The sequence below is a fragment of the Rhagoletis pomonella genome, unplaced genomic scaffold (genome assembly GCF_013731165.1).
Source record: "Rhagoletis pomonella isolate Grant_MI unplaced genomic scaffold, Rhpom_1.0 Rhpom_scaffold_00003, whole genome shotgun sequence".
NCBI classification, from domain to species: Eukaryota; Metazoa; Arthropoda; class Insecta; order Diptera; family Tephritidae; genus Rhagoletis; species Rhagoletis pomonella.
The window spans coordinates 65,640,321-65,784,499 of NW_023458557.1; the positions used below are offsets into that span (position 1 = coordinate 65,640,321).

At 36.0% G+C, this 144,179-nt stretch overlaps 1 protein-coding gene and 1 pseudogene across 1 annotated transcript; one reads left to right on the plus strand and one right to left on the minus strand.

Moving 5' to 3' along the window:
* Positions 1–6,407: 6,407 nt before the first annotated feature.
* LOC118735356 (dual oxidase maturation factor 1) lies at positions 6,408–95,117 on the minus strand. The gene is made up of 8 exons (XM_036465065.1): positions 95,062–95,117; positions 57,954–58,194; positions 45,761–45,947; positions 41,405–41,462; positions 40,950–41,084; positions 10,123–10,554; positions 9,481–10,024; positions 6,408–7,943 (listed from the first exon to the last, which is right to left on the minus strand). The coding sequence occupies exons 3-8, from the start codon at positions 45,923–45,925 to the stop codon at positions 7,901–7,903; spliced, it is 1,377 nt and encodes a 458-aa protein (XP_036320958.1). The 5' UTR covers positions 45,926–45,947; positions 57,954–58,194; positions 95,062–95,117; the 3' UTR covers positions 6,408–7,900.
* On the plus strand, positions 78,251–78,712 carry LOC118735357 (annotated as a pseudogene).
* Positions 95,118–144,179: the final 49,062 nt, after the last annotated feature.

Here is a 144,179-nt window from a genome sequence, read left to right on the forward strand (position 1 = left end):
CTTCCTAATTTTTTTTTTTTTTCTAGGCCTGGATCCGTTTTGGAAAATTTTCCCGACAAAGGCACTCGAAAAGGCAAATGCAATGCAATGCAAAGACAAGAATAAACAAAAAAAGACATAGGCAAATACGAGTAACAAACCTGAAATGCTTGCGAATTTCGGCAGTTACTGGCACTATTTGTTTCATTTACTAAATCGCTCCGGTACAATTTATTAAAACAACTAAATCACCCTCACCCGCTTTGCTGAGTGTATGAAATTTCTGCATGTTACATCAAGTGTAATTTATTTCAATTAAACTCAACATACTTAGACTATACGAAAAAATGAGATTTTAAAATGTTCACCATCTTCAAAATATTTTTAAACTAAACCTTTCTTAAACGTTATTTTAGTTTACTTTTTCATACTTACATGTAGTTTAGAAATAAAGCCATTTCAAAACCAGTTCGATTGATACCAGGGGTGAAAAAGTAGGTACAATTCCACCTTTTTCCGACGATTGATGACTTAAAGGTACATTAGGTACAGTCACTATATTTTAGGTACAATCATCTTTTGATCTGATGAATTTTTAATTTTTTTTCTTTTTCATTTACCCTGTTAATATATTTACTTATAGGCATGGGAGAAGCTTCGCTTTCATTTTGAAAAATAAACAATTCTAAAGAAAAGTGGTCAAAAAGAAGAAATTAAAAATGTCATATTATGTATTACCTCAAAAATTTTACATTGCATTTAGAACAGCCACTACGAAAAATTAACACTTTACTAAGCTATCCTTAAATTCGTAATTTTGCCTATTAATTTTAACGCTTGTTTTCGCTAAGTCAAATTCTACGGTATTTGTCTTGTTAAATTAGTGAAAACAAATAGATCAAACAATAGATCAGAATAGGCCTTCAGGCGTGTACATGCGCTGCTAAAACGGCTGCTTGTAAGTTTTTGGCCCATAGTATCATCGATAAAGGAAAGAAAGTTGTGTCGAAATATGTCGACAAATTTTGTTGTCAAAATATGGCATAATGAAAACCAGCCTTTATTCGCCCATACAGTCCAGTGTCTAGGAAGTCTTCCAATTGCATATTTCCGTAACATGAGAACTATAGCTTGACTCATATTCGCTTTTTGATTTCTGAAAAAAAAAATATATTTAAAATGCTTTCGAAGTTACTTGCGGCAACTTGATTATTTTCACTAGACTTTCTGCACCTATTAAAAGGAATCGGATAAATTAGCAGACTTTTCCTGTTGTTTTATAAAAAGCTGGATAAAGAAGTATACTACGCAAGTGTCTTTGTCTTTTTCGTCAATATTTTTCAGTAGTCAAAATTAGTAAAAAAAACGCTTTAAAAAAACCCGAATCATGTTTAAAGTACAGCCATCTTTTGTATACATGCTTTAAATAAAATTTATAAAAAAAACTACAAATGAATGATGTAACTTTTTTTAGGTACAATCTGTCTCATTTAGGTACATTTCTTTTATGATATTAGGTGCAATCTGAAATTTCCATTTTTCATCCCTGATTCATACCAATATTGTAATAATTCATTGAACTGATTGAATAGTTCGAATTTTCCCTTTTTAAAAGTTAATTCCTATAATTCACCTAGAATTTGAATTTTCAAACATGTGTAAACCCTTCTATACATATGTGGCTTATAAATAAAGACTTTTCAACTATATTGTTATAATTCTTTCAACTTATGATATAATTGTGTTTGAATTTAGTTTTAAAACAGGTCCCAATCCTTTTGGAATACTTCAGAAAATACTACATGTTCAAGCTGAACATTTATAATTTAAATTTGACTTTTAAAACAGGTGGAAACACTCTTCGAAATATTTTCCAACTAAAACCTTTTTAAGCCCCTTTCGTCTGACACACATTTGTGATACATGTTCCAATTACCTAATTCCCTTAATTCGAGTAGCATTTGATTTTTGAAACAGGTGGCAACCATACTACATGTAGTTAAAAACTAAAACCCTTATCAAAAACCTTACCTACATTGGAGTAATTCTTTTAGGTTAATTGAATTTAATTTTTAAACAAAAATAACAAGATTTTGTCGATTTGTGAAAAGCATCACAGTCGCATCTGTTTCCCACTTATTTTAATACATGGTACCAAACTTTGCTCAAAATCGAATGCTATTTTGAAATTTCATGAAATAATTAGTTTTCGCCTAAACTATTCTCAAGCTAAATCCTTTTATTGAGACTCGTCCTATTCACTAAGTAGTAAAACAAAAGCGTATTCCATATTTCTATTGGGTAATATGTATGTAAGTATGAATAATTGCGTTGTGTAGACCACAATATAACCAGTAAACAACCTTCGGTGAATTTGGCGACTGCCTTCCTCGGGGATGAATACGCTCGGGATGAAATTATTGGTACACACGCCTTCCAAGCACGCAGGGTTGCTTTTAAGAAACAAAAAATAATTAACTCCAAATAGTTTCAAAAAGTATAGTGTAAAACGAACTTTATTCAATAATTCCACATAAAATGGTATACATAAATGACTCATTTTCTAAACGACTTAAATAAAACGCATTTCATAACCTTTTTTGTGCAAACGGCATTTGCGAATTGATATAAAAGTACTACGGATTGTACATTTTTGTTAACTATGAGGTGGATGAAAATTTTCAACCCGGCCTGACGGTTTTGAGGAATTTGTTTGTTCTAATTTTATTACTAAGGCGTCTAATAAATGCATGGCTTTTAGTTCTTGAAGAATAAATGTCAGTAAAGACAAGTATTTATTGTATAATTTCTCATTTTAATTGCTCAACTTCTTTTGCACCAGAGCAACTGTCAAAAATTTCCAGCAGTAAAAAGTTGCGAATTGGCACAGCAGAAATGTAAAATTTTCTCGCCATAATAAAAAGTGTTTTCAACATGAAACTTTTCTACTAATTCACATGAAATTACTATCTCAACGCTCGGAGCGCTGCCACTGAGGGCCTTCGCCAACTGATAAAAAAGAGAAAATCTGGAAAGACCAAACAAAAATTTTGAGATTTCTCGTTGTGAATACGAATGCCATAGTTTTTACCTAGCTCGTGGGACTACGCAAAATTTTGACAGCTTGTAAATATGTATACACATAAAGTTGTTGGCGGTAATAAAGAGTCAAAATCAAAATGGAGAAAAGAATAAAAAGCGTACGTTAGTTGTCAGTTATAAAATAAATCCAATTTATTTACAAATATTTGTTTATTCTATTTATTGAAAGGCAACCACGCGGAAAAGCTTGTGTTAATTATATTGATAACCGAACCTGGCAGCTCGCACGTTGTCTAAATTCTCAAGTAACATAAAATCCACAAAAAAATACATTGCTTGTATGACCATCAATGCGCCACGAATAAATTTTAACAATACACAAAAATAGAGCTTTCGCACGAGCGTTTGTTTGGTTTTTCAACACCATTTATAATTTTCTTTTAATAAAATCACGATTTGTCAAATGCTCAAATTTATTTATCTAATAATAATGCAGCACATAACCCTGAAATCTAAGAAAAAGTCTGAGGAAGGCCATTAAATAGCAGCACACAACCCCGTGCCTTCCTCAGGAGTGAATATAACTACAACAACAACGACTACTACAACAACAACCCAAAAAGGTTGGTTACTGTCTATACTGTGGTGTTGACTTTACACAAAACTTTAGATTGCAAGAAAGCAGTTGTGTTCAATAGCGTGCCTAAAAGTATGCATTGAAATTGTCAACTGTACATAACGCAATAAATATTGCAAATATAAATGCATGCGTATGTATGTGCTTACCAAAGATGTTACGAATGTCATATTTTTCACATTTGCGAATGCGAATGTCGGAATGCGAATGTGCGTATGCGAATTAAAATGTTATGAATAACATTAAAAAGCTATAATCATCTTAAGTCCTCGTTTTTATTACTTCAAAATTTTATAAATTATTAGAACATTGAACCAGTGCTAAACCTATACAATGTTTTAATCTAGTAGTCAGAGTTCAAAAGGGGCATATTATATTTCAGAAAAAGTAATTTTACCGCCATTTGTCCCAATAGGCGATTTCGTAGAGGTTCCTATATAAGGCCGGCTGCACTGAGTAATTGCTTAACACTTGCGGGCCATATCTTCCAATTTATTGTATTTTAGTTTACTTTTCCAGAAATCGAGAGGATCTTAACCGAACTGGGCTCGTTTTTTTTAAGCTTTAATTTCACATTTTTTAATGTCTCCAGATCCTACATCCTACCCTTTGAAAGAAACTAAAATTCCCCCTAGGTTGCTTATGAGCAGTACTTGTTGAAGGCCCACCAATGTTGCTTGTTATACTACTTGACCGTTTAGCGCCTGAAGCTAAACGCCGATTATTGTCCGCACTCTGCGGTCTTAAAACCATTTCAATTTTCGAGCCGCATTCCTGATTTCCAACATCTCAAATCCTTCGCACTCACGCCTTTTAGCCTCCATTTTTTCTCTCTCTTCCCTCCTTTTTTTCCCCGCTCAAATTTCGCACGCTGCAGGGTAGCGTACGCAGCGGTACGAAGTGATTGGGAGATGGAGAGAGTTTTTATCTGGAATTGCTTGCATCTTGCAGATCTGCAGCTCGACATGTCTATTAGCTCCACGCCCAATAAATTCTTCTTTCTCAGAGATCTTGCAAGAAAATATAAGTTAGGAAGTGAGATCTACAAGGTGGTGATGAGGCCAATAATTACATACGGATTGGTGGAAAGCCATAGCAACGAACTACATACACCCAATGTTAGGCAGGGTTGCGATTATGGGAGTGAAGTGAACATGTCCTATTGAAGCGTTGAATCTCATCTGTTATATTTCACCGACTGATCTTTGTATTAAGGAAAGTGCTTCACAGTGTGCACTGAGGTTGAAGGAACTGAGTCTAAATCGAAAAGTTTATTTAACTACCGACTTCGGTCAGTACTTTTCAGACGGAGGACTTTGCTATCAAAGAGGCGTGCAAAAAAATTTTAGCAAGGCGGAGATCAAAGCACTTGGCTCTGTAAGTATCTCCTTCAGCGCTGCGCTGCGCTACTTATACGAACGGCCGCATCTCCCAGCCGAGCCCAGCACTGCCGAGTTTTCACGGCTCTAGCACTTGCTGCAAAACTATGACTTGATACAACACTTCTTATCGCAGCTATAATCTACATAAATACCAGCTGCATAATATTACGGTAAAGCATCTGCTCTGTAATTGCCCTGCAATACGAAGGACTTGAATAAGGTTTCTAGTTAAACCTTTCTTCTGCGGTCTAACGTGATATTAATGCAATGCCACTTCTTAGCTTCTTAAACTCCACGGCTGAATTTGAGAGCAATAACTTCTGATGTTTTATTGCTGTATTTTATTTTCAGATTAGACTGCCAGTTGTGGTTTTCAAACGACAGGTAATAGAGCTAATTGGATACTCGGTTCGCAAAACTTTTTTGCCTTTCAACATTGTTTTTGTACTGGCAAACGAAAAAATGCGTTTATAGCGGTTCGAAGCAGGTATTCAGTAGTTTAAATTAAAAACTGGAATCAAGAAAATGTATGTCATAACTTCTTTTTCCTTTTATTTTCCTTTAAATTCTACGTTATAAACTTTTCTCATTCGAAATGGCTGCAGTGTTACAAACATCGTGTCCTTATACAAATATATTACATTCATTTTCGTCCTTATTACTTCTAACCTTATCACCTGTAGAGTACATTAATATGTTAATACATTATTTATCATTTTCAATACATTAAATATTTTGTCGACTTTTTTTTAATTTAAAAGTAGCTATTACACCGTGCGAAAAAAAACCACATGAAACAATCAATATACTCACGAAACAATGGGCCAAATATAGTAAAGCTGCGTTTTTAGTTTTTCACTTTGACGTCAGGATTTTTTTAAGGGCTTTGAAATTTTAAAGACATAATTATATCAAAAAATTATTTTAAAAAAAATCAGTGCAATGCACAGTAATAATATGGGTACCAAATGAAGGATAAAATTCTGCAAAATAGAAAAACAATAAAGTTTTTGGTTTACAGGGACAAATAAGTATTGAAAATGCGCTTTTAATTAATTTTATTTTTTAAATGTAATAAAGTTAGGAGGACGAAATTCTAGGCTGTGGTCGTGTGTATATTCGTACTTAATATATAATTTTTTCAAAAATAAATTTTGCAAATCTTCAAGGATATTCAAGGATAAAATTTTAAAATTAAAGTTTCAATACACCAAAAATTTTAATATTTTTTATTTCTACAGGGTTTTCTTTTTTATTTGATATCCTTATTGTTATTCTATATTGCACTGAATTTTTTTAATAATTTTTTGAATTTATAACATTTTTGAAATTTCAAAGTCCTTTAAAAAAGATCCCGACGTCAGAGTTTTACTATATTTTGCTCATTTTTTTCGCGAATATATTAATTTTTGTGTGTGTAAAATTTACTGTCGCACGGTGTTATAGTCAAATTTGGGCCAACAATGGGAAAACTGAAGTCTTTTTGCATGGTGATTAATTATTTTTGGATAGTAGTGCGTAGCTAGTCGTAATGTAAAACTTCGGGACTCAGAATACTATAGAATCACCCGGCATTTTGATAACGAAGGTGGTCAACGTTTTTTTTCCTAAGAGGAAGAGTTATTTGAAGGTCGCGTTCAAACTAAACCGAATGTAAGTATTTATGAGTAGCAGTCAAAATCTTTTTAAAAATCTATTAACTATTTTCCATGAAACATTAGTAATGAATTTACGCTTCCCCCTTAATCCGCAGAAAATTTTTGTTTAACTAGTATGACCCCTAGGAAATTTTGATGCTTAAAATTGTTGGTGGAACATTTGATCTTCCATCTGGCATTTACGCAAAGTTGGATCAAAATTTTCGAATGCTTAATTTTGCACTGGTTCTGATATATATATCTAAAATAACCTAGTAAAATTGTATTTTTGAACAAAAAGTATAAACTTGAACCCACTATAAAAAATGTGGCGAGTTCTATCAAAATCCTTTTAGAATCTGACTAGTACGTTGCTGTTGTCATCAGTTCGAAAAAAAGTTGACTGCCCTGGTTTTCAATATCAAGGCGATTCTACAACCACCGAAGCTCGGCAAATCAAGTTTCACAACTCTTGCGAGTGGTCTTTCAGTATTCGAAAAAAAGTTTACCTCCTTACAAAAATTGTTAGTTCTCGGTAATTTTACTGTCATACATATCAAACAATTTAAAAATCTATTAAATACACTCCTTAAGCTAAAACTAAATATTATTAAATTTAAATATGTATTGGTAAAATAAATTAAATTATAAACTAAGTTTATCATTATCCAAAGGCTACACATTTATGTGAGATATTTTATTAATTTTTATTTTACTTTTTTCAATACTCAATAAATAATTTTGTTTGATAAACTCTAGTTAACCACTTATATAAGTATTTCGATTTTCTGCAATAGTGAGAAATAACTTGACATTTCGTAAAAACTAAACTTATACATGCTGGTGTGTGTGCCTTTGAATTTGATTTTATTGATTTTTGTATCAAATTTAAGTGCAGATTTAAATCTGGCCGTCCTGGTGTATGGCTTTATCACAATTAAGTTCATGTTTGTCGATGTGCAAGAGTTTTTCTTTTCTGTGTTTAAATTATACAGATTTACATACTTTCATTGCTTTGATTAATTTTTATCATTTAGATATGTGAGAATATAGTATTGTAATTATATATATACACTTGTCAGTTTTTTAATTATGTTTTTTCGATTTTTTATCACATTATTTGTTTTTCAACTTTAGTTTGCGCATGTTTGCTATATATTTTTAATTATAAATATCTGACTTTGCCTAGCAATACTAGCCAAATGAAGTTTGCATCAACTGTATCACCAGTGCTCCACATCTCGAATGCGATTCAGCGGTGGATTTCTGGAAAAAAAAGAATTAGTTAGAGAAAATTTTAAATCAAAATAAAACTAGAATGCAAAAATTATACGTGCTCTTCTTAAACCTTCTTTTTCAAATGTAAAAAAAAAAAATATTTTAATTTAGCAAGGTGCCAAAAATCGTATTTTTGCAAAAGGGGAAATTTTATTGGGCATGCCCATAGATTGCCCATTAATTAAAAATGTTTGTTCGGAAAGATTTTCGTTTAAGGCAACAAACGCCTAGAAATTGGGCGTGGCAAGTGATTCAAGAGCCCCCTATCTCAATGTAAATTCAATCTATCGAAAGGTGAGACGGGAGTTTTTGAACAATTTGCTGAGATAGGGCATTCTTCAACCAAATTCTGAGGTAGGGGTTCTTGAGCCATTTTCCGAGATAGGGCGATTCCGAACCGGCTGCCCGGATAGGTCGATCTCTGACTCAGCCGTCGATATGTACAGTTATGAGCAGTTCCGTAAATTATTCTTTTTTTTCTGACTAATTTAACATGCAAAGAATTAACGCTTCTGCGCAAATTGGATCAAAATGACCCAAAGGTGTAGTGGTAGTAAGAAAAGCAATAAATTTTGAATTTTTAGTCACAAATATGAAATAAAGTTTCGGTTGCATACATTTCTCTATTGAGCCATTTTGACTCACCTTTTATATGTAAGGGGCTAGCTCTGAATTTATGCAGAAGGGTAAGAAAGTATTTTTAGGGGTCCACAATGCGTTCCGAAAATGCCTTAAAACCACAATTGTTTTGTGTGGAGATTTTTTAGTTTGCCCCATATTACACACAGTGTTTGATATATTTGTATAAACCATGCGACTTTTAAAACCTGGTTTTATAATGTTTCTAAAATCAAGACTTCAACCAAAATTAGCTGCGTTTCTGAAGAACATTAGGATAGCGCACCCCTTTGTTAACATTTATTTTTTTTTTTTTATAAAATTGCTGGTTTTTTTTATTATGGCCTTATACACTTTCAACAATTTGGAGGCCGAAATAGTAGTTACAACTTATACCTTTGTAAATTACACAGGTTTACAAAAAAAAAGTTTCTGCATATGGAAGCAAACCTCTGTAGCTCTATGTTATTCGACGCGCTGAATGCGAATCCGAGTTCCGTTAACCTCCATAATATCAAGTTCGAGGTCATTTTAGAGTCAAATAGGAAAAAAATGTGTTCAATAAAGATAAAAATTCATATACACATATGGGTTTTTGTTGTTGCAGAATCCGAATATGGGGGTCCCTTGATTCTTCAAGGTCATCTAGAGGTTATTCCAAGGTCATCTCAAGGTAGAATTCAGAAGAATTGTGTTGAATTTCCCGATTAATTTGATGAATTTTTCCGACGAATTGATAACCTCCTCCTTTTTTGAAGCCAGTAAAAAAATTACACCTTGCTAATTTTATTCTTCAAAAAAAAACTTTTTTAATTACTTATAGCGCACAATTTTCACGATTTTTCATAGTCTTCTCCACTCACTATATTTGATATTTGCCCCTTACAACCATTTTACTCATACTTACGGCAGCATACGCGCCAGCGCGTGCTTATGTAATGGCGAAATATGTATGGCCGCTGATGCTATGCTGGACCCTGAGTCCTGCGAGATGGTGCGCTGTAGACGCGCATTCGGCCGCGCCGCTTGCAATTGCTGTGAGCGACGGAACGGGTATCGCCATGGACTTTTTGGCACATCAGACTGGTAACCTTTATGCTCAATGGCACCAGCGGCAAACGGTCCCGACGCTCCTCCACTCACGCCCGCCGCACAAGACACACCAGCAACGTTACCAGCATTACCGCTGTAGTAGGCAGCAGCATTACCATGATCTCGAGCTTTTGATGATAGTCGACGCAAAATGCGCGAACCCAAGCCTGGTGGTTCTTCCAAGCTACCAGCAGCATTTGCACCATTTCGCTTGCGATAGCGCACATCACTTGACTCCTCCAGTATAACGTGTCTATCGTAGGGCGTACCATAATACACTTCTAGCACAGTGGAGAAAGTGTGTGGCCACACTAAATCAATTATGGATATTAAAACGCCACAAATGAAGCAAAGGATACCTGTTAAGAGATAATTGAGGTTAAAAGAGTAGCACCATCGATTAAACTATTCGACCTAATTACACTTATCGTTAGTCATTTGCCCTCACAGCGCTTACCTGCAACTAGTAGTAGCCAATAGCACCAGCCCAGCTTGAACTCCAACCGTCCACCTTCCAAATAGATGATCAACGGGCGCTTTGGCAGCAAGCAATAATAGCCAATATTGGTGCCAATGAGCAGTGCCCCTGTCAGCGCCTTCATGTAAGCGCCATAACGTGGCACAGCGATAAGCAGCAGATTCATGAGCAGCCACGAGGCTAGCGATGCCGACAGCATTATGCTGGCAAAGTAGCCCGCAGCGCGATATTGGCCACCCCAACAGAAACCCTCGCGGCCCTGACTGAAATATTCAGCTACTGTGAGTATGGGAAAGGGGAGGCCACGTTTCAACGCATCGCGATAATTGGCACTCATATCGTTAGCACCCTCCCATCCGAATCGTTCATTGTAGTCCACATCCGGCGCTGTCCAATTGCCAACGGGTATGGCTGTGTGCGACGGCGAATAGTAGAATAAGTAGTAACAGGAAAAAGATAAGAGAAAAATAATAGTTTTTGATTAGAAACGTGATGACGTGAAATTTGAAAAGATCAAAAGTGGAAATAAAAACAAAGCGGAAATCTATTAAAATTGTGGGAATGTGCACGCACCAATGTATGTACATATGTAAACATGTGCGGAAGAATGTGCCCATGACAAAAGTATTCTGAAAAATTATAAAACTTTAGCTTAATTAATGTTGAGGAAATAAATTTAAAAAAAAAATAGTTCGTATGTATTTGTATATAATTTTCTAGTATGCTTTATAAAAGAAATACATTTTATGTGACAAAATCCGCGAGAAGATTCGCTCTATTACACTTGACTTTTATTAAGCATATATCAGCGTCAGATCTTTCAAAAGCTTATAAAAATACCCAAAAAGAAATAAATATTTGGAACTCCCATACTTTGTGTGTTTTGGCCGAACTTTTTCTCCAATTTGAGAGGTTTTCAATTTAGCGCCCCCTCCGAACGGCGAACTATTTTTTATGAGAAGAATAAAAAAGGGTCAAGGCCCTTATATTCTAACATGTTTCCTCAAAAATGGTAAGGGGTGCCTTAGGTTATGTTAGGTTAGGTGAGGTGGAAGTCTCGAGAGGGGCTTATTACCACATTTTAGAATTCATAGAACGGTTAGTGCAGGTAAACCATGTGAAGTTAGAAAAAGCGCTGGGTGCTAGCACCTGACGTCCGCCCAGAGAGTTCCTCGGGAATGTTGATGAAATACGTGCCGAAGTGTTTAAGCCTCAGTCTGGCGAAAGCAGGGAAGAAAAAGAAGTGCTCAGCGCTCTCTAAGCCGACTTTACGCAAGTTAATACTATGAAGTCCTGATGGAATACTCTCCACCTCTGCAATCCATCTTCGATCCCTCTGTGAAGAAAATTATTTAGCGGCAAATGTGTAGAAAAATATTTATTCGGTGCAATGCTCCGATTCATTTCCTCCGGTAATAAGTCGATGTTTCAAAGAATTGCCGAGTGGGGTTGAAGGAGAAACCAGAGGTCTTTAGCCTTATGGTGGAGTAAATTGTGCTAAATTTGCCGTAAGGTCAGCCGCTGCGATACTGAGCTAACCGCTGGTTCTAACAGCCGACGCCCTTCATAGTAGACTTTTCTAGTGAATAACACCAGACAATGACCCCATGTAACGTTATCTGCTTCATTATAGTTTCTCACAGCCAATAAATACCTTTTTTGAGATATGCTTCATCTTTCCCCATGACTTATTTACTGCAGTATACAGCTACTGATGCCTTTTTACACACACCTCAATATTTGGCTTTCAACATGGATTGAAGGAGCATGCCCAAGAACTTGATCCCGTCAGAGAGCACAAATATATCTCCATGTATCGCAGGAAGCTGGCTACAATGCAGCTAGCAGACCAGTCCGTAATTAAATTTAGGTACACCTGCAAAAAATTTAGGTACAACTGAAAAAGTATTTCCCCCTACGATTACTGTCATATCTGACTTCAAGTGTTAACAGTTTGACACTTGTCAAATCAATAGTTACAGAGATTTTATTAAAATTTTGAGCGAAAACGAGTTAAAATGTCCCACTCGTCACTCTGGAGTTCCCCCTTGGTAACTTTGACGCTTGGATGTTCAAAGTAGGTTTACTTAATCAAACAGCTGACAATTACAGCCTTCACAAGAATACCTTTTCGACTATTCCGTGGCGTGATACTTGAAAATAAATGGTACCAGACGCACGTTCCATACGAGGTGTTGACATCGGCGCGGATCATTATATTGATGTTGCCAAAATACGCAAGCGTCAAAGGAAACTAGGAACTCCAAGGGGCTAAAATCAGGACGAACCACTGAGGATTTCTGCTTTCGCTCAATCCAGCCTGATTATAAATCAACAGCGGCTATTTACTGCAGGTATGGAGATGCCGCTGTGTTGTAGTGGTTAGCAATGCGCGTTTCCATTCCGCAAGGGCTGCTTTCAAGCTCAGATTCCGACCGACATCAAAAAGAGAAAAGAAAAAGTTGTTTCTAATAGCGGTCGCCACTCGACAGGCAATGGCAAACTCCCAAGTGCATTCTGCCATGAAAAACAGCTTCTCATAAAAATACAATCGCCATTTGGAGTCGGCATAAAACTGTAGGTCCCTCCCTTTTGTGTGACAACATCAAAGCCAACGCCATAAATCGGAGGAGATACCTGGCTCGGGTTCAATTTCTTTACTTGTTTCAGTGCTTTTAAATACCAATCAAGAACGGAGAAAAGGGTTCGCTCCATAGTTTTAGCATGCTCTGTACATCGCCCACTACGTTAGCATATTTGTACTTACAGTAAACCCTCCGCAATATGCCTAACTTTCTGATAAAATGTTCAGGCATTTTTAATGTAGGCAAAAATGTGATGCTTTCTGCGTCTCTCCCTATTTTGACATCGCAAATAGCTCGCGTTTCGTCTGATCGTATATTTTATGCAGCGGCTTGAGATTCCTTGTCGAACCAATTGTTCCTTCGGGCTCCCTACTTAATGAGCGAAAAATGTGGCTCAACTGGCAGCTTATGTATATCGGTTGATTGAAAAGTGGTCTCAGGGAGCAGGTGTGTGAGTCGAGTAGCGTAGATGCTGGTCTACCATTGTGATTGCAGGTTTTCGATGTCAAACCTTCCTAATGTTGCTATACGAACATTTTCGCTGCATTAACGTGACTGCGTATATCGGCTACAACTATTTAGATAGTAACCCGAGCCAATGTTTCTTGAATTGTACGTGCGTCTAGAATACAGGAAGCGTGAATTCTGCTTAGTACAACATGATCGATTTTAGTTCTTATTTTACGTACTGGACAAACGCATGCACACTACCAAATTTCGGGCCCCGGTTTATCAGCTTCAGACAACAATGAGATGCTGCCTCGTGGAGACCGAATTTTTTTACGTATGTTTAATAGACACCCACTTTCCAGGCGGCTCGGGCCAAATTGTCAGTAATGAAGTGACAAATTGGCCTCATGTTCCTATAGAAGTGATTTGAGATATGTTTGACAAGGGTGAAAGTAGCTTGGACCATCAATTCTTTCGATCCGTTTCAATCACCGGGACCGGACGGAGTGATGCCCGCTATGCTGCGTTACTCATGTGAGATTTGGTCGTCCATCTGACAAGGAGTTTTGCAAGATACCTACAAAGCGGAAAGCTTGGTGGGAGGTGAGGCCAGACCAATTGAAAGCAACGGGTCCTTAGTATGATGGAGGGCTCTAGACAAAGGGAATAACAGGAAAATAATAGGAAAGGTGCAAAGACTCGCATGCCTTGTCATATTACTTAACATGATATTTTACTTGCAACCGATGCATATTTTCATTCATGGTACGGCCGCAAGGAGCGCTCTTAGGCTCAGAGAAGCCGAAACGTGGAAGCAACCAATTGCGGGAATACAGTAATACGGAATGAAATAAAACGGGTCCGGCTCAATAAATTAATGCTGGCATGCATAGAAGCCAGCACTGGTTACATTACGTCAGTTTAGGACTTCAATGCGACGGTAACCATTGGGCTCCCGACAACAAAAGAATGGGATGCAAGAAAGCCAGTAGTAGAAGGGGGTTTATATCCACTGATGGTTCAAAGATGGAATGAGGAACGGATCCCGGTGTCTACTCGAAGGACCAGCAGATCAACAGGTCCGTTCGTCAACCGATGGACTGCAGTGTCTTCCAAGCGGAAATCTACGCTATAGAGAGGGCGGCTAGTATTTTATTTAGTAGTAGAGTTCCAGAAGGCAAAGCCATTATTTTTGTCGGCAGTCAGACAGCATTGAAGGCAGTAAGATCTAAAATAAAGATATCGTGAATTGTATAGAAATGTCGTACAACACTGGCATCACTGAGCCGTATCGGCCACGACGAATTGTGAAACAAATAAAGACTGTGAGACCACGAGATTTTTATTTATGGGAGCGTCTTAGTAGGAAAAAGACAAGAGACATACTGAAATTCAATAGATTTTCAGTAAGAGTGCTTACCGGCGTCACCGCAGGACACTGTGCTATGGCACCAATGCCTCAACGGTGGCGAATACCAACAAGTAATGTGTGCAGGGGCTACCATGATGAGGATGAGGAAGAGTCAATTGACCACTTTCTGTGTCGATGTCCAGGTCTACAGACTTGGGTTTACGCTTCTTCAACGGGCTGGGTGAGATAGCGGAGGTGGAACTATTGGACCTTCTGGGGTTTATTAGGTATAGTAATTGGTTCAGGTAGAATAATGACTTGAAGCTACTCTTTCGATTATAGGTACGTGTCTCACCCTGCACTCACTTAAAGAGGGCACTCGCAATGGACAATGCTGTTTCCGAGTGAAAGTATGGAATATTCCACACACGCCCTCCTAACCTAACCAAACCTACATAAACTCTCATAGACGCTTAATTTCACTTTAAATCAAACAACTAAAATCTGAAGTCCACCCACAACACCGATTAGTGCCATACATATTTGCGGCATGCGTATCACATAACGAAAATTCTGTGCTAAATGCATATTTATGCACACAAATATATGTACATATGTGTGTAAGAACACTTGTAATTGTGCGTCAGCGTGGAAATGTAAGTCAAGTTCTCGACGACGCGGCTCCGCTGGAATGCGTGGCATTCGTGCGTAACCTGTACATTCATATCAAAATACTTACATACATACAAACAAGTGGAAATAATATGCCCCTATGTATGTAAACGAGTGCCTGTATACATTTAGAGGTAGGCCTGAACTCGTATTACCAATTCCATTTGACGGCAAAAAGGCGCTGGCGTCGCTGGTCGCGTTCGCATGGCCTTCACTGAAATACAAGGTTATGACAAAAAAGGAAAGAGTCAACTCCAACAAAATTTATTCTTCAATAAAAAAATGGAGTAAACAAGTAAAGAAGTATAAGTTCGAGTGAAACCGAACTTTATATACCCGGCGCAGGTATCAAATATCGTAATTTCAACTCTTTAACTACATTTACATGATAGACAGGGGGGTTTTTCCCCGATTTCAAACTTTTTCGATAATATGCTAATGAAATAATTGAACCAAGTTTGATAGAATTCTATAAAGTGGTTACCGAGATACACCGTGTAGTCATAAAGTGGGCGGTGCCACGCCCAATTCCTAGAAATCTATAGCAGTCTTATCTATTGTTAAGAGATTGTTGTTCTATTAACTTGGAGTAAATTAGCGTGCTCAGTTATTGACATATCGGAGTTTTCGGATGTCTAAAATTTACTGTTATACTGGAAGTGGGTGTAATTTTAGTCCGATTTGAATGATTTTCAACGAATTTCTTTACCGAACTAAGGTTATTGAGTGCACCGAGTTTGGTAGAAATTGAAGAATCGATTTTCGAGGTACACATTCGTGGTCAAAAGTGGGCGGCGCCACGCCCATTGTCCAAAAATGTAGTAATAATAATAGTCATTTAGCTTCAATAGTTACTGATTTATCGCAGTTTTCGTGTTTCTGTAAATTACCGTTATATGGAAAGTGGGCGTGGTTATTACCCGATTTCAAAGATTTTCAACAGATTTCTTGGCTAGGCTCTAGGCAATGCTCATACCAAGTTTGGTAAGGATTTGTGAAACGGCTACTGAGATACAGCATTTCATCATAAATGGGCGGGGTTACAAACAACCATTATGTGAACAAAGTTAATATGCCCATGTGCACAAGTGTGCTCGAGTATAAAAAATAGTACCAACTTGGTTAGCAAAGGAATATTATAAACAAAAACAGCCAACAAAATGGTAACAGATACGCGTAAAAGAAAAAGAGCAAGCGTATGCGATGAAACAAATATGCGACAACAATTATGTATGCATGTCTGCTGGCTTGTAAGCCAGCGCACAGCAGCCGCGTCAAGGCATCAAGTTTTGCGGTCAACCGGTAAGAATACGGTACGCGCATGCGTAGTATACTTAAAACAAAAATCCAAATAAAATAAATAAAACTAAAATACAAATGCGCGCGCATTCGAGCTTGCTGTGTGAAGACCAAAAAAAAAAACTCCTAAAACACTCGTTGTAGACTTGCCGTATTTCTGTAAAAGCAACATGTCGCATGTGTAGGCCTTTAAGTGTTACAGTTACTGCCTGCAACGAACTATGAACACCAAAAAGCGTCCAACATTTTGCTGGTGACGAAGGTTAAATTGGCGCGAAGGCGACAACGAAGTGGCAATCAATCGCCGCCAAATCGGTATTTCGATACCAAAAGTCATTAAACTGTGATAAACGGTAGCTTTTGAGATCAAAATCATACATACTTACTTATGTACATTAGGCCGTATCAGAAAAAAAAATCGACATAAACCTTCGAATCTAATATATAGTATTATTTTAAGGCAGTTTCGAAAAAAATAAAATTCCTTAACGTAGGGGTCGCCCGTTTTACATTTCTCTCATATCTACAGCATTTACGGTGGGACCTCATAGTATGCCACATGGACAATTTGTTTGTACCGAAATTCATTGACATATAGCACTATATTCTAGTACTTATCCACCAGATCTCAGCCCTTATCATTCTGAACTACAGCTCTAATATTATTTATTTAAAGCTCGCAACAAATCATTAAAATTTTACTAAGGAAATATTGCAATTATTTCAGTATAACTGTTTTGAAATTGTTTTATTGCTAAATGTAGGTGTCACCGAAATTGACTTGCAAAAATACGTTAGTCTCAAAGGTGTTTGGCCAACTTTATTTATTTTTTTGCCTGTAAGGTGGTGATACGGCCTAATGTGCATACATATGTGCGGACAAAGCACAAGTACATACTATGTATAAGGGGGGCTGTGTCTGTTAGTGTTCTCTTGTCTTCAGTTATGTTGCTACGCGGCTGTCTACTTGTTACAAATTCTTATTCAATTCACACTCTTCCGTGGCACTTTTTTTGCCCAAGCAACCGCTCACTGGCCTCCTCTCCATAAAAACCCTAAAAGTTAACCAACCAGTGTTGCCAGTAAAAGGTTGAACAAAATCCCCTTCAAATATAACCCAAATCCCGTTTTATAATAAAGTTATAATAGAAATCCCGCGCTATATGTACACACATGCATAGATATGCAATATACATAGGAATAAAACCCCCTTCAAACATAACCTAAATCCCGTTTTATAATAAAGTTATAATAGAAATCCCGCGCTATATGTACACACTTGCATAGATATGCAATATACATAGGAATTATACGGGCCATTCCACGTCAACACGCATGCTGCTCTGCCCAAAAATTTGAAGGAATTAGACGAACTATTTAAACCTAAAAGTAAATCCAATTGATTCAAATTTTCTGTGAAATATAAAAACAAAATGTGAAAAATCACAACTTCAGAAATTGTCTATTGATTTTTATAAAGGTAATTAGTTCTACTCGGAATAAAATATTATTTTCAAAGTAGTGACTAACAGATCTATTCTGCATGTTACTAAAGATTTTGTAACCGGAAAATTTTATTACCAAAAAATGTTACCAGTTCTTGTCACCGCGATTCTAGTTACGTCGGTAATGCAGCTAAAATATTCAGCAATTCAGCTATGAGGAATTTTGGAAATTCTGGCATTGCATATTTCGCGGAGCAATACTTTGTTACCAGCTTATGAGATGGTAACAAAATTTACCGCTTACAAGAGTACACAGAATTCGAAAACGGTTTAAAATTTGACAGGAACTTAATTTACCGGTTACAAATCTTTTATTACCAGCGCAGAATAGATCTGTAAAAGAGACTATTTTCTTTTGATATTTTGCCAAAAAATGTTTTAGAAGTGGAAAATATAATAAAAATTGGTCTAAATTTCAGATTGACGTAAAAATTTTCCATATATTTGCAATATGCTCACAAAACTTGTTATTTCTTAAAATAGTATAAGAATCCTTCGTCGTAAGTCGTATAAAAACTTAAAATGTGTTAAAATATAACCGAGTTAAAAGGCGCTAAGCCATGCGAAAATGGTTTTTTAAGAATAAGTTGAGAATTTCAAGGTGTTAGAAAAATTTTAAGCGCAGTTTCGTGAATTAATTGACCAGCCCTACGACTTGTACTAAGTCAGTTAAAATGTTCATGATCAGTGTAACATCCTGTAATAGAATCACTCAAAATATTTTTGCATTAATCGTTTAAAACAAGTTCAGAATCTAGAAATTCAAGATATCCCAATTAATTTTGGATAACTCATAAAATTGCTATTAAAATTCATTTCAAGTGAATGAAGTTCCGCTGATAGAATTCGTATGAACGGCGTTATTTTACCACAGAGTATGACAGCTTTTTTTTTATTTATAAATAACTAATTTTTATTGCTTGGTATGGAATGACAAAAATCCCGTTTTTCGTCAGAAAATCCCATTCGCACTTTTTAGTCATAAAATCCCGAAAAAATGGGGAAATCCCGCAAACTGGCAACACCGTAACCAACTCAATTTTTATTATAGCACTTCGCTTCTACTTCCTTCTCTATTCCCGCTTCTCCTTTCCTTGAGTTGCTTACTTAGGTTATTTCATTTAGTTTCGGTTCAGTTCACCCCAACTTTGTCGCACTTGCATTACTGCGCGCTGCATTCGGTTCGCTAGTCAGTTCTCGGTCAGTTCGTAGTGGAACGAGCTGCACTTCAAATTTTTTTGTTCAATTATTTTGGTGTGGTTTGCAATGAGTGCAAGTTTAACCGGTATTTTTATGCTTTTTCCGTTTTTATGCACTTTTGTAAACAATTATTTACTTGAATTTTTTTTTGCTCCCACTTTTATTGTAATTAACGCTCGTTCACTTGGCAACGTAGTTTTAGTTGAAATAAATAGGTAAAAAAATCTCAAAAATCTGCTTAATGCGCTACTCATAACTGCATATAACAAGTTACAAGGTAATTTATAGTTTATCTAGCCAGTCGCATTCTCAGCTACCCACTAGCGCGCCACAAGCTGGCATTCGCTCTGCTTCCCGCTACATACTTATTTCTTCAAGCAACCCACTATAAATAATTATTTCGCGCAAAAATAGTGGAAATATTTATATTTTCAAATTTTCGGCTATAAGTTGACTTATAAGCCCAGCAAGGAAAATTTTAGTGAAACAATTTTGCCAGTCCGCGCTTATCATCAAGATTTTTAAGTACCAGGCCGTCAGCACGGTCTTCCCTCTTTTGGGGGTGGCTTCCCTCTGCAGGCAGGGCTGGAATTTCAACTACTTATGCATATATTCTCCACCTCAAATCGGCTGCTAAGACACTAAACTACGGTTATGCCTCTGGCTATAAATTTAAAGCTGGGCGTAGAGAGTAAACTTTCCGGAGAGGCAGTAATGTTTAAGTGGTCTGTCTGGGTAAGGATCTCGGGCTTTGGCCTAGACCACTGCTCGGTCGTCCACTGAGCTGATACTCCTCTTTCTCAAATCCAACCAACCCCAAGTAGGAACAGCGTAGGCCAATGGCATCTTGACAAGAGGGTGTTTGGTTCTAGTATGCGAACCCCGGATATCGGTCGACAAATAATAATAGCTACAGTGCCAGTTACTGTCGAAATTCGACAGTTTTTCTAGTTTTAGAAGCCTTGGAGAGGTTTTCTAACTTAATACGTAGCAAAACTTATACGATACAAATTAACTAACCGGAAAATCTTCTGCTTTGGAACTAAAACGTAACTAAAATGTTTTTATCTGAGGTCTTCGGAGGACTTCGGCAGGCTTGGAATTGACCCGATACATTCAAGTTTATCGATAAATTTCAATGATTTGATACATATAGATAGTTCGATGAATTTCAAGAGCTCCAGAATCCGATAACTCAATAAAATTCGTTAACTCGACCAATTTCGATAACCGTGAAATTCGAGGGCTCGATAAATTTCGATAACTCAAAAATGTAAAATCTTTGGATACCTTTATAAATTTTTACTTTTGACAGCTCCACATTTTTCAAAAACTATCTAAACATTTTTGTAACTCGGTACACTCTGTTAACACGATACAATTCGATAAGCAGTGATAAGTCGATAAGCTTATATAACCTTGAAATTTCGATAAATCGGTATATTTTGAAAATTCTATAAACTTCGATTCGTTGAACCAACCAATTTCAGTAGATCAATAATTATTGATAACTCTGTAAGTTGAAAGAACTCCTTGCATTACAACACCTCGATAAATTTCGTTAAGTCTATAAATAATGATAATTCAATAAATATCGATAACTTCATACATTTCTTTAACTTGACAAATTTCGTTAATCCCACACATTTTTATAGCTCGATAACTATCCGTAAATTTGGGCAACTAAGTTTCTGTGTCTATAAATTTCGACAACTCAATAAACATTGATCAGTTTGAATAATTCGATACGTTGCGATAACTTAATAAGCATGGATAAATTTCAATAATTATAAACTTCGATGATTCGATAAATTTCAGAAACCTTTATGGCTTATTTTATTTCGATTCCTATCGGAAAATTTCAATTCAGTTACCCTAATTCTTATGTATTTCTCATTGTCTCCATTTTTGCCTTTATCTCCATTCTCGTCTTTATCTTCACTTTTGCCTTTTTTTTGTCTTCATCGTTATCACTTGTTTCTTCATATTTATCTTTATTTCAAAGTTGAATTTCAAATACGAAGTAAACCAAAATGCGAAACAGCTTAAATTGAACAGGTTGCAAAACAACCATACACATATTTGGAAATTTTGGATTGGTCCTAATCTTTGTTTTTATCTTTCACATCTTTGCTTACATCCTTTTATTTTTCTATTCACGTAGATAAGATGTGGTGCGATGACGTGATAAGATGTGACGTGATTTTATGTGATGTGATAGGATGTCATGTCATGTGTTGTCATATCCTCTGATGTCATGTCATATGATGTTATACCATATGATGTCATATCATATGATGTCATGTCACGTGATATGGTGTGATGTGATATCATATTATATGATGTAATATCATGTGATGTCTCTTCATATCATGTGATATAATGTGATGTGATGCCATGTTCATAACCCTGTGTAACCCTGTTCATAACTGTGTCGATAAAAATACCGATAACAATATCCATAAACATATAGAAAAATACAACGATTGCAAAATCGATCGATAAATATAACAATCATCAGTATCGATTACTGTACATATCGATAACAATATGAATTACTAAATCGATAACAAAATCAATTATTGAATCGTTTATTATACCGATAACAATATTCATTATTATATCGATAACAATATCGATTATTATATTGATTATTATATCGATTACAATAGTGGTTATTTAATCAATAACAGTATCGATAACAACATCGATTATTTTATCGACAGCAATATCGATTATTATATCGATAAAAATATCGAGTTTTATATCGATAACAATATCGATCTTCATCCTCATTCTTTTCTTCATATTTATCTTTATTTTTGCATATTCCTCTTCATTTTTACCTTAAAGTGTTTAAATTTACCTTGATCTTCGTTTTTGCCTTTATCTCTAGGCATCTTTGTTTTTGTTTTTATTCTCAAACCGCTAAACCGCTAAGAACCATTTCCGTGTGCATTATTACCCTTGAATTTGACAATTCACTCCCAACCAACCCACTGCCGCTAAAGAAGTTTCACTTCATAAATTCAAGAAATGTTCTTACCCTTTCAGTTACACAAATTTTTATGTATCTGTCATTGCCTCCATTTTCGTCTTTATCTTCACTTTTGCCTTCTTTTTTTTTGACTTCATCTTCATTCATTCATTTCTTCATCTTCATATTTATCTTTATTTCAAATGTGTAGTGAAACAACAGGCGAAACATGTCAAATTGAACATGTTGCAGCAACATCTATACACAATTCGAAAATGTTTAAACGACGGTTTTGGCCGTAATTTTCAACCAATTGTGAAACCATAAAAACTCTGCTCATCGACAGGAAAATGCCTTTCCATTGGTGTTCTTGGTTTGGAAATCGGTTCGCTAGAATCACCAAACGAACGGAGACAAAATTCATGTTAGCGTATTAATATATAGATAATAATAGATTGGCGCTTACACATATATTAGTGTTTGGCCGACCTTCTCCTCCGATTTGTGGCGTGCGCTTTGATGTTGTCACACAGAGCGGAGGGACCTGCAGTTTTACGCCGACTCCGAACGGCGATTGTGATTTTATAAGAAGCTGTTTCTCATGGCAGAAATACACTCGGAGGTTTGCCATTGCCTGCCGAGGGACGACCGCTGTTAAGAAAAAACCTTCGGTCGGCAACCAGCTTCAAATAAGGTTGCCGTGTAATCAGTATTGCTCCGTTGAACTTTTTCATTTTTCTCGTAGGTAAAAAGGAGTTTAATTTCAAACGAAATATTTTTAAATGAGCCGGATTATGCTCATAAATCTCTCTCGAACCGAGCCTACTTGGTGGTGGTCTATATAGCAGTCAATTCATGTAGTGGACTTCAAGTTAAAAAATTTTAAGCCAAAACAAATTGCATTGGAACTCTACCGGCGATCTCTACAAGATATTCGATGTTGCTTCTGTCCAAAAGCTTTAGAGCTAATAGAAGTCGGCACAGTGGTACAAGGCATACAATTGGAGGCTCCTTTTGGCTCCGGTTGCAAGGAGGCCAAGGAGAAAAATTATCAAAATAGCCAAAAGCTCTCAGCGAACACTGAAGAGGAATCACCCCGTGACAACGTCACAAAACAAACGCAGACCGACATATACGGAGCCGTCAAAACCCACCTTCGGACGAGTGGTAATTATCGCAGAGTTGGGTGTCGTTGCGGTTAGGTAGGGAGATAACCTGGCAATTATTGTTAAGGGAAAATTCGGTTTTACTGTTGTTATGAGTGAGCGCAATTCTGGTATCAAACTGATGTAGCAATGAGAGCTTAAGCCTGCAAAAATTTAGCCACCCTAGGAGGAATATTGTTATAATGCTCTGACGAAGTCAAAGTTCTTGTAATTACACTAAGTCGGAATTCTCATCTAAAAAAACTCTCATTAAAACCACCGGAGCCATGTGTATACACAGACGCTGAGGTGCTAGCAATCTCGTCCTAAAATTAACCTTTAAATGGACTTGGATATCGCGTTTATATTTATCTTTCTTTTCAGATAGTCAAGCGTTCATCAGGACTCTTTCCAGTTGAAAGATCACTTCACAGAAATCATGGTAAAATTATGATGAGTACCATTATTTCACTGCGGGGTCGAGGGAAAAGAAGTCTCCGACGAACTGGCAAGAGGAGGCAGGAAACGGTATACCGACTCAGTTGGTGTTGTAAGAAATTTACATTTAAATACCGAATGGGTAAACTTAGCACGCAGGGAGTACTGGAGAAGAGTAAAGGGCCTTAGAAGGCACAGGCTCTTTGGCTATCATTTTTGAGCTGAAAATTGAACTGGTGATTTTCTAGCTCACACTTATAAATATCTATGTAGGAGCTTTCTCTGCAAATTACAGTTATTAGGGTAGACAAACGGTGGTGGTCAAATAAATAGTAAACATTTTAACAAGTTTTACCTACTTTTATTCAAGTTATTTAATACCAATTACTTTTTTATAAAAGTTTAGTTCCGTCTATCAACATCCATGTAAGTCAAAATTTAAAATTTTTTCACGAGAATCGTAAAACATCGACGCATTTCAACAAATGTTTAATCAGAATTAAATAAATGTAGCCCATTAAATTTCCAATTAAAAAAAAAATTCAAATATTTGTATGGACTAGAATGCATGACACTGTTAGCAAAAAAGATCAACCAAAATCAATCAAAATCAATCAAAATTCTAATTTGATGAAATTTTGTCGAGTTTTCTTAGTCTTTTCACAAAGTTTAAATTGGTACTAACATGGTTTTTGTTAGATAGTGGGCTATAATGTGATACAAAAATAATAAAGAAAGAGAGAATAGCCAAAAATTGTTAAAATGTCGCGGCCCTATTTATTTAACTGCCACTATATATAGTTTTGCATAAATAAGTACGTTTAAAATATTTTATATAAATACGTACAAAAACACTTCGCATAGTTTATGTGCACACTAGCAATTTTTTTTTATTAGCATTCCACCAGCACATTATTTCGCTTTTGTGCTCGTACATAGCAATTGAAAGTGAATTTTTTTCGCAAAATATTTCCTCTTTTTTTTGGCGATTTTACTATTTAGGTCTAGGTTCGGCTTTGCATACAAAGTACATTAAAACGAGAAATTGATATTCGTAATAAATAAATATAATAAATAGACGAGTCCGCGGCTGTTAAATCGAGGATACAATTGCAATTAAATACCGTCAATGCAGGGGAAAAAATTGAAAGTGAAAATGAGTAGCAATTAAAAGGTAGGTAAGTATGAATGTATGTATATGTACATATGTATACATACATATCCAAACGTACATGCTTGCTATGCAAAAATGGCAAACGTTCTATAAACGTTGCATGTTGTAACTATTTAAGTCATTAAGCATTAAATATCCATGCAAACATACTTAGTACGCGAAGTGATATATTGATGTACATATATGTATAAGTATGTTCATTAGGGTGGTCCAAAAATGCATGTGAAAAAGTGAAGTCGTAATTTTTATGCCCTCATCCCCTAGGATTGTTCTATACCGAAAAAATATGCACCTATTTTTAACCTATTTTTTGCTTAAAAATTGCTTGTTTTATTTGAAATCGAAGATTGATTTATCGAAGATTTTGTATTTCTCTAAATTACCGATATATGGGATGTGGGCGTGGTTATTGTTCGATTTTAATGCCGTACCAGGGCCAATAGCTGTGCCAAGTTCTGGAGAAATTGAAGGAGCGGTTACCAAGATATATACATGTAATCATTAGTGGACGTGGCTACGTCCATTATACAAAAATCTATAATAACCTAATTTTTGCTAAGTGGTTACTGCAGTCACCGATTATATCTTTAACCATATTTTCATAGTAACTGTATTTTATAGAAAAAAAGAAATGCAAAAAAAAATTCAATGGAGGGATAAATAAAAAATCTTTAGTATTAAAAAAATGGTTAAATAAACAACTAGATATTGTTATTGGAAGTCTCCTGAAGAGAACAAGAGTTTTCCGATCGAAATGTTTTGATTTTCAAGAATTCTATACCATTTCTACGAAAAGTAGTCTTTTTTCGATAATAGAGGTTTATTTTTTCGATATAGAACAATCCTAGGGGTGAGAGCATTAAAATTACGTTTTTACTTATTTTGGACCACCCTAATGTTCATACATAAGTACCGGGGGAAACTTACATATACAAACATTTAATTTAAATTGATAAAAAAAACTACTATTTCTTCAATTAAAATTTTTAAGGTCTGTAGAAATGATCACTTAAATATTGCTTAAAAAATCATACTTAATATGTGCTTCATAGAATACAAGCCATTTGTATTTTGCGTAAAGGCAAAGACGGTTTATTTTTACAGAATTTTGTGTTACAATTTTTAGGAACTATTTTCAGGTTTTTGAACATCCGAACGCTAAGTAAATAAGATAAACTCTACTAAGTTAAAGCAGTTGATGTTTCGAGAAAATCTCAAGAATTATATTAAAAATTAGAATATTTACGAGCAACTTGGAGCTTACTGATGTCTTTATTCACTTAAGTTTCCATGAGAGGCTGATTCGTACCAACCACCTTAACTCGTGTATGAGATCATTCAAGCCAATCAGTGCGTGCCCTACTGAGGGCCGTCGAGAGAAAACTCGGACTGAAAAATCACGAGACTCTCTACCTATACATAAATTGTTTTAATTCAAAAGCATGTGATCATTTTCTTTATTGTATACCAATAAGCACGAATCGGAATATATATCTAATAAAACCTATAACGAAGGGGCTATTATATTGTATAAAAGCGATAAAAAGTTATGATTCTGATATTTCAGGCCCGTTAAAAAGCTCGGGTCCGGTGGTATTCACCCCTTTTCCCCTCCTTCTTGACGGGCCTGGCCCTACTGTAATAAAAGTGCGCTGTTATAGCTGGTTCCAAAGTGATTTTCGGGGAAAGTATTAAGAACACATCCGCTGGAACACCTACAAGAGGGCTAGACTGCAACCTCGCAGCGGAGTTAAAGTCCGACTTGTAGTTGCTTTTATGTCATACACCACAAAATTTCAACGCATGTAGAAGAAGAAAGAGAATTGGCATTCCTTATTTTATAAAAGGAGGGGAAGGAGAGGGAAGCAAACGTCGATACGCAGGCAAAGTGAATCAAGCTGTGTGGTCAAGTACATATTGTATCTCCATACACTAAAAGAGTAAGGTCGAATAAAGCCACGATTACATTCTTGGAAGAAAGCTGAAATTTCGGAAATCGTGCTACTTTGAGAGATAGAGTAGCACTTAATTCTTCTGAGCCGATGTGCAAAGGAAGAAAAGGTGATTTGGCTCACCACTCTTCTTTTCATTGAGAATGGTTGCCCTCGTTGTTGGTTGGCTTTGGCTTTATCTTTGGTCCAAGAAACATTTAATTTGCAATACGTTTTTATAATAGCGGTCGCACCTCAGCAGGGAATGACAAACCTTCGAGTGTATTTCTGCCATGAAAAATCTTCTCATAAAATCCATTTGTGGCGAAACACTGCAGGTACTCCAGGGCATTATTATTATATTATTATTATAAGTTACTGCAATGCTTTATTTCAACTTTATGTCAGGTAGATTCAGACACAGAAGATAAAGAAACTTCTCCCCTAAATACTCTTCTGGCGCGACCGTACTTAAAATGACCTAGAGAAGGAAGGTTGGTAAATGTTAGGCCAATTTTTACATGCCTTTAAAAGTTGCCAGTCCGTGAATGAGTTCGAATATATTCAGCCAACTTTTTATAGAAAATGAATAATTTTAATTGTATTTCAATCGGTGAGTACAAGTACAAGCGAAGTACAAGTCCAAAATCAGGTTTTCGTTGCTGAGCTCAAAAACAGTACAAGGCACGGACATGTACGACTTTTCTCCTCTTCTACAACTGAGCTGTGCTCCGTTAACCGTCGAATTCGAAATATTTAATGTTTATATGCCCCTACCGCCAGATACCCGGCAGAATCTCAAACTGACATAGGTATCCTCTTCAGGGATGGAAACTTTAAGTGGTGGGTAACTTTAACGCGCAAAACCATCTTTTGCACTCAAGCCTGCCAAATGATCGATAAGAAAGCCTATTGAATTAGCTACTGTAGCTTGGGAGAGCTAACAATATCTATCGCAGGTCTGATAAACAGCATAACGTGGCGACATAAGATGTAGCTTGCATAAATCACCTCCATCAATTAGCCCACCGACTTTGCTTCCGGAGGCCACAGTGCCTTTTTGAACATCCACAAAGCTGACTGGGGCGTCTTCCCGAAAATTGCCGAGAGCGATCGTCGCTTCCGCAAGGTAGACACTGCTACAACGGTTAGCTTCGTCTCATCCGGAGGTAAAACGGATCGATAACAAACAGTGATCCCCACATTAGGAACCTTAATCTGGAGATTCGACAACTGGTAAATCAATCACGAGAGATCCGCACTACTTTGACCCAATTACGGTAAGGATATTGTATCCGACTCTCCAGCTACCCGTCCAGACTTGACCCCGATATCCTCAATTTGTATCCGGCATGTGGAAACTTCCCCATTGACACCAACCACCTCTTCACATGCCAACACAATCTCACTCAGTAAACACCCCTCTTCCTTTGGTCCGACCACGCAGAAACAGCTGGTTTGTTGGGAGTGCCGTTAGCTGAGCTTGAAGACAACGATTAGCAGACAAACTAACCCAGACGCGCCTTAGTAGTGCCGCTTTAACAACAACTACGGAATGTCCCTTGAAGACCTGCAACTTCACCTTCGATGGTCACGCCTTGTTGGACTCGTAGAGATGCACGAGCTATTTTAGTCTCTCGTAAGCTCCGTGAAACCGTGGGGGCTCTTTGGGCGTTTGTTCGAACCCGCCCTTTGCGCGAATTGGAGCCATGTATGTATGCGGGTGGTGCCGTAAGACCTGAACACTACCTTCAGATCCACTTCATGTGGAACCTAAGGCCTTAATAGGTTCTTAGGTGACACCACACGCTGCATGTATTCCCCTAACTGAAGTGGAGTGCGGATGGAGTCGTCTCTGGCATAAGCAGCAGAAGTGGTCTGGTATTGGGCCCATGTCAGAACCTTTGCGTTGCGTAGGGACGGCTGTCGTGGAAATGGACACATCAGCTTTACTGAATCGAGGAATGAAAATCTACTGAAATGCTTCCCCTTTTCCAGTTTTCTACAACTACAAGAAGTTCTCAAAGCATTTTAAATGCGCAACTAGCTACTCGGTACTCATAATTTTATTATTTCCCAGCTCATTTATAACATGCAGATACTTTAATCGCGCAACTGATGCTTCACAGCTGCATAATTATTGCAAAACCAAATTGAACACGGATATTGTTTCAATTATGGCAATTTGTGTATGTCTGTATGTAAAACGGCATCAGTAGACAACAATACGACGAGTGGCAAAAATGCATAATTGAATGCTTCAACACGTTCAATGGAGTGCCCAACCCCTACATTCGTGGCCAATTTGGTTGTATGCGAGCGACAAACATAAAATCAAAATGAAAATGTTAGGTCGAGACTTCAGCTCGTTCACTTACTGTTTGTAGATAATATTTGTGCGTGCGTGTGTTTGTGCTGCCTTTTTGTTTTTGTAATATTGCTATTTTGCCAGCTATAAATTTATTACGTTTACAATGCAACACTCATTAATTCCAACGAAATAGCGCCTGTGTATGTTTGTATGTATGTATAAATTTATGCAAAATAATGCAAAAAAGGCTAGCTTTGACTACTCTAGCAACACACATACATGCATATGTATGAACGTATGTTTCTAGGTTTGTATGCAAGCATTTAGCTTTAAGTGCAACTCAGTTTTTTATTTTATTTATTTTCTTTTTTGCTAACAGTTGCGTTGCCGTCGTCACCACCGCTGTTGCGGTTTCAAGTGCGCACGCGCTATTGAAGAGAAGTGCTAACGTGTTTTTTTTTGTCATTTGGTGCTTTATGCAAAGCGGCAGTACTTATACCACCTGCCTACAAACATACAAATCTATACTACACGGCGTATGCGTAATTATTGGAGGTCGTTGGCATGAAGTCAGAGCCGCGCTCAAATGCAAAAATTGTTGAATAACAACAACCGCAACGGCTATTGACGACAACTACACACGGATTTGCATGACACAAATGAATGACTACCGCAAATTCCGCCATGCCGCTCGCCAGCTGCAGTCGGCGGCACACGCTCGCTGAAATCTCGTGGCGCACATTGGTGCGCGTCAGTTCCGCATGCGTACAATTGAGGCCTACCAGCATTTGTCAATGAGTATTTCCCGGTTGTTGTTATTTTCAAATTTTTTTTTTGTATTTTTTCGCGCCATTCAAGTTGTTTTTTTTTAATTGTGTGTAGATTTTTTTTTATGAAGCTTAAAGTGCCTTTGCCGATAGAAAATCACAGAAAATGCGTAAAAAACTGAAATTGAAAATTTAAGTTTATACTTTGCGACTGCACACTGAGAGCTATTTTAGTACTACAGTGTGTATAGTAGCTTTGAAAGCTCTTATGATTTGCAGTGATTACATTTAAGGTTAACTACATACATAAGTATATACATATGTATGTACGAATGTACATAGATACTGCGAGGCATTCTTCATCAACTAAAGCCCCGCTTTCCGAAATTGGTTAAGATAAAAAAAAATCGGTTTTAATCTAGAAAAATTCGGTAAAAAGTCTCTAATTTTAAATGATGGGTGGCGTTTTTTGAAGTTCAATATATATGTCGGATCCAATAAGGCAGACAAAAATTGTAAATATTATTGGATTGCCTCGAAATTTGTTGCTCGGACGTTTTTTGGATCGCTGTTCTATACATATAATAAAATCGTAACATTCCGATGTCTGTACATTATAGATATAGAAAAATTAATATGGGGATCTTTATTAGAGCATCATAAGCCCAATCAAAAAACAAAATTTCTTTTTTGTCTGTCTGTTTATCTATCTGTCTGTATGTTTGTACGCGCAGGGCAGATACAATATGCCGAATTCCATTCATTAAAAAGAAAACTCGCCACCTTGGATCCGTTATTCCTAATTTCAAAATTAATTATCATATGCATAATTAGCGATCCTAAAAGCCCCAAATTTCAAGTAAGTCGCATAATTTTTAAAAATTTTGCCATCCAACCTTTAAAAGCAAATATTTAAAAAAAAAAAATATTCAAGAATACAACCGGTTTTTTAGCTAAACGAATTTTGGAGAGAGGTGGCTCCTGTTGACGAAGAATGCCTCATATGTACATTGATTTATACGCAGCAAAAGTGTTTCAATGGCAGTCGTTTTAGCACATTTACGGCATTTATGACAGCATTTCGTTTATTTTCTGCTTTTGGACTTTTGCTTTTTCGCTACTTATGCCACCGTTGTCGCTTTTCTGCTTGTCTATTTTTGGTGCTTTGTTTTTATTACCACCACTCCGGCCGGTTGTCATTGACAATGGATTAATCGATTTATGTTGCATTTCCTGTAGATAAACTAGTTGTAGTTGTTGCGAATTTACAAAATCAACAAATCAACTTGTAATTTTGCACTTCAGGCTTTGGATATTAAGACAAGCAGGTCATGTTTGCTCGTTGCCGAAAAAAACTCAAAATTGAATGCCTCAACCAATCACCTTACAATCTGATTTTGATAGCCTTGATAGTTTCATGAACATATTTTTAAGTGATATGTAATTCGTTAATCGAGTAAATTTCCACGCGGATAGTCCTGTGCTCTTCATGTGACGTAAAATATTGAACGGCCCTGTTCCCCCTGCCCTTAAAGGAGACACAATTCAGATTTCTCCAGAAATAGATTATTTATAAGAAAAGATATCGAAAGCCTTAATAGCGTTCTGGATCTGTAAGCAGGTCTTTGGTTAAACGTAGGGTCTATCACCTAGAGGAATGCTGTGGATTTCCGGCTCTATGATAAAATCCATAATCAGCCGGACATCTATGGTGTGGTGGAGCAGACTCGCAATCAATAGCGTGGGAAATCTGCTTGCCTAACTTCAAACGAACGATCGCATTATGCCGTACGAGAGTTTTCCCTACAACACGTGGTGCTGCTCGGACCACCTGTAGGCTTACGAGAAATGGGTGCTGGTATGACACAGTGTGGAATGAGGCGGGAAGACAAAGAGGCGCGAGTCAAAGATTAAGACTTTAATATCTTTTCAATTCCAGAGGATAGTACGCCATCGTTGCCTTTTACTGAAGAAACACCTGAGGCTAATTACTGGCTTAATCTCAATACTGAGTCCAAATTTGCACATGACAGCCAAGCTGCACTCAAGGCATTGGCAGCCCTCTAACTACTTCCAAACTAGTTCGTAAAATCAAGTCTCGACTAGATTATGTTGGAAAACATAACAAACTTGTTTTACTCTGGGGCCAGGTCCCTCACTGGTACCTGGTAATGAGACATCCGACCATTTGGAGAGCGCTCGGACCAGGTCTTTCTCGGTCCCACACAGTTATAACACTCCCACCTTCATGCTTCGAAGCCACCGTCAGAAACTGGGTGAATATTTAGCTCAGAAATAGCAGCGAGCTTCAAGGTGCTGCAGGTGAACAAAACTCATGTTGCTCTCAATCTTAAAGGGTCTTGTACTGCTGGGACTGCTGACTGGTCGCTTCTCGTGGCCTGACGGTGATAGGCATACAGGACGACCCCATTTTGCCTAGACTTCGAAACAGTTTTTGTGCTTCTGTCCGCCTTCGCAAGTATTAGATATGAAGCTTTTGTAACGATATGTCCTCAACACCCGAAAGAAAAAGTGAAATTAATTCAAGCGAAATTAATTCAACGAAGTCCTGGCTGGAGGCTCTATTCAGGTTGCTTTATTCTGCTTCTTAATTGACCGTTGACCGGGTTCAACGAAAAATTAAAGTGAATTTCTTCTCTTACAATTAGAAATACCAAGAGGAGTCTTTAAGGTTTAGGTGACGTTTATGGAACGTTACATACTTCCACTCGGAGACATATACATATAGTTATCCATTATGAGTTAGTGACAGTGGGAGGCAAATTGCTAGCAGAGTTTCCTTTATAATCTGAAAAAAAGGAATAATCAAAGCATTAACCTGCTGAACTAGTTGATATACATTCCCAATGAAATTAGGGAGGTCCAATATTCCCACCCCGATATTTCGTAGGCTGCTGATTTATTTTGTGGGACTTCAGTGCCAGACTGTATTGCAAATGCAGATACTTATATTTCAAAGATGTGCCTCTTCTAAGGCAGTCTTTGAGTATGCCACGTTATGTTTCTCCAATCTGTGCCGATTTCTGAGATTTCATAATAAACGCATACATTTATGACATAGCGATTGCTGTCCGAGTTTCAGCAACCAAAAATTTTAAAAAATTCGCATTAAGGGTTGGTTAGTTTTTTTGTCTATGCGCATAGGCATAATTTTCCGAAGAAACCATGGGTCTAAAATAAATTTGGAGTTTTCCAAATTGCGAAAATAGGTTTCGAAGAAAATGTGAAAATTTTCACTATTGGGCCCAACTGATGGTAGTTTTAAGCATAAGATAAGTGCAGAAATGGGTTTCGCATACCAAAAAATTCCTATATAAGCATGCCTTTATACAAAATTTAATCACTTAATTACGACACGACAGCAAAATGCTAAGAAATTTATTTTCGCAATTTGGCAAACTCTGAACTGAAATCAGACACATTATTTCTTCGGCAAATTTGCTTAGAATTACACGTAGGATCCTCCTGTGCTATACGGGCATAGTCGAAAAAATCTCTCGTATATACATATATACATATCTGCCAAAAAATATCCGTAAATCAATTCGTCCACCTATCTTGTCCATTATCCAAAGAAAACTACACCTGTTATTCAGGCGATTAACTGAAACAAGAAGACGCAAAATGTTCTGCAGTCTACAAAATAGCCTTCTAAGTATATCAAAAAGAGCAAATTCTCTCGCGAATACATAGATTGTTGTTAGGGCAAAAAGGAACAGGTAAAGACATTGCACCTATGAAATATTTCGCTTTGGAATATTTGGAATCGATAGATTTTATCATTGGACTAAATAGCTTTAGTTTTTACATTGGCTGTCTACTTAACGTAATAATCGCCTTTGTTATATAGGTTAACTCTTAGGTTTAACATCTCTTAAGGGCTTCATAGCCAAGATTACATTAATTAGAGTCAAATAATAACTACAGAGGGCATATTCTGCTGTATTCCGCCGCTAAACTAAGCCTTCGTCGGAAGAGTTATTGCTGTACGATTACAAGCTTAAAATTAAATATATATCCAAAGAAATGTTTAAAGCTATGCCTTGAGCTGTGCTGTGAGATTATAAGCAATAAGCAGAATTTCAGCATTTTTACGTTGTCAATCACAATCAACTCTACTCACTAAAATTGTGATAAATGACAAAAACACGAAAAATGGCAGAAGCGCAAATGTCAACAGTTAAAAAGTGACACAAAGTTAACAAAGACTTTATTTGGCAATAGACAACTGTCGGCCGATCAAAGCGCTTGTCAAATTTAAAGTGTGCCAAAGTTTATAAATACACACTTTTTTTGCTGACTGTCTGTCTAATTATAATTTTTTTTTTATTACATTTAATTTGCTTATAGTCAACCACTTATTAAGCACAAAACATACAAATGCAAATGCAAAATATTTGCAAAACAAAAAACAACAAAAAATTTTGCAAAAAAAAAACTTTAATATATGTACACACACACTTCACACAAGTGCGTGCTCATCGAGCAGACGGGCGGCCAGGCCAGGCAGCCAGCCAGCCAACCAGCAGTCAACAGTCGATTCAAACAACCCAGCAACCAACCAAAAGGCAATCTCGCACAGCAGCTACTTTGTGCTGCCATCAATTTTCGCTTAATCACCACTCAAAACCATGACGAGGATTTAAGTTGATGTAGGAAAACATTAAATTAATAATTATTTCTTTTGCGAATACTGCGAAGCTGTCGTATTTTGCAGCAGTCATGCAGCAATTTGCGTACGTCAGATACATAATACTTACAGATATGATAAAAAGCGCCCGTGGCACGCGGATCTAACAAATGCCGGCAGTCATTTTAGACATTCGCGCGCGCAATCAACTTCCCGAGCCATTTAAAATGAGTGTTGCAACTATTTGGCAGCCAAATAAACGCGGAAGTTAAATGAATTGCCAAAAAAAACAAAGACGTTTAGTAAAATCATGCACGCTTTTTTATTAGTTAGTGGTACTTAATATACACACTTAGCAGACAAAGGGATGATGGAAAAGTTTTATTTTTAATTAAATGGAATGTTTTCACATTTATCTGACGACGGGTGAAATTATATTTCACTAAATATGAATACATATTTACATATGTACATAGAAGTTTGAGCTAGAACACAGGCGTTAATTTGTGTTTCACATGGGGCAGACACACAGGCCGCAATTTATGATTTCAAATAACTCATTGTTAACATTCGTAAATGGTTTTATTTAAAAATACACATACACACTTTTTTTTTTATTTTTTTAAGGGGTCGACATTTTGCTTTATTTATCTTACAAGTTGTATGTCCTTTACTGTTTTGGGGCAAAAAGCTTATTCCAATCCCTTTTTTGGCAATTTTCAGCGTCTTTAACCGAATTTTTTATAGAAGTACGTAAACCTCTGTTGGAGAATATGCTTCGGTCTTCCAGGCTTAGCAATGACTGGGAGGCATCGAGATGCAGGTGTGCAAAACTAATGTTGCCTTCAATCTCAGAAAGTCTATCTACTTTTTTTGCTCTCACTGAGCAGACGGGACTGCAGACAACTTGTTGGACTGCTGACTGGTAACTTCATGTGGCACAAAAACCTGACTCTGATAGGCATACATGACTCCATTTGCCCATCCAGCCTTGAAAACTTTTTGTGCATCTGCCCCGCCTTTACAAGAATTAGGTATGCGGCATTTGGCTGTGATGTGTGACGAACACCTGAGCTCTCTGACACCCAACATTCTGCTTAAACTTATTCGTAAAACTTGCAAATTTAAAAAATATTAAAAGGGACATGACGGCATGTAGTCTGAGTGCTGTTATCCATACGCGTTGTTTTGTGCCTAGTTAAAACTTAAAAAAAACTTAAAAAAATTATGATGATGTGGAGTCAAATCCTATTAGACCGGACACCAAGTTTGTATTTTTTTATTTTAATTTTAAGGCAAAATCATAAAATTGTTTTGGTATTGGGCATTTACGCCTATCAGCCTGTCTTCGGTTTTGCTCAAAACGTGAGATAGTCTTATTGAGCTGCCAATAAGAAATGGGAATCCTCGTGACAATTCTTCGAGAGCTCAATTATTGCAATAGATGGTTGGTAGATATCGTCCACATGTAACAGTAAACTGCATAGAGGAAACCTTCACTCATAAATATTATAAAGTAGTGGCCTTTTTTACATTTTCGTGCCTGAGCATGCGCAACGGATTGCCCTAATCGGTATTAGTGGAGCACTAAGAATAACTCCTATTTTGGAGCTTAGCGACAGGCTGAACATAACATCGGTAGATATTGCAAGCAGAACTACCGAACCGCTATTAGGAAAACGTAATGGTAGCAGTTTCGAAAAGTGGAAACTCCGAAGTTCCGGAGCACTTTGATTTCATTAGTGATCATCCAGATTACTGCGCCTTCGGAATTGCTCGCAGTACCTTCTTCTCTACATACATTGCCTCAAGGAATGACTAGGTGAGGCGCGGTGGCTGAAAGAAGGGAGTACTGAACTTGCTTACGGATGGATCAAAACTTTTAGGTGTGCTTGCAAAGCTTTAGTTCTCGCTGTTGGTAGGAGGTTTAACAGGCTTAAATGCCGTAAGCATTCACGCAGTAAGGTTAGAAATCTTTCCTGATCCCTCCTGTAGCAGCTGCCAAGAGAATGATGAAGTGGATTCACCTCAGAACCTTATATTAGCCTGGGCAGCTTTCACGAGGTTATGGTGGAAACATTGTGGCTCAAACTTCCTAACTTGCCTTGCGAAGCTCTCGAGCATTGGATTTATCCGCATTCGAAAACTCGTAGTCGGCTCGCAGCTTCTAGTCGATTAAGTAATGGTCTCCTTTCAGATATACATATGTATGCGGTATCATCCCGTAAATGTCCAAGTGCGTCCCCTGTCTGTAATAACAACCCTAATCGTGCCCCACCTTTAGGCATTATTGGCGCTTTGTTGATTAGGAACATCTCTTTGTACGCACGCGACATGAAAAAAATGTCGGAACGAAGGTGTTGTCACCTATATGACTAGCACCACCTCAGTACAACAAGGAGCCTCTTCTTGGGAACGCCTGCAACGCCTTTTCTGCTGATTCTAAGGGCCCTTATCCAAAGCTAACTTAGAACGCCTTGCCTTACTGTTTTAAATGCGGGATAAAGATGCCATTTGATTCATACCAAATATAAGCCTAGCTGGACCCGTTCACAAATCCCAGTAGCAAAATAATTACTTTGGATACCGTGCAACTACTGAAGCATTTCTAGCCTGAACCGGAGACCCCCTCTCTTCCCGGACGAGGGACACAAAGAACATAAAAGTTCAACATTCCCTAAAGGGCAGACCGACGCACCTAACAAGGCAGACAAGAGCCGCAACTACCAAGCTCTCCTACCGTAACACAACAAAAGCATACAACTGGTGCAACCATAGCCACCAACATTAGTACCAAGGTATCTGCGGGTAGGAGAAATCCAAAGTCTATCACCACTTACAAAAGTGAAAATTGCCGGAAGGCATTCAGCACAACTTTCTGCCTTCTTCCGGACTTTAACAGGGCACATCATTCTAAAGCCAAAATTCTTCGTCGGCCGGTCACATCATCGATCAGATATCGAAGGAGGGCTATGGTGAAAGAGGCGAATATAGTATAGTGAGATAGTAAGATATCGCATGATCATAGGCGTCAAAAACCAAAACTACGAAGAAATCTCCAGGAACCTATGGAAATGGGCCCTAGTTGAAGGAGTACAAGTAGCGCTGCAGATTAAGCTATATTATCCAGTCCCGTTCTGGCATTTACAGACGCTGACTGGTTTCAGGGGAATATTAAACTAGATGCTTGCGATGACAGCAGATATCTAGGAAGCAAAGTAAGTGAAGTTTACCCAGGAGCTTGCCTGAAAGTAGTTTTACCACGAGATAAATATGTCATCACGACCCAGGTACACCATCGGGGACCTAACAAAAATCTTGGAGATGATTCCCGAGTTCAAAGCAGGCACACCCACTCATAACTGGAGAGTGGTTAATGAGGTTCAAACGGACCGAGCGACAATGCAGGAAGTCTAACTTCTTAATAATAAATGACTAGACAAAAGGTCAACCATTACCTTTGGGAAGAGCCATCCAGTGATCATAACATTTACGTTGACTAGGTCAAGTCCAATGATGAATTAAGAATCGTTTAACTCAAAAGCATCTATAAGGAAGCAGTTTTTGGATTGTGAGTATATCAGGAACGAGGAAGCTAACCTGACCTCATAGTAAATCAGCATATGCTCCGCTCGTAAGTCATCTGTTCTCAAGCTAGGTAATTGACTTTGTGGTCCACGAGTCATGGATCTGTGGCCACAGGACTTGTGGCTTGATGGCCTGGAAAATCTCTTGCCCGTATTTTATCTAAGACTAACATAAACTCATTTATATTGCTGGAGTATAGTGATGGTGGTCTAAACCGTAAAGGCATAGTAAATTTTATTTTGTATGTATTTTTTCATGATGTGACAAATTTTCTACGATGGTAGTAAGGTACAATCGTATTCTTTCTGCATTTACATATGTCTTTACAAAGTGGTACACTGACATAGCTAAAAAGAATTTCCTTCACCGCGTTCTTCAAATTAATGTCTGTATATTTATAACTCATATCCCTTTCTTCTTCAAAGCGAAATCTCACATGGTACTCATAATAATGATTTATTACAATATTTTTTGTCAATGCAAATATTTACACACTTGTCGCAATGTGGTTTAACATTTGACGGGTATCTTGTTTACACTTGGAACACCTTGTGTTTTTAACGAAATCGCAACAATGTTTAGTCATGATTTTATTGCCGCGGATAAGCTTGAATATAATACAAATTTATGTGTGAAATTTTCATTCAGCGATTTGCATCATTTTGTTTGATTACAACAATGTTTCTCTTTTTCTTTGTGGTTTCATCAGTGCGTTCGCATTGGCATGCTAATTTATTAAGCCATTATTAAGTGAGCGTGGCAAAAGTGATTATAAAGGAAACTATTGGCAAATATAAAGTAGACTTTGTGATATGATTTCGAAATTTATATTATTGCTCAATTGGTTAGTGTTAAAAGATGTACATGTCAAAATATATCTAACATAACGCAATGGGTTTATGATTTCATAACATTTTGTACACGAATGTACATATATACATATGTATTTCTATTTAATAATAATAATAATAGATTGGCGCTTACACAATTGTACTTTTATGAGAATCTGTTTTTCAAGGCAGAAATACCGTCGGAGGTTTGCCATTTCTAGCCTATTAGAAACAACTTTTTTGTTTTTTTATTTTTTTTTTTTTGGTGTTGGTCGGAAACCAGGCTTGAACCCAGGCTTTGCGGAACGGTTACTCAAACAAGCCTTAGTGTAGCGTGGGCCGAATATCCGCCAGTTTATCCGTTTCCTCATTACCTTCGACTCCCATGTGCCCTGGTGCCCGTAGAAATTTTATGGTATTATTCTCAGCCAGGGCATTAAGCCGCTCTACACACTCCAAAACCACCGAGGGCATTAAGCCTCTCTACACACTCCAAAACCACCGAGGATTTGATCTCGAAGGATGAGAGAGCCTTGAGCCTGGCTATCACTTTAAATCAGGAACCTCTCGCTTTGATTCTTCCTTCGAGGGTTAATTTCAGGGCACATATTATTGGCATAGGCTTGAAATATGATGGGGAAGGGGCACCGAAAGCTTCAGTATAAGGCTATAAACACTAGCGTGGGCCGAAAATCTACTTTTTTTTAGAATTTTGATTGGTAATAGCAAAAATATGGTTCACTATGCTTTAAAAAATTTTTTTGGTCAATATCCTAGGCTCGCCCAAGTTCTTCCCACTGCCCACTGCAGGCCCACAGGAAAATGGCACGAAAATTTGGCCAGAGAGTTAGGTGGCTAACGGAAGGTTTCAAAACCAGGGCGAATTCACGAAATCGGTATCTGTTCAACCTTCTAGGAATTAGATAGATAAACAAATCTAATGGGTATGTACAGGAATCCCTCTGGCCAACAAGTACTACTTTGGACTGAGTAGGCAATTGAGAAGTAAACTCCTCTCTCGTACAAAAATCACGCTTTTCAAGTTACCCGTGCTGATATACATACATATGGCGCAAAAGCATGGACGATGAAACATCTGATCATCCGGCTCATGGAGTTTTTGAAAGATTCTGCGAAACATTTAAGGCCTTTTGCGCGTTGCCGATGGCGAACACCGCTGACGATTTAACGATGAGCTGTATGAACTTTACAATGATATAGCGAATTAAAATTCAACGGTTACGCTTGCTAGGCCATCTCTTTCGAAAGAACAGAAACGCTCCAGCTCTGAAAGTACTTAACGCTAATCCCAATGTTGGGAGCAGAGGAAGAGGAAAGCCTCCTCTGCGTTGGTAAGACCAGGTGAAGAAGGACTTGACTTCATTTGGCATTTCCAATTGGCATATGTTAGCCCAAAAGAGAAAAGACTGGCGTGCTGTTTTGGACTCGGCCAAAATCGCTTAAGCGGTTACAGCACCAATATAGAAGAAGAAAAAAATCGCGGTGTTGCGGTTAAAATTTGTCACTAGCTTATATGAAAAAGAAAAATGCGAGTTATGCAAGACTTAAATTTATCAAATCAGTTTGGTACTAGTCAAGATCCATTTTTATTCAAGAAATTAATAGCTACATAGAAATTTTTCATCGATGCCACCTACGAGGCTCCATGTTCGCTGTTGTTTTAATATGATATTCATTATATAAGTAGCTTTAGAAGATTGCAAACTCTCAATTTTTGGCACGCAATAAACGATACCTTCTGCAACGCTTTTATTAAATATTGCATAGTCAAAAACAAATAAATATGTACATATTTCAAAACATGCAATATAAACTTACACATACATATATATACATTTGTACATAATATGTGCCAGCTTGACTCCCACTAATTTCCCCCCCTTCGTCTTTTCCCTCACCACTTTCGCTTACCTGTCAACGTCACATTGACGTGCATGAGGCCGATATGCGTGCCTATCCGCGACGGCATCTTCTCACGCGAGAACGCCTTGTACGGCGCAATGATGGTTGTGTGTGCCACATGCCATGCGGAGCCCAGTCGCGTAACTGTGTGGATTAAAGAAAATATGATAAATAAAATAAGCACGAAAATTATATCCAAATATAACATACAAATTAATGATTTAATAGTTGGTCATTTGTAGAAGTAAAAAAGCAACAAACAAAATTTTAATAAATAACAACAAATAAATAGAGGTGCTAGCTAGCATAAATCACACGCAGTTCGGTCGCACCTTTGCGCAGGCGCCTATATTAGCCAGCTGTGGATTTTTGCTACAGTGCTTGGGATTTCTTTGTGTATACATACATATTTATGTACATATCTATATTTGTTTGTATATAAAAAATATTGCATTGCTACTCACTTAGTATGACTAAGCCCACGAACAAGCTGAGTGTGACTGTCGAAAATGTGGTGAATTTCTGGAAAATATAAAAAAAATAATAAATAAGTATTCAGCATGCAAATGTACATACATATGTAAGAAAAGATTTACTTGCATGTAAAAAAATATATGAATGGGGGAAAATCTTTTTCCAAGCAGCCACCCGACGTGCCCATTTTTCTTGCGGGGCGAAAATGTTTTGAGCACATGAAGAAAATGTGATAAAGTTTAATTTTTAATGACGTCTGATCTTTTGAAAAACAAAAATTTTTCAAAAATTTCAAAATAACTGTCTAAAGAGAAACGTGTTGCTAAAAAGAACAAAAATATCCAAATAAATTTCGCAGATCAATATTTTGGGCCCTCTTGGACTCGTTGGACAAGAATTCGATGTCAGTTTTTAAATTCAAGATGCCCTCCTACATATAATTTTGTAGAAATCCGTAAAAAATTACAAAAATGTAGTCAGCCATCTTGGATCCGCCATCTCCAGTTTAAAAACTGACCTCGGATTCTTGTTTAGCGACTACAAAGCACCATCAAAAAAGTTATTTTTTGAATTCATTTGATTAGTTTTATTTTCCTCGACCATTCTTGGCGAAAAATCTGCATTTTTTGCGACACAACTCAATTCAGACAGTTATTTTGAGGTTAGATAAATTTTTGCATGTGCTCAAAACATTTTTTCCCCCAAGAAAACTGAGCAGGAGGTGGCTGGTTTGAAAAGAATTCTCCATATTTAAAATAAAATAAGTAAACTAAAGATATAAAACACAAATTAATTAAGAACTACATTTAAATGTGTCTCTTATTGATACATATGTATTACTCATACATGCATATATCCCAGCAAACACTGAAGTTAGTTATCGATTAGTTGGTAATTTTGTTATTCCTATTTTCTAACTACAGCATTGGGCTGTTAGTTCTCCACTTAAATTCCAATTCATTTCTCTAATCAGTTTCCAATGCAGATTTCAAAATGACTGTACATTTTACACTCGGTTAAGGGCAAAAGACTTTTAACTTTTCTTATAATGAAATTTTCCTTAACTTAACTTATTGTGTTTGCTGGTATACCTGTACAAGATATGCCCATGTTTTCCGTCGCGGAAACCTTTTATCTCACCATTCAACGCTGTTGTCATTTTTCTTCGTTGATTGTCTTTGATTTAGACTGTTCCATTCAAGTGTGTTAAAATACTTAATTTGAGGTGTTATTTCAGAGAGCATAAAAATTTGCCGCACCAAATAAAAATGTCCCATAACTTTTGTACCTGTTAGCTGAATCTCCGCCAATCCCTTCATTTATTTGAAAACAGAATGGTCAAATATTCAAAGACGTTAGGGAAACGTCAGAAGCACTGGTGGAAACATACTTGTCAAGCATTTCTGATACCTTTGACATACTTGCCGTATCACACTAAACGATAGACGAAGATTTCAAAGACTTTACACCAATATCCAGTTTTAAGGCGGCCTTAGGATCGACCCATTCAAGCCAGCGGGTGGTACAAAAATGGATTTTTCTAGTGAGGCGAAATATCTTGGGGTAAATCTTGTTACAACGCACAAAGGTTTCTTTGCTTGTCAACGAGTTTTTGGAAATCTTTGGGCCTCTCCCCCAAAATGATTCACTGGACACTGCACAGTGGCCAATTTTTCGAAAAAGCTGGCCAAAAGTCGAAGCGTGGTACAATTGTAATCAAACCTTGTGTAATCGTCTTTATTTTGGTTTCTGGTTTTAAATTTCACCAGATAATTTTGAAATTCAAAATGGCGGATCCACAATGGCTGCAGCTTAAAATAATCAGATTTTTAGCAAAACTAAGGTAGTTAAGAATAAAAGGTCATGGTTTCTGCTTTTTTTGTTATATAATGTGATGTAGCGGTTAGCAATATACGCTATCATTCCGCAGGGCCTGGGTTCAAACCCAGTTTCCGACCAACATCAAAAAATAAGAAACAAACAAGTTTTTTGTAATAAAGTCGCCCTTTGGCAGGCACGAAGAACAGCTTCTCATAAAAATAAAATCCGGATTCGGCGTAAAACTGTTGGTCCCTCTCCTTTGTGTGCCAACATCAAGGCGCACGCCACAAATCGGAAGTGAAGCTCGGACAAACACTAACGGGGTCTTAATGTTTGTTTCTAAAAATCTTGATGTTCAAATTTACACGGGAACTGCGGGACTTTGAATGAAGCAATGAACAAGACATACATATTTGTTGGTACAGGAATATATTTTTAAGATAACAATTTTATACCCCATCAGACTCGCAGTCATCTGAAGTATCCAAGCTCATATCTATATTTTCTGATGGCAATTCCGCATCCGCATTTACAACATTTGATAATTTAATGGCATCTGACGACAGTTTATGATTGTGTTTTGGTGGGTTTAAACGTAAACTTGAAAGGACAGGGTCCGAGGCTACAAGCAGCCGATATTTTTTAATCCTTATTCCTTGACTCTTGGGCTTCTTCGGAAAGTCGCCCAATTGGCAAGGGTGCCCATTCAATAATCAGAGGCCTATGGATGAGCACTCTAATATAGTAGTACTTTCTGACATCATTTAAATTCTAAAAACATCCAATCTTTAAAACATCAAAATCTTGACAGAAATAATTTTTTACATAATTTAAATCTTTTAAACATAAAAAAATTAAGAATCGCGTATAAAAACTGATGTCCAAACTGCAGTGGCGGCTTGTGGCAGGTGGTCTTAACCAAGGTGGATGGAAAAAACTTCAATATATATGAAAAAGAAAATTAGACCGCCCATATCGGCCACTCTCGTAACTATTTTCCTAATCCATCACAATGAGTAAACAAAAAAAATCAATCCGTGAATATCTATGTCTTACGTCAGTTTTTAGATGGCGTGACAATGAAAAAACATGTTTTACATACTCTAGATTACAATGTCCATGAGCGGATACTTGAAAACTGTTACTTTTTTTAAAGATAATACCACGATTTTAACAACGACGAAAACTCTAATTTACGAAAAGTTTAGAGCGAATTGCTAGCAACAGTCACTTCGAGCTCCTGTAACACTAAATGCCTTAAGAGAATCGACTTGTTGTCTCATAACGATACGCAGTAGAGCCCTCAATATAAGATGGTTATGCATACGAATGCACCAATTTTTTTTTGGACTTTTGGCCAGGGTTTTCCAAAAATTGGCCACTGTGCACTGTTGTAAATAAACTACAAATTTTACGAAAAAGTAATTTCCGCTTAAGATCCATTGAAAATATCATTTTTGAGTAAATATTTAAAAATTCGTTAACCGCACTGCCCAAAGATTTGAAATTCCTTTACATACACACATATACATATATTCATGGCCGTATTTTGGACAAAAAATATTTTATGTATGTAGCATTTTCAACGAACTTTATGAAGAATTTTATCTAACGATCACGCTCAATGCCAACCTGTAATGTTTTAGTCTGTCAGTGAGCCATTAAAAAAGGGGAAATTTGAAGCCGTTCACGCAAAGACTTATTCAGGCAATATTTGTTATATTTCCAATATTTTCAAAGGCACACACCTTCAAAAGATCGTAATTTTTTCTTGAATATGCAATTAATGTGTATATAAACAAATAAGAACAATTTAGTAATCGCTGAAAGCGCAAAATGGAAAAGAACTTAAAATATAACCTTTTTGATAATTACGAGTGACAGATTTCAAATTGTTACAGTTTATTTCCAATAAGTAGCACATATTTTTCTCAACGTCTAATGCATTTCCAATGACCCAGGTATTTTATAAAAAAATTCATTTAAAGGTGAGTGACACAAAAGCACACGGTTCCGGAGATTTGGCCATATGTACCACAATCTCACACGAAAAAGGTGTAAGGTTTTAGTTTGAAAATATTTGTGAAGAGGGTTGCCGCCTGTTTTAAAAGTCTAATTTAGTTAAATTATACAGAATTTATCCACTTGAAATTTTAAAATGTTAGTCTCAAACGAAAAAGTTTTAGGAAATAATGTTAAGTTGAAACAATTAAAATATTATTGGAGGTTTGAAAAGGGTGGCCACTTTTTAATTTCAAATTATTTAGTAATACAAGTGAATTATTGAAATAAAACTTCTTGATTGGATTCAGAGATGTATGCGCTAAATAATTAACGCCACTTTGAGAATGTATTTCTTACTTCTGCCATTCTGGAATTGTCTTGATTAAGTTGCACTTCTTCCGCGCGTTGGGACTACACGCAGTCAGTTTTTTTTTTTAATTTACTTAGGTATTAAGATAGTTTCTTAAGCTAAATACATGCATAGAGTTATTCTTTAATGTCCGCATTTGGATTATATTTACCTGTTTTCTCACTCCCGGAAATATCACTAGAAAAGCAACGTAAATTGTTGCAAATAAAACCGAAACGGCCACAATGGATACATCGCCTGTCACCGGTGTTCGATTAGGAAATGAATATAGTGTGGGCCCACCGTCGTCACGAAATGCGTCAAACCAACCCTTCATGCTGTTTTGAAAATTTTGTGTTCTGAAATCAAAAATAGGAAAATAAAAGATTAACATAAAATTAAATCAAATGTAAGGCTCATGGAAAACCTGAGTTCTATTCTTTTCGAAACGAGTTGCTACAAATTAACGAAACCAAATAAATACAGTTACTCCAAATTACAACAATTCAAACAAGCATTAACAAAGTGTTTTTTGTTTTAATATTTCTAATGTTATTGAAGGTAAGATTTTAATTTTTTATACAAATTTTGTTCGGGCTATAACCACCAGAATTTAAACAAAAATTCAACATTTATACAAAATTTAGGAAAATTCAACATACTAAGATAAAGTGCGAGTTTCAGTCGGCTAATAATTCAGATTGATTAAATTTTTTTTTGGGAAAATTTATCGAACACCAAGATACCGAGTACCAAGCTTTGTGGGAAGACCACTATTAAAAAATTTGTATGCTCAGAATTAAAAACTCAGTACAAATCAGTACAAATATAAAACATCAGTACATTAGTGTACTTATTGAAGAAATTACTAAATTAATAATGGCAGTTGGAAAATCAATACTGTGCTGATAAAATCAATACGCCTGGCCACCGTAAGTGGGGGCTTTCGTCTGTGGCTCTCAGACAGGGTCAAGTACTTAGGCTTGATCCTGTATAGGAATCTGTCGTGGAAGCCTAACATTGGGCAAAGGGCAAGAAAGGCATCGGTTGCCTTGTACTGTTGTAGGGGAGCTATCGGTTAAAGGCTAGCTCTCGCCCAAAGTAATTCATTAACTCTATAAAACCAGATTAAAGCCTATACTGGCGCTTAACGTCATCTTTACCACGCGGATATTGCAGACAGAACTGTCGCAGTTTCGAAATTGATCCCAGAAGCTCCTTCTCTACCTATATTCCCTCAAGACGGGACTAGGTAGGGCGGGGTTTCTCGAAGAAGGGAGCGGTAAACTTTTTCACGGACGAATCAAAACATGGAGACAGGGTTGGTGGTCGGAAACTCACTGCCAAAACTATGTTCAGGCTTCCGGACTCCTGAAGTGTCTTTCAGGTGAAAATAGCTGCCACCAAGGAAGCGGTAGACTCGCTACTAAAAGGTGCGCCCGAAATCGTTAAAGGAATGCCTGTCCTCTTTATAAATCGCATCGAAGTTCTTCTAAATAAGGCTAGTATAGGTGCCGGGTCACAGTGACATCGCGGGAAACTGCGTGGCTAATGACCTAGTGTTGGAAAGGCACCCTTAAAATGTTATCCGCAGGTAAGGTGCAACAAGGGACGCCCCTGTCCTACTGCAGTACACTCTTGGATCGTTTGGTCTAGTGTTAGCTGGGCGAGCGCTAGACTTAGACTATGTTCAAACAGGAGCCTAATTGGCAATTAAGAACCTTTTCACCAATTTAAGCCTTATTTGTTACCCAATTTATCATACAAAAATTCAATTTATTAATTTCCAATTTATTATTAATTGGCAATTAATTTGTGTCTGATTCTCTATGCAACCCTGCTAGGTATGTTAAATTTTGACTTGGAGGTATGTTCTCCGATCTGACGTTAAAAAATAAATATTTTCCGTCTATCTGGCGAAATCAACTACAGTTGCGTTACTTTGACCACCTTTTTGTATCATTTGTATGCCCCTTCACAAAGGAGGGAAGGTATTAGACCAGTTGCCCGCAACAGAAAATGCATTGAAATATCAATAAAAATAAGAGCTGATTTCCTGAGAAGTTATTTGGCTACGTTCCAAATGTACCTAAAATTGTGCGTTTGTACCGATTGCACTTTCAAACTAAACTAAGGTACGATTGTATCAACTTTTCCATCACTGTAAGTAATCCAGCAGCTGATTTCGTATCGCTAATTGTGCAGCTGACATATGTGTGAACACAAAACTCAATTCCGCAATTTAAAGCTTAATTGGCCTGTTTGAACATAGTCTAGCAAGCATAATTCGTGCTCTACTAAATACCTTAAAAAATGGACAAAAGAAAGCGGTGCTCCTTTGGTGGCATACAAAAGGAAAAAAAGGCGTTTTTCTGCTGCAGAAAATGTTTTTATAGAGCTCTTTAAATTTTTTTTGCAGCGCAAAACACGAGTGACCCATCGTTACCCCTCAAAGGTGCCGAAAAAAACGTTATTTCTGAAGGGCTAGTGATGGTGCTTCTGACAGGCCATTGTGCGATTGGTATTCACGCGGTAAGACTAGGAATTTCAACTGAACCCTTTTTATCAGCTGTCAAGAGGAAGTTGAGGTGTAATCATCTCCACACTTCCTTTTAGACTGTCCAATAGTGGAGTCCAAAAAAGAGTAAAGTCGGAAATGTAATGCTCTCATCCCCTAGGATTGTTCTATATAGAACAAAATCATATCCCTGTTTTTATACCTGAGCGCACTTGTGCGCAAGGGTGTTATAACTTCGTCCACATAACGGTTGTTTGTAACAGGTAAAACGAATCAAGATATATATAGACAAATGTATACGTAAGTGATCAGAATGAAAAGAGAAATCGATTAAGCGGTGGCTGTCTGTCCGTCCGTCCGTCCATCCGTCTGTGCACACGATAACTCGAGTCAAAATGTAGATATTTTTGTACGTGCACTTCTTTCGCAAGACGGATGGACGAAAATTTGTAAAATCGGACAATAACCACGCCCACATCCCATATAACGGTAATTTGGAGAAATACGAAATCTTCGATAAATCAGTAAATATTAAAGCTAATTTATTCAAAATTGATGCTTGAAACAATTCTTTACCCAGAACACGTTTATGATAAAATTTTGGAAAATGGGCGTGGCACCGCCCACTTATGATCACATATATATATCTCGGTAACCGTTCTACCAATTTGTACCAAACTCGGTGCTTGCCAAATAAAAGCAGAACGTTGAAAATTATTGAAATCAGACTAAAATTGAGGCCGCTTTTCACATAATGGTAAATTTCAGAAATGCTTGAAACTTCAATATTTCGAAATTTAAGAACGCTAAATTACTCAAAGTAGATACACCCCGGCCTTCCATGTTGCGGTAGCTTTCGGAAAGGTGAAAATTATATATTTAATAATTGCGCCGGGTATTTATTTAATGTCGGCTCCGCCCGAACTTATACTTTATGACTTGTTTTATTTTGAAATCAAAAAATATTTAGAGGTCGCTCAAAGCGCTCCAGTTTTCCATGTATTTTTATCATGTTACTTTTTTCTTAGTGTAGCTAAGTGAGATTAAAGGTGCAAGTGAAGAGGTGAGAGGAGAGCAATATGACAAAAGTAACTTATAGAACTTCGGGGTATTCAACATCAATATAATAAGTGGTAAAGAGGGTAGGCATTCATTTTGTTGGAGAGAGATATAGCCGTTTACTTTCAAAAAAGGGTCATCAATACTATTTCCGGACGCAAATATCGAACATCTCTTCAGCGTGGAAGATCAAAGAAAATCTCCGTAATTTCTTTTTCATTTTACAAATGTTTTCGTGCAAATTTGATTCATCATTATTGACATTGCATTTTTCCGCGTATCAATAAACAATTTGTTATAATTGTTATAAAACACAGCAGGATGCTAAATACCTCCATGAAAAAACACTAAAGAAACTTGCGGTACAAATACTGTGTGCTTGCAAACTTTAGTATTTTTTCATTAATTCTATTAGATATTTTTTAATCGACAAATATAATTCTTGATCTCTTTGTTCCTTGTAGCGAATATGTACATACATATAAAATTACTAGTACGAGTTTACGAGTATACAGGTATGTAAAAGGGTATGTACACTAGGGTAGTTCAAAAATGCATGTTAAAAAGTGAAGTCGGTATTGTAATGCTCTCGCCCCCAGGATTGTAGTATACCAAAAAAAAAATTATCCCTGTTTTTTACTTCGAAATCAAAAAATATTTAGAGTCGCTCAAAGTTTTCCGTGTATTTTATATAAGAAAAAAATAATAATTGTTGGTGGAAATGGTAAAGAATTCTTTTAAATCAATATTTTTCTTTCGGAGAACTCTATTCTATTTCAGGAGACTTCCAATAATAATACCCAATTCTCTATTTTACAATTTTACTTTTATGCTAACGATTTTTATGGGTCCTCCATTGCACTTTTTGGGATTTTGGGGGACATATAAAAAATAGTTAATATTTTAAAAATGCTTATCCTAAAAATTCGGTATTATTATTGGAAGTCTCCTGAAGAGAAACAGTTTTCCGATCGGTGATTTTCAGGAATTCTATACCATTTTTACGAAGAATATTTTCACCCAAATAAAACACATGGAAAATTTTGAGCGCTTTGAGCGAGCTACAAAAATTTTTTGATTTCAATATAAAAACAAACCGGGGTATATTTTTTCGGTATAGGAAAGTCCTAGGGGGTGCGAGCATTAAAACTCCGACTTTACTTTTTTTTTACGACCCTAATGTACATACTTATGAATGTATCAACTATTAGGGATATTCTTAAGTTTTTTTGTTTCACCTTATCTAATTGTTTATTATTTTGCTTTACTTGTATCCGCTTTTAAGAAAACCCAAAAATAAATAAATTGGCCAAAAGCGATAAACTTGTTAAGAGTGCCAAACAAAGAATGGAAAAATTGAAGCAATTTGTAGCGGTAAAAAATATGCGAATGTTTAAAAAGGGGACTTTACGTGTTGAGTGATGAATATAGCCAAACAAATAAAGCTACATAAGTAGATATGTAGCACATAGTTATATATACATATGTATGCGCATACTAAAATTTATATAGCTACATATAAAACGAATGAAGCGTGTAGCCGATCGCTTGCGGGTTAAAAGCCGCAAACTTAAGTATTCTCCAAGTTTAAGTGCCATACCCGTACGAGCTAAATTTTATTTAACCCAAGTTTGAAGTGACGTCTGGCGTTCGTTGTATGTATTTGATAGAATGTTGAATAAAAAAATTAGAAGATGCGAACAAAAGCTGAGTCTGAGGCAGCAACCGGTTCTAATTTGTTTTAGTTCTTTTAACGATTCGCGTTTCATTGTTTCGCGTTAAGTATGGTTTTTATTTATTTTATTTTATTTATTTATTTCTTGATTTCGCTAATGGCTACTTATGTAGGATTAAATTGCTTGCAATGCTTCTTATAAAAATAAAATTAGAATTAAAAATACGACTCATTGGAAAGTTTAGCGATTTACGAATTTGAGAGGGAGTACATACAGTGACGAACAAAACTATTGGCACAGTGAATTTTTCGCAATATATGCAACGTTTTTTATTCTTCATACTCTACCAAAAAACATAAAAATCAAATCTCCAAACTTTGTGCAAAACTCAGGAGAATTCAATAAATTTGCATACCAATTTGCAACTTTTTATTCAGATTTAAAAAAAATAATAATTCTAAGAGTGCAGTTTTATAGCCCACTCAATTTTGGTATAAGGAAGTGCAAGTTTGAAGTTGCTAGAAATCGGGTTGTTTTTTGGCAAATTTTTTTCGCGCAGGTTCTTCCATACAAAGTACGTTCGAAAATTATTTTTTGTATGGAGAAAATGAGCAACACCTTCTACTAAATAAATTGCCAAAAATCAGCGCGATTTTCTAGCAACCTCAAGCTTGCACTTACTTATACTAAAATTGAATGGGCTATAAAACTGCTTTCTTAGAATTTTCCTAAAATCTGAATAGAAAGTTATTGGTATGCAAATTTGTTGAGTTTTCCTGAGTTTTGCACAAAGTTTAGAGGTTTGCTTTTTATGTTTATTGGTGGAATATGAACCATATTTTTATAAAAAATTAATGAAAATAAAAAGAATAAAAATTTTTACATATACTGCGAAAAATTCACTGTGCCAATACTTCTGTTCGTCACTGTACGTCTATTTCAGCTTTGAAAATTTAATTGAATAACTTTAACGATTCCGAATTTACTTGAATGTGGCATATTTTACAAACATTTTTAGTCTACTAACGTCTATGTGGTTCACAATTTTGAACTGGATAAGGCCAGTATGCAGCTCTCAAGAAAAGCAAAAAGTCCATATAAAATAACGTACAAGAAATGGCAATGGAATATCCTTGTGTAAAATTTTCTTTAAACAGTACGTAGTTCTAAAGAAATTTGCTACGATTTTCTAAAGTTTTTTTGCGAAAAAAGTGCACAAGGCAACCCATGCTTGCAACAGAAATATATGCCCGTTCCATTATTTCTTGAGGAAAGAGTCAGGCAACAGGCTGGTGAGGTGTCAGATGTAAAAATTCTTTGGACACACACACGAAATAATGACAATTTTTTTACCGTTTTCTTGAGAGCTGCGTACTGGCCTATAAGCAGTATATTGAGCTGCAGAAGTGTTTCGGCGTAGTGGGATAGGCATGAGTCCACCAAACCGGTTAACTGAGGCACGCCGCAAGTTGCCGTATTATCACCGGTACTATGGTTGCTGGTGGTCAACAGTACACTAAAAAAATGGAATGCGGTTGATATTTTTGTCATAATAAGCACAATGTTTCTGACCACACTCAGCTCACTTATGAGTCAAGCACTACGAAAGATAGACCTTTGTGCAACTAAAGTTGGCCTTAGCATTAATGCAGAAAAGAGACAGATCTAGTACTCCTCACCTGGAAATACAAGATTCCGAACTGGTGTAAGCCTAAGCTGGACGGTGTGACCTTCCAGGTGAAGCAAAGCATGAAGTGCCTCGGTATAATACTCGACAGAAAATAGTCTTTGGGCCCATAGCCTTCTCTTTTTCACTGGATCTTCACGCCGATAGTCAGGCCGATACTATTCCATGGAGAAGAGAACATTAGCTAATAGAATAGAAAGTGAAAGGGCTATCCCAGAAGGGCCAATAAATCCTAAAGCTGCCGTAACATTTCAGGATTTTCCAGCCTGAAGTATTAGCCATTAAGAAGGCGGCGGAGCTACTGAGGAGCTTCTTAGCGTACATTGAGAATCAGGCTGCGATAAAGTTGCTACTATCCCATTGCACGTCCTCAAGAAGTCTGCCGAAATAGAGGACAGCTTAAGATATGCTACGGGCACAGATCTGTACTGGGTTCCAGGGCACAACGGTGTCACGGGCAAGGAGGAGACTGATAGGCGTGCCAAAAAAAGGCGCTCTGACGGAAACTATGCTGACAAAGGAAATACCGATTTCCCTCCAAACGGATGTCCCTAATCCGGAAGGCGAAAATGGTCCAGGATAATTTGCAGAGCTGCATCAACAACCATCTAGTCTAACTCCTTATTGTGTTACTTGTTCTTCTTCCCCTCCTTCTTCTTTTTTTTTTCTTCTTCTTCTTCTTCTTCTTCTTTTCTTCTTGTTTTTCTTTTTCTTCTTGTTCTCTCTATTCTTCTTATTTCTTTGGTTCTTCATCTTCCCTATATTTTCCTTATTTGGCACTACAGCCGCTTGTCAGTTTGAATCGAGATCAAACAGCTTCGCCAATTGCCTTCCTCCTTTAGGAAGTTACTTCAGTTCTTCATACAAAGGGCGGGTAAACAAATCGTTCGATATTTGATCGTTCAATTACGTTCATTGCTTTAAATAATCGATCTGTCTTGGTTTTTTTCCATGGCGGCTCTTTTGTGAGACAGATAGAGTAAATAGAGCTGGGTATGCTAGACAGGTATATGCAATCCGAACCTACCCTGGCTTTGGGAGAGATAGGCTAGCGTTTGTCTTATATTATGCAGTCGTCTAATTTCGCCGTTGGAGACTCGAGACGACGGCCTCCTTGCAACCGCTCCGCGATGCCCTATAAGTGCCAAGGAGAATAGGAGGTTATCGAACGTAAAACCCAGCCTTTTAAGATAATTAATGTTCGGTATCGATGGAATCAATCTTCTCTTTAGATCCAGTTTGGGTCTGACTTTCGCCATCCAATTGGTGTAGAATTTAGTAATGAATTTGACAGCCCACATTTGTGTTCATTTGGTGTCCCAAAACCAATGGTTGCCAAAAATTAATGCAACTTTTTAGCTCGATTTTTTTAGAGCAAAAATTATATCACCTAGTCACTATGAACTGAATTGATTCCCTTGTCATTTAAATCGCGTCGTCGAGGTAAAGTGCTAAATAACACAGCACTAAGCGGAGTTGGAGAGCTGATTCTTAGTACTGATCCATCTACATCTAAAAAAATGTGACTCAGTAGTTCAGTTATATGCACAAAACGGACGCTGTAGCTGATGGGTTACGTTTTCAAGCTACTTGAAAAATATACAAGCGCAAGTATGATTCACACTTTGTTTCAAACAAGCCAATTCAATTCATAGCTTGAACGCAAATGAATACGGTAGTAGCTAAGCATTTACTTATTTGTTTCGAACCAAGCCTAGTAAATACACGTAAGCTTTTAAGTAGATTGAAATGTAAGTAGCTTGCTGCAGTACACCGTTGCGTACTACCACTCTGTAGGACCTGGGAGTAAGCGCCAAATTATTATTATTATTGCGACTGAATTTCATTGGTCGTTTAGAAAGTTCAATGCCTTTTATTTATTTATAAGGATATGCTCAGGGGGTTTAAAAGAACACCATATGTGATGGGTGCGGTTTTCATCGCTCGACAGATTACCACAGGGTCTCTGAAAGTATTTTAGTACAACCAAAAGCCGGTGTTTTTACGCATTTCCCAAACCGGCCACCAAACGATTACACGAATAAAGACACATTTTCATAATAAAAATTTGTCATTTGGCCGTGCTTCTCAATCGTATAACTTGCCGAGGTGATTTGGCGTCAGTGACTTAATAATTAACAAGACGTTCGCCACAGGCTTCCAGGATCAACCCATCCCAATTGAAAAATTCTTAGTGCCATCTTGAAGTTTGGTAAAGTCTTTTACAATGAATTATTCTTCAAGACAGGTGAGTTCAAAATATTTGCTTAACAATCATACCGTACCCCATCCAAGCTTCATTACCTTTTCTCCCACTAAGTGCAGTATTTTCCCATCGTCAGACGCATAAATTGCATCCGTATATAGGTAACTTCTCTTCTTTGAGAAACAAGATTTCCCACCAACACTTTTGAGCCCCATGTAAAGCAATTATCCCGACCCTACGTATTGACACCCAAATTCGTAAAAAATAATCAAGACTTTAAATGCTTTATAAATAAAAAACTTTTCATGAAAGTATCACTTTATAAAGTTCACTAAATCTATTTTAATTTTTATGAATAATTTCATAAGAATTAAACTTTTTCTAATTTTTCATTTTTACATATCGTCGCACACTGTGGCAAACCGTACTCAAAACTCAACTTTTAATAGAAGATTTTTTTGGAAAAATTCAGTTTAATTCCCCATTAAATTCTATATTTGGGGGTAAGTTTTCAGCTTTCTATCATTTTTCGGCTGGGAGATGTGTATGCGTGTCCAAACTTGACAAGTTTGAACATTATTTTCTTTTTCAAAACTGAGAAATTCAAATGTCCAATTTAAATTGTTACTGTAAGAAAGCGGAATTATATTTCGTAATTTTGTCTTTTCCATTAAGAGTATTTATTCTTTTGGCGTATTTTTTGGAATTATGTGTTAAAAAATTATGTTTAAAAAAAACTAAATTAACCTCTATTTTTTGCAAGTGTAATTTTCAAAAACATTTTTTATAATGCGCAAAGCGCTTTTAAATTTGACAATGCTGCAATAAAGTATGTTCCTTCTTTCTTAAGAATCCGAGTTAAAAACGAAATGCACTTTGCGCATTTTTAAATAAATTGGTTTTAAAAATTTCACTCCGATTTTAATTAAACACAGAAACATATACTTCTGGTTAAGTTTGATTATTATTTTAAGGTTGCTCAATGAATAAAAAGCGGATTTAATTCCAACAAGGATTTAAAAAATTTTGCGAGATCTATAGTAGGAAAACGAGTCACGCTGACAATTTAGAGCTCGTTTTTGAAAGATAGTTAGTTTCATGAGATCCTCTGATTATTTGCTCACGCTTGTTGCCAGTGGTCACAATTCGGAGATCTTTCTTTACTGAAGCGATGAAGTTAGTAGAACTTGAAGCGAATAATATTAGTTTAACGAGGCTTGGATGGGATTTAGATTTCGACTGTGAGGAATAAGTGTCACAGTTTTCATTATATAGTGGTTATCATAACTATAAGACACACAAATATTGAGAAGTTTTGACTATTTTTTATTATTTAATTTTAATTTTTATTTTATAATAACAAAAGCCGAATAAATCTAAGTTTCAAACTTCGTAAAAATATTGATGATTTAATCAGATATTTAAAAAAGATTTTGAGTAGCCCATTCAATTTTAGTACATTAAAGTGCCAGTTTGAAGTAGCTGGAAGGTGTCGCTGAATTTCTGCATATAACTAAATCGTCGATCAAACTGCGTATGGAAAAACGTAAGTCCTTGCACTTTAACGTAAATACCACAATTAAATGGGTTACAGAACAGCATACTTAAAATCCTTTCAATATTGCTTATCATAACTATACGACACCCACATATTGAAAAGTTTTGACTATTTATTTTACTTTTGTATAAATTTAATTTTTTTTTTAATAGATGTTTTTTAATTAATTAATGTTTTTAATTAGATACATTACTTGCTTTACGATATTTCTTATCGTAGTTTAAAGTACAAAACCGCGTATCAAGATAATGCAAAACCGCATATGTGAGGTTGCATAAATTATTTTCTAGAGAGTAAAAACACTCATATTTGAAAATGGTTCTCTTTTATATAAAGTAGTCGCATTTCTGGTTAGTATATTTCAGGACGAATAGATACGGATTGAGCCAAGAGCTTGTGTGAGCAAAACCAATTTTGCGCAGCTAATGTAAGTTACGCGGTTTTGCAGAATGACGATACGCGGTTTTGTACTTTAAAAGACGTTATGTTTAAATTGTAAATCTATTTAAATTTAACGTAAATTTTTTTTTTTATTATTTGTTTTGTATTTCCTATCTCTTACTATCTAATCTATATAAATGACTTTCCCTGTTTAATGCTCTTTCCTAGTGATAACAACAAATACACACATTGTTACTGTTATTACATTTTATCGCTTTTATCTTAATTCTAAGTATTCCTGGAAACGAAAGGGCTTGTTCTTCCTGATTATATTGTAACCAAAACTTACCTATTTTTAATAAAATTAGCTGGGGAAAGACTCTATAAAAAATTGTTTAGACTTAACTCTAAATCTATGCAATTGAAATTGTAAGTTATATGCTTTCCGTGTACGTATGGTATTCTGAGTTTCGGTATAACATAGGTTAATCAAGTCAACCCATTAACTCAAAACTGATAAATTTGCACATTCATGCTTCTGGCATTTATTTTACAGATCCACATGCATAAGCTTGAATTGGCACTTTTATTTAAAGCTGATTAACAAAAAAAAATATATATTTTTTTTTATAAAATTCATAAGCTGTTTATAATTTAGTTTGATTGAAGCGAAAGGCGGCACAAAGTCAAAGAAATATTGACTATTTAAGCTAGCGAATTTAGAATTAGAGAAAAGAACAAAACCAAAGTCAGTGTAGCTAAAAATAAATATTTGCAAGCGACGTGGGTTTTCGCCTGCGCACAAAACATTTGCGGTTATTTGAGAATAGAAAATTTTAAAATTAAATATTTTTGCTTCGTCATTTCTTTTGTGAAAACAGTTCCAGAATGCGTAAATATTCAATTGGCGATGTGTAGCTAAAATTTTATTTGTGGGAAAATACGTGTCAAATACGGATGCTTTAAAGCTACGTTAACTTCTGCAACCAACAGCAGGTTATATGATTCTATTTGGTCGGAAATCATCAAAAAGTGAAAGAACACTGTGTAAGATAAATTTTGTTAGGGCTTTGAAAAACAAAATTTTGTGTATTTTGTTTTATAACGAAAAATTCGTTTTTGCACAGAAACAATCCAAACGCATTTACCATTGCAAAAAGCCAGGTAAGCCAATATTTGGATACTACTTTTTCCAAAATGTGCTTATTCTGTTCGGTCAAAAATGTTTGCGCAGAATTTTTTTAGTTCGAAAAAAACTCGCAGATAGTGAGTATACTTACCAAACTTGTCGAGATTCTGCATTCAATTATAATCTAGTTGGTGAACAAATGCTGCTCGTCTTTGTGTTTGGTTGTATTATTCTCGCAGCTAATCCGACGTTGATTTCAATTTACTTTCTGAATGACGAAAATAAGTTATGGCTTGAAATATTTTCAAATTAGTCTATGCTGGATTTAAGCAAATATGTAGCTTGGTCTTGCTACCAGCTTCTGCAACATAATCACAGATTTTTAGGTGTTTCTGTAAATTAAAAGAGAAAGGTTTTTATGAAATATTTAAATCCTTTCTACATAATAATCGATAATATTAAACTATTTTCTACACAGCGCAAGCAGCTATAATCCAGAGGTTTTTATAAAGGCGCGCTAGTGTTTTGACGGCGAAAAAATACGTGTAAAAAAATTGTACGAAATAAGGCGCTTAAGATAAACTTCGGCGAAGAAAGACGCGTAACCTAGTTGAGGCGAAGAAAGGCGCGTAAACATAGATTTATACCTGGCCAAGGACTACTTCACTTCAGCATCATTCAACAAAAACTCGTTGGGGAATTTACATACTGTTACACCCGCAAACATAGTCGACGGCGAAAACAAGTTTACCCGTCCTTCTTCGCCGTCAAATATTTTAACGCGTCTTTCTTCGCCGTCAACTATGTTAAGAAGTCTTTCTTCGCTGTCAACTATGTTAAGAAGTCTTTCTTCGCTGAACTTCACTGAAGTTTTTTTTTGCGCCTTTTTTGGCGGTCAACTTTTGAGCTCGCGCCTTTATTCGTGTCTAGGGTCGATATATAATCAGTTATTGAAAATCGTATTTTCTTAGGATCAATGCTCTCAAAGCTTTATATCACATTCGCCAGTTCGTTGCTTTGAACACCGTAGTGTCCTAACACCCACACCAGTTCAAGCTCGTTCCACCTTATAACGGAATTCAGCCTCAACTTACATTCCTGGACTATCATTGAAGAGGTGCGAGCGGTTTCCAAGGCATTTTAAGCAGCTTGGCTGTCACTTCGGGTCCTGATTTTATGTCCGCGCCACCTTTCACAAATTATCCAGTGTTTCACTTTCAGTATTGCAAAGACTTCCGATTGAAAGACCGTTGTCATTGCACTTAAGGAATTCAGCATCTGAAGCTACCGTCCGTTTTCACCGAAAACTTTCAGCGCTCGATTTACCTTCAGCTGTCATCTTCGCATCTAGAGTCACTCCTAGATATTTCACATCTACGGAAAGACTTAGGTTTATGCCTCTATGCACTGGAGGGTTGAGACTTTCTAATTTTCTTTTCCGCATAAACAAGGCCAGTGTTGTATTGCTGGGATTGACAGCTCCAGGGAACCATTCATCAATCTTATTCTGTGTCTCAACACACATCTCCCTAAAGATTTACCTGATAACAGTACACAAACATAATCCGCGAAAGCTGAGATTGAACGAGATCTTGTAGTTCCGTTAGTAGGGAGTCCTATACCAAACACCACAAGAGAGGTGAGAGCACCCCGCCCTGAGGGCATCCCGTCTCGAACTCTGCCCTTGTACAAAGGCTAGCTTCGTCCCCACAGTCAGAAATCTTTTAGATAACATGAACTGAATCCAATTTCTGGCCGCAGAGCGCATAGAGCCAAAGGTAGTGTCCATCACCTTGTTACATGGTTATGTGGACCGGATTCACAGGACTTTCCGCTTTGATATTCATGTTATGCATCCTTTCCTGGTTTGGGAATGAAGAGTATCCTGACTTTTCTCCAAAGAGTAGGAACGTGACCAAACGCCAGACAGACCCTAAAATTTCTTATAACAGCCCCTATAAACCTGTCTCTCCCAGACCTTAGAATTGTCGGATACACACCATCCGAGCCCGACATAAAGTCGTCAAAAGAGTCAGTCACCACGCGCGATGCTATGTACCAGTTTTGTCTGGTAGCTGTTCCCGTCGCGCTATCTCTGCCGGCGCACAGTGTATTATTTCCATAGAAAAGATTAATTACATTATTTTATGTCTCCAAATTTCAAAACAACGTCAAGAAATGCCTGATAAAGACGAAACAATAACAACTAAAAAATTTAAATCAAAGTGTATGGCGGGACGGGGTTTGATTTGGAAAATTACTGAGCGCAATAATATTTAAACTTGTATATTTAAAACTGAATCTCAATGTTTAATTTGTCGGTGTTATGTGATTTATGCAACAATTGCCAAAATATCATTTTGGTCTTATTTTTTAGGTATGATCTTTTTAATGAATATACATTTTTGGGAATTTAGTAAACTAGGACTGAGTATTTCATGTTAAAGTAAAACGATGTTGACTTAGACTTATTTTTAGCAAATTATTATTTTTATTAGACCCGAAAACTCGTTATCCGCCACTATTCGATAAAGTTTGTATCTCAGTTTATTTGCCACTCCTCTTAGACTTTAAACAACACAATTTTAGCTGCTGGAAAGTGCAGGTTTTCTACTGGGAATTTCATTTTCTTCGAGTAATTCATTTGCATGTTATCTCGACCGAGACAAATTCTTGTATTTTTGCTTTGAATAGAGAAAGCCTGATTCATTACATTTGCAATAGTATCCCATTTTTGTAAATAGAGCAAGAAATATTGAACTTATAACGGAATTTTGTTGACCCAACTTGACTATTTTATCGATATTTTCCACGCCCATAATTAAAAAAAAATATATTTATTTTTAAGTCCATTTCTGTCAGTATATAATTCCTTGTTATAGGGAAATTCTAAATATAAATTTTGGGCATTTTAGCCTTCGTAGTTTTGCTTTTTTAAAAATTGCAGTTATATAATAGGGTGGCGTGACAGTAACTATAAATTATCAATTTTATGTAAAAAGCTTCGCCTATCTTATAACGTACCTTGTGCAAAATTTCATTAATCTATCTTCAATTGTTTTCGAATTACAGAATTAAAAGCAGCTGATGGGTCAAATCTTACACTGTGCGGCGTAATGAATTAACCTGCTACCCGTAAAATTAGTTTCCAGTAGAGTTTTGCATGTGTCTAGCAGAGACGTGGTATAAGTTCCATCGGATTTTCTGAGAGAATCCAGCCTAACCGTCAGGTCCTGGTGAAGCACCTTACCCTGCCTAACAGACTCTTTCATGTTGTCGATATAATTGTAGAAGTCTCTATAATAGCTTAGTTTTGACATGGTAATTTGGCTCTTATATTCCTTCTGCACATTATTATATTCAGACCAGTCCTCCTCTTTTCGGGTTTTTAAAGCCCTAGTCAGCAGTCCCCTAAACCTTTCTCGAAGTTTCGTAAGTTCAATGTTCCACCATAGGACCGCTTTTCACCGCCTACCTATTTTACCATATTACTGGTTGCTAGTTAAAGTTTATTTACATGATTGACACAGGTTCAGTGACATATCTCAAATCTCAGTTAGTCGCTTAATGATAGGAAAAAGTTACTTAAGCCTACGAAGTGAACGTAGCAAAAAGGTTTTCCAGGCTAGATATACGATTAGACATTATGCACCATGCCCGAGAACGATCTCACTAATAGCAGCTCACCTGAGATAAAAATAGTTAGCGCAAGTATGATGATCACAAATTCTATCGATTTTATAATTATGTCGATTGATAAAGCTTTTGACTTCGCTTCTGAGTGTTCCTTTGCTGCCATTCCCTCACCTATCTATATAAATTTTGCGTCTGTTGTACTGGTGAACGAGTGTTAACACCTACGCCATGTCGATCCCTGGGATATCCAAATTAGAAATCTGAATTTGAACACTCGAAAACTTGCCGGTTCACGAGTGTCACCAGTGGCACCAGTGGCACCATCGCAGTTTTCGCCACACCAACAGCAGCATGCTTTATTCCGTTTAGGTCCTAAGTCCATTATCATTTTAGGGAGCTCCGTATCAGATATCTTCATTTTCGGATTCGGAAACTGGTCAGCTAATACAAACGAAACCTCTGGTGTGGATAATTTATGGTCAAATGGTAAGGTGCTTCGTCGGGTCATAAGACATACGCATGGTACTTTAGCCAGGAATACAATTTGTCCTCACGAGAGGAGAAAAGACCGCATCCAACAATTAATCTACCAACATTGAAGAAAGCTTTAATTACCGCTTTACTATCAGAGTAGATGTTTACCTTTCCTGCCACGGACGCGCAACTGCTTACTAAATGTCAGCTAAATACTTGTGGGTGGAAATTGCTACAACGATCTAGCAGCCTACATTTTAGGTCAATGGAGAGCTATCTGCAAAAGACCCCTTCACCAACCATTACATCAACTTTCGAAGCTCATCGGTGCCTCCTTTCAACTTCTGATTCCCTTTAACTTATTTCTAGGAGGATATAAATAGTGAAGGAACTTGCTGGTGCCGGTCTAGCTCAGCATTGATTCGTAATAACTGCGTATATTTACTAGACTGTCAAAATCAAGAGGCAGTTCAGCACCCACTTCCGCTAAGTCTGATCGCAGGATTTGCTGCAGCTGTGTAACCTACGATGTCAAAGGACGCTGCTAAGCATGGCAGTGAATACCGACTGGAAGTAGTGCTAGGTTGAAGATCTTGAAACCACTACTATTCTTGGAGTCAGTCTGTGATGTGAACAAATCTGAGCACTTGCCGTGTGCTCAACTTTATCGCTGTGTTTAGATCATTTAAAAACCCTGTTCCTGAAATTTGTTGCCGCCTTCACAATTTCTGTGTCTTTATCCAAGAAGTTTCTAGAAATTGCATTGTGGGTAAACCTTTATGGTTCTGCTTTATAGCTAACGATATGTCGCTCGTTCTTAACAATAGAATCTCTTGCGATTTCCCGTGTAGGTCTACTGTAGTGGCTATAAGTTTTGGTCTGAGAAAAGAATGAAGAGTCCTAACGCCGCCAGCCTGAATTGCCCAGCGCATACTCCCCCGTCTACTCCGTCATCCAGCTTGGACCTATCAGTATAGAACATAATCGAGTTACTTCTGGCTGGCCAAGCCCATCCAGAATTGAGATATGGCCACAGTAATTCACTTTGCAGCTGAATAATGCCGGCAGTCCGATAGCTGCGCCAACTTAATTTTGCTTCCCCATAACATCCATGGGTAGTATGCTTAGCAGCAGTGAGCTTAAATGCCCCACTATTTCCAATGAGGAAAGCTTAATGTACCGACTTGTATCTGACTGGTGTAGTCATCTCTCGTACAGCAGTAAAGGGCCACTAATGTCTTCTCCGCTCTCTCCTCAGCTTGTCATCTATAAAAAAGGTGTAATCAGCCCAGATTTTCTCTTCGATGAAAACAATCAGAAAGTTATGGCCGAGTTGAGAGGCTATATTTGGAGGTTGGTGGAAGTACGTCATGCTGACTGCGCCCGTCGTTTCTGTTGGACGGGGAAAAGAGGGTAAAACCGTTGGGATTAAGTAACAATTATTCTACACAAGGTGAAGTTCCTATATCGAAAAATGTTGCTATTTTAATTATATCGTGTGTGCAAATGGAATTGTACATTAGAATTGACACTTCGCGCAATTGCATTAGTGGGTATATGGTAAGTTTATGTCAAGCAACTAAAAATATCATGAAAATATGTGATAGAGGCGGTAATTTGGTCACACAAAATCGATCGATAAGCTTTACTTCCATATCTCAATGGTTCTGTGTTTTATTTTAGTAAAAGTATGTTATGTCTCTGTTAAACAACATTTTGCTGAATCATCCAAGACCTGCCATCCAATGACGAGAGTTTCATATTTCAATATCTTCAAGCCAAGTTAATGACATTGACCCAGTTAGTGTAGCAACATTGAAGGGATTAAAAATTAACGTCTCGGATTTCCCGATGTAACTAAGCTTCAACACAATGAGTAATTAACACAGTGACTGCTAGGTTATCAACTGCTATAAGTATAGGAGCGGAGAGATGACAAGCTCAATTGTAAAGTGCAATAATAAAATTTAAAAAAATTACAACCCACTTAAAAAGATCAATAAAAAAACAATGTACATACATATTGCCAAGTACCGTCTAAAATAGCACAAAGCAAATGCAGTCCAAAGTAATAAATGAAAACTGTTGCAGGAAATGGTTAAAAAGTTACGAAGCTGCGCTGGATGAATATTGCTTCCGAACTTTACCAATCGAAATACCAAAGGAGCAAAACTCAAAGAGTTTATCAGACTAAATCTGACCCACAATTCGCAGCGGTGGCGGCTAACAAACGAAAAGCTGATATAAGGCCACATTGACAACTGACTAAGTTATATAGGTACTTATGTATTTAGAATTACATACATGTAGATACATGCATTGGCATGCGTATGTACATACGTACGTTTATAGTATATGTAAAAAAAAAAAGTAAAATAACAAACTTTGGCGTAATACCGACATGTTTTTGTATTTATGTTTGTACTTTGGCCGTTGGACTTGGTCTTCAAACACAATAGATGCTTCTTGCGGCCGCAATGCAAGTGAAGCTATCGAAAAAACGTGCGGAAAAGGCGACGCGACATAAACAATGGCAAGCAAACACTCAGCAGCAGCACTACATAGCAAACGGCGATAACAAGGCAACGCCAACTACACAACGATTATTTCGCTCCATGACTGAGGTGCATAAAAGCGGAAAATGCGCAATCGCAGACGCCGCAAACGACGGCCGGCTCGTCGTCACAACAACCGCATCAAATACAAAGCGCGCCAAAAAAACTAAAATAAAACAGCGCACAACCATGGGAAGCGTAATAGAGTGGGCGGTGATCGACAACAGTGGCAGCGTTGAAACAACAAAAATATCGAAAACAAAGAAAAATGAAGCGAAAAAACGTGCAAACAAAAAAAAATCGAAAATTTCAAAGTGAGCCAAAAATGAAAACGTCGTCACGACATGGTGGACAAGCAAAGCGTTGATGCTATACGCGACTGGTGGACGCATCACCACCAACAACCGCAAAGCGGCAGCAGCATCAGTTGCAGAAGCAGCAACGGCTGCAACAGCGGTTGAAAATCAAGTGAACAATGCTTCCGCTCGGCTTGTCGTCCCGGCTGACATGCAACTTCGATAGATAGACATTCAGTCAGTCAAGCAGTCAAGTCGCCTGCCTGCCCGTCAAATCGACATGCGGGCAGGGAAGCAGTCAAACGCAAAGTTAGCCAGCAGCAGTGCAGAAAACTGGTATTGAGCTGCGCTTTTAGCTATGGCAGCAGAGTGTTTATCAGGTTTTTCTTTTTGCGCTAAGTGGGCTTTGAATGCGACACCCTATGTACATTTGTTAGTGACTAAGCTTACAAAAACGAAAAATGTTGCTATTTTAATTAAAGACCTGCCTACGTAATTAGTATCAAGTACATATTTACATATATAAAGAGGGCAAATGTACATATGTATAATAGGTCAAGTTTAACATAGCTTACATAAATACTTGGAAAATGGAGAAAACTGTTTTTTTATTGGAAAACGCAATAATATGAACTACGATGTCGGGATGCTCCATCTTTTGGTCGTACTATCGACTGCCAGTTTCGACCGGAAGTGGGTTAAACAGACCGGAAGTTACAGGTTCAGAATTCGGGAACACAAATACCTAACTTTCGTTTGATCTTTTTTCTCGGAAGTGCATTTTTCAACCTTTAAATGTCCTTCGAACTTCAACTCGTCCTGGTCAAAACAGGAAGGCGGTAATACGACCAATAGATATACCATCCCCGACTTGGTAATTCATGTTTTTGCGTTTCACAATAAAAAAAAATTGCCACCATTTTAGAAGTGGGAGAAGGTCTAGGACACCCGGTATATGTATGTACATAATTACGTATTATAAATAATTTATTACAAAACTATTTTAGTTTTGGATGTCTTCGGGAATACTATTCGTACGAACTAAGCCAGTGCATTCTGAGAGTCAGAGGCCTGAGTCGTTACAAAAAAGTCCTCTACATATCTTCCTGCAATAGACTACCGATGCAATTACTTCATTTGACAGTACAGTGTTTATTCAGAACAAAATTCTCGAGTTTGTGCTATGAACAGAAGTAAGGAAAAGCATTCCTTAGGGGAACCCCTAGAACGCGAACTGAGACATCCTAAGAAACGTATTTAATATGACCCAAGTTATAGTACAGAAATAACAGATTCCATATAAAAGTGACGCCTTGCAGACTAGTTGTCCTAAGAATGGGTTGAACAGCAACTCCAGCCAGTTTAGTGCGCATCAGGTAACCTCGAATACTCACTTAGTCTAACTAAATACGATTGGGAGATCATCACCGGAATTCTGACAATCGCTACGCTAAATTTTCGTGTCCAAAATTTTCTAAACGAAAAGCTTGGGGCCTAAAAGTATACAACATGAAAAAGTAACATAAGCAATGTGTAGCATCCAAAGCTGGCAGTATGAGGGGCATGTAACTAGATGTTGCATGTTCATAGGTGGGCCTGCTTTTCTTTTGGGGATTTATGGCGATCAAAATTAGCGATAAAGAATCCAAGGCTTTACAAAGCCCTGGCGAGAAAAACGCTAGAAACTAAGTAAGTTAACACATGTAGCCTACAGAAGTCGCGAAGAAAAGAAAGCTCTCAGTCTGCGTGGCACGAACTTACCAATTCCTTCGCTGGAGCCGGAAAAAAGAGCAGTTATGCCGTCTCTGACTGCTTGAACGCTGCCAAAAGAGCTTTTTATCCGGTCATCGGTATAGTGAGCGATCGGATCATTCGAAGTGAAGTTTCAGTTAGTGTTACCGGCGAAGTGAAATATCTAGGACAACAAACTTCTATGGAAAATGCACGTCGGCGAAACCATATATGTACTTAGTACAAAGTTAAGATAGTTCATCTAGATACGATAGATTAATCGCTATCGACCAGTTGAAATGAAATAGCCCGGAGCCATCTATATGATGCAAAAACAATGGGAAATTGCTAGATCCACATCCCAGAGGTGATATGTCTGAGTTAATAGTATTTCGACTGCTGAGTGGAAGATTATCTCCATATATCAGCCATTGAAAAACACTCTATCTTAAAATTTGGTTGAAGAACGCCCTATTTCAGAATACGATTCAAAAATGCCCTATCTCACTTCAACATGTATTGAAAATGTGCTGATATAGGGCGTTTTTGAAACGAATTCTGAAATAGGAGGTTTTTGAAAAGGTTTTTTGAGATAGGGCGTTTTCGAACTGGCTGCCAAGTTAAGTAGATCTTCCACTCAGCAGTCGAATTGAGAAGAGATCGAGTATTAAATTATGCAGCAAAGCAGCATGGCGTCCCCATATTAACAGCCTTCACTAGTGGACAGATGCCTCGAAATTTCCCGGAGGTCGGAGGGTGCCACAGTCAGGATATCGATGCCAATTTGAAGGCAGCTGAGCTTTTTTCAGGCAGAAGTTTACGTCATCAGTCTTTGTGTCGAGATAAATGTGAGCAGGAATTATCAGAAGATGAAATTTGTCATCCTCACTTATAACCAGTAGGTACGCAAGGCTTCTTCATATTTCGAAGTCACTTCATCGCTAGTCTTCGAGTGAATAGAGAAACTTAAGTCCCTAGCTAATTACAATACAATGCATAATAAGGTTCCAGGACCCTATGGAGGAATAGAGGAATTAAGATATCGGGCATACTATCGAGGAAAATGAGAGCCACAACTCCTATTGAGTGTTGCGAGATGAACCAGAGGCCATTTCCGTTGCAATTGCAGGTGCCTTTTTGTAACTCTCTTCCAATATACTATATTGAAGGCTCTATCCAACTCAAAGATACCTAATTTTAGAACATACATGTTAGAACTGCGAGTTATCATTCGATGGAGGATGCAGTCGGATATGCCTGCCGGCTGTCGTTGTAAAATGTTAAGCATAAATGAGTTAAAGCTTATAGGTCGGTAATTTTTCGGATTAAACTAGGAAGTCCTGCGTCCCTTAGGTACAAAGACTGCCATGGCCCGGGTCCATAGGCAAGGTCAGTGGCTAAGATTAAATGTATGCTCACATTTGTGTTATTTCTTCGAAATCACACGAAAATAGACAATTTCCACAATTTTTTAATAATCTGGTAAAGCGCAAGCAATGCTATGGTTAAAATTATTCTCTCAAAAGCGATTGGATATTACTAACCGTCATATACATAGTAGGTCGGTTATTCGTATTTATGATTTTTCCGCTCAACTAGTGCTTATTTTTTATTCCATTCGCACTTTTGCTTTCGATGATTTCGCTTTCAATGTTTCACGTTGCTTCGTCATCTACCACATTTTACATCTGAAAGTGAAACTGTTTTGCAGCGCAAGAGGAAGTGCAAACGCATTGTGAGACAAGCAGCTATATGGATTGTGTTATGGGCATACACATAAATGTACGTACATATGATATAACAACCGTAACCCAGCAAGCATGAATGATGTTTTCCGCCAAAATTTAAAAAAAATCTAATATTGACTACAAATTCAGTGTGCGTTTTGGTTTGATTATTTGATTATTACTAGACTGCGGATTTTTATGCAACTATAAAAAAAAAAAATACAAATTTATACACTTTGCTTATAGTTAAGTAGTTATGTGGTACATATTTCTAGGCTTCGTTTTCTGCTAAAAAAAAAACTAGGGTCTAATTATTACTTATTTTCCAATAAATCGGTATCCCAAGTTTTCAGTTTTTTTTTTTTTGTTAGTGTGTACTAGCACTGCGACCTACTACCTGGATCTCTTGCGTTAACTGTGTAATTTTCCGCATTCTGGATTGTAAAAACAATCATTCTCCAAAGGCGAACCACATAGTAATCATATATAGTGTGTATGCTCTGAGGTCTCCGCCAACCCACAGAACCTACAGTCCATCTCACTAAGCTTTGGGATAATTGCAATATAGCCGCACGTCCTAATTTATCGGATGCGGTTAGCAGCGAATCAAGTATGATCTTCCACTTAAAATCGCAAAATCTCTTCGGTTAAGGGAATTAAAAATGTGGAAGTACTGCAACCATGGCCATGTATCGATCTTGAGTGAACATACAAGAGGATGGCAAAGAGATATCAATGCTAAGTATCTGAGTTTAAAGCAGAGGCCTTATTACGTCGTTCGGCGGCTACCGTTTCAAGATTCCTTTAAAGTTTGCACCAATGTATCGAGGCGAAGCAATTGTATTATGATCTTATGCCGATGACTGGAAGATGTAGAAAATAGCGTCAGGCTTTATGGAGATAAACTGGGGACTGGGAACTTATATCGACCTTTTAAGCAGAGATCTTTGCCATAAAAAAGGAAGCTCAACTAATACCGAACAGTGCTATACTATGAAAGGAAGACGTGAGCTGCATTAGCACTTATCCTGCTTGAAGGCGTTGGCGTCCAACGAATTGAAGACGGCAGTTGTTCAACGATGTTGCACCTCACTAGCATCATGTCAACGTTACTCTTTTCTGGGTTTCCAGACGTGGTAATATTGAAGAAACCGAAATAGTTGATGTGTCGGTTGGACGCGTCTTGGCGCGTAGCAGCATATTATCGCTGCGGAAGCTGCCGCAGTGACGATAAGAACAACCATTTCACCAGTTTTCATGTTAACGCGTCGGTTTTCAGTCCAAGTGACTCAAGCATTTGTAGTCTAGCTATTTTACCAACCTGACAGGGGTAATGACAGTGAAGCTATAAAAGCGTCTCAATTTCATGACAGATAGTAAGTAGTTGTATGGACATTATCTGGAATAAGACCCGTTAGAAGGTTGCACGACTTCATAGCACTCATAGAGGCCATTGACAATATGCAAGTACGAAGAAGTACGAAGTCTTTAAACATGCCTTTCAAACATAGCCTAACTTTTTAGTTGAAGTTACCATTTCGGGAAAGCGGTAGATATATGTACATAAATTACAATTTTTGAGCAACAATTCCTAAGATGCATGCCAGATGACGCAAAATTCAGTCAACCCTTCGGAAGTGCTATAATTTTGGCAAATGACGGCAAACATCAGTTCTGCTTTGACATTTGCTAAGCAAACAGATACAAAATACACATTTACAAGGCATAAATCGCTATACACCTCAAGAACTCGGAATAACTTTTCCGTGAATTAGCAGATTTCTCGGTTGTCCGACACCAACTGGGAAAACACTATTCCGTTAAGCTGCTGGCTAGAATTGTATGGGACAACACGTTCTGCTGAGAATTTCATGGCTGTGGCTGAAGATATTGCAGAGGACCCCGCAGTCCCGACCAGACGATATTCCACGCAATTGGACGGTCATAACAGTGAATTTTGGTGAAAAGCTTGAAGTTGTTCCCTTAAAAAGTGCAGGTAGCCTATATGCGCTCAAGCCATCCTGAATCTCGATCACGAGGAAGGCAACCACTTCTATATTTGTGGATATGTGAATATGTGAATAGGTTATATGTAACTAATGTGACCAACCGAACTTCTTTCGGAAGTACAGTACTTCTTTTTTCGCTCTTGTACTTCGTACTTCGAAGTTCATTCGAATGTACTTCTTTGCAATATTTTGTTCTTCAGGAGGGTTATTTTGTAAGCAGTTGGTGACTATTTTCGGATCGCTATCGCACTTTTTGACGCATGATATACATAAATGTTTTTGCGGCAAAAAGTGCGATAGCGGTTCGAAAATTGTCGCTAACTGGTTAGAGAATCTCCCCCAGGTCCTGTTCTTCTCCGTTCTTCTGGATAAATTCGGCGATAAATTCGTTCAAACCATTAAAGTCGTCGGGGACCGATGGCATGATACCTGCGCAGCAGCAAACGGCTCTGAAGGTGTCGTGCAATTGGTTGGATCCTATTTATGCGAACTGCGTGGCGAAGGCTTGGATACGCTCCAACTCACTGTAGCGTTCATTCCGAAGGCCGGAAAAGGCGCACATGTTTTCCCTAGGTATTTTGGGGCAATCGGTATATCTTCGTTTTTGGAGATTGATAAGGAACGCGATTCCTGGTGACTGTCTTCAAGAGCTCAATATGTTTATTGCAAGAAAAGGTCGGTGAATACCGCCCTGCATACATTGGTAAAGTGGTCAGGGGATCCCTTCACGCATAAAGATTATGAAGTAGAGGCTTTCTTCGACATCGAGTAGGCCTTCAACAATGTCACTCCAAAGGCAATAGTCAAGTACAATCATAATCTTGGGGTTGAAACCAACCTAATAAGGCTTATCTACAGCTTACTTCGTGACAAAACTGTCGCGGCAGAGTCATTAGGAGCACTCCACAACGTATTGATCTCTCTCCCCTGCTCTGGATTGCGGCTGGAAACGACCTAATTATGTGGAACTTTTGGTTAGTGGACGATTTCTAGACAACCTTTTTGATCTTGCTCAAGGTTACCTGAACCAGGTAACTAGGTGGGCGATCAACGGCGGTCATGGAAGCCTAACTTTGAGAAAAGGGTAGAAAGGTGTAGGTTGCCTTGTACTGTTGTAGGGGAGCTATCGGTAAAAGGTGAGGTCTCTCGCCCAAATTAATTCATTAGCTCTAGGAAACCAGATCTAAGCATAGGCTGTTTCAAGGAGCCCTTGCCTGGTGGAACTCACTAGAGAAGGCTACACTTGTAAAATAGGAATTAGCGGAGCGTTAGGAACCATACCTAAACTAGCGCTTAACATACATATGTTGAACACGGCACCTGCGGATATTGCAGACAGAATTGTCGTTGCAGGAACTGCTATTGGGATAGGGCACTTTAAAACACGTTACCTCTCAAGGGCTAGTGATAGAGGTTCTGACAGGCCATTGTGCGATTGGTATTCATGCGTTGAGACTAGGAATTTCAACTCACCCTTTTTTATCAGCTGTCAAGAGGAAAATTAAGTGGAATTATCTCCACACTTTCTTTTAGACTGTCCAACCATCGCGAGGCTAAAATGGAAGCATTTTGGTTCCCACTTTTGAACAAACACTGAGCTCTCAGGGGTCCAAATTAGCTGCATTCGAAGTTTCGTAATCGGCTCGCGGCGTTAACTTAGCCCAACCTGTACTTCTTTGAGCTATGAAATAGTTGGTCACATTAGTTATAAGCCACGAAGAGTCATTGCGCCCGCGCGAAGTAAGTGCATGATGTACCTACTGTTTACGCTGGAGGTGTCATCGGGCTTTATTTTTTCGAAATCACCTCGGACCAAATGGCTCGGACACCAAGTAAACACATTCCAAAAGCAGAACCAAAATTACAGCCAAAAATTATCGGGTGACAACTTTTGCGCCATCTAGTAAAGAAATGTTTTCAGTCTAAACGTCACAGTGGGCAATGGATTTCAATTTAGCGATTTCTCACTAAATCTCAGCCTTCAGTTAGCTGACGATTTTAATGTTTTTCAGGGCGATGTCGCATCAATTAAGTATGTAGCACTATAGCTCATTGTCTCTTATCTCTACTGAGCGACCTGTTCGGATAACGATTTCATTGCTATAATAAGCTGACTTAATATTTATTGCACTATAAGCTTCGTGTGGTCTTCCGGTCTCATTGAAATCCGCGCACGAAGTATCAGGAAAATTTATAGAATTACGAGAGGAAGTACATATCGCAAACACCGCCTTAGATATACTTTTTTATAGCAGCGTTCAACAGCAAAAGCCTCGCATTCGCTGGTGGATTTTGATTGTACCTTTTCATAAATGCTTGCTGGGTATCAAAACCCAACGAAATGATTACATACTTGGCCAGCAGCGGCCGCAATTACACAAAAACAAGAAAACAGTCAGGCGCTTCGGCAAACAAAGAAAAGGAAGAAACTAATAAATGAGAAAAATACAAATGTGGAGCAGTGTTGCCAGAAAAACATTTAGTCTGGGGCTAAAACGGTCGAAAAAGAGCTAAAAAGAGTAAAATAATACCCTGCAAGAACAGTGACTATCATTTGACAAATCATTTGAGTGGCAAGACTGATAGAGATTTCTGTCACTGGCTACCTACAAGTTTCTATCAAATTCTAAAGGGCGGTGTGAAAAATATGATGTAAACATTTGTGTACAAATTCTTCCGTTTTCCTCCAACTTATGGCCTTATTTTATGGTCTCTTTTTAACCAACGCAAAATTTGCATATGTGTTAGTAAGATAAATGAGAATGTGTTAATTTCCATCACACAATTCTTGTAGGGTACTAATGGTGATATATTTGGGAACGAATTTCCGTCATCTCTTGTCAAGTTTGGTTTGCAGACAAACCGGTTTCGGCGTTGTGCCATCTTCACTGTAATTTTTCGAAAAATTACGGAAATTCGTTCCAAAATAAATCATCTTACCACCCTGTCCGAAAAATCAACCAACATCAACAATGCTAATAGTAGCTAAAATGAAGAGCTACATTTTTTTTTTTTTTTTTAAGAGCTAGGAGCTAAAACCCAATTTTCGGAGCTAAATACAAAACTAAAGAGCAAAATCTAGCTTCAAAGGTCCAAAATGGTAATACTGATGTGGAGTAGTTAGTTATGACAGAGCCGCAACAACTGGTCGCTTTACAGGTGTGTATGCGGCTGTCGCAGCGGCATCCGCATGCCTGTTAAAATTTGCGGATACCACAGCTGCCATGATGTTTGTTGTTGCTGTTGATGTCTCTCAATGCTATGCGCAGCAGCTTAATGGCGCAGCCGGCTTTTATAGCGGCCACTCAGTCAGAGTTGCAGTAGTAGCATTGAATACGGCTGCCGTTGATGAGTATTGCTTGTGGAATTTTTATTTTTTATTTTTGTATGCCAATTTTTCTTCCCTCCATTTTCTGTGTTTTTTTTTCATTTTCCGCAAACGATTACTTGCACAGCACAGCGAATGCCGGAAAAACATCCTTCCATCATTGTTCGCGCGCACACGCATTTGCTTACGAGTATAAGGCGAATTTTTTACGCTAACGTAATATCTTTGTTTCTTTGGACTTCCTCGTTTGCGGCTAATGTTTGTTTTTCACTCTCTCTATCTCTCTACACTTTTCTGCATTTTCGTTTTAATATTTGCCAGAAAGGCAAACGACTCACGCAAATATAGCGAGTACTTGGTGCGCTTCGCAGTATTTTACGACTTTTTTACAACTCATAAACATCGGTTCATTGGTGGTAAAAATAATGTGGCACCATGCTGCGAATGCAACACCAACATAATTACTTTAATTTCAATTCTTCGCAGCGAAATGAAAAACGAAACAAAACTTGAAAAGATTTCGGAAAATGCAAAATATAAGGAAGTAAGCGAAAAGGTGCCCCATAAAAATAAAGTATCTATGAAAACAAGGAATTTTTCTGTGTTTCGCTCATCCGAATTATGCTTTTGGCAAATTGAACCGCTAAAGTAGGTGCTCAGCTTCATTATGTTTGCACAATTGAAATTAATTAAATTACGTGAGATTCTGAAGCGTGACGTGAAGACTTGAAGGCATACGCGAAGGGTTGTCAGCATCGTGAAACATAAATGCAACACAAATAGTAAAAAAAAAGATTTCAAGTGGTGAAAAAACAAAATGAAAGTAAAATGATACACATACATACATACATATATATTTACATATAAACTATGTAAATAAATGTCAAAGTGAATAGCGGAGGTTATCACACCAACACACCCAGGGCCGCATTTATGGGCCCTTCGCAATACGACGCGTATCGTGAAAACTCGATATCAAGCACGCAGACATCATGCCACCGAAATTACTCGTCGACGAGTCCTACAGAACTCCTGCAAGGGACTGCTGTGAAGCGATAATATATATGACTGATAAAGGGTTCGAAGTATGGTATACCGACGGATCGAAGCTGGACAACGGGAGTACCGAGGCTGGCTTACCAATATTCCAGAGAAGTCTGCCAATGGGAATTTACTCAACCATATTCCAGGCGAAATGCTTCATACCCGAAGTAAGTATTATGTCGGGTAGTCAGGCAGAATTAAGGGCCTTCGACTCATTTAGGACGGCATAGGAGCTTGTAGACAGTTTTAAACTCCTTTAAACCACCTAGGGACCCAAAATACAGTAACGCTGTGGTGGGTTACGGGACATGAAGGGTTTAAGGTAGGGCTGCCAGATATCTCTGTTGCCCACTTAAGGGTGGGAAAGGCCTTTCGCTCCCTTCCTTTTCGTTTCGACAAAAATTACGTACGAAATGATGTAGTAAAATTTTATTTTGACAAACATAAAAACATGAGCAAAACAAAACATGTTATCACAACTAAAGCTCAGAGAATTATTCACAATGCATGTACCTTTTTGTTCCTTATAAAAATACAGTTTACACTAAATACATCAGAAAACATAAAAATAAAATTTCTAAACTTTGTGCAAAACTCGGGAAAATGCAATAAATTTGCGTACAAATTTGCAACTTTTTATTCAGTCTTTTTTATAAAATTTTGAAAATTAAGTTTTGCAGCCCATAAAAATTTAATTGATTTTTGGTATTGTTTTTACTGAGAGTTTCTTCCATACAAACTATGTTCGACATTTTTTTGTATGTGGAAGACACTATCATCTTAAAATAAATAATTGCAAAAAATCAACGAAATTTTCAGGTAACTTCAGACTTGCACTTTACTAATTGGCTCAAAAGTTACATTTTCAAAATTTTTCTAAAAGATCTGATTAGAAATTGTGATCTGATAAGAGTTTCCGAGCCAATAATTTTGTACGGCACGGTACTTATAAGTAAAAAATTAAATACAAATTTTAACGTATTTAGGTACATACTTATATTAATCATCAACTATTGCTTGTGCAAAACGTGCTAAATTTGAAAAAAAAATTCGCATATGAAAGTGCAGCAACCCAACTCGTAATAAATTTAAGTATACAAATTTTAGTATTTAGTATAGAAATATTCAATTCAAATACGCCAACATTAAAATGAAGCGCTTTGCACTTAACGGATACTTTTTCATAATTACGTTAAAAAAAATATTTAATTCCATGCTGCCTGTAATGGGATTTGAACCCTGACGCTCTGGAAATTAGCAAATTGTGGCAAGCATCTTCGTACACTCAGCTACAGCCAGACATGTAAATGTGCACTCAAATGTTCAGTTTGATTCAACACCACGTGTTCGTGGTATGAAAGTATTATTTTTAAATACGAACACGATAATCAAATAAAAAATATTCATGTTTACCATGCGTTATTTCCCATAGTAAAATCATAAAACTTTTCTTAATATTACAACGAGTTTTTTCTCTCAGTGTAGTCATTTTTATTCAAAATTTTTGCAATCAAATCGAAAACCGGGACACTTAAACGAAACCCGGGACATTTTAAGGTTGGACCGGGACACCGGGACAAATAGTCTAAAACCGGGACATGTCCGGGAAAACCGGGACGTCTGGCAGCCCTAGTTTAAGGGCAACGAAATGGCTGACTGTCTAGTGAAACCTAGAACCCAAATGTGCTTGCATGGTCTGGATACTTTCTGCGGTACATCTAAAGGATACAGTGCAGAGTTACTTAAGAGCTGTGAAGAACCTCAGATTGCTGCATACTGACGAAAGGGAAACAATCAAAGAAATGCAAAACTCCTTTCAGATGAAACTCTGTGCGATTCCTTGAACTTAGTCGTGAAAGGCTTAGAACTCTTACAGCCTCCCTGACAAGACACAGCAAGTTAAGATACTATTCCAGAGACTTGTGGGTTATTGGACGAAGCAGCCGAGCATATACCTTAGGGCGGGTCAATTTTTTTTCGACATCGTTCCTAGCAGATTCGGATTCTACATTATTATCAGGAATAAATTAAAAAGTTTGCATATATGTATTGCGAAAATTCACTGTGCCAAAACTTTTGTTCGACACTTTACATATAAAAAAATGCATACAGTTACTTCTCCTGTTACGATAGTAAAAAATATGTTATTTGCTTTGTAGTGTAATCTTGCGGTTCTTTAAATAAAAAATAGATATCAGAAATTTATTTTTAGTATCAATAAACTCCCAAGCATAGGTTTGTGTTAAAAAAAAAACATTCGTAACGTTTTATTAAATATTAATCTGCATATTTTATTAATTCGTTGGAATATTTTTTTTATGTATGTTACCACATAACTTTGGACTACGTTACCCGTTTTCAATAATTCTTTTTTAAAGAAAAGGTGATTCCTCAGATGTAGTCTCCTACTAATTGAGTGTAGATCTGATAATTGGGCCATGAAGCAAATAACGGTACACTTACATTTGTATATGAGAGTGGAAGTCGGTTTGGTTTTTTGTTTAAAATTTACTCCAGTGTCCACAGCTTCTATAAAAGAGTCGTAGGAAATATTTTTTTGTTAGTTCAATTGTGGAACATTTGTACGAACTGCTTCGGCTAATACTTCGGCTTTTGTTCTCTTTTTATCTCGAGGTTAAGTGCATTGTTCGATGGGGTGATATCATTGCCAAATATTATAGTGCTTTGTTTGCCATCAATACACACTAACTTGACGGAGTTATAATATTCCACATTGATGCGAGCTTCAAAAGCTTTGAATAATATTTGCGAGTATGGCTTTAGTTTTTACCGCTAAGGTAGGTGACAGGCCTATAGGAAATATTTCTTAATCAATAATGTTTCACACACTTTTCGTTTACATAATTTATCTTATTAACATAATAGAATTAAACTTTCGTAATTGGTGGCAATCCGACTCAAAAATATTTTCAGTAGTAAGCTTTCTTAAACCTTTTTAACTTGATACCCATATTGCAATATTTAATTTGTCTAACCAATTTAATTTAATTAAGTTCTGAAACAGGAGGCAACCCCCCTCAAAAATATTTTCGCCTGTAAGCTTTCATAACCTCTTTCTTTTGACACCTATATTGTAATATCTAATTTATCTGATTAATTTACTTATACTGAAATGTTTAAACAGGTGGCAACTCTCTATTTTTTCTGGTTTTAACCATCCGGATACTATAAAAAACAAACCGGAAAAAATAAAAATATTCAAATCGGTCAAGCCGTTTTCGAGTCTTAGCGAGACTAATGGACAGCAATTCACATTTATATATAAGATATCGTCTTTTAAAAATGCGCAGGCTCGAAATTGACTTTAGGGCTATCGTCTGGAGGATTTTTTTTTTCTTAGAATTTTATGAAGAATCCGAATATGCTAGGAGCGATGTCGAAAAAAATCGATCCATACAAATTGACCCGCCCTAATATAGCATAAGTTACGCCTAGAAGAACGATTATTTTCTCCATTCAAAATTTGGAGCATGGTACCCTCCAATGTGCTTAATTTCTTAAATAGTCTAAGGTTGGAGTGATTACAATTAGAGTTTAGCACAATAGATATTTCTCGGTCGGAGCGTGAGCATACACGACATAATAATAATAGTAATATTAATGGCTGCTCAACAAAAGACGCTAAAGATGTTTATGCCAAAGGCTCATCATGTCGCTATTTACGAGTATTAACCTCCTCAAACAGGGTGGCATCGTTGCCAAAAAAGATTTCCACGCTCCTTTCACGAGCTTACTGCTAATTTACATGTAATCAAAACATTGCAGTCATTGCACTAGCGTGGTTAAGGAGCGCTTTGTCTGGTGACATTACTACTGGTATTTGACCAATGAAGGTATTGAGTACCTGCGCAGCTACCTGCATTTGCCCTCAGAAGTTGTGCCACCCACATTGAAACGCCCAGCGCACTCAGAAGCAGTGCGTCCCTGCCAGGGGCATCTGCTCGCTTCTGCGACTCTTCCAAGACGGGCGAGGACCGTACATGCTACAGACGTGCGCCCGGTAGACCTCACAAGGAAGGTGATGCTGGTCCAGACGCTGCCGATTTTGATTTCCGTGGCAGTTTCGGCCGTGGTACACGCCCTCAATGAAAAGTGGATGTAGGATGGAATTCCCCATGCCGACACTTATTTAGTTCTAAAATGATGTTGCCGGTGGAATTTTATTTTAAAGTAAGTAATACTTCCCATTTTGGCTATGTTGATTTAAGCCTTGAAAAATTCTTAACCCTTGAACTTGCTTATTCTACAGAGTACGGGACATTCGCATACAAGATGCCGCAAGGTTCTTCTCGATGACTCTTTATCGAGCACACAGCTGGCCAGCCTGAGGAGACCCTTCGATCATTTCTCGATCCATTCCGGCCACATAAGTTTTGTGTTGACGCAAGTGATAAAACTTGGCAATAAGTCCCTTGCTTGCTTAAGAGATAAAGCACTTAGGGCGAGCTTCCAGTTAGCAATCCGTATACCAAAACTACTCGCCCGCCTTATCATGGCATTGTTATGACATTCGCAATAGGTTTAAGGTGAACTTCTTAGATACGTTTCGGTTGCCGTGGTTGCCTGCATATATCGTCTGAAGGAAGCACACTTAGGCCGTGGTAGTCCCATTGTAATACTGTTCTAGGAGTATAACCAATTCGCCGTTCTGAAGAGGGTCACAAAATCATTGATACTTGCTTATTTAAATCAGATACTCAAGAAAGTAATGATGGGACAAATGTCGACCGGCCCCCACCAAATTAGGGCAGTGATATATGCTTATGATACATGGTTACATATACTATACATACGCTCGCTCCACTATATCTGCGTTCACCCTTGTTTTTTTTAAATATTCACAATGTTTTGCATGCTAAAGTTTTTTGTGGTTTTTGTACAAAAATATGGTTCATGCTATAAACAAAACCATATAAATCAAGGTTTCAAACTGTATACAATATTAAGGAAAATTTAATGAATTTTCATAAAAATTTTAAACTTTTTACTCAGATTTTTTACGAAAATTTCTGGTATGCGATTTTATAGCCCATTGAATTTCAGTATAACAATGTACAAATTTGAAGTGGCTGAGAACTCGCGTTGATTTTTAATAGTTTTAATAGTTTAGATATAGTGGAGCGAGGTACATATTTATGTAGTATCTGATATAGAAGGACCCATATTTTACATTTTGACCGCAACTGTATCTTTTAATTTTGTTTTATGGTTTTCTCAATTATATGTCTACGTACATATGTATATATTTTTGTATAAATTAAAAATTGTTGTCATGAAATAAAGGAAATTTATCATAAGCCTATAACTAATCTGAACAATACTTCGATGAAATGGATCACCTTTGTTAATATATGATTTGTAGTTGGGCTTTTAAAGCACACATATTTCTCTTTTGTCCCGTTAAATTTTTGTAAATCCCGTATATTTTGGACATATTATGCGTTTGTCCCGTATGGCTGGAAAAAAAATCTGTCAACACTAGCCATAAAGCACACATCGTTTCATATTAGAAATAACAGAGGAGGAAAAAATTCGAAACAAAATTTGCCTTAGTAGCGGGTTTCGATACGTATATTTTTTTCGATGCTTGGTCCAACAGTATCGAGGCCAAAAATACTTGGCATCGAACGAAAAGTATCGAGATGTACGTGTATTTAAACACGGTTCATATATAAAATGATAGCCGTTTTCTTTTTTATAGCTTGGTTCAAAAACTACTTAATGGGTGTTGCCAAATAACTCGCTAGGTGGCGCTGAGTCAAGATATTTAGAAACCCCGTATTTATTGTCCGAAAGATACTAGTCACTAAAACAAAAACACAGCAAACAAAATTGGTGATTGGGTGTCTACTACATATGTACATACATAACTACAAACTAGTACTATATAAACGCATAATACGACCCAGTCGGCAAAATTTTAAAAAATATACCTTCTATGAGCGCTATTTGTGATATTTTTTAGTGAAGGGTCTACTGTGCTCGATATATATTTCTTTATGAAGATCTTTTTAACAGAGAAGGTTTTATTGAAAAGGACCTGCCTCAAGTTGTTTATTAAGTTGCGCTCCCCGTCGATGTATGTTAAGTGCATATCTATGTGCATACATTTCATTGAACCATTAATTAAGCATAATACATAGACCTCCATATCATATGCATTATTTGATCTCCTATTAACAAATTAAGGACCGTTTTCACCATCTCTGGTTAAGAACAACTCCCGAGTTAAACACCATTGCCGATGTCACTTTCACAATGTTGTATGCATAGGGGTGCCAGACGTCCCGGTTTTAGACTATTTGTCCCAATGTCCCGGTCCAACCTTAAAATGTCCCGGGTTTCGTTTTGGTGTCCCGGTTATTGATTTGATTGCACAAATTTGAATAAAAGTTCAAAAATCACTACACTAAGAGAAAAAACGCGTTGTAATATTCAGAAAAATGTTATGAATTCACTGAGGGAAATAACGCATAGTAAACATGAAAATTTTCTATTTGATTATCGTTTAAAAATGTTCGTATTTAAAAATAATGCTTTCATAACACGCACGCGTAGTGTTGATTCAAACTCAACATGTAAATGCACATTTACAAGTCTGGCTGTAGCTGAGTGCGCGAAGATGCTTGCCACAATTTGCCAATTCCCATTACAACCAGCATGGAATTTAAATATTTGTTTAACTTAATAATGAAAAAGCAATCGGTAATTGCAAATCTTCATTTTGATATAGGCGTATTTGAATTTAATATTTCTATACTAAATACTAAAATTTGTTGGGTTGGTGCTCTTTCATATGCGTATTTTTTTTAATTTAGCACGCTTTTTTAATTCTAAATTTCTTTCTCTCAGTACACCGGTTTAATTTGTGAAATAGTCACATTTCGAGATAGTTGAACTTTGCACAAGCAATAGTTGATGATTAGTATATGTACCTAAATACGTTCAAAATGACGTGCACAGAGTTTTACAATTATATTAAGGAAAATACAGAAGTTTTGAAACAAATTCACAGCAACGAAAAATATGACTGATATTTTAATGTTATCTTGTACTTATAAGTACAGTGCCGTACAAAATTATTGGCTCGGAGGCTCTTTCATCAGATCACAGTTTCTAATCAGATCTTTTAGAAAAATTTTGAAAATGTAGCTTTTGAGCCAATTAATAAAGTGCAAGTCTGAAGTTGCCAGCAAAATTCGTTGATTTTAGCATTTATTTTTATTTTTTTTGCTGACAGTGTCTTCCATATAAAAAGAATTATCGAACATAGTTTGTATGGAAGAAACTCTCAGTAAAAACAATACTAAAAATCAACTAAAATTTAATGGGCTGCATAACTTCATTTCAAAAATTTTTATAAAAAGTCTGATTAGAATGTTGCAAATTTGTATGCAAATTTATTGAATTTTCCCGAGTTTGGCACAAAGTTTAACAATTTTATTTTTATGTTTTTACATATGTGCAGTATAAACTGTATTTTTATAAAGAATAAAAAAAGGTACATGCATTGTAAAAAGTTCTCTGTGCTTTAGTTGTGATAAGTTGTTTTGTTGGCGTACGTTGTAATGATCTCATGATCTCATGTTTTTATGTTTTTGGTTTTGTCTGTCAAAATAAAATTTCACTACATCCTTTCGCACGTCGAAATGAAAGAGAAGGGAGCGAGAGGCCCTCCCTAAAGTTTGCCGGTTTAGCAACAGAGATATCTGGCAGCCCTATGTATGCATGCAATCAGTTTTGTGGGTAAACGATGTTTACCTGGGGATTAGTGTTAACCAGAGTTGGTGAAAACGGCCCTTAAGTTGACATCTTCTATTTAATGAATATTCGTATCCCATGCAAACTAATCCGAGTTTACTTTATTTACAGACAAGTCGCATACATTTAAGTTTGGTATTTTGGTACATTTGTAAAAATCGTCAAACACACAAGTTGATGAAAATTAGGAACAATTAATATCAGATAAAACGTCTGCATGTTAAAAAACGCTGCCAACAACAAAAGGTAAACAATTTTCGCAAAAAAACAGAGAAAGACACATAATTACAAAGTAGCGCCACATACGTAATAACAAAAAAAATAAACGATAACCAAGTACAGGTAAACGAATTGTGCATATACACACTTTGTGTATACAATGTTGTTGTAATGACTTAATATTTACGCATGAATTTGTGGGAGAGCTTAGGGAGAGAGCGCCAAACTCTGTAAACGAAACAAGAAATGGCGAAAATCGCCCCAAAGCTATCCGTAAAAGGAATGCGGAATTGCCAAAAAAAGCACAATACATACATACAAATTGACATACATGCATACATTTATGTACGTACATATGTATGTGTGTTATGCGAAAACCCAACAACCAGCCATAAAATCGTTTGTAATGACTACCGCAATGTGTGTTGGCGAAAAAAGGTGTGTAAGCGAATGAAAGTGCAATGGAAATGGACAAGCCGCAGTGATGAGCGACAACCGGTGGTACAGCAAATAGCAAGCATATCTTATATGTACATACATATGTAGTAAATGTATGTTATAAAGCGACAAACGACAATCATAAACAATAACAAATAAAATATATCAATTGTGCATATAATAAAAATTTACATGTACAGCGTCAATGACAATCGTACAGTAAATGTTTTTAAATTTTTTGTTTAGTATTTTTTAATTTTTATTCATTTTTAATAAAAATGTATTTCACACTACAATAAAATACATATAACTCAAAGTTTTTAACTTTGTAACAATTTAAAGAAAAATCGTAAAACTTTCATCAAAATTTCACACTATTTATTCAGAATTTTTTTGGGTATGCAGTTAATCGCCCATTCAATTTTAGTAAAATAAAGTGCAGGTTTGAAGTGGCTACAAAATACCGCATTTTCTTTCATATTCCAAAAATGTTTATGAAAATTTTACATTTTTATTCATTGTCACAAAGCTAAAAACTTTGGTTGGATTTTTATGTAGTATGAACTATATTTTTATTAAATGTTAATGCGAAAAATTACTGTACGATTTTCACTGACACTCACTGTATGTACTATTCACGTGCATGCATATGTATGTTTTACTAAAGACTGTTATGTGTGATATCACATCATTTTATACCTGGTTATATATGCTGTAACAGTTAGTGGATGAATCAAACTCCAAAAACAATAATAAAAACATAACATAACAGTCGTAGTCAGCGCTTGGACTTTGCTCCGATCGGAGTAGATTTAGTCCGTTTTTTTTATTTCTTAAGATTTCTGGTATACATATTTTCTAAAACAAACTTATGACTACAAAATACAAATACTTAACCTGAAACTCTCAAAAATTTTTAGACATCTCAATTTAATTTCATGACCTTAGAGCTTTTCTTAGTGAATTCTTAGCATTACATTTGCATGAAAAATTTTAGATTTTTGAATCCCACGGAACTGGAAAGAGAATTTTTAAATTTACCATGGAAGATCTGTTTTTACTTCTGTTTTTCGAGTTATTTACTCCTGAGTCGAACTTCTATGGTCCAAGCACTTGTCGTAGTAGTCAGCACACAATAATTTGCCAAAGCCACAATAAAAATGTAAAATAAAATATTTGTGTAAAAATGTTTATTACATAAATTTCTTTATTCACTCACAAAGTACGAATATGTACATTAGGGTGGTGCTAAAAAGTATAAACATCCAAATTTTGTATAGGATACCACTTTATTTTGTTATTCCTACAAAATAAAGGCATGCACGAAAATTTCCAAATTTCAAAAGAATTTTTATACATTTTTTAAATAGCAAGAATTCGACGAAATTTTTTCTTTAGTATACTTAAAAAACACTGAATTTGATTAAAAAAAATCATACTCCGAACAACCCGACCACTGCAATTTTGTGGTTGCCGCAAAAGTTTTGATTGGGAGAATATTTGTGCAGCTTATTTACACTAAGGTCTTGGTTGCTGATACTTACCTCAAAAACTCTCTTATTTTTAAATTAAAAGCACTTAACTAAAGTTGGTCGACATATATACCGGCACCGAAAATAGCCGGTAAATGAAATGAATTTAATTTTTAGGTCATTGCAAAATCTATATTATTTTTTTATGTTTGTTTTATTATTTTTATTTTCTTCGATCAAAAATAGTAGTTATTTTTGATATTTTTTTTTTTGATAATTTTTAAACGTTATAAAAAATTAAATTTGAATATAACGGTTATAATTGCGTAACAACATCAAGGCCAAACACTAGCATATTTTCTATGCGCCAATCTGTTATTATAATATAATCGAACAAAAAAATCCGAATAAAACGGTTATATTTGATCGGCAAAATAAAAATCCAATTTTTTTACGGTTAAAATACGATTTTTATTTAAAGCTCATAACCAGGGAACGGATTATATAGAAATTGCCTTTTTTTCTACTAAAGAGATAGAGTATATTCGATTAAGAATGTCCACGATTTAGCTTTCCCTGATTTCATATATACACAATTGGTGTTGCCTTTTTTTTGCCTTTTTTAAGATATTTGCCTTTTTTTGCCTTTTCTACCTTTAAAAAAGTGATTATAGCATTTACAAATTTTTTTTAAGATTAAAAAAAAGAGACCTCTTGCCAAATTGGTGTTGGTAAAATTCAAAGCCGTTTTCTCAGCTAACGAAGGCTTGGAGACAATAAGGGGTGTGGATAAAATTATAAAGAGCGAGGAAAACGCCCTTATTCCTGATAATATGAACGTTTCAAACGTTCCATATTTAAATTGGGCGCCGCTTGTATCGACTTACGTCGAGCACACATTTAGTACATTCAAGGCTTTTCTTCGCTAAAATCGAATGAAAATGCTGCCAGAAAACTTCAAAATGCATCTTGTGGTTCAATGTTACTACAACTATACAGATTAAAGTTTTATGAGTTGGAAACTCGAAAGGATAAAATAGTCAAAGATTCAAAGTGCAAATTTTTCATATAATGAACCTAGTTCATAGTTTTTCTCTTTTTACTTGTAATATAAACATTTCTAAAATAAATGTATTTTTTGATTGTTCTTCGTATTTTCTGTCTTTTTTTAGTGCCTTATTTTGCTTTTTTTACAATACCTAGTGCCTTTTCCTGCCTTTTTCGCTATTTTATTTTGCCTTTTCCAGCCTATTTCGTTACTTTATTTTGCCTTTTTTATAGGTTTTTAGGTCCTAAAAATCCGTTCCCTGCTCATAACCGTTACGGTTTCTGTAATATACATGTTTATTAAAGTGGCGTTGTCCCTCAGCAACCAAACTGAAGCTGAGTTGATATCCATAATCAACCCATTAATCAGACTTGTTTTTCAAACCTTGGTAAAGACCCCTAGAAATTGCTTTAAAATTTTCGCGGAATTCCTTATTTTGTACATAGACCAATAGATTTTCATATTTTTTACAAAATTTAGATTTTCATATTTTTTTTAAGAATCACCCTCATGGGTATATGTACGTATGTACATAACTATATTTTTAACTCTATATTGTAATATAATTTATTGGCGGTTTTTCGGTGATTATAAATTTTTTTACGCTGTGCCCACTGCAATAACTACATATGTACATACCACTCATTGGCAGCTACAGACAAAAACACAAAGCTTTCCTCACAAATTGGGTTTATAATTAAAACTGTGTTAATGGCATGTTGACTATAACTTTATAACTATTACCCCTTTTGCATGGCTTATATAGGACATAAATATACTTATGTACGTTTGTGTGAAACATACATACATACAAATGTACTTGTACCCTTTTCTTTTGCCAGTCTAATACTTAAATATGAAAAACTTTGCACAATCTTAATATACGTTGAGTAACTTATAAATTTAATGTTAAATAATAGTAAACATATCTAGTTTAAATATACCACTTAAAATGGGAGGAGGACTAATGGTACGATCAAACGTACATATGTAAGTATGTATGTAATACTTTATTAATTTTTGAGCTTTTATAACAACGATTTACTTAAGTCGACTGAAATATTTCTGCCTATTAAGCAACTCTTTCTTATGCATTAGTGATGTGCGGCTCCGAGTATTTAAAGAACCGGTTCTTTCGACCCGGTTTCAAGGAGAACCGAGAATATGGACCGATTACAGTTCTCAAAAAAGTGGTACTGGAAATAGGCCCTATCATAATAGCTTAACAAACGATTTTAAATAGTTTTTTTTTTTATTTAATTCTTTTATATTTTGTTATAAAGTAAGAAAAAAAAAAAAACAGTTAGTATATGGCATAGTGCCTTGAACCGAAAAAATGTTGTAGGTAAACTCATATAGCATATAAAAACCACGAAGTTGATATCGGCACTATGGCGGCTATATAATATAGTGTTTCGAACCGAACAAAATTTTGTAGGTCAACTCAGAACTCTATAATACATATCTAAACCAAATTTCAGGCTGATATTTTCATATTTATACTTTATGCCAAACCAATCAATTTTTTGTCCATAATTCAATGTGCGCTTCGTGGTCGATCTCCGTTTCCGTAGGATCCGTTTTCTCTTCTTTTGGAACGGTTTTGCGGTGATTTTTACTTATCTTTTCGGTTATTCCGAAGTTTTAGGGCTTGTTACCGTCATAACTGTACAATGGCCATGGGGTATTGGTCCACACACCAAAAGTTGTAGTAGTACTAAAAATAAACCAGAAACAGTGAAGCTCATCTCTACATTGATATCGAAACGTAATACCAATCTAGGAAGTTTCAATTTTATTCCGAAAAAAAGTTTAAAACTAAATATATTACGCATCCAGAAAAGCAATAAGAGAACAGCTAGCTCGATGAATTTACAACGTGAAACAAAAAGGGATGTAAAAGCCGGCATGTATAGCTGCAGTCGTGAAAACGTATCTAAAAGCATGCATGGAATTTCTTCCAGAACTCACACCTCTTCATGTTTACATTTAGACTCAAGTTAAAAGGGCTATCCAGAGCAGGACTGATACCAAAATCGGGACAGAAGGTCTAACAAAGCGGACCCTTGAAATTGCAATATCGGTTTGAAATTGCACTACGAGGGCAATTTGAAGTCAGTGACTTTTTGAATTACCCGCGAAGTAACTTTAAATGCAATACTTCTCCCGTGAACAGCCATCGGTTAATAGACTACTGTAAAATTTTGAGCAAGCTGCGCCATTTAGTTTGTGCTTTTCAGTCATTGAAAGCAGAGAACCTCGAGAGTTTTAACGAGAATGGAAAGAAAAGTATTTCGTATGCTGATTAACTTTTTATTGCGTAGAAATCCATTACCAAACCGAGGAAAGGCTTGATAAATACTACGGCGATTCTCCACTATCAATTTCAGTGGGTTTACAGAGTCACAACGGTACCAGCAGCGTACTTCGAACGTTCAGGTCACCCAAAATCGATCTATGGAGTGGTATTGGACAATCGGAGAATTAAATAGGTGGCTGAAGCTATTAGCCACTCAATTGAATAGGTACACCGCATTTCACATGAATATTTGGATATGAAAAAGCCATCCGCACGATGGGCGCCGCTCTATTCCTACTCGATCATTAACGCAACCGTGTGACCGCTTCAAAGGAGAGTTTGGCGATGTTCAGCCGCAATCCGAATGAATTTGTGGACCGTTCAGTACTGGTGACGAAACATGGATCCACCACAATAATCTAGAGATCAAGTAACAATCAAAAAGTTCATCAAATAAGGCCAAAGTGGGTATGTGGTAACAGTTAATTAGGATGCACGCGGTATAAGATCAAGAAATTTAGCCCCCCAGCGACTATTTCCTGATTCCACATCCAAAGAAATGGCTGGGCGGTAAGAGATTGGGGTCGACTGAAGAAGTTATCTCTGAAACGAATGCTTATTTTGAGGTCATGGAAAAACATATTATTTCGGAGGTGTTAAAAAATTGGAGAACGCTGGACCGAATGTAAAAAGCTATGTTCAGAAATACAACGCTTGTCTTCCGAAAAATATATCTTTCAATCAATGGACTCATTTTTCAGGTTGCCCTCGAACGTACACTTGTGATAATATGCTACACTGCTGGTTCGTTGACTAGAAAGGAAAAAGGGATAGATGCATTTGGACAGAGATTGACATACTCGTAGCCTATAAGAAAACGAATGTTCATCTTCCATAAAAAGATATTCAGCTTCAACATGAGGCGAGACTACTGAAGCCATAAAATTGTGTTCTTAATGGATAGCCAGTCGTAAGCTGAAGACTCTTGCTTTGGCTAATCGAACTAGGGTTCTCTAGGCTCCTAGATATGGTAGGATATGAGATGGCCGTAAAATTTAAAAATACAATTTTTCGTTGAGCACCTAAACTTTTTAGATCCAACCATAGTGGGACTTTTCGGACCTTACTTTGAAGCAGATTCATGAAACGGCATTAAATATATCAGTTAGAGCCAGTGTTGCCGTTTTGGTTACTTTTAACCAATTTTGGTTATTTTTTTCTTGCCTGTGAAGTTGTTAACATCTTTCCCATTTTGGTTATTTTTAACATTTTTTGTAGTTTCTAATTTTTGTATATGTACATACAATAATTAAATCTTTGAAAAATAGGATAAACAAATACATTTATTCTGCTCAATATAGTTATTTAACTAAAGTTATTACTACTAAAATGGCAACTCAAGATTCGACTTATTCCGATAATAATCATGTGTTTACATATGCAAAAGAACATGTAAAAGTTCGAGGGTGCTACTATTATCGGTTCGTGTCTTTAATAGATCGCGGTGAATTAATCGCCAAGTTTTTGAAACGGCACCGCAGTTACACCATTTCTATGTTCTTTGCACACACCTACATAGTATGTACCTGAAATGACATTTGAATAATACGAGAATCATTAAAAAGCCGCGAAAAATTATTAGAATTCCGCGCAAAATTGGTGTTTCAAGTTAATTTATACGGGCTCACCTGTCGAGGTTGAGGAGAGTAGCAGCAGCAGTGGCAGCCCAGAAGTGAAACCAAGTGAGAATATTTGGAACCATTGTATTAATATTACTTACATATGTATGTATTTGTTTTATAATATACAGAATACATAATATACATGGTCGGCTAAAGACTACTTCAAATGAATACATACTCAGATAGTACATATATAAATACCTCGTATATGCGGAATCCAATACCACGTCATGTATGTACAATAAAAAAGGGATTTGGTAATTAGTTTTCCATTACTGCTTACTTTATTAATTTAAGTTAAGATTATTAATGATAATCTTATAGCAAGTTCAAGGGAAATACCATTCCGCAGTTTTGAAAAAATCGGGTTTTCGCGCTTTTGTAAAATTTATTTACCATCGTATACACGGTACTGCGTTTGGCGTATATGAGGTATTTCGCGCTGAGCGACGATATAGTTCAATACAGTCCAATTTTTAGTTGCTTAAGCTTAATTATAAATTATTTAAAATGTGGTTGTTCACGCTGATTAGGTATTTCATTGATTCTTACAAAGAAGTTGGAAACTGTGTACCTATTTACTTATTTAAAAACGTCATTTAGAGTCTGGTAATCTTTACGAAGATATTAACATACATATGCACCTAATACGGGAAGCCTGATTTTCTAAAATATGTATTTATATATATATACTTATATATGAATGTATCGAGGGCTTATATTCAATACCCTCTATCTACAATTTTGATGAAAATGAGTTTTTGATGGTAACGTGAGCTCTTATTTATCCTTCAGCCATGACAATAATGCCAAACTTAAAATTTTGCTTTTATGGTATTATATTCTCATTTTGAAAAATCCACTATCTGCAATAACATTTTGTTACAAAAGCAAAATCCTCTATCTACACAATTTTGCTGGAAAATCGTTTTCATTACCATTTTTTTGTGGCAGGTCAAATAAAGACATGTCCGCTCATTTACTACAATAATGTCATAACTCAAAAAATCAAAACTCGAGAAAGACGGCTTTAAAGTTTTGAATTTACATATACGCCGATACTAAAAATGAATACATATTTTATTCTAGTGAGATTCTGGTAAAGGCCTGTATGCAGCTCTCAAGAAAAGCAAAAACTCCATATAAAATGACGTACAAGAAATGGCTAAGAAATTTTCTTGAGTCAAATTTCCTTAAGGCAGTATGCAGTTCTTAAGAATTTTACTACGCTTTCTACTACGGTTTTCTAAAGTTTTTTTTGTGATGAAAGAGCATAAGGCAACCCAGTTTTGCAACAGAAATATATGCCCGTTCCATTATTTCTTGAGTGAGGCAACAGGCTGTGAAGTATCAATGTCAAATGTCAAAATTCCTTGGACACACACGCGAAATAATGGCAATTTTTTCTTGACCGTTTTCTTGAGAGCTGCATACAGGGCTTAATCGATACAGCTATGATATTTTTACACGAAATAGAAGAAGACGTAGCGATAATTTCTGCATACTCAACTCAAGATTTGTATTTTTTTGGATTATGACACTACTAAAGTAAATGAGCGATGTGTATATGTTTATTTGCCTCCACTTAGTCCGAAGATTCCCACAATTCTCTCTTACTCATATCTATTTAAGAGTTTGACCAACCATCTCTTCGATGACAGGCAAAAGCCCTGGTGCAGACAAAATCCCGTACCCCGTTCTAAAAAATCATCCGTATCCCATCAAACATAGAGTCATTAAACTCCATAACTACATTTTATTTCAAGGGTTATATCATCAAGAGTGGGAAACTGCTATTATTATTCCTATTGCCAAACTAAATACGCTAATGATATTTTAATTTTTTCTAAGACTAAGGACTTGACGCAAGTAAAAATTATTTTTTCTAACATACTAAACGATCTAATCAATTGGTCCAAATCTTCAGGAGCTTAGATTTAAGCTGACAAAGTAATTTTTTCACATATGCAGAAAATATAAATAAATACATACATCCAACCCTCTCCTTGTCTAACACCCCTCCCCTATACTGATACATTGAAAATATTTGGAATGATTTTTGACAATAAACCTACTTTTAAGCAGAACTGTCATTATGTAAAAGTTGACTTTGGGCTCGTAATTTATGGACACTGCGCAAAAAAACATCTTAATTGCTAGAAACACCTTACTATGTAGCAGAGGAGAAAAAGCATCCGTGCATTTCCCACCTCGCCAATAAAAGCTATCTCTCACGTCGAATCCTGCTTTCAACAAAAAAACTGATGTAGCAAGCAATCACCTTTATTTCGTATATTAAGCTACATCAAAGATTTCGACATCATCCGATGCTTACTAAAGTAAAAACTCTACCGCAAGGGCATTTGCCCAGTTTGATACTCATAAATTACCTGGGAGCTTATTTTCACAGACGGTTCCAGATATGGTGGTAACAAAAGGGCTGGGTGTTACAATTGTCTTCAGTGCTTTTCCCCCGTACTGCTCGGCATTTACAGCCGAATCAGCTGTACGTTTCGCCTCTATAAACGAAGGAAATTTCCTCATCTGAACGGACAGTAAACCAGCCAGCGAAGCCTCTTTTAACAGTGCTAATGATTCTCATATAATTTCGAAATCACGTGAAATACTCTTTTGACACAAAAACACATTTAAAATTATGTGGTTACCTGGGCACATCGAAATAGAAGGGAACGAATTTTCACTCCTATGATTTCTGCATTAAAATCTTAGTTTAACATAGTATTTACGTCTAAAGAACTGACATTTTCATTATTCTGCAAAACCCTCTATCAGCAAATTTTTCTATATAAATAGTTATAATTCGAATTGCAATAACCTCTATCTGATCTTTAAACTAAAATTAAATGAATTAAAAGTAAAAAACTAGTTTTAGTATATTGCGTGAATATTTAAGACATGCGTGTGTACTTAAAATTATTAACACTTTTAAAAACAGCTGCCAAAACAGTTTTTTTGCTCTCCTGAAAAATTGAGTTTTTGCAGATAGAGGGTATTGAATATAAGCCCTCGGTATTTCATTTATTTTCAGCCTTAAAAGGATTTACTTTTCAAAAATGCAAATAAAAATTGATTTCTTTGGTTTGTAAAATTTGTCTAAACGTACTGTATAAAAGAATTTGTGATGACCTGAATTGTTAATCTAATAAAAAATTGGTTATTTTTCCTTACATTTGGTAACTTTTTCGTCTAATCTTGGTTAGAAAGTTCTTTGGGCGGCGGCAACACTGGTTAGAGCATCAAAATTTTTTTATGAAATGGTAAGCAGTAGATTTTACTATGAGTCAGCAAGAGCAAAAAAAAACCATCCGATTAAATTTAGAGCCAACTTAGACAACAACATTTTTTCACAGCTCGTTTGACGGTTAAAAACGAAGAACACCATTGGAAAAGTATTTTCCTTAGATGAGGAGCCAAAATAGTCGTTTAAAAATTTCCGGATTTGTATATAGTTGTTGTTGCAACCTGTTGAATATGATTTTTTTCACATTTTGTTTTACTACGTATTTAAACATTGTCATAAAGATAAATGCGATGGTAAAAAAATTAATGATAAAAACGATGAAAATAAAAAAGTGGAAGAAATATTTAAGTTACAGACGGAAATGAAAACAATGAGAATACATAATAATTAGGGTCAAAAAATGTATTTCAATTAAAAATTTAAGAAGTTTAGTTATGGAAAGTTATCAAACTACCGAAATTTGTCAAGTTAATAAAATTTATCAAGATATCGATATTAATTGAATTATCATTATTTATAGAGTTAACGAAATTTATCGATTTATCATAATGCACTGAGTTCCTTGAAAATATCGAGTTATCGATATTGATTTACTGAAATTTTTCGATTTATCGAATCGACGTTTTTGAATGTTTTAAAATGTATCGAGTTATGGAAATTTCATATAAGTTCATCGAGTTATCAATGTTTATCGAATTTTATCGTGTTACCAGAGTGTAACAAGTTGTCGAAATTTATCGATAGCTTTCGAAAAATGTGGAGCTGTCAAAATTAACCGAGTTATCGAAATTTATAGAGGTTTCCAAAGTTTATTGAGTTGTCGATTTATATCGAGATGCATACATGTTTGAGTTATCGAAATTTATCGAGTCCTGTAAACGCACTGTTATTCGAGAAATATGTCAATTAGTAGAGTTACCGAATTTGGTTGAGTTTTCGGAATTTAATATTTCTGAAATTCATTGAATTATCGATATATATGAAATTATGGAAATTTATCGACAAACTGGAATATATCAAGTCAATTCCAAGTCCTGCCAAAGTTCTCCAAATACCCTCAAAGATATACAAAAAATTTACTTACGTTTTAGTTCCAAGGGTCATAAGAAAATCTAGAAAAGCGGTCGAATTTCGGCAGTAACGTGCACTCCTACTTTTATTATATTATACGGGTAATAGAAAGAAAAAGTTTCGCTTGAGTCGTGTATGGGGTCGGTGCACAACTTTTCTTTTATATAATCTAACGAACTCTAATTAGATAAGGTAAAAGTAAAAAAAAATAAATAATTTGGTATTTTAAGTGCAATAATTTGATGGTCCTCTGTATTTTTTTGTTATCACTTTTGCGTTCAGAAGTTTCAACAATTAAAAAAAATATTAAAATTTTGAATCATATTACACCATCTACTGCACTTTTTTTCGTATTATGCATTAAAACCCAGATGCATAAATGTGAGGTCATAACAGCGACACGCCTGCGCATCTTCTTTCCGCAACGTGAGTTCCTAATGTATACTCTCACAACTTAAAGACTTATGTATGAATAACAAGCACTGAATTTAGAAATTTTTTGCCAAATTTTGATATTCTCCAATTTGACAATGAATTTTAATAAGGCGACTCAGTTTGAAAAATTATGCAGTTTCGCCTCTTTTTTTATCTTACTTCATTTCGTTTATTATTTCGTTAACTCATATTTCTTTGTTGATTCAATTATGCATTTGCTGCTTTTTTCATTAACTCATTTTTAATTTTTCTTGACAAACGAATTTCCATATTTCTCGTGGGACTGGTTTTAAACTAAAACTTTTTTCCACCAATTTTTTCATTTGTTATTAAATAAAAACAATAAAAACACGCACACAAAACATAATATATTTTCCACCAAATATTCACACAGTTAAAGTATACATCATCAGCTTGCACTCTGAATTTTCATACAATACGAGTGAGCATGTTGGCGCGTCGTCAGTTATCTTTTGACTTGGTGACTCTGCCTGTTGGCTACATTGAACACTTGCCTTATTTAGTTGAAAGCCTCGTCTATGACACCGTTGTCGTTGTTGTTTTATTTTAATTTTTTAATTTAATTGTTTAGTTGCTTATTGTAATATTGTTTTTTTTTTTTGTTTAGTTTTGTTTTGCTTCTACCGCTGTTGCCGTCACGCGCGTCCGTCATACGTATTTCACGCGATCGTCATTTTGCGTTAAATTGTTTTGTAAAAAAAAAACGCATAACACAGATTCTTAAACCGACCTTAAAATGTGTTCGAAAATCCTTTTTGCGCTCCGTTACCGACACGTCCGTTTTACTCGCCTGTTTTAAGTTAACTGAAATTTTACTTTGAGCTCGAAACTGAGATATGTAAGTTGTGCTCGCTCAAAAGTTTTTCGAAAACCCCCACAACAAAAATGAGTAAGAAAAAAAACAGTAAAAAAATGTAAAACAAAACCAACAAAAAAAAAACGCAAAACAAATGAAACAAGAAAAAAGCGGGCGCCGAACGTCAAAAGCTCCATCGAAACACAGCTGAGCGGAACTGAATGGAAATGAGCTAAGTCGCAGTGAGCGGCATGTGACTTCAACCACAGCTTGACTTTGCAGTGGCTTTGTGGCTGTCGCTTTGGATTTTGGCTTTTGGCTGGTCTGGGCACAGCTTTGACTTAGTGCAAAAAGTCAAAATATGAAGAAATAATAATGTGAAGAAAAAAGGTTTATGCTTTAAACTAAATACCTGTTCGCTGTTATTAATGCTGATTCGTCTACCGTTGTTGTTGGTATTTATTTTAAATAAGCAACTCATTTACTCGTGAACTGACGATGTGAAGATATACTTACGTACATATACAAATATGTATATACCATATACTGATAATGACATAGTGATTTTTTTAGATTCTTTGCAACTGGCTATCGGAACAATAAATGCGTTAAGCTGTATTCTAAATAGCAATAAGAAATTCCTTCTAAATAAAATATAATAAAGTACTAAAAACACTCGTGTGTTGTACGACTGTACTCGAATGGTAATAGTTCTGAACCAATACTTTTCGTGAAAAATCCTGTAAATATGTCAAACAGCTAAATTGCTCTCTGAAGTGAGGGTAAATAGTGAGTAACAACGAAAAAGAATGGAAACAAAAAACGCATTTTTCCTGTAAAAACGTCAAACAGCCGATCGCTTGACACTTTTCATGATTTTACCAGAAGAAAACGTAAAATCTTGCAACTTCTCTACACAACTCTCCAAAAATCGATCTCATTTACACGATTTTTGAGTACGGGATAATTTTTCTTGTAACTTCCTGCCAGTTCGTGTAAAAACCTGTAAGTTCATTGAGTACTGGATGAGAGCTAATGTGAAATACTACGACACATTTCCATGTTAGGATACCAGTATTCTTAAACATCAACTTAAAATTTATTATTTGCTTGGAAATGGCTCAAAATGGGAGCATTTCATAAGTAATTTATCGAAATGCTCTAAATAGGCTGGGGACAGCCCTGCAAGTCACACACTTAGACTCCGCAGGCAGCTGATGTCCACCTCAGTGAGGTCCTTCGGAGTATTTTAACCTTAGACGAGAAATATTAAGGCATCTGAGAAGAAAATACTGAGCTAATTCCATCTCGTCGTCCTCAAAAGGCTGCGATCCATAAGGATCGGAGAGGATGTTGGGGGTTCGCTATTGCACAGTAACCTGCCCAGGAGAGTTGCCGATTGTGCATCTTGGGAAGCTAATTTGACCACATTCATTCCGGCATCGGCCAGAAGGACCTTTCAACTTTGCGTTTGGGGGTTTTTGTCTATTTTTTATTCAAAATTAGACCACCGGTTGTTATTGGAACTCTTAGGCCCTACTTGTCGCCAGAAACAAACTCGAACATACTTACCGATCGCACTAGAATAAATATTGATCATTCTAATCGGTATTACGCTAATGCGTAGTTAGTAAAGTGCCTCCATTATAGTGGCCACCTCAGCTTAAAACACGCGTCAGAAATCCGAGAGCCTATACTTGTAATTAAACAAAATTTCTTGACCGTATACACTGTAAAGGGGTAAGCACCGATAAATTTCATTTTGAAATGGCCATAAAAAATAATTTATATGTCTTAACGTTATTACAGAAATTGAGGGATTTACAGTTTTACACCGTCATCGAACGGACAGTGGTTGATGAGAAGCTCTTTCATAGCAGAAATGCATTCGGAGGCTTTCTATTTCCTGACAGTGGGCGACAGCTAGATTCTTTTTTTAGATTATTTAACCATTCGGCTAACGGCACACATAGGGGTATGTGACTCTAAAAGCTGGACAAAAGTCCAAATTACGAAATTCATGATAAAGTTTATTTGAGTGTTTTTTGGGAAGTAGGAAACCCTCCACATCAGACTATGAAGTTATATCTCGGGGGTACCTTCGGACCGCCTGTCACACTAGTTCAAACTTGTCTGATGTGATAAAGAATTTCATAATCTTGCTTAAAGCTTTAAAGTTGAGTTAAGTGCAAACTGCCAAAGCTTTCATGGATTCATGGATACTTTATTTAATACATGCTATTTAACAAAAAAAAAATCGTTTTGATCGTTTAACCTTGATTCGCATCGTTATTTTATTTTTCATGATAATTATAGGTGTGTGTTAAGTCGAGTTAAGTTAAGTTTTATATATCGGCATATTCCACAGACGTTTTACTTAATATGTATATCTGTAAAAAAAATCGGCCGCCTCTTCTCGTACCCCTTTTTAATCGTTATTTAAAACTTTCGAAACTAACACAAGTAAGTCTTTTTTTGTTTGTTCTCAGGATATAATAGGTTCATTCCTTATCTTTTTGGACTAAAATCTGAAAAGTGTCAAAATGCCAGAGCGTAAGCAAAATGCGCTCACTAAAAGAGAATAACAGGAAAAGGTAAAGGAACACAAAAAACCAAATTTTTAGTCCAAAGAATGGCAACAACAAAACTAACGTCAAATAAGAATGGAAATGTATGTACAAAACACATTCACACAAGCACAAGCACAATAAACACTTACTATATGAATTATTTTTTGCCTACTTCCAATTTCAATTCACTTTTTTCACTTTTTAGATTATTCTTACTTTTTGCGTATTCTTTAATTTCCGTTAATTTAAATTCAGTTGAGTTTGACACTTTTCAAGATTTTGCCAGCAAAAATTCTTCTGACAAAATCTGACTACTTCGGACTGAAAAGAGTCACTCTCACTGAGTGTTGCTCTCTCATTTTTGCTGTAATTTTCGAGTTAAGGAACGCTTTTTGGACTAAATCTGACTACTTCGGACTTTTCTGACTATTTCTCTCCAAGAAATAAGGAACGCAACTAATATGCGGTCATCAATAAGGTTGACAAGGGACGCGTTATTCAATATTATCCAACAATTCAAAAGTAAAAAAGAAGAGGAAATCGAGATTCTTGCAGAAAAATTAGTATCTCAAAGAGCGAATTTCCTTACTTCATAATAGTTTAAAACCGTTTAAACATCAGTACCAAACAGTGATGGAAAAGTAGGCACAGTAGTGCCATTTTGGGCACTTTCATTCTCAGAGGCACATTTGGCACAATTCATCCTGTTTTGGCACAATCATAAAATATAGAAATTTAGCATAAAATGCCAATATATAACAAAAAATCATATACCACGTTTCAGATTAAAAAATTACAAAAAGTGAAAATTAAAAGCACTAAAAATTTAAAATAAGGGCCGCGAGAAATATTTACAACCCGCTGAATTCTATTATGAATACGCAGTACGAAAAGTAAGTTTTCGCAACACAAGCTTTTAATTCAGAATTATTGGAACGATTCTAAGTTTGCAGTTTTATAGTACATTAAATAAAAGTGAAAGTTTCTGCAATTTCCCGATGATTTTTGATATCTTTTTCTGACGGTGTTATACATTTTCATCCATTTAAAAAATATTCGAACACACTTTATATGAAACAAATTCAAAAAATCGAAAACTTAGAATCTCCTTAAAAATTCTGAGTTCAAATTTTGTTGTTGCGAAAACCTGCTGAATTTTTTTAATTTTTGTACAAATTTGAAATGCCGATTTGTGTACATATAGTGTGCTTATTAAATTATGAATTAGAAAAATAATCAATGAAAAGAATAGGCGAAACTAGTCAAAATCTCACTGCCATTATTTTGTATATAGGTACTACATATATATGTATGTGTACAAAATTTCAGAATAGCTATATTTCGGTGGATTTCCCCTCCGTAATTGGAACTCTGTTTAATTTTACATTGAATTTATGTATATGTCTAAGGAATCCTTCATAAAAGTGATTTGCTGTAATAATTTAGTTAATTAATAATTATTATATTACTTCAGCGTATTTTAAAAATATTATTTTTAAAAATATATAGTTCTTAAAATGCCTGAAAAGAAATTTAATTTTGTGGAACTTTCATCTTCTTTTCGGCACTATTTTCGAAGACCATTAGGCACATTTTGAAATTTTGAAATCCCATCCCTGGTACCAAATGTAGTGGGTATGGGCAAGTTAAAAGGAGGAAGGGTTTTTGGGGAAAAAATGTAATGCATAACGATAGAACTAACGGACTTCTCCCGATCTACCAGAGGAGGCACGAAACAAGCACCTCCGGCAATATTGACAAAACTTTTCAAGACAATTTTCAAGAAAGGATTGCAACGAAAATGTGATGAGTCGTTTACTTTTAACCTCTAATGTATTGATAAACTTGAGCAAAAATATTTTTAAAAATAATCAAAAACCAATTTATATCGAAGCATTAGTTTGTGCTTCCAGACACACCAATTTCATTAGGTTTTGGTGAAGCTCAAGCTAAAGATGATGACGAATATGATTCGGAATAAATTTTGTGTGATAAATAAAGAATTTACTTTATGGGCAAATCCAAAAAAATTTAACCTTTGTGATATTTAGCTTTATTTTCATTGTTGTAAACTATATAAAGCTGGTTGCTTTTGGATAACTTATACTTGACGGCTCAAATAATTTTGAATCAATTTTTTGCATAACTTTTGAGTTATAGATGTTTTAATTCAAAAACATATTAAAAACAAGTTAATTTTTTATATAATTTTAAAGAGGTAAAAAATAAATTATGTCATAACTTTTGAAGCACACCATATACTGGATTAAAATTTTATGTGCAATCAGTACGTAGGTGTACACTTCATATGTAATATGTAACTAAAGTGTGCTTTGAAAAATAACTAAATGGCAAGTAACTCAAAGAGTGTAACTCTACTTTTCACAATTTTCGATTTACTGCCTATAGTTTTTGAAGCATTTAATTTTAAACACTTTTTAGTTATGTATTGTATTCTATTTACAAACAATTACGAATAATTTGATACCTTAGCAAGAGGTGTAATAATTAGAATAAACCAACTTTTAAAGATAAAATATTCTGCGATCTTGAGCGTAATTTTTATTCCAAAATCTCAATTGAAGGCACATTTGGAAAAAGCGTCAAAACGATCTAAATCTTTTTGTAACTACTAGTTCTTATAACATTAAACATTTTTACTAGGAGTGTGTAAAACCCCTGATTTGCTTATTTTAATGAGGATCATTTTTGTACTGAGAATATTTCGAGCGACGTATCAAATCAACTTTTTTTAGGCAAAGGTTATGATTGTTGCTCTTACTTAATTTCAGCCTTCTAAATTCAATGGCGTCCCCTGTTTTGCCAGATTGGCTCCACTGTTAGAGATTGCGGTAATGGAAACGTTGCTTAAATATTAACTAATTTATAAATAACTCCCTCAGTTTTCAAGTTATTTTACTAACATTTTTTTTACTTAACTATTTCATAAAATTATCGAAATCGGTTCACCATAAGATGTAGTCCCCATACAACTGATTGTCCAGGGACGTTGTTTTGCGTTATAACTCCTCCAGTTAAGCAGGTAAGAAATTTAGTACTATTTTTATTCATCATAAACACTGTTAACTTTGTCTTTATGACGAAGTTAGAGGCCAAACCACATATCTGAATAATCAGTTGTGTGGAAGATATTTATTAAAGTGAGCCTATTTCCATAATTTTCAGAATTAGTTAAGGAAGTATGAAAAAATAGTCATGTGCAAAATTTTAGTAAAATAACTTCAAAACTGAGGGAGTTATTTATAAAATAATTTAAAAATAATCAAATTTTCAAGTACCGTTATCTCGAAAACCGGAGCCAATCTGGTAAAACGGCCGATACCATTGAATTTAGAACTTTGCAATTAAGTGAGTTCGACCTTCAAAATCTTTGCTCAAATTTAAAACTTGCACTGCCTAATTTGAACCAAACCTATTCTTTTGTTTTCTATTTCAGCGATCTGAATGTTTATTCCTCGTCTAACTTTTGAAGCATTTGATGAAAATAAGTAAAACTTTTATTTATATATTTATTAAGAGATTACGAATAGAATCATATATAAATATAGATGTGCCCACAAATTAAAAAATAATACTTTTTTTGAACGTGTATCTGCTTTTTAGATTTACCCTTATACAAGTCATGAATAGTAAAAAGTATTTTTCGAAAATGTTTAATGAAGTAATTAGTTGGCTAGTCATAATTGTTTATACCAAACGCTTACAAATCGCGTCAGGTATCATCTTATTACTCAAAGATACATTCATTTATTTATTCATTAATAATTGGCACCAGGCAGATACAAAACTATTTATAAATAATTTTGGTCAGCTTTTGAAGGCAAATACCCCTATGTACGGCGGCCAAGTTCAAAGAGAAACAAGAGCTCCTTAGCGGAGCACACTATGATAGGGTGCAGTAAGCTGGTAAGCATAACGTTAAGTTCTCGATAAAGAGTGATCCGTGCACTAGGTTAACGTCAATAATTGCAGCCCGTTGCACAACTTTTAAACTGATTTTCTAGTACTTGCTCTTCAATAGTTAGTCTCCGGGATAGCTTACTGTTCACTGCCACCGATCGAGGGAAGCTGGGAAAAAGCGACCATATAACTTCTAATGAATAGGACGAGTTCCGTCTCACCATGATTAATAGACAGAAATTTAACCCTAACAAGCAGTGCTTAATCTTCGGAAATAATCCGTCTAAAAACCCGAAACAGCTGTTTTGAGGCATATTTTTAACACACACTTTTTTGATGAATTGTGAGGAAAGCGAAGTTTGTACATATAACATTGCTACGCTAAAATAAATTGGCCTCAGACCTAGGGTATTCGCGATACCGATAACCCTTTTTAAAACTCTGCAAGTATGTAAGGTAAAACTTATTCTACGTGTTACGTTAGAATTAAATATTAGGAAATCCAGTAGGAAGAGCACTTTTTAATTCTGACTTCAGATTAGGATTCAGCGATTTAAAATACATAAGAAATTACCATTCTGGTCGGCCACACTTAAGATTTTTTTTCGTTCCACTGTTATAGGGCACCGCTCTTACGAGTATTAAGACTTCACTCGATCAGCACATAGGTTTATTGTTATGCCCTAACAAAAGAATATTTCACCAGACCTATTCACCTAAAAACATTTCGATCTTTTGGCTGCTCCAATGAAGCGATGCCTAAGCTGCCCAAATATTTGAAGAAATGCTCCGTTAGAAGACTTAACCAGACCCAATGGAAGTTGACGTGCTGCCGAAGAGATTGTAGATTTCTTCGACATTCTTGAACACATATCACTTAACATTTTAAGGGTCTGTTTCTCAGCTTGAATACCTACAACGGATTCACGTCCATCCTTATCGCAACCATGTTCATTAACTAATGTATGCCAACAATATATGTACAGTCATTTTTTTTAGCGGCTGAAAATTCGATTATTTAGCGTTTATCTCAAACTTTCGGGCCATTGGCCGATGATCACTGATGAACCAATCAGCAATGACCAATCACCAATTACACGTCACCGCCTACTCATCCAACAAAACATATGTTTTGATCATTAAGTATCATCAAGTACTTAGTTCAGTGATTCAATAATCAAACCACCTACGTGAAGATAGGCACATGTACATACGTACATACATATATTCAAACATACGAGTAATTCATCACGCGTTTGCATCGCATACAAAAATGCTAAGCTAATGCGTTATTTGGGCGCTCTGTTTTAGGTTATAATTTTGGGTGGATTTTTTTAATTCGTAAAAACCAGCTTACATTGAATTCGAGCAAGCAAGCATACATATTTGAGTGTGCATGCCTAACATGCGTAACAATTTATCGAAAACTTGAACTTGAACTGCTATCGAGTAAGGAAAGTGGAATTAATATGCATGTAAATATGTAATAATGAAGTACTATATACTATATGTTTCCGTATACAATGAACGTAGGTATGTATGCCTAACAGGTATATGTGCATTTAAAGATACAAGTATGTACATATATATGTATGTTTGTAAATAAGTATGTGTGCGCATATGTTGGCCGAATGAATTTGGTCGCGAAGACAAATACATAAAAGCCATGCACCGAGTTCCACCAGGTCTTCTTTACATATTCAGTAAATGTTGAGTAATTTTTTTTGCATTGGGGTAACTTCCAAATTCTTACTACTTACATTTTCGTTGAGTGTAAATATTATCAACACAGTTCTCGTTTCAATGAAACTAAACCCCGAATTTTTTGTATGTGCGCACCTACAACTGGATTAGGATTTGCATTTTTTTATTAAAGTGAAACTTTCTTAGCGGAGGTTGAGAGTAAATTGGCAAATGCAATGGAAATGGTTGGGACGGTACTTCTTGGGATGGGAACAAGTACTTCATAGTTTAACAAAAACATTCTAATAAGCTGTTTAAGAATAAGATTGATGTAGATTAAGACCAATACAAGAGTGGAAACAAAGATAAAGAAAAGCGCGCATAGATAAAAAAGGATAAAGCCAAAACTAAAAATAAAAATATAAATAAAAATAAAAATAAAAATAAAAATAAAAATAAAAACAAATATTTAGGTATACATACATATGTGTATATAAGGAAAAAGCTGAAGGTGAATATGGAGATGAAGAAACTAATAAGTACAAAGGTAAAATAAAGATAATTATAAATAAAAATATGAGGAGGAGGATAACGATAACAATAAAGAAAAATATTAACTTAAACTAATTATAAAGAAAGAATAGATAAAGACACAGATAGAGAGAGAATTCACCACTCAAATTCTCACCACGCCTGAAGCGGATAGGTACAACTAGGGATGGCAAAACAAAATAAAATAATCGATTAATTAATCATATGATTAATCACAAGCCCAAAAAAGTTATTGCAATTATTGAGAAATAATCGATTAATCGAATTTTTATAGGTACAGTATTCACAAAAACACTTTTCCATTAAAAACCCTTAAACGAAATAAATTTCATTTCACAAGAACTTCATTACTGAGGCCAATTCTAACAGATCTTTTAAATTAATTTTTTTTAACCTCGGATCGAGTAAAGTTGATGCAGCAAGCAAAAAAGAATGTTTAGGCAACTACAGAACTCATATGTATGTATTTCTTAAAAATATTTTTGCGATCAATGAAACACAAAACTACGATAAAATTAAATCGCAAATTTGACAAAAATAATGGATTAATTCAATCAAATGATTGATCGTTGCCTTCCCTAGGTGTAACTGGTTTTTTCTTTGCGTTCTTGTATGACCCATATCTCTGGGTGGAGGTCGCGTTTGTTGGGCTGTGAAATCTCTGAATATTAGAAAGCCAGGAATTGTATATTTCTATGTCGGCTTTTACTAGATATAGCTCCCACCTTTATACCTACCTTTATAATAAACGGATCTTCCATACCATCTTCTGATAGTACCATCTTTTAATTATCTAACCTCTGCCATGCTATTCTTTATCAACGCTATTCGTATCTGTCGAAAAAGGCGCCATGGTGTGGAGTCTTATGCATGAAGACTTCCCGATCGCGAGCAGAGTGGTTTAAAAATCTCCTTGGAAATAAAGTTACCTGCTTGAGAGAAACCAGCTTTCGGAATCGGCTTCGATATCCCCCAGCTTTATTTACTCTAATTTAGTTTGATTGGTTGTGCTCATACTGTTGGGTTGTTGTTGTTATTGTAGCGGCTACAAACACCCCACCCAGATCGTTTAATTGGGTTGGGTCTCCACTCAGAGCTGCTACCTCAGGACGAGACTATGGCGAGGGTTGACGCATGCGATCTTGGGCCGACCAGCGCAAAGCAAGATCCCTCCCTTTACCCAGTTACACCAACAACTTAACGATGACGGAAATCGGAACGTCCTCTGACGTCTGCCAGGGTTTTAACGGGACAGGGCAGTATTAGCCTACCAGTCATTTCTGGTTAGTGACAGAAAGGTGCAATGTGAAAAATTAATTCGATAAAGGTACGAGTATTGACGATAGTTTCTATAGGAAATCCGTTTAATATTTCTATCAATACTACACCTGATTTCCATAGTAAGAGCACATCAAGTGCTAACAACTTTTTCCTTCCTTGTCACAACCAAGGTTAAAAAAACGCACAATTTCAATACCTTCAGGTATCAAACCTTCATGCAGCACTAATCAAGCTACATATCTCGCTTTGTCTTTGTTTAGAAAAAAAACAAGCAACTTTCTAATGGCTTTCAAGCTTATAAATATGTATGCTACTAAATAATATTAATACTAAGGTTTTGTGAGTGTCAGTGAAAGGCACGTTTTTGTAGCGTTTGTCAGGTGTGGGCAATAAAAACAACGTGGCTATTTTCTTCTAATATACAAAAGATTGAATGCAGCAAAACACTTGCATGTAGCTTTGTGATCTTCTAGAATCTAGATAGAGAAAAAAACGATTGAATTGACAAGTCATTAAATCAACGCTTGTATAATTAATTAAGGTGCATATATTTATGTGTGAATGTACATACATATGCATAAGCATGCATGTGTACGTATCTATTTATGTATATACATACGTTTATACGAAAAATCACAAATTGACAATGAAATTCGCAAATCATTTTCATGTTCGCAAGTGCTTGCGCTCACTAAAATGTATTTGCTTTTTATTCTACTTCCTTTTCGTTTTACTTCCACTATTTGCATTATTTTTTTCATATTAACTTTTATACTGTCACTATTTTAGTACAGTCATGATATTTTTCAATGCAATGAACAATTTCGATTTCGTACGCACTTAACGCTTAATTAACGAAATCAATTTCAAATCGAACACACTAACTCACATGCAACTTAGTATGTACATACATATGTGCTTTTTATTGTATTGGTACACAATCCAATGTTTCCGTCTCTTTAATACTGTTAGTGCTTTGCTAATGATCACAAATTTACAGGGAAATCAAAAACAAAATTATAATAAAAATTTAATTTGCAGCTCCACGACTTCTAATTAGTTTTTTTTTTTTGTTAAAACTGTATTCAGTTTTTTTGTTTTTTAATTTTCATTCAGCTGCCAACTCGAGTAAGTATACACAGAGAAAAATGTATGTAAATTTAACTAAGAATTGCATGTAGAACTTACGAACTTTTTACTTACTAAACTCAGTTTTTACTTAGTTTAATTCAACTGATTTCTTGTATAAATAAACTAATAAAACTTGGTAAGGATATTTGACTAAGCATTTAGGCAGTTTATCAAAGTTTCCTAGTTGAATTAGCCATTAACTCAGGTAGCTTTTTGACTAAATATTTTTAGTAAATTATCTCGAACATATCAGTTGATTCATAATAGAAAAATATACTAGAACTATATGAACTAAACATCTACGTAAGTTCTTAGTTGAAATACCGAACAATTAGCCTATCCACAGTCGTGGTCAAAATATGAGAACGAATCTTATTATTAAAACTTTGAGCACACTTTCTTTATTTTCAATATATAAAGAAAGCAGGCAGCCTCTGATCGGTCTGCGCGAAATAGTTAGTTGGTTAATTATTGGGTGTAGCAGAGTAAGAGACACCGTGACCTGAAATATTGTCTTCTTTTAACGAGAGGTACCTAACCCAATGTGGCCACGATAACTTTGACTCCCCTAAGGAATCCTAAAAGGGCCTTGGTATGCGAACTCCTTATAACAAAGCGTTTGACAATTGAAGATTTAAATTGGATCAATCTTTGTCTGACCAAAGCCCTACAGTGACAGAAAATATGCTCCGAAGTTTCATCATCCTCAAGGCAGAGCCGGCATTCAGCCTCTGTGATCACACTTATTCGGTGCAAGTGGAATCGCAATTGGTAGTGACCAGTCAGGTATAGAAAAAGTAGCCTGATGTCATTTTTATTTTCTAAAATAATATCGTTCCTGTTGAAAGGGTAGCCTGTCTATGGCACCCCACCGCTCCCCAGTACTACCTGCGTTCAGAGTATACCCGACCAGTAATTATGGCTTCCGAAGATGAGGTTAGCGATCCTTCTCGTGCCAACTCGTCGACGCCCTCATTGCCTTCGATTCCACAATGGCTTAGTACCCAGCACAACGTTAACGTGTTTTTGGCTGCCAAAATTTGTAACGTGTCTAAACAGTCTCTAACCAGCTTTCATTTGATAGTCCTGTATAAAGGGGCCCGGGTGGCTGCTTGGATATCTGAAAAGTTAACTAGAAATGCGCCCTTTAAACCCTTTTCCAAGGTTTAATTTTTGCGCAGTTTAAAATTGCAACTATTTCAGCCTGAAACACCGTGGGCCATTTGCACATGGGAATTGCAAATTTGGTGCTTGATCCAAAAATACCTGCACCTGCTCTGTCCGCTATCCTTGAACTGTCTGTGAATCAGCGTACGTATCTAAAATCAAGTGCAGGGAGCCCATTTTCCCAACCTTCACGATCGGGGATTATCACTTGGAACTTTCGACCAAACCTGACCTCTTTAGTCATGGAATCAGAGATTCCGCATATTTCCCACCCTGGTATCTTTAAGAATTTCTGCATGACGCTTCTTTGTGAAGAAGTCGTCGTTAGATAGTTTAAGTCGCAGTTTCCTCGTGGCTGCTGTTTCCTGGATAAAAATATGGACAGGAGTCCATCCCAGAAAGGACTCTAGTGCCGCAGTTGAAGGCATTTAGGCACCAATCTTTGCAGTTTATTAATGCGAAGTTTGGCAATTTCTTATAGGATCTTCTGCCACTATGCTGTGGATGCATATGACACAATCGTATGGGCGATCATACGGTAGAGCCACGCTATCAGCCTTGAGCTGAAGTTCAAGCTTATCAATGACAATGAGATACCGAAGAGGCTGACAGCCAGCATTTGGCTTCCAATGGAGGAATGAGTGACCCTTAAGGCTGAAATGTCAAAGATAAACAGAATGCTTCTCATTGGAGTGGATAGCATTAATGCTTTGGAGAAGGCTGATTTTCTACTGCGCTTTCGCATCCGACAAGCCAATGATACCATTTTTAGGGCGAAAACTACGGATGACAAGGAACCTAGCGTAGTCGCCGACACGAATAGGCTACTGGAAGGCATGCTACTCGTCAAACAAACTACAGAACCTAATTAGACAAATGGGTCTGAAGATTAACCCAGATAAACCTCCAGTACTTGAAGGTGGTTACGGGCTTCTTTTCAAAGAAAACATCATCGTAAAGTTCACAGCAAGAAAAGAGTGGTAGGTTAGGGCTTTTACGCTTCGAAGCATCTATTTTAAGGACGTCTCATAAATTAATTCTGGCGTAGGGATAGTAATTTCATCGACTGAGATTGAAATCGAAAAGTCTATTCGAGTTGCAAAATGGCTACTCGCCCACATGGTCGAGGTGTTTGCTGTCAGAAAATGTATTAATAAAATTCCTATAACAGTTGCATTTGGCTGCTCGACCGCGGAGTAAAGTAAATTGAAACAAGGAAAATTTATTAACTTGATTTAAATTTTGTTAGAAATATATAATTTGTGAATGTTATCTATGTATATCGTGAAAGATCCGGTATGAGGTCCTTGTCCCTGCCATTAATTTAAAACCAAACAAACAATCAGAAAAATCGATTCGCCTGCTGAATAAGGCCAGTGTTTTCTACGCGGAAGTGTTTACTTTCCGAGTGACGTGATAAATGGTTTTCCCATCAAAACAGTCAAGGCAGTCAACATTGCTATTTTCTCGGATAACCAAGCGGCGATTAAGGCAATTCTCAGAAATAGGTTTATCAGAAATGGGTCATAAGATCTTTGTTTCTTAAACACCACGTGCTTGATTTACTTGAACTACTCAGTATCTTAAGTGGCATGGTCTTCGATGTTCACACCTCATACAGAGCGCATTGAACGCTGCCGCCAGATGGTGTAGTCAAAACGGATTAAACGTCAACACTAATAAGACCAGAATAGCTATTTTCTCCAGGAGAAGGAGAAGGGACAAACTGTTAGAACCATTCCTTGCAGGGAGAAAAGATATACTTCCCTAAAGAAGTCAAATATCTGGGAGTTATTCTTGATGACAAAAGCTCATGCAAGCGCACCTGGATAAAGCTTTCCAAAAGGCCACCGCCTTAGACCGAAATTGTACGATATTCCAAGCCATTTCAATACCCATTTTGTGGTGGAAGAGAACGGAAATGGAGTTTATGTAAGTTTAGTCGCGGATTTCGCGACGCTTCAAGATCTGGCTCTTGTACACCTCGTAATCAAAAAAGGGGTATTTTATGCAAGACTCGTCTCAAAGGACAGTTGAGAAGATAGGAAGCTAGTAAACCCATCCACCCGCAGGGTTATAGAGCAAGAGGAAGGACTTCGCATTAGCTTCCTGAACCTCGGTCCTCCGAGATATAATTTTACCCAGAATTTTAAGATCTGTTTTCCAAATAAAATCAACTGGTAAAATGGACGACCAGACCCACAGAAAATAGCCACATCTCGGATACTAATGTCACGAAGACCGACCATGGTGTCAGAGCAGGGGTATATGGTATACAACCGAAAAGGCGACTTTTCACGTGTATAAGATAAGTTTACTCAGCAAATCTAAACTTTGGTATTGACGGTGCTAGTAAAATCAGAGAAAATTACAAAAAACACTTTCCTGTAAAACAGTGTGAGACAGTGTGTGCTCACCACTGCAAAATGGTTCTAACCTTAAAGCATGTTTACATATAAATATAATCTCAAATCTCAGATTATTAGCCGTAAAATTTGTGCTCAAGGAAAATTTATGTTTCTTCTCTGTGCCACCGTGATCACTTTTTTCTGCTATACTAAGCAATTTGAATATATTTTAACACACTATTTTATTAAAAATACCTTTACAAACCTCTTTTCCTCGCTAGCGTCCATTTTTGTTTACTTCTACATTTGGAATTTCTCCTCTTCTTCGCAAAAATAATCGATAAAACTAGCTTGGATACCGAAAATTTATCGTTTTAATCTGAGATTATTTTATAATTACAGATTAACGAGGGACGAATTTTGTAAGGCTAATTTCTTTTTCTAATTACAGCTTAGGGAGTTAAGCTCGAAAATGAGAATAATCTCCTTATATGTAAACCTAGTATTACAGCTACGTTTAAGGTTTGGAATTAGTAAGGTTAAATTCTTGCCGATTGTTAATTCGAGAAATATTAGCTAAAACGTTAACATCGAGGTATTTTAGAATCAATAGTTATGTATGCCTTGCAAAGTGTGCATGTATATATGTAGATACATTTGTAAATCGGATCAAACTATGCTTTAGATTAATTTCAAAACTTGCCTACCACATTACTTCCCGCCTAAACTAACTACTTAGTAGCGACCATTATTTTTATGGTTTTTATTTATGTTGCCTCGAATTAATTCATCTGCCATTTATGTATGCATGTACATACATATCTCTCATCACATCGAAGCATTCGATACATTTGAGTGCATTCAACCCGGATGATTTTATGTGGTATTTTTACGCCTTAATTACTTTAATTGTGAAGTAGTATAATTTACTATTTTTGAAAACCGCATTGCGCTAATGAGTACTTTTGTTAGAAATCTATTTTGAACCACCATAAAATTTTAATGACAGGTTAACTTCTGTATTTTTATATTTTTAGTTAATTTCAGTACAAAAATACATAAGTTAATGATGCTTAAAAATACATAAGCGCAAAAAAATGCATTTAATTCAATGGTCGTTGAAAGTTGCAATTTTTAGCACAATTTTTTAATGTTTAAAGTTTAAAATTGGCAGCCGCTGTGGTGTAGTGGTTAGCAGTGCACGCTATCATTCCGCATGGGCTGGGTTCGAGTCCAGTTTCCAACCAACATTAAAAAATTATAAACCAAAACGAATTTTTTTCTAATATCGGTCGCCCCTCGGCAGGCAATGGCAAACCTCCGAGTGCATATCTGCCATGAAAAACAGCTTCTCATAAAAATACAATCGCCGTTCGGGACCAGTATAAACTGTACTTTAGGTGACACCATCAAGGCGCACGCCACAAATCGGAGAGAAGTTTTTTTTTTAATCTAGTAACACAAATACAGATATTTAGATTTTTGTATTTTTCAAAACAAGTTGATTCAGTTTCCCTGAGTTGTGCAAGTAAGCCTGTAGGAAGTAGACTTAATTGTGCCTACAAACACTTACTGCCAATAATTCATTCAAATTGAACAGATAAGTTAATTCAAATTTTAGTTTGCTATTGGCTGCTTGCGCTGTTGCTTGTAAATAAACAGCATTTAAAAAATTTGTTACGCACGCAGACAAATTTTAGTGTCTGACCATTTATAGAATTTTAACATTGGCAGGCAAATAACAATACTTTCCAACAAAAGTTTGTGACTGACTTTTTGAGAGCTAATTCGCATAGAATTTTTTCCATAGATTATGAATCTGACCTTTAAATTATTCAATTCTAGATTACAAGTGTCAATAAAGTGTTTTCCCATTTTTTTTAACTTTTGTGTTAGTTAGAATAACGATGCAATGAGAAATTTTCTGAACAGCTTAAAAAGAAAGGACATCATTCCTTTTAACCCAAAAGTTAAAAAAACTTTCTTCCGAAAAAAGTTATCACAAAACATTTTTTTTAATAAAACTTTTGGCGGATGCGACCAAAGGACATTTGCAATGTAGACGAAGATATTTTATAATTAAAGATTTTTTGTTGTTATCAACGATTTGCTTAATCTTTAAGTCCTTTTTTGTAACGGGTAATCTCGCGAACGGCTGGTCGGATTTTCATAAAATTTTGTATATAAATAGCTTTCAGCAACCACCATGTTTTAGGCCAAAAAAAAAATTTCCTTTTTTCCGGTAGGTGGACCAGGGTCCGATCCATTCGAAAAGATCGTGTTGTGGTCGGATTTGCTTAAAACTTGGTACGTAGGTAGCCTTTTGCCTAGATTAGCATATACGATCCTTTTTTCCGGGAAGTGGACCAGGCACCGATCTATTCGAAAAAATCGTACTTATGGTCCGATTTGCTTAAAATTTGGTACATAGGTAGCCTTTTGCTTAGATTAGCATATATAATTCTTTTTTTTTCGGGAAGTGGACCAGGGACCGATCTATTCGAAAAAGTTTTATTTATCGTCCGATTTGCTTTATTAAGAAAGATTTGAAATTGGGCGCGTAGGCAGCTTACTGCTTGAATTAACATATATGATACTTTTTTCTTATAGGTGGACCAGAATCGAATTGAATAGAATTGAATGATTGTATTACAGTTCGAAATGTTTTAAGACGCCGAAAAGCAAGCGGGTATTGGCTATTTATCGATACTTATTATCTATACAAATATATTAAGAGAAGTGCCACCATTTTTAAGAAGTGATCTCGCGAACTGCTGTACCGATTTTTTTGAAATAGCGTTTTGTGGTTATAGCCACCGCACATTTCTGAAAGCGTTTGCGGTAGAGTCCTGGAAGTTGGTATGAAGGTTTGAAATCAATCCCATAGTGGGGGCTATTGGTAAAGAGTGCGTGGCGCCTTCCTAACATACTGAAACTTTTACCTGTCTATAAATACATATATAATTATTCAGTACGTGTGTTTTCGAGTGAACTCCTGCTAAACGACCGATATGATTTTAATGGAATTTTTGTCCTAAAGTTCCTGTATAGTTCAGGTTCACAACTTAAAACGCCAAGTGGCGCTGGAGTCGAGTTATTAAAAATCGTATTTATGATCTGATCTGGCTAATATTTAAAATATGTATTGGTAACGTGACGGGAAATATTTCTGCGAAAAAAATGGCTCGCCAGGTGGCTGGAGTCGAGTTGTTACTAAAAATCGTATTTATGGTCCGATTTGCCTCATATGGACCAATGATGTTTTGAAATTGCCACCACCTTTTCTATACAGATTTATGGACGATTCACCATCGAACCATTGTTTCCGCAAGAACTTCTTCACGGACATAACGCTTTCGTTAGGTTATTTGAGACGGCAACGGAGGATGTGCTTTCTGACGACCACAAAACCAAATGTGAACGTGAATTGTGGTGAAAACTTTGTACCAAATATTTGAATAAAGAAAGAAATTTTGGGCGGGACGAAGTTCGCCGGGTCTGCTAGTATGTGTTCAGAAATAAATTTCACTATACGGCAAAATCTACTTTTTTTCTGGGTATTGGACCAAACCATTTTTTTTAAGAGATTGAGTCATAAGTAAAAAAGTAGTTTCTCCGTTTTTCGAAGTTAGCCTCCGAAATCGAGATATGGGCCTTCGAATTTCGAAATAGGACCTTTGGTCAACAATGATATTTAATTATTCCATGTAAGTAACTTGAAACCTAAAAATACAGACGTGGTCCGCCTTTTGCTCTTATATAAGGGTATATAAATTTTTTTGTGCAAACTTATATTACAGGTGCTATAAGCGGTCAAAGTTCAGGCCTTCGGAAAATTAAAAACTTAATATTTCAGAAAATTTTGAACTAATTTTTAAAAGATTCGTATCGTTTAAATGCTTAGCTTTAACCCCCTTTCTTGTGATATGCATATTTGTATACTTCGTGTATAAAAATTTGAGAAAAAACACATTTAAAGGAAAAAATACCTTTTTTGTATAAAAAAAAAAATATTTTAAAGAAGAAAATTACTAATCGCTTTTTTTAATTCATATCGTTGTAAAGGCGATTAAACCCCTTTCTTCTGATACACATATTTGTATATAGCCGAGTGCTGTACAGAGTTTGGGATATTTTCATAAATAAAATGTGAGACTCTCCTACTTTTTATTTTTATGTTGCAAATTTTGGTGCATTGATTGCTCATGTTTGAGTTTATAATTAACTGGTAGTTTATCAATATAAACGTGGCAGGCCTATTTGCTTTCATTAGAAGATACATTGTTAAAAATGGATCAGGCCAGCGCCTTCGTCTTGACCTGCAGGCTGTGTCGGAGGCACAGCCGCTAAACGTAGAACACGTGATATTATTACTATCACATTCAAGTTAAAAACGGTACATGAAATACTCATTTTGATTGTATTGAAATGAATTTAACAATATATATTTTAGAAATAAAGCCTTTTCAAACCCACTTCAATCGATACTAAAAGTGAAATAATTGATTTACATCATGAAATATTTATGTAGGTATCACAATATCAGGCGCTAGAGATTTGTTTATTTCTATATTTACAACTGTATTTAGTAGAGTTGCCAGCTGTTTCAGAAGTCTTAGCTAACTTATGCATAAATCCGAAGACGAAGATAATGCGCGGAGGAGCATGAACTCGAAGAAGAATACTAATACGGGAACCTAGGCTTATAAAAGCAATACAATTTTCTGCAGTATGAAATGAAATAAAAATGAATCGAAATAATGATACACGTCAGGGCTTATATATATTTATAAGCTGATGGTACATATGATTGAAGTTCATGAGGATCTGCTTCTCTATTTCTAAGTTTTAATATTTAGCAATTCATATTGATTTATTAAATTCAATTCAATACAGTAAAAAAGGAATATTTCATGTACCGTTTTTAACTTGAATGTGATCTTAATAATATCACGTATTCTACGTGACTACGACACAGCCTGCAGGTCAAGACGAAGGAAGAAAAGCCTTGATATAAAACTTCAAAACACTTTGCCAGTATCATAGGTCTAGTCGGTCCCTGGAGAAGTATTAAGTTAATATATTTTGCCCTGTGTTTCCGATTCGATTTTTAGGCAAATCGAATGAATCAAACAAGTATAAACACATAATAAGTGTGAGAAAGGGGGCCTTAAACTTACTTTTTATATCCACTCCAATACATTAAAGTACAGGCAAGTCGCACATGATCACCAAAAATGTATTGGCTCAAAATCTCAGAACACGCAACACGTCTCTGCTAAGGTCATGCTTATAATATCGGTACGGTTGCCAGACGTACTGATTTTGTCAGTAAAGTATTGATTTTTTAACTTCCGTAATGATTTTATTCATTTCATTTTTAAAAATTTGTACTGATTTGTATTAAATTTTTTAATTATGAGCTTCCCACCGAGCATAGTACCCGGTAACTCTATGTTCGGAAATTTTTCGCCACGTATTTTGTTTGTGTAATATTATTTTACACAAACAAAATCTTTTAGATTTTTTTTAAGTTTTTATATAACGTTGAAACTTCCTTAAACTGTACTGTAAAAAGTAAGAAGAAAATAATTTACTTATACAAAGTTGACCTGATAATGTTTCATATGCGGAAGAAGTTAATACAACAAAAAGAGCTATCGTTTTAGGGGCATATCGCCGGGTCTTTACGTACCAGTTGAGATAATACGATGGAGTATAGTATATTTAAAAAGAGTGCTAACGTTTTTTTTCTGTCGAGTGTTGTTAGTCATCTCGAAAATTACTTTCAGTTTAATAACAACAAATTTGAATAATTCAATGGCTTTGGCCCACAACCAGGGTAGCCAACTCATTTTTGAGAATTCCCCGATTTCGCCGGGACTTTGTCAGATTTCCCACCCATAGATATCTCCTTATTAAACAAAAACAAAAATTTTTATTTTGATATATTGCTGGCATTTCCGTTTATTTTATTTTTGAATATGTATAATACATCTATGTATTCATAAACCAAAGCAAACTTTTATTAAGTTTGTTAACAAATAAATAAACATTTACATATAGTATGTAAATCATACATATAGCGGTTCACAGTTACTAATTTTTTGCTATTTAATTTGAGTTATTCTTATAAAAATATAATTGATTATTTAACAAAAACCGTTTAAATCCAAGTTTCAAACTTTTTTGAGTATGCAGTTTTGAGTGGGCTGATTCTAGTATAAAAAGTGAAAGTTTCAAGTACCTAAAAATTGTCGCATTAGAGTTTTTTTACCGAAGGAGTTGCGATTTTCTTCCACATAAAATAAATTGTGTTTATTCTTTATATGAAAGCAAATGCTACAAAAAAAATTCTAAAAAATCAACGGTAATTATTAGCAATTTGAAACTTTATTATACAAGAATTGAACGAGATACAAAACTGCATACCGATTATTCTACGGTGACGGGTGAGATATTTCAACATCCATTTTTTATTAATCATTATGAAATTAGTAAAGCGAAAAATTAAAATATTTACACCTAATTCCTCACAAAAAGCAGTTCATCTCCCGCTTCCCCACTTAAATTCCCCACAAAAAACGGTCCATTCACCGATTCCCCACGCAAACTGAAATTCCCCGAAAATCGGGGAATTCTCCACGAGTTGGCTTCCCTGCCCACAACTAAAAATTCTTTTTTCTCAATTTACTGACATAGTAAAATAGTTTTGCATACAAGACATCGAGTTAGATACTCTTTTTAGCGAATTCTTAGGCACGGTGCACATTAGTGCGATACGATATGCGATGCGATATGCGATACGATATGGATGCGACATCGACATGCTGAATACGTTGTAATTGGTAGGAAGCGATGAAAACTGTGCACACGACAGCGACACCGATGCGATATAATATCGCATGCGTATCGCACGTGCGACACCGCTGCGATATAATATTGCATGTGCAACACGGTTTGTTGAATGAGGTGAAATTAGTATTGCGCGATATTTTTTTGCAATAAGCATGGCCTTTTCACAGGAGGAAGCATCTTCCTCAATTTTTTTAGTCGAATTAATAAAACAAAAACCCATGCTTATCGGACTATACAGAAAAAAAACTACTGTAGAACAGACATGACTAGTTTGGCATGGAGAAATATAGCGTCTGAGGTCAAGGAAAGAGGTGCAGTACACAATGGAATATTTTTTTCATAGTTTGTTTGCCTTTGTTTTCACATCTTTGAAAAGAAATTTAAAGAATCCAATCATTTTAAACTCATTTGTTTTTGATTTTGAATAGCAAAAAAGATTTGGTGTTTGTTTTAATGTTAATGATTAACTATTTTGTTTCAAATATTCAAATATTTACACTATACGGCAAAATCAACTTTTTTCTGGGTATTGGACCAAACCAATTTTTTTAAGAGATTGAGTCATAGGTAAAAAAGTGATTTCTCCGTTTTTCGAAGTTAGCTTCCGAAATCGAGATATGGGCCTTCGAAGTTCGAAATAGGACCTTTGGCAAAAAATTATATTTAATTATTGCATGTAAATAACTAAAAAGTTAAAAATATAGACGTAGTCCCCCTTTTGCAGGTCCTATAAGGGGTCAAAGTTCAGGTCTTCGAAAAATTAAATTCCTTATATTTCAAACAATTTTGAACTGATTTTTAAAAATAAAGGTGATTAAACCCCCTTTCCTCTGATATGCGCATTTGTATACTTCGTATATAAAAATTTTAGAAAAAACACATGAAATTTTTTTTTTTATATAAAAAAACTTTTTAAACAAAAAAATACTAACCGATTTTTAAATGGTATCATTGAAAAGATGACTAAATCCGCTTTCTTCTGATATGCATATTTGTATACTTCGTACACAAAAATTTGGGAAATAAACACATATTTTAAACAAAAATATTACTAGCCGATTTTTAAAAGATTGGTATTGTTGTAAAGGGGATTAAACCTTCTTTCTTCTGATATGCATATTGGTATACTTCGTAAATAAAAATCACAAAAAAAAACACATTTAAAAGAAAAAATACATTTTTTTTTATCAAAAAATTATTTTAAACAAAAAAATGCAAGTCGAAATTTCGTGTCCTGCTTCGTTAAAGTAGCTGAGACAAATTGTTCTAGCAACCGAAAATTATCTGGACTCATTCGATACATTTCTTTAAATTTTGCCGGGTGTTAAGAGAGCTCATGGGAAACTATCGCCGAACTGTGCTTTATGTTCCTCACATTAAACGGGTGCACCCCGGTTACTCTCTCCTATTATAAGCTCTTTTTTTCTTTGTTGTAGCCACAAATATGCTACAGCAATGCCTTCATCGGATGAACTCATGGTATTAACTGAAAGGCGTTTGTGTAGCTATCACACCGCAAATGGTATCGCGTGTCGCATTGCATGTCGCATCGCATATCGCATCGCTCTAATGTGCACTGCGCGCATTTCATATCGTATCGCATATCGTATCGCACTAATGTGCACCGTGCCTTAAGGCTCTGTTATGCATACTTGGCAGTGCATGCACTGCTATACCATTTTTACGTGGAAATCAAAAACCAACAGACTTCTACGTATGTAATGCTGTGCGTTGGGTAACAGCTTACACGCGAAGCTCATTTAACAGATTCCTTATGTGACAACTCTCAAGCAATGCCAAGTATGCATAACAGAGCCTTTAGCCTTTCAAAGTTTTTGCGCAGTTGAAAAAAGTAATTTAAGTCATGAGGAAATATGGATATAGTGGAACGTTTAAACAGTTAGAAAAATATGTAATTTTGCTTTCTCAGTACCATACTCAAACGAAGCAACTGCACCGAGAAAAGAGTTTAGTTACGTCAACTAAATATGTTTAACTGACTATTTTTTGAGTGTGAGAGTATCTTAGATATAAAATTTGCTTGCTGGCGCAAAGAGAGACACCGACTTCTAATCAAAATGTATTTAACTGAGTGTGATTGACATTGCTCTTATAACAACCATCCTATAATGTCAAATTGAAAAAATATATGAATTTTGAACCGTTTGTTTATATTTTTTGACTTTATACTACCTTATAAGAGAGCCGCACTGAGTTGTCAACCACACCGTGCTTCCAATTAAAATTTTTGAATGTAAACTTCCAAATAAAAGTAATTTTAAAATGAAATGTAAAGATTGACTATTTAAACACTGAAAGTCGAACTGATCTCATTATTGCTATTTAAAAATGCCACAAATATTAAATAATTGATTGGCTCCTCTCTAAACTGAAATTATGCATAAGGGCATTTTATACTGCATGATAATGTGTACGCTAATGTTAAAATGAATAACGCTATTATTTTTTATAAACTACATTTTATTTTTATACCAAAGTATTGTTGAAAACAAGTACTCTGGCATTTTAAAGTATTTTCTGTACTGATTTGTATGGCACAAAAAAGGGTTTTCGCCCAAAAAAAAAATCTGGCAACCCTAAATATCGGTAGGGAAGTACTTCCTGTATTTTCAATAACGCCAACACCATGCAAAATTGCCACAACCGTTATTGATTTCGATTTCTATTGACTCATTTTCGGCATCGGCTAAGTATATTTCGTTTGACGTTGACCAGCATCGGTATACTACATAGAACTTGATAATAAACATACATTATACCTTTGCTACTTTGATACCTTGTATATGTACAATTGAACAGGCGCGGCTCTTTTCCAGGAAACCAAAATCACACCTTACAAATCTCTCAGCATGCCTCAAAGTGCAAAAGCAAAAAGCTGAACCTCTTACCACCATTATTGAACCAGTTAGTTTTCAGCACCTTTTCGTTGTGACTATTTGTGTAAAATAAATGTTGCTAAAAGTGGTTCTGCAACATTTTGAAAAAATACACATAATAAGTTATATTTCTTAACAATAGGGTTATGTTATAATATATAATAAAGAAATTGAAGTAAAAACATAAAACCTTGACAAATGGTTTTATTTTTTGTTAGGAAACTTTGTAAACATTTATAAGCATCATTTTGTAACGGTTAAACCAAAAATCATATTTAAGGATTAACGTACAATATTATCCCGTCAAAAAAGTTTTACCCACACCCAACTTGATTCGGTCATCAAAGGGTTAATTTAATAGTGGTCTCCCTATACTCTCGCCCAAAAACAATTTTTCGGACAAACGTGGTAGCACTTACGCATCCACAAAGAAAATCCTTGTTTTCTATAATCTTTTTTTATGTTTTTTTCTGTCAAACTGATACTGGTACTCTGGGTATATTGCAGTCTATCATTCTTGCAAATTTTTTTAATGTTTTTATAATTGTTTGTTAAGTTTGTTGGTTTTTTTTATCGAACCATAATAACTTCACCTTTGTGAAATTATAAGCAATAACACTAACTACCTCAAAAATCATGGCTGTGAAAAAATATGAGTGTATACATTTTTTACGATAATTTTCAAGTTTTTTCAAGATTTTATGTCTTTTCAATCTAAAACAAAATTGTATGTTCGTATTCGATGCTTTAGATATGTCCCGATTTTTGACTACAGAAATTTGCTCACCGTATCTATTCACTAACAACGTTAGTTCTGTAACCTTTTTTTTTGTATGATTTGATTTCGGGTTTTTCTCATTTTCCTAAGACTTTTTCGTAATATCTCAAAATGTAAGGGTCGTATCGAAAAATAGTCTCATTCAAAGTCCACGCGAGACCTCTAAATGTTAATATTGTTGGACCAAATTTTCAGCGGATAGTTTTTAGCCATAATGGAAGCGAAAACATCAAGAGCGTCAAGAAAGAAGCACTTTAACTTTTTTCTGGTTAGTCTAATATACATATATAAAATAATAGTTTACTTCAAGCACATTTAGATGTCATAAAGTGCAGAATATCCGCACAGGAAATGACCACCTATGTATGTATGTATAATTGTTAGCACTTAAAAGAAAATCGGTAGTAATAGCATGCTTATTTGCTATTGTTGCTGTCGTTGGCACTGTTGTGGATGATGGCTTGCATGCGACTACGTTCGAAAAGGGGCTTGAAGACGACTCATTTGACTTTTCAGCGTTCACAGCTTTTTTTTTCAATGTTGCCATTGTTGGTGTTGTGGCGCATTGATGTGCCTAGCATTTTAAAGCCGGCATACAAGCCTGAAAGCAACAACATTAGAATCGAATATAACAAGTGGCAAGCAATGACAATGATTTCAGCTAAATCGCTGTATATATGTATGTATTTACCAGCATGTGAGTAACTACCATGCAGGAAATGTATCTAACTATAAGCTAACTTTAAGTAGATTAGGAGGGAGCTATAAGTCACTTATTATCTGTATATTTTCTTTGACGAATGCTAACTATATTTCTATGGCGATGGCCGCGAAATAGACAAGAGTGGTTAATTCTGCATTAGATGTAACTAATTTGTAACTAACTACTCTTGGGCATAAATATCAATAAGAAAAACAAAATGTTTTTTTTTATTTATTTTTTATTTACTTTATTTATTTTATCACATTTCATATTTATTTACATATTCTGCTGTAGGTGGCCCCATATTCGAATTCCGTCAGACATAATTTCAAAATGATAATATGAAATTTCGATCTTCCTTTTATTTGTCCTCAATTGGAAAAAGTAATTGCGAAGTGCAGGATATTTTAATAGAAACGCGTTTAAAGAAACCAATCTCGAGCTTTACTCCTGCATTACTAGTTCACTTCTTTCAAGTTAGATTTTTTTAGCTAACTACAAGTTATATATTTTATAGAAATCCTGCAAAAAAGCTAACTACAAGTAGGTTATTTTTTATCAATTGATAATTTTTTTCTGCAGGGTATGTAGGAATGGCAGTAAAATTATAAACCAACAGCGGGCTTACCACAATTATCTAACTGCTAGCAGTGGCGGTATTCTTCTTGCCAGTATTATGACTATACACAAACGTGCATATGCTTGAATTTATTAGTAGATAGATACTTACTTGTTATGTTTTGCTGAACTTAATTACTTATCTGCTTAGGTGCTCTATGTTTGATTTTGTTGTTTTTTTTTGCTTCTACATACATTTAGTCCATTGACCGTCCTCGGCAAAGTTATCGACAACATACAAACATACATATGTAAATAGAGACGACACAAACCACGTTGCACCCCATGTGAGCACGTTCCGCTGACTGTTGTTCAACAGCCATAGTAATATTTATGAACATAGCTTAGACCGGACCCGCCCGCTACTTGACTTGCTGGACAAAACGCTCATTAACACAAGTGCACGTTCACACTTTGTTTGCTATGCGTTTGAAGAGAATCTTTTTCTAGTTTTTAATACGGGGGTAATTCCAGGGATCAAGAAATGTATTATAATGATTTCATCAACCTCTGGAATATTTATAGAATCCGGCAATGAGAAATATTTCGGCGAGCGATTAAGAAGGAGTGATTCTTCGAATATTTTAGAACTCTTTATTGCGATTTTTTCCTACGAAAACTGGGTGTTGATAACACTAAGAGGAACTAAAAAAAAATCGTTTTAACGCTCCGACGCCTCGCCATAAACTGTGTTATCCCCGCGAATGACAGATGTGAATAAGAAAATTGCAAAACAGGGAAAATAACAGTAATGAGAAGAGCCGTTAAGTAATAATTAGGGAGTTCACAAGGTGCTGTATACTGTCGTAGTGTTGTATGTCGTAAATTTCAAAAGCTTAAATGAATGTTTAGAGAACTTGAAACCAAAACCAACTATTTTTTAACACTGTGAAAACTCATAATACGACTCTTATGGTACCTTACGAACACCCTTTATATATTTTTAGCCGCTTAAAGTTTACGACATGCAACTATACGACAATATGCAACAGCTTGTGAACTGCCGTTAGGCCAATTATTTCTGGGCATCGTCTTGTCAGTGACTATGACATCATCGCATATTCGTAAAAGTGGTCATGTGATGAACCACTTAGCTCGTCTGAGCAAATTCGGTGCGTACTCTTTAACCCAACGTTACCAAAATCGGTCTGCAAATAGTTGAGCTTGTCGCCAGCGCGGGTTTAAGTCCTTATTACCGCCGTATAGGATTTTTCGCCGTCAAGTGAACCAAGCAAAAGGTTATTCGGCGCTGTCCAATGATACAAATGTGTACTGACGGGCATTCATAATAAATTTTATTTACTTTAGTGCACTTCTTAAGCTTTCATCGTAATATCATTCGGTCTGCTACGTTTTGTGAAGCATTGTCTTGACAGACCTTACCAGGCATTCCCACGAACCCCCAAGTGCGGTGCGCTTGGTTCATTGAATCTCCACTAGGGACACGAATTTCGATACGATACGATACCATATCGATTAGGGTTGCCAGACGTACTGATTTCATCAGTACAGTACTGATTTTTCATTCCTCGTACTGATTCTTAAATCAGCACGCAAATGTACTGAATTTTTGGATTCTGTACTGATTTGTACTGATTTTTGTTAAGTCAATAACTAAGCAAAGTCTCATGTCAGACGTGAATGGCCCAAGTCAGTCGTAAGCTGTAATAGCCGATACTAAAAATAATTTCATTAGTATCGCCCAGTGCCGTTTTTCATTTTCGAACTATTTACATTCAACGTTTGCAACTAACATAAATTGAGTCTAGTTGTAAACGTTTGGCGCGATCTGCACTCGTACCATTTTGTTGCATTTTTTGCTGAATTTTTTGCTGTTTAAGGTTTGTAATATGTATTACAAATCCGGAATAGACGTTTTAATAACAAAAAGTAATAAATTACAGAAATATTCTTTTAAACTATGGAAAATGGCGAATCTTCTGACTACGATTCCTCAGAGGAGAAATCAAACAAAAAAACGGCCCAAACGCGAAGAAAAAACAAATTTTAGAAAAAATGGTTGAATAATTACAATTGGATTAGGCAGACTCCAACTTCTTTAGAGGCAAGATGCATAATATGCTGCGTAAATTTTTCTGTTTCAAACGCGGGAATAACGGACTTAAAGCTATAGGAACCGTGTGCAGACTGCCTAAGAGTACGTGTTAAAATAATTTGATAGCTATGGTCCATAGCTCGTCGTTTTCATTGTGTTCTGCCTATTAATGTTATGGCGCAAAAGGGGTCCAGTTTTATGTCGATTTTGTTTTAATAGGAAGCTATTTTTAATTTTCAAGTTTTGAGCACATCTAATCATTACACCACAGCGGCCTATATACGAGACCTATATTCATATAAATTTTTTGGATTTTGGTATCGATATTTGGAATATCGAGTCTTTTTATTACGATATTAATGGGTACCTGATATTTTTAAAGCGATACTTTAAATGATTACCATATCGATACTTTCTGTTCGATATCGTGTCCCTAATCTCCACTTTATGCCGTCGAATTTATTTTGAAGCGCTGCAAAGTGGACATTTTTAAGCTCTAAGCCCGTTATCCGAAAATATTCACTTCGGCGTACCTCTTCTAGCGAATGAAATTGCACAGGCACATAAAGCACGACTTGGTGTCAAGGCTGTGGGCAACCTCGAAATGTATGGCACGTAGCTGAGGCCGCTTCCCTTTGTGTCTAATAAATAGTCAACGCCTGTATAGGTGAACGGCCGCTCGTTGCTAGCCAACCTTGATGCAGATAAAGCTGCCATATGCGTAACATCCACCTTTGACTGTTTTTACGCACTTTTTTATACAGCACACGAAGTTTTGGTATATAACACTTCGATCGAACCAAATTCGCGGCAGTTTCGTGCGATGTGTCTCGTAGAAACATTTTGCTATCAAAAAGGTCACGTAATAGCGTTTAGGACGAATCGTTCTGCCCTGCATTCGCAAAAACCCCGTTCTTATCCAAGTAATCTTTAAGCACTATCAAAGAGCCTTTTCAATCGACTGGATGTCCTCTGCTTAATAGGCGCATCTCCAATTGCTATGTTGATATTTTCGCCTGTTTATAAAGCAGTGTTGCCATTTTAGCCGTTTCCCGGCTAGATTTAGCCGGTTGCGATAGCAAACAGCCGGAGAAAATTCGATTTAGCCGGCAGCCGATTTGTTAGCCGTTTTTCGCTATTTGCCGTATTTTATTAAAATTTAAATACATGTACATATAAATTTCTCTCTCTATTAGAAACTGCTCTCGGAGAAAATTTTCATATCGGACTGTGTTAAGTAGGTAAATTTGAAAGAATTTTCTCTAATACGAAAAGTCTTACAATACTGGGCCGATTTCAATGATTTTTATTTTATTTGAATATAGTACAGTGACCCAAATATGAACTGGGACGCGACATTTCAGCTTATTATTTTTTTTATGAAAGCATAGCTGATTACTTACAAACACCATTTAATCCAAATTTCATATTTTATTTTAGTATACTAAAGTACAAATTTAAGGTAGCTGGCGCTTACCGTTGATTATTGAAAATTTTTCTTTGACTGTGTTCCGCATTTTTCTCCATATAAAAAATTTTAGAACATACTTTCAATGGAAAAAACTCGTAACACTGTTATAAAAAAAAAATTACAAAAATCAACGGCTAGTTCTAGCTACTTAAAATTTTCACCATATTACACTAGATTTTAATGGACTACAAAACTGCATACATACCATTTAGTAAATATGCTGATTAAAAAGTTAAAAGTTGGTGAAATTTTAAAAAGTTAAAAAGCGGCCGGCTTGTTCGATATAAATTTGTCTGCCTTATCCTGAAATTTTGTCATCCGCCCATAGTAAAACCATGAAAACCAAAAGTGAAAAGTGAACCGGTTCGGGGAAAATTAAACTCATGATAATGCTGAATGGCGTATCCTTTTTTCGAAATAATGTTGGCCTGTTTTCTTCAGCCCTTTCACACCTCCACGTATTTATTTCTCAAAATATTGCCCTCCGACTAAGCAAAATACGTTCTACTAATATAACCATTTTCAGGACGAAAAGTAACCTAGTGCAAATGTTACAATGTAAGGCAAAATTTTTTAATAAAAAAGGAAACGCTATAAGTTTGTAATTGATCTCTCTTTTTTATATTTAAGTAATATAAACATGCTTCTGATGTAAGTATAATGACAGTTTCTTTTGTTAAACAAAAATAATTTGCAATGAACTTACCAGTCTCTGTTTTTGTGATTTATTTAACGAGTGGTGTAAAGCTTTGCTACGTATAACCATTATTAACTAAAAAAATAATGATTTTACTAGTCCTTCTACTTGCGATTTCTTTAAATAAAACATGTGAATTTTAGTTGAAACATTTTAGCCGTTTTTAGCCGCTTTTTTTTACCAATATAGCCGGTCGTCCCAAAAAGTTCTAGCAACACTGTTATAAAGCGCTAATTTGGCCTTTTGTGGCGTAGTGGTAAGCAGTGCGCGCTTCCACTCCGCAACGCCGGGGCTCATGCCCTGGTCAAAGCAACATCGAAAAAAATTTAGAAAAAAAGGTTTTTTCTTACAGCAGTCGCCCCTTGGCAGACAATGACTTCTCATAAAAATACAAATGCCGTTCGGCGTAAAACTGTAGGTTCCTCCACTTTGTGTGACAACATCAAGGTGCACGCCACAAATTGGAGGAGAAGCTCGGCCAAACACTATTATTATTATTAATTTGGCCCTTTGTAGATGAAGATATGCCAGGTGAGTCGGTTCGGGCACTTTACGACAACTCGCATTTACCTTTGCTAGATATGAAATCCATAGGTATAGCTTTAGACAGTTCACGCACGATTAAGTCGTCGATATAGTGAGCTTTCTTTATGGCTTCGAATTGGTGCACGGACTTTACCACTTTATTGATAGATCTACCGACTTTTAAGCTGTATTTTATTTTCTATCATTTTTACCAACAAAAGCCAGAAATCTACGATATTTTCCGGAAAGAACGAAGAGATTTAAATAAACGCAATGTATGCATTTTTTGTCATCGAACACACCTAAAATAAAAAATAAAAAGTTAACTCTGACCATAACCAATTTAAAAGTGAAATCGCATTCTATCAGCTGTTTATGTAAATATTTTTCGTTTGCAACACGCTTTTTGTGAAGAACTGCCAAACGAATGGTCTCAAACTTCAAGCATTTTAAATCTAATTTTAATCAAAAAACTTTGAAGATATGTATGTAATTGTTTGAGCTCCTTTTTAAATTAATAGAGGGCCCGAATTACGGCATCCTTGTTGGAATCAAATTCTAATCCAAAATCTTTTTGGGATAATCTCATTGAGATTAAGGCACTTGATAGCGAGCTCGCTTTTTCAATTTAAAATATATTTGGGAGAAAACAGCTGCTATTTTATTTCATTCCATTCGAATCGAGTTTCATCGATCACGGATGCCAAATTTCGTGCCCAGTGATACATTTTTTGTTCTCTTATAAAAAGACAACTATCCCAACGTTATATGTAGCTGGATTACAGAAACAAAAATTACACCAACTACGCATAATTGCAGTAAGAACTACACAAATACATCATTTTGACATTAAGAAACACCGAGGTGAAAATCCTGCTGCTCCGATAACACCATCTTATTTTTTTTTTATCTAACAACTTCTACCATTTTATGTATGTAAGACCTACCAGTATTGATTTTTTCGAGATCCGTGCACTGCTTCGAATGCTCGTGCATGCTTATGCTTGAGAGTAGAAGGGATGGTATTTGACAAAATCGGACAGTAACCACGCCTACCTCCCATATAACGGTAGTTTGCGAAAACACGAAAACTGCGATATTTAAGTAATTACTAAAGCTTATTCATCCTAAATTTGTATTTGCAATGACCTCTTTGGGGAAAAATAAGAATATTATAAATTTTTCGAAAATGGGCGTAGCTACGCTCACTTGTTATTAGTAAATGTGTGTATCTCGGCAACCGCTCGACCGATTTCTCCCAAACTTGGCACAGCAGTTGGCCTCGGTAAACATTACCAAACGACTGAAAATTTTTAAAATCGGACAGTAAGAACGCTCACATCCCATAGAACGATAATTTAGGGAAATACGGAATCTTCGATAAATCAATAACTACTATAGCTAATATTTACAAACTTAAAGCTTGCAATGATTTCTTAGCAAAAATTTCTTTTAAAACAAACGCCCACTTATGACCACATACATACATACATATGTGTATCTCGGTAATCGTTCCATCAATTTGTACCAAACTCGGTATAACTATTGTACTAGCCACGTAAAAGCAAGGCGTTGAAAATTTTCGAAATCGGACACAAATTACGCCCACATTTCATATAACGGTATATTTTCAATATTTCGAAATTTAAAGACGCTAATTTACTCCAAATTTATACTCACAACAATCCCTTGAAAATTGGTAACATTGATATGGAATTTTGGAAAATGGGCCCATTTATAACTATAAAAGTTTACCTCATTAAGTCTAACTGAACGTACTATCAAGGATGTTTGAAATAGGGGTAAAACCGCCCTTACCAATGCAAGTTTGCGGAAAGGTGAAAAGGTGAACAAACTATATTTAACACGTGCGCCGGGTATTTAATGTTCGGCTTCGCCTAAACTTAGAGTTTTTTAGTCGTTTATTTTGGAAATTGACAAAATAATGCAATGCTTCGTGATTTTCCAGATTTTTCCAAACGTTTTAAGATTTTTCCCGGATGTTTTTTTAATCCTTCGTGTTTTACTTTTCGGGATTACTGTAGCAGCTTTATGGATTTTTCGGGACGATTCTTTTCTTTTTTCAGGATTTTTCGTGTTATATTTTTCGGGATCCTTCAGAATAGTTCCGGTATTTTGGGGACTATTTCGGGGTTATCTCCAGTATTTAGTGAAGCCATTACTCAGTACTTTTGTAAGTGGTATTTCCTTAACGAAAAGTATCTAAATAATTTTATATTCGGTTTTTAGTCCTATTACAAAATATGTAAGTATACCGTTACGATAGTATTTAAAGTAGGTAAATACTATAAAACTCCAAAGCACTTTAATAGAAAGTAGGTATTTGATTATCCACTACAAAATAAATACTTAAATACTTTTGTACTGAGTGCTTAGTATTAGGTAAATACAGTTTTGCTCATCACTGATGTAATCTAAATGTGAAAATTGTATATACTTAGGTCTCTTTTTATGCGGTTTTTCAAACCATTATTTCGCAGTAGCGATTTTGCTTTTTAAAGAGTTTTTATCACTTTTTCAGTGTGTAAAAGACAATGCTTCTGATAAATAATTTGTCTTTGTATACTTACATAATAATAATAATAATAGATTGGCGCTCACACATATGTTAGTGTGTGGCCGAGCTTCTCCTCCAATTTGTGGTGTGCGCCTTGATGTTGTCACACAAATGGGAGGGACCTACAGTTTCACGCCGACTCCTAACGGCGATTGTATTTTTACGAGAAGCTGTTTCTCATGGCATAAATGCACTCGGAGGTTTACCATTGCCTGCCGAGCGGCGACCGCTGTTAAGAAAAAACCTCTTTTTCTAAATTTTTTTTATGTATTCTTACATAATTCATGAATTTATTGTGGTATTTTTATTTTCTTTTTTTGTTAAAATACAGATAAAATTTTATTTATTTCATTAATGTTCGGTTTAACATGGAATAATAAGTGTTGAAGTGAAGAAATAAATAGTTTTTTTGCTCAATAATGCCTCACTGGATTTTTTTATGAATTTTTTACATAAAGTATCTGAATTTATGCGGTTTTCGAAAATGCTGGAACGCGTCCCCTGTTTTTGTGTGAAAGTAAAGAACTTTTTCATGCGGATTTTTTTTATGCGGCTTTCTGAGGAACGCATGTACCGCATAAAAAGAGACCTAAGTGTACCTTACTATGTAATTTACATATAGCTGCCTCGAAGTGCAGCATTTGTTTTCAATTCTTTTTAACACTTTGAGGATATACATATCTTTGAAGTGAAGATCGAACTTCGAAAAACTAGCCAAGTTAATATGTACTTCAAACTTAACTTAATCGTGTTTCTAATCTCAACCCATACACGATTTCATGTTCATACGGGCATTCCTTGTCCCCCAATAGTCTCATCATACACATTCGTTTTAGACACATTTTTCCTCTTCATTGCATTTGCTTGCTTCATTCGATTTCTCGCGCAACTAGATACATACTACAATTTTCATTAAATTTTTGCTAACAAATAAATTAATGTTAAAGTTCTTAGCTGTGAACTTGGTGTGCAAACTGTTGTTGTTTGCAAATACATAAGTAACCGCTTAGCCACAAGAAACGCTGCGGGTGCCCGTTTAACTAATTCGTTCAGATCTACGTTTATCTATCTGTATATGTATGTACATATGTATGTACAAACATACGTGCGGTATTTGTGGGGGTCATGGAAATTATGTAAGGTTAGTGTAGTCTCAGTTGGAAATCGCACCGATAGTTCATGGCATTTACGCCGCGACTTGCAGGTAAGGCGACTGGAGCACATACATATCGTCGATGTTTTTGCAAAACCGCCCATCGACCAGTTGTAAAACCGCCCAAAACGCCATTGTGATAAAAATGAGATTTGCTAACCGTGAGCTCCAGGCATCGAGATTTATGCATAACAATCGTAAAATCGTTATGAAAACAACAGATTTGTAAAATAATAGCTAGAGAAAATACCGCCTATGAAGGCAACGCCTTCAAAGAAAAACCGTTTTTTCGCTCTCCTGTAAAATTTTAGTACCGTCAGAAAGGCGGTTTTGCAATTGGTCGCTTGGCGGTTTTGCAAAAACATCGACGATATACATATTTGTGCATTAGGGTGATCCAAAAACGCATGCACCAAAAAGCAAACTCCAAATTTTAATGCTCTCACCCCCTTGGATTGTTCTATATGAGAAAAATGTATTGTTATTTTTTTTTATTTAGCAATCAAAAACTATCAAATGGGCTAAAGGTTCTCTATGTATTTACACATATAAGGGAAAAAACAATTTTTCGACCGGAAAACTATGTTTTGGGAGACCTATAAAAAAATAGTTACTATTAAAAAATGCTTAAATAAACAATTGGGTATTATTAATGGAAGTCTATTTATATTCAAGAATTCTAAACCAATTCTATGAAAAAATGTTTTTTTCCCACATAAAATACATGGAAAACATTGAGCCCTTCGAGCGACCTCTTACTATTTTTTGGTTTCAAATAAAAAATGGGGGTGTGCTAGGGGGTGAGAGCATTAATATTCCGACTATACTTCTTTTGAGCCACCCTAATGTGCATACAAATCTATGTATTTATAAGCAAATACTCCTATACATATGATCATATATGTACATATAAAAAAAGAATTTTATACATATGTATATACTAATCTACGTAATTGTATGTAAAGCGTATTCATGATGATTACCTCTATACAAAAGACTCTAATTCTCGCAAACAAAATTTTTAATTAAACCGCATCACAAGCAAATAATGAAAGAGTTCGTGTGAAAACTAAAACCATTGCCAACTAAGCTTACACAAATATGTACCTGCATATATGTATGTACTCATATATTTGTTGCTGTGAATTTTGCCATGCACGAGTGATTTTTCAAGGAATCGACACTGTTGATTTTGATTAACTAAAGAACACTATTATTTTTAAATTAAATACATATATATGGGGTGTATGTGTTTGATTTGTTTAAAATTTTTAGGGTTGATGCATAAACATAAATAAAAAATAAATATGAAATTTGAGCTTGATTAATACATATTTAAAAACTTTACAGCACAAACACAGAAACAAATCGATTTATAGTTTTCCAAATATCTCGAGAACGGGGCAAGGAAAAAATTTAAAAAATTACACATACACGTATCAAAATTCTCATTGAAAAGATACCCAACAAGCATTTCAGTAAACGTTTTTAAAAATAACTTAAATTAAGATTGCTATAATAAGCGTTAATTAAGCATTTTCAATATTAAGCTTATTAAAAGTTTTTTCAAATAAACCTTTAATAAGTTTTGAGAGCGAATGTTTATAAATAACTTAAACTTATAAATGAAATGTAAATGCCAACGACATGAAGTAGTAAATATAAAATTTTTCCAATCGTAAGTGACGTGTTTACGTTTTTTAAAATATATTATTAAAAGAAAAAATTAAATAAAACCGATGTGGTAAAAAAAATCCAATCCAGGACCCGCTGCGCTAATCGGTGGAGCATTCGAGTCTTCAAATGATGAGTTCCCCTTATCCTTTCTTAGTTTAACATTCAATTAAAAATGTATTAAATTTTTTTCAGAAAAGTTCATCAATGAGAACGGCGGCGATGAAGCGGAATATATAGTTTATATTCATACCCTTATAAAAAACTTTTTTTGAACCTTTATTATAAGTTTACACTTTTACGCTTATAAAAAGCTTTTTTTTGAACATTTATTACAAGTTTATATTTCTACGCTTATAACCAATGTTCCTTTTCGATTATATTACGTTTACTTTCAAGCGTTTTATAAACAAAAAATCAACGTTTTGTAAGCTTAATGTTTATAATTGAAAACTTAAAAAAAACTTTCTTTAAGTTTATGTTGCTTATTGGGTATATTTAAAATTTTTTTCTTGAATAATTCTTCACATACAAATTTTTTGAAAAAAAAATAGTTTTTGAAAATATGCCATCTCCAAAATATTTAAAAAAATCACAATGATAGCTCTGAGTATTGAGCAATATATAAGAATAGCACTATGGGGTGCACTCTACAATACTTGAATGATGTATTTTTTAATCCGAAGTCTTCTTCAGTCAGAGTTGATCAGAAGTACACAACAATGCGTTCAGAAGGTGCAATCGCAACCGTTACTGAGCTGTTGCGCCTTCTGAACGTGCCCATTTATATATAACTGGACTCCAGCACCACCTAGCGAGTTCTCTGGTAGTCTGTAATAAGACTAGATATGCAACAAATAACCTCCGAAAATTTTAATGAAATCTATCCACTAGTTTTTAAGCCCAGTGCGAACCAGAGTTGTGAAATATGCATTAATATTTTAAATTCAATTTAAATGAAAATTTCAATGCATTAATTATAAAAATCTAACGCGCCCACTTTTCATATAATGGTAAATTTCAGAAATACGAAAACTTCGATATTTCGAAATTAAATGATGCTAATTTACTCAAGGTGGACACTCATAAAAATCTCTTAAAAAGGAATAGGATTATTATAGATTTTTGGCAAATGGGCGTGGCACCGCCCAATTATGACTACATACATGAGTGTATCTCGGTAACTGCTTCATCGATTTCTGGCAAACACAGCTCAATTATTTGTTTAAAGCAAAATTTCAGATGAACTATTTAAGAAGAGATTGTAGATTAACTTCCACCATTCATTTTTAGATCATTTATTTATGTAAAGTGCACTTAAATGGTCAATATTGTCTATTTAAATATTAGATATGCAATCCTATGTTTGTAACAAACAACAATCAGCTGTTCAGCACAAAATGTAAACAAACAAACAAATGCAAGTAACAAGCACTATTCGGCATATTGAAATGAAAGAGATATGACACCCAATGATAGTGAAATGTCTTAAGTGCCATTTACATCGAAAATGTTTGAAATAGGGGCAACATCACGGATACATTATGTAGACTTTCAACTGAAGCTGTCTTATGAATTTCAGTGGATATACATATAAAAGTAAAAAAAACTGGCCATCAGTCAGACTGGCCTATTATCAGCTTAAAGCACTTACTTAAAACCAAACGATTTTTTTTCACCTAGTCCCATGAATGCAAATATGCATCTTTATCATAAACACTTTATGATTTGGGATAAATCCGCGTAACTACTTTTTTAGACTTAGCTTGTTAGTTCCTTTTATTTTTTGCAGATACAGTCCCGTTGGGCACTTAGGCCTATCGTGATGCCGTTTTAGCGAGTTCCTTTCCGTTCCCTTAGTTTCCCGCGTGATGAAACGAAGTGCTGAAGATCGCGGATATCCACAGAGTCGAAATCGGCCAAATACTGAAATTGATATTTATCGAAAATAGTATATCGTGTTTGTGTAAATGAAATGTGCTAGTCTTCCACGCGAATAGTGAAATGTGCTACACTTCGTAGGGACCGACGACTTAATCCCAGCAGAATATTGGGAGGGTGTAATCCAGTTCAAGAAAAGTTGCTGGAATGATGCCCGGAATATTCAAGTGACCATCACTAAGATCTCTCTATGTGTAAGCTGCATTTAATCTTGATGCTTTGCTCGTAAAGATAGATTTTCTAGACCCTTAGTTAGGGTAGTGAGGAGGTCTCCTATGATTAACATGTCGGCAGCCCTCTGTATAGCTACCTTGTAAAGGACCGCAAATTCTATGTTGCCGTTTTCCCCGACAAAATCTCCCCACAACCACATACCAAACGGCCGCCAAGAAACGCACGCAGCTATGTTCGAAAAAGAGGAAATCTCGATGTCGAAAAGTTGCAAGCAGGCAGGATCAGCCAATAGGAGCAATTGGTACAGTGGGAAGTTCCACGCGGTTGTAAATTGATTTATGTAACATCGATTCATGGAGTTTATTGAGCAAACGGGATGTAATTTTTCATATCGAGCAGGCAGAAACCGGAAAAAGTGTGTGCGAAGAGAGAGACATTGTAGCCGAAAATTTTTATCTGAAAATAAGGCAACTTCGGCTGTTCACTGGAAGTGGTTTTTACGTGGCGGGTCACAAACCCAGCGCACAACCCATTGCTGGGGTGGTTTCGCAACCAGCTGCATGTTTATATAGCGAGCCGCTTGTGGCCGCACCTACTGGTGAACAGACGCTGCAGACATCAGTGAGCCCTTAAACCGAATAAGGCGGAGTGGCCCCACCGAAGCTCCCTCTCTTTCTGTCGTGACCCAACGCTCCACTCGGATTGGTTACCGCATCTCGCACATGGGTTGCTCACGTTTCCCAGATTGCGCGAACGAGGGCGCAATTGTAGCTGCATACCCAGCACAACGAATATACTCTATTGTAGAAAGCTTCGAGAAGGTAGTAAATTCCTGTAAGAAAAATCACCAGCGACCCATGTCCAGAACGAACAAATTTTAATCATGGAGATAAATTGTTTCAACCTATTGTACGGTGGCAGCACTGAAAGTAGTGGAGAAGATGAATCCGAGCAGCCAGTCGATGACGACGGAAGCGACGTCCTATCACCCGACTATGACAAGCTACGATTAGTAATTTCGTGGCTGAAAAGCTGCTGACGGCCGCCAGCCGAGCTGTTCAAGTGCTATGGCGGGGAGCTGATAAGGTGCCTGCGCATCAACTCTTACGCAGAATATGGTCCGATGAATCCACCACACGCGTCCGCCATACGCGTCAACTACCGCGGGAAGAGCCTTCTAAGCATAGGTTGTAAGGTCTTATCGATCGTATTCTGTGAAAGAATGAAACGCATCGTCAACGAACTGATTGGGGATTATGAGTATGGCTTTAGGCCTGGTAAATCCATGTATTCACCATTCCCCAAATCTTGGAGGCGTCCCTCTTTCCATAGTATCCTCGCGAAAATAATATTGCTGGGTAAAATAACATTCAGCATTCGGTAGGTCCTCTCCGAGCAGTTTTGTATCGAAAAAGGTTTCAGACAAAGTGACTGCCTTTCGTGTGATTTATGTGGACTGGAGAATTACTCTCGCCAACAAGTGCTACCATTATCGTGTTCTGAGCAGGCGTTTTGGAAGTAGTGTAGTGTCGCAGGACCATGGCAATATCCGATGATGCAGCCCTTGAAGAGACCAGTCTAAAAATTTGTGGCATCAGTTGGCATAAAAAATACACTACCGTTAGGTTATATTGGACTCGCCCAAAACAGTTTAGGCGGTTATAGCGCCAAACTAGAAGTGGAAGAGAACAATCAGCCCAACCTAGACAACCACCTAATATTAATTTTTTTAAATTTAATATAGAAAAAATTGCAATTTTATTCATCAATTAAATATATATAAGCCTCATGTGAGTAGGCTGTGCAAAGGTGAGTTGCTTAATCAAAGCGAATTCCACGAGACGCATAAAAAAATCCATGAGGCTAATGAATTGGTTTATAACATTGGCTACCGAATGTAAATCGCTAAGAAATAAACTGTCAAAAAAGGGTTGAAGAATTTGTGTAAGAACTGGAAGTTCATTAAAAGCTATTTAACCTTTTGCAGTTCAGTTCAAATCAATTCGATAAAGTTAAGTTCAATGATTTTATTCAACAGAAACAATATGTACGAGTACATAGGTAGGCGTTGCAAATGATTTTATAAACTTCTTAATACTCGTATGTAAGATACAAATAGATAATTAAGTAAGTAGGTGTAAGCACACTCATACATATGTACGATAGGTGGATGTATACATAAGTTAATACTATGCTTATGTACATATGAGCGAGTTCTTATACATATATACATATATGGGAGTGTCTATTCGCACTTTGCCAGTGTCACTATTGCCGCCAGTGTCGCCAGTGTCACCAGTGTCGCCACTTTTGCTTTAGAAATGTGGTTCTTATTTTATTGCTAAATGGGAAGGATTAAAAAGGATGGCGCCTACTTTGGCACTTTTATTTTTCTATTTGGCACATTTTGGCACTTTTTTATCCTCAGTATGGCACCTCATAACTAAAGATAGTTGGCAGCCCTATATACGCGTGCTTTGGCTTGGTACTTATGAACCCATTAACTTTTCCGCTTTAACTCACAAATATGTACATATGTATGTATGCACCCTGCAGGCAATTTAATTAATTTGAAATTAATTTATAGACTACTTTCTTTCAATGATAGCTAATGGAAATTCTCACTACATAGTTTATCTGTAACGAACTCATTTATTTAACATGGCGATGTCCTAGGAAGCAGTCAATTTCATTTTCCTGCGTATATTTTCAACCACTTTAAAATGCATTTGGCTTAAACAACTTCAAAGTCACTATTTTTCGTTTGAATGCACTTTTTTGTGCACTTCACAGATGTTATTTCCTAATTAAAAGACAATAAAAATTATCATTTTCACATGTTTTCTCTGTTGGGACTCGAACGCGGACCTTCTGGAAGCTAACAAATAACAGCATCATCTCTGCACGCTCAGCTACAGCTAAACATGTAAATGTGCTTTCAAATGTTCAGTTTGAATTGTATGCAAGCAGCAAGTCGACTGTCCGACTCTGCATTTAATTTCAACTACTTTAAAATGCATTTGGTTTAAACAACTTCAAAGTTAGTATGTTTCTTTGGAATATGCTTGCGTTCTGCACTTCACAGATGCTTTTTTATACTTCCAAGACACACATTGTTTCTTTGAGTAGAAAAAATATCAAAATTCAAAACATTTACTCATTGCATTTGTTATAAAGTAGTCTTTCAATTAGTTGATCTAAAAAGAAATACTTGCTTCCGTCAGGGCATACATTCACATGCTTACACATATGTTCACACACTCGTAAAGCAGTAAATATTTGCTCGTAAAATCTGTCCGCCTAAATGATTTTCTTGTAACGCTGGAGGGTTTATAATAGAGCTCTCGATTTTGTTCGCACATTTTCAAACAGCCCGGGTATATGAGCAGCGAGTACTCGCACACTCCTCCTCAGCGTTGGTCGTCTTGCCGTGGCGAGGGGGCTTAAATGGTGTCATGGTATAACTCAAAGTGTGAATTGTATCATGCCTCCATGAACTAAGAGGGAAGCCTGGTATTGAAGCCTTCGGCAATATTCCTTAACAATCCAAGCTGGAGTGTTGTTTTTATTGCTGAAGGTGGAAATGGCAGGATTACCGTACCAACACTACCCAAGCCAAGGTGTGTAGGCAACCGTGCCGATGGATGAATGGCCAGCGGGTAGTAAAAAATGGCTGGTCGCGTACGGTCCCCTCCGATGCCCGGGCAAGGTCGGTTGTAAGAAGTGCCTTCTCTATGCATACCGGCTCTGCGGACGAGTGACTAACCCTTTCCGGACTACTCGTGGGACCACATATGGAACAAAAACAAACAAAAACAAACAAACAACAACAACAAACAAACCAACAACAGCAACAGGAACAGCGTACCAGCGAAGAAGGGGACGACGTAACGCTGTCAGAGGAGGAGCAGCTCCTCAAATCCCCAAGGTCAGGTAAGATGGCTGCAAGTACTCCTGTTGGCGCCAGCCATAGTACCCCAGTTGTACAAGCGCCAGAAACCAGCAGGGTGGAAGATGCCAGACAAAGTATCACCACTCTGCAAATAGTCAAAAATAGCACCGGTAGTGCCTGCCGTAGTACTCCGGACGAGCAGCCAACAACCAGCAAATCGGCGGCCGTTGCAGGCAGCAACCCCGCCTCTAAGAAAAGAAAACCCTCGGGCGTGGTCATGAGACAGATGCTCATTACTCGAAAATTTTCGAGCATGAGCTCGAGCAATTCGTGTTTTTTCGAGTAATTTGAGCAATGTTTTTTTTAATTATATTGACATTTTTGGTAGCAACTTTTTAAATTTTTCAAATTATTGATATATAATGCAAAGACTGTTACATTGGTATTTAATAATATAATTTATTTAACATGAATTAGAAAGCAGCTGCTGACAAATACAATTTACAAATTTTCTTTTGTTTATGAAATTGTTCAAAAACTCGAAAATTTTGAACAAACATTTGAGCAGTTGAGCAATGAACGAGTTTCGAGCGAGTATCGAGCTACTCGCAATGCTCGATACCCGGGTATCTAGAGCTCTAGTTTATAATACGACCATTAGGAATGAGCAACGAAATAACCGAAGTAGCAAAGCAGCAATTACAAACATTAAGTATCAGTCATTTGTAACTACTTTTGCACATTAGGGTGTCCCAGAACATAAGCAGAGAGGTTACATTTTTTCTTTTTGACCAAAATAACACATATAAATATATAAAGTTTTATTGCTGTAATATGACGATAATCCGTGGCCCTTTTTAAGTTGAAGGTTTGGTTCAGAACTTTTACTAAGATGACCACACGACCAAATTTAATTTCACATAAACAAACGGCAAGTTGTTTTTCAAGGCCGCTGTGGTGTACTAGTAAGCACTGCGCGCTTCCACTCCACAGGGCCTAGGCTCACGCCCTGGTCGAAGCAACATTGCAAAAAAATATAGAAAAAAGGTTTTTTCTTAACAGCGGTCCTCTCAGCAGGCAATGGCAAACCTCCGAGTGTATTTCTGGCATGAAAAATAGTTTCTCATAAAAATGCAACGCCGTTCGGAGTCGGCGTAAAACTGTAGGTCCCTTCCATTTGTGTGACAACGTCAAGGCGCGCACACAAATCGAAAGGGAAGCTCAGCCAAACACTAACATATGTGTAAGCGCCAATCTATTAATATTATTAAAGGATACAATTTTTTTAGAACATTTCATGTTTGTCTCTAAACAGTTATTGTAGCGGCACTACTAAAGTCTGAAAAAGTAAAAGTTTAACCATTTACAGTATTCAGACCTCAATTGCTCCAAATTTATGCAGGTTTCTCGATGCAGCTGAAGCTCTTCCTCTGCATTGCAAGGTAGATTAACTCCGATGACGGGGTCAAAGTTGGTAAATTTGCTGGTTGCCTCTCGGGGAATGTTGCCATAAACCAGCCTGTGGAACGTTGGGAGCAGCGGTTGAATGATGTAAGTGTGTATCTCGTCCATGAGTTTGTCGAGAGCCTAGAAGGTACCTGTTTGCGTGATTCCTGTAAGCAGCATAATTGCTTGTTAAGCATATAAATACATATGTTCCCTGACGGGTATCATTGACGCTTAGCTATGAAGATGGTGTACAGGCCACAGATGTTGAGGGCCGAGATGTTGAAGTTAAACAGAAGGTAAACGATACGCGGGTCATTGTAGGCGCCTTTGAAAAGTGTGCTAGGCAAAGACCCAAAATTATGATTTAAAATCATTTAGTTTTATATGTACGACACACAAGCTAGTTTTCATGAAGTAACTTCGGCATAACTTGGTAACAAGAACTTCAACTTCCAAGTTAGCAGGCGTTATCGTCCTCGAAACAAAGCTTTATATATGTACATACCTATGTTATTTAGGTCAAAAGGAAAAAAGGGTAAGCAACAGGCACACATGAAGTTTGATGTGTAAACATCTTAGTACGGCTTGGCAAAGCATCAGAGGATTCCGTTACATACGTAAATAGGTAAGGTTAATTTAAACATTAATTTCATTTAATTTTATTAATTTAGTCGGGACCAGTGTACGGCTTTTTCATAATCACTTCGGGAATAGTTCAGGGCTATTTCAGGATAATTTCGTCCCAAACCAACCCAGAAGTAGCTCTGATAAAGTCGTGAACTTAGCCCGAAATTATCTCGAACAAATCTTGAAAAGCTCCCAAACTGTTGCCGAACGAGTGCCAAAATATTCTTGAAATAGTCCTGAACTAGTCCTGAAATCGTTGTGAGCTATCATGAAATGATTCTGAACCAGTCTGTAAATGAACCCGAACTCGCTGAATTAGTCTCAAATGGCCCATAACTAGTCCCATAATGGTCGTCAAATAGTTGTGAATTAGTCCCAAAATGGTCCTAAACACACACATCAAAAATTAGAGCGGATGCGTATAGAATTTTGCAAACGAAAATTTCTGAAACTCCCTAATTTACATACACACATACATACATATGTATATAGTTGCGTTAACAAAAACGTCCAAAATTTGTGCGTATTTCGGACTACTAATTGCCTAGCTTTGTATATATGTACATATGTATGTATGGTGTGATATACAGGAAATATCGGGGTGTTTCCGTAACCCTCGTTACTAAGGCACGGGCACTTGAATAGTTCTATGAAATTAACTATTGTATAACTTGGTTCTACAAATAAAAAATTCAAACAAAAAAATGTCATATGGCTCGTTTCCTCCAAAATCGTATAGACGCATTTGATTGCTGCTGCTTTTGACGTCTCTGGCATCGGTTGTTGTGATTGCTCTGGTGTCAGTGCACAGAATTGTGCGGTCAAATCAAGAGAAGTGGTCAACCTTCAAACATGAAATGATAAGCACCTACATCTACATACATACATAGATTTGTACATACCATGGCTACTGCTGGCTTTGCTGGAGCTATGATGGTGTTTTATGTTGTTATGTATTATTTACTGCTGTTTTTGTTGGCGCCTATAGCTACTGCCAAGTCCAAATGCTGCTGTCATTGTGTATCCAATATTTTTCGCTTCTCTTGTTTTTTCTTGTCATTGTTTGTATTTGACTCGCATTGACTTCAGCTTTTGTATGCAGGCATAGTTGTTTTTGTTGTTATTGTGCTTTATACACGCCTGCAAACAACATTGGAATGTTTACAATTAAACATTTCATGTTTACATGCGTCCAAACAACAGGCACGTCATGCGTATGCGCCGCCACCCATAGCTGGACACCCCTTCTGGCATTTGTGTGTGGCGACGAAAATTGAAGGTTCTGTAATAAAATTGTGAATTTCCCGTGCGTATGAACAAATGTTTACAAAAAGATATGTATGTATGTACATATGTAAGTGTGTACAAATATCCGACTTTTTTCGCATTCGTGAGACCACTACTCCTGTTGTCGCATTCCGCAGAGCAATTCAAATGACATACTGACAATTTATAGGTGTCATTCTCAACGTGCTAACTCAAGAAATGAGTAAATGTGGCAATATTTTGAGCCTTCAATAGAGTTTCGAGTCATTTGTTATAGGAAAATATTTAGTCTGCCTTATTCTCCTTCATTGGTGCTGTAACCGCTTATGCGATTGTGGATGAGTTCCATTAGAGCTGGAAAACTATCGATGGTCGTGGCCATATATAGTAAGGAACCCCTTCTAGGGGAGGGGCTGAGCTGGAAAAAAAGTTCGGTTTAAATATATTACCTCAAACGAGAAATTTTAAAACAAATTAAACACTTTGTTTTTTTTTTATCTTCAATCATAGTCCCTTTTTAGGCTTGCACCAGATTATTTATAGAATAAGAAAGCATGTTAATCTCTTAAATTAAAAATTACGCCAATGGGTATGCAAATGTTATGCATTTATAGGCCTTGTCTTAATATTTTTTAATATTTGTCTTAATATTTTTTAATTTTCATTATTTGTTCATAAAAATATAGTTTAATCTTTAACAAGAACCATATAAATCCAAGCTTGAATCTCTGTTCAACGTTTTAAAAAATCAACAAACTTTCGTAATAATTTCGAACTTTTCAATTCGATTTTTAAGGAATATTTTAAGTAAGCAGTTTTTCAGCCCATTCAAGTTTATTGCATGTTTAAAGTAACTGATTTTTGGCGTCTTAATTTTTTACCGTCTTAGCCATTTTATTCCATACAAAACATTTTCGACGATTTTTTTGTTATATGGAGAAAATGAGCTACACCTTCCACGAAAAAAATTCCCAAAAATCAATAGTACTTGAAATTGGGGTACAAAACTGCATGTATGTAAAAATAATTTACTTCTCGGATGGATGTGGAGCGCAATATAAAAATACATTCAATTTTATTAATATTCTTAATCATAAAAAAGATTTCGGTATTGAAGTTGAGTGGAATTTTTTCGCAACTGCTCATGGCAAGGGGGCATGCGACGAGATTGGAGGGACTGTTAAGTGACGCGCAAAAGAAGTAAGCATGCAGCGTGTAGATGGCGATCACATTACGTCTCCGCTACAACTTTTTCAGTGGGCCAAACTTTCTTTAAAAAAAAATCAGTTTCGATTTCTGTACAGAAAAAGAACACGATTTGCATGCGCGAAAACTTCGTTCTCGTTTCCAAAAAGCGACGACACTCAAAAACACGCGCCAGTACCACTTTTATCAACCTTTAGATGATAAAACAATTGTCAGCAAAATTTTCTCGGCAGATGATGTAAGCACACTCCATAAAGTTCTCTAAGATGTGACTAAATTTGTGGACCGATATTTTAAGTCTGAAGATAAACACGATTACAACACAATTAATTTCATTTCATGAGTTGTATTATTAATTTTTAGATAAAATGTGATTAGTATATGTAAGAATGTAATTAATGTTTGATATATTCAATAAAACAACTATACGCCAATTAACTTTTTTTATTTTTTGTTGGCAAGAACAAGCTTATCGTTCAGGAGGGGTGTGCGATGTCGCTGATGTCGTGAGGTGAGATGTGAGTCGCGCGACAAAACTTCGAATATTTTCAAACTCAAATAAGATCCCTAAGATTTTTTTCACGATTTGGATACAATTTACAATAAGAAGCATAAAAAAGTAAAAAGTTTGTTTTTAAGCAATTGCGAACATTTACAAAAACCACTTGTTTTTAACAACTGTTAAAAAAAATAATAATAAAATAATATTTGCCGGCATTGAACATCTTATTTTCTCAAAGCTCATTAATTTCTCAGCAAACCCTGAAAGTTTCAAGTCATTTGATTTAATAGTTTTTGTGTAATTAATGTAAAAAGAAAGATTAACTATATTTTTTAGTTGCAAATAAAATAAAAATAAAAAATGTTTTCCAAAAACGACTCCATAAACCCTTTAGAGGATGTTTAAGACTACCTATTTCAATTCATATTAAAGATTTTTTCGTCATTGTAAAGTTGTTGATTTCTTTTTTTAATTTTGCACAAAGATTGAAACTTGGATTTATATGCACAAAGAAATTTTCGTTTTCAAATTTCTATAGAACGTTTTACTTTTAAAAACGTTCTGACCCAGGTTTTGCACCTACAATTTTCATTTAAATTTTGAGAACGAAAATTTTCAATTCACTTTCCAAAATCCAAATATTATATTCAAATTTTATTTTTATTAAATCATAGCAAGTCGTTTGGTACACACATTGTCAAAAATATATTGCTATATATACTTATAAATAAGTTACAACATTTAATAAATGGATTACAGAGGTTTTACATATTCTATATACATACATAAATACATACATACAGATGGTCCTGCCTTGCTTCCAAGCTGGGCCCGCTAATTTTGCTTCACGTTGGTCAAATCCTGTAACTTAAAATAAAGTTTTAAATAAAAGAAAGTTTTAAATTATTAAATAACCCAAAAGAATTTGTTTTTATAAGGTACTCTTACCGAAGCTTTTTGGGATCAAAGACGTCCACCGTATCACCAATGTTCCTAGTTAGGGGGTTAGAATGGTGGTATTGAAATAACTTATTTATCTGAGCAAAATTTTTCCGACAAATGATGCAAACATATGAAATGTTTTTCATTATAGCTAGGTAGATTTTTAAATTCTAATGCAAAACATTTAAGTTTTAACCTTTTTTCATACTTCATTGACTGAAAATAAATAAACTTTTTTATTTTAAAAGTGTCTAGTTTAATTTTACTTGTTGAAAATTATATCGCACTACAATTCGTTGGGACAATATTATAAAATGTTTCATTTTAGTTTTGAAAATACGCATTTTTGGCGTTATTTATTTAATTTCGTTTGTTCATCTCAGTAAAAAAGT

Excerpts from the sequence above, each read along its gene's own strand:
- LOC118735356 (XM_036465065.1), bottom strand. The coding sequence starts at position 45,925 with ATGAAGGGTTGGTTTGACGCATTTCGTGACGACGGTGGGCCCACACTA. Across the intron at positions 41,085-41,404 it reads CGTGGGCTTAGTCATACTAA|TTACGCGACTGGGCTCCGCA; the intron begins GTGAGTAGCAAT and ends TAATCCACACAG. Across the intron at positions 10,025-10,122 it reads TTGGCTACTACTAGTTGCAG|GTATCCTTTGCTTCATTTGT; the intron begins GTAAGCGCTGTG and ends ATCTCTTAACAG.